The sequence below is a fragment of the Babylonia areolata genome, chromosome 3 (genome assembly GCF_041734735.1).
Source record: "Babylonia areolata isolate BAREFJ2019XMU chromosome 3, ASM4173473v1, whole genome shotgun sequence".
NCBI lineage: Eukaryota > Metazoa > Mollusca > Gastropoda > Neogastropoda > Buccinidae > Babylonia > Babylonia areolata.
In genome coordinates, this window is record NC_134878.1 from 64,444,141 (window position 1) to 64,557,227 (window position 113,087).

Genomic DNA, 113,087 nt, shown 5'->3' on the forward strand with positions numbered 1-113,087 from the left:
CATTTCCTGGGCTGGATAAGTCATGGGAAAATGAGAGAACCATTTCCAGGGCTGGATAAGTCTTGGGAAAATGAGAGAACCATTTCCTGGGCTGGAAAGGTTTTGGAAAAATGAGAGAACCATTTCCTGGGCTGGATAAGTCTTGGAAAAATGAGAGAACCATTTCCTGGGCTGGATAAGTCATGGGAAAATGAGAGAACCATTTCCAGGGCTGGATAAGTCATGGGAGAATGAGAGAACCATTTCCAGGGCTGGATAAGTCATGGGAAAATGAGAGAACCATTTCCAGGGCTGGATAAGTCATGGGAAAATGAGAGAACCATTTCCAGGGCTGGATAAGTCTTGGGAGAATGAGAGAACCATTTCCAGGGCTAGACAAATCTTGGGAAAATGAGAGAACCATTTCCAGGGCTAGACAAGTCTTGGGAAAATGAGAGAACCATTTCCAGGGCTGGAAAAATCTTGGGGAAAATATGTTTTGTCCTTCAGTGTCTGGAGAAGTCTTGTGATTTTAATAAAGCACTTGATCAGTACCACTCAACAAAGAGCTTAAAGCATCTAAAAAGATATATATAAATAAATAAATAAGTTATGAAAATTGAGCACTGGTACCTGGTATTTAACAATCTCTTTAAAAAAACAAACCAACCATTGATGCCTGATAATACAACAATCTGTATGTTCAACAGAATCAGTCATGTCATCAGTCAGAACTCAGAAAGTAGTGACAGCACTTCAGACTGACATGACACTGATCTCTTATCACCAAGGTTCAGCAGTGTGAGGGTTAAACTGGGAGAGATACACTGATCTGTGTGAGTTGCCATGTACTGTGAATCTGGAGAATCTTCAAGGACATGGTTTCACACACAACGTTTTCTAAGCAAAAGCAGTATGTTGAATTGTGTGATGGTCTTCACAGTGTGTACTCCTCGAAGCAGTGTGGTTTTTTTGGTGGTGGTTTTGTTTTTCTGTGTGTGTGTGTGGTGGTGGTTTTGTTTTTGAAATCCATCAGATACCTACATCCTTCTCTGAAGGCCTTCAACATCAGCCACAACACATGAGAGCTGAATGCAATGGACGGACCAAAGTGGCGTTCAGCTGTCCACAAAGGCGCCAAATCCTGTGAGGCCAACAGAATCGCTGCAGCAGAGCAACGCAGACAGGCCAGGAAAAGCAGTGCCAGCAAGTCCCCGACAGCCGCCACCATCCTCCCCCCCTATCCCTCCCCCCCATCCCTCCCAGTGGAGCACTGTCCACCATTGGGATCAAATGCAGAGTGAAAACTTTGTGGGGTTGGGATTTTGGACATCACAGTTACAGGGTATTGTGTTGGGCATAGAAATCATGTTTTTTTTTGTGTCACATAGCATGTCATCTTTCAGCACCTCCACTGATTATAGATGGACTGGTCAGTGATAATGATGATAATTAGACTGACTGGTCAGTGGTAATGATGATAATTAGACTGACTGGTCAGTGATAATGATGATAATTAGACTGACTGGTCAGTGATAATGATGATAATTAGACTGACTGGATTAGACTGACTGGTCAGTGATAATGATGATAATTAGACTGACTGGTCAGTGATAATGATGATCATTAGATTGACTGGTCAGTGATAATGATGATAATTAGATTGGTCAGTGAAAATGATAGTAATTAGACTGACTGGTCAGTGATAATGATGATAATTAGACTGACTGGTCAGTGATAGTGATAATCATTAGATTGACTGGTCAGTGATAATGATACTGATAGTAATTAGACTGACTTGTCAGTGATGATGATAGTGATTAGACTGACTTGTCAGTGATAATGATGACATTTAGACTGACTGGTCAGTGATAAAAATGATAATGCAAAAAGGAGTTTAACAATTATGAGGACTATTAATATTATTATTATTACAGACATGTCTAGAACAACAGGGGAAATTCTGTGTGAGACGAGCCACTTGAGGACATAAACAACATGTAATGAATGATAATGGTGATGATAATTTTACATTTATATAGCCCTTACCCCACAGCTTTTAGCTCTTAAGGATAGAACTTGTTCAAGTCTCATTTCATTTTCACTATTTCTCTGTGTGTGTGTGTGTGTGTGTGTGTGTGTGCATCTGACGCCTGTCTGTACCTGTGTCTGTATTTCTCTTTGTCTTTGTTGTGTGTGTGTGTGCGTGCTCAAAGGACTGTCTGTATTTCTGAGTGTAACAGCCACTGGTGTTCTCACCTTGCCCCCCGCATCCCCTCCCCTCTACTTCCCCTGTTCAAGTGCCTCAAATGATAGGGGGAGAGAGAAATGACACTCTGTGTGTGTGTGTGTGTGTGTTCATTCTATCCACAGAACAGAGAGAATGCCAGCGATTGTTTCAATGTCTTGGTTTTTTTGTTGTTGTTTTTTTTTGTCGTTTTTTTTAAAGTCCCCATTCACTGTCACTAGGGCCGTAAATAAGACAACATGAAGTGTTCACATGTGACAGAAGTCTGTTGTGAGAGCACAATTTCTGTGAGCACAGATCTAAACTGACCATGACATACAAAACAATTGAAACTACTGAATGTTCATCCATGTATCATTGCGGGCTTCCAATGAATAAGACTGTGTCTGGGCCTCAGCAGCAGTGTGGGGTCTCCTCTGGTGTGTGGCCTCCTGGCCACCTACCCTCAGTAATTCCCTGCGGACTGCCGACACTGGGACTGCTACAGACAAATGTGGGTGTGGCTGTGTTTGGGGGGACTAGGAATGAGTGGTGTGGGAGTAATGCCGCTGAAACAGTGCAGATCATGGGGCAGCCCCTCCCATCAAGCCCCGCCCCTCCCCCAAGCCCTGCCCCCCAAGCCCCACCCCTCCCCCCAAGCCCTGCCCCTCCCCCAAGCCCCGCCCCCCCAAGCCCCACCCCTCCCCCCAAGCCCCGCCCCTCCCCCAAGCCCCGCCCCCCAAGCCCCCCCCCTCCCCCCAAGCCCCCCCCCCCCCCCCCCCAAAAGAAAAAAAGAATGTGACTGGGTCAGCAGGTAAACAAGGCATCGTTAATCAGCTGGCTTGGATAATTAGCAGGTTTATTCCACAGCTTCTGTGTTGATCCACCGATAAAGTTTCAGTGGTGGTTGTGGGGTTGAAATGGGTATGAAGGAATGCAAAGACATGGAGAAAAATTTAGGAAAGATGTATGGTGTGTCCTTTCTTGGAAAATGATTAGTTTTGATGTGTTTAAAGATTGATTTTTTTTTCTTTCAGATGAACTATTTTAGTTTTTGTATGTCTATGATTCATTGTTTGTCTCATCGATTTTTTGTGTGTGTGTGTGTGTGTGTGAGGTGATGATTTCAATTTGCGCATTTCGTCAGTGTATCCACCATGCCCTGTTGTAGACCAAAAGGATCGAACCTCTTGACTGGCTGCTGCTGAAGAGTATGCTCATCAGTGAAGGGCTGTCACCCCATTGAGATAAGACAGTTTACAGGTCAGGACGTCAGTGAAGGGCTGTCACCCCATTGACACAGTTTACAGGTCAGGACGTCAGTGAAGGGCTGTCACCCCATTGAGATAAGACAGTTTACAGGTCAGGACGTCAGTGAAGGGCTGTCACCCCATTGAGATAAGACAGTTTACAGGTCAGGACGTCAGTGAAGGGCTGTCACCCCATTGAGACAGTTTACAGGTCAGGACGTCAGTGAAGGGCTGTCACCCCATTGAGATAAGACAGTTTACAGGTCAGGACGTCAGTGAAGGGCTGTCACCCCATTGAGATAAAACAGTTTACAGGTCAGGACGTCAGTGAAGGGCTGTCACCCCATTGAGATAAGACAGTTTACAGGTCAGGACGTCAGTGAAGGGCTGTCACCCCATTGAGATAAGACAGTTTACAGGTCAGGACGTCAGTGAAGGGCTGTCACCCCATTGAGATAAGATAGTTTACAGGTCAGGACGTCAGTGAAGGGCTGTCACCCCATTGAGATAAGATGGAGCTTACAGGTCAGGACGTCAGTGAAGGGTTGTCACCCCATTGAGATAAGATGGAGCTTACAGGTCAGGACGTCAGTGAAGGGCTGTCACCCAATTGAGATAAGATGGAGCTTACAGGTCAGGACGTCAGTGAAGGGTTGTCACCCCATTGAGATAAGATGGAGCTTACAGGTCAGGACGTCAGTGAAGGGTTGTCACCCCATTGAGATAAGATGGAGCTTACAGGTCAGGACGTCAGTGAAGGGCTGTCACCCCATTGAGATAAAACAGTTTACAGGTCAGGACGTCAGTGAAGGGCTGTCACCCCATTGAGATAAGATGGAGCTTACAGGTCAGGACGTCAGTGAAGGGCTGTCACCCAATTGAGATAAGATGGAGCTTACAGGTCAGGACGTCAGTGAAGGGTTGTCACCCCATTGAGATAAGATGGAGCTTACAGGTCAGGACGTCAGTGAAGGGCTGTCACCCCATTGAGATCAAACAGTTTACAGGTCAGGACGTCAGTGAAGGGCTGTCACCCCATTGAGATAAAACAGTTTACAGGTCAGGACGTCAGTGAAGGGCTGTCACCCCATTGAGATAAAACAGTTTACAGGTCAGGACGTCAGTGAAGGGCTGTCACCTCATTGAGATAAGACGGAGCTCACAGGTCAGGACGTCAGTGAAGGGCGGTCACCCCATTGAGATAAGACGGAGCTCACAGGTCAGGACGTCAGTGAAGGGCGGTCACCCCATTGAGATAAGACGGAGCTCACAGGTCAGGACGTCAGTGAAGGGCGGTCACCCCATTGAGATAAGACGGAGCTCACAGGTCAGGACGTCAGTGAAGGGCGATCACCCCATTGAGATAAGACGGAGCTCACAGGTCAGGACGTCAGTGAAGGGCGGTCACCCCATTGAGATAAGACGGACCTCACAGGTCAGGACGTCAGTGAAGGGCGGTCACCCCATTGAGATAAGACGGAGCTCACAGGTCAGGACGTCAGTGAAGGGCGGTCACCCCATTGAGATAAGACGGAGCTCACAGGTCAGGACGTCAGTGAAGGGCGATCACCCCATTGAGATAAGACGGAGCTCACAGGTCAGGACGTCAGTGAAGGGCGGTCACCCCATTGAGATAAGACGGAGCTCACAGGTCAGGACGTCAGTGAAGGGCTGTCACCCCATTGAGATAAAACAGTTTACAGGTCAGGATGTCAGTGAAGGGCTGTCACCCCATTGAGATAAAACAGTTTACAGGTCAGGACGTCAGTGAAGGGCTGTCACCCCATTGAGATAAGACAGAGCTCACAGGTCAGCTTTTCATTGGCCATTGTTTCTGTGGACTTGTTCCTCCTCTGGGAAGTGCATTAGTTCTGTTCAGCAAAGTGAAATCCACCTCTCCAAAGAGCACAGGGAAGGTAGTGACTACGCTTCAGATGCATGCCAACACTGATCTTGTTTCACCCAGGTTCAGCAGTTAAGGGGTTAAATTGTGATGGGTGCAAGGCATACATGCTGTATTGATAGAATGAGGAAAAAAATAGGGAAAATACCAAGATTGTGGCGGGGTTTTTGTTGTTGTTTTTTCTTCTTCTTTTTTTCTTTTTTTTTTTTTTAAAGCTGTTAAGTGTATTCTGCAGTTGTTATTTGAAAGCATGCACTGTTCAGCCCACCTTTCTTCATAAGACGTATTGTACAGGGTTCACAAAGGGTTAAGGATCACTTTGGAACTGGCAAAGTTTTCCTCTTGGGGATGTGGTGAAACGATGCTGAATTCTTCAGAAAACAGCCGTGTATCCAGCTGATGTAGATAAGCACCACTTAAAACTAGAGGTGCTTCCTTTGCATATGCACTTCCTTTTTTTTCTCTTTTTTTTATGTGGAAAAAAAAGAAGAAAAAAACAGCTATCATTTGTAAACCACTGAATAACAGTTTTTAACTTAAACATTGATTTTTCAAACATATTTTCAAGCTGTTCATGGTGAATGTATGCCTGAATCAGCCGTTAGTGTATTCAAGGCGAAGCCAGAAGCCAGAGGATATGCAGCCTCCAAATCTGAATCATCTCTTTGATTTGTTTTAAGCATTTCTTTATGGAAACATACCTGGCTTTGAAAAAGTGGTCTTCAGCTCTTTCTACCACACAGCTACATACCTGCTACACCTCGTTCAGCTCTTTCTACCACACAGCTACATGCCTGCTACACCTCGTTCAGCTCTTTCTACCACACAGCTACATGTCTGCTACACCTCGTTCAGCTCTTTGTACACACAGCTATATGTCGGCTACAACTCGTTCAGCTCTTTGTACCACACAGCTACATGTCTGCTACACCTCGTTCAGCTCTTTGTACCACACAGCTACATACCTGCTACAACTCGTTCAGCTCTTTGTACCACACAGCTACATGTCTGCTACACCTCGTTCAGCTCTTTCTACCACACAGCTACATGTCTGCTACACCTCGTTCAGCTCTTTCTACCACACAGCTATATGTCGGCTACAACTCGTTCAGCTCTTTGTACCACACAGCTATATGTCTGCTACACCTCGTTCAGCTCTTTGTACCACACAGCTACATGCCTGCTACACCTTGTTCAGCTCTTTGTACCACACAGCTACATACCTGCTACACCTCGTTCAGCTCTTTGTACACACAGCTACATGCCTGCTACACCTCGTTCAGCTCTTTCTACCACACAGCTACATGTCTGCTACACCTCGTTCAGCTCTTTGTACCACACAGCTACATACCTGCTACACCTCGTTCAGCTCTTTGTACCACACAGCTACATGTCTGCTACACCTCGTTCAGCTCTTTGTACCACACAGCTACATGTCTGCTACACCTCGTTCAGCTCTTTGTACCACACAGCTATATGTCGGCTACACCTCGTTCAGCTCTTTGTACCACACAGCTACATACCTGCTACACCTCGTTCAGCTCTTTGTACCACACAGCTACATGTCTGCTACACCTCGTTCAGCTCTTTGTACCACACAGCTACATGCCTGCTACACCTCGTTCAGCTCTTTCTACCACACAGCTACATACCTGCTACACCTCGTTCAGCTCTTTGTACACACAGCTACATACCTGCTACACCTCGTTCAGCTCTTTCTACCACACAGCTACATGCCTGCTACACCTCGTTCAGCTCTTTGTACCACACAGCTACATACCTGCTACACCTCGTTCAGCTCTTTCTACCACACAGCTACATACCTGCTACACCTCGTTCAGCTCTTTCTACCACACAGCTACATACCTGCTACACCTCGTTCAGCTCTTTGTACCACACAGCTACATGCCTGCTACACCTCGTTCAGCTCTTTGTACCACACAGCTACATACCTGCTACACCTCGTTCAGCTCTTTCTACCACACAGCTACATACCTGCTACACCTCGTTCAGCTCTTTCTACCACACAGCTACATGTCTGCTACACCTCGTTCAGCTCTTTCTACCACACAGCTATATGTCGGCTACAACTCGTTCAGCTCTTTGTACCACACAGCTATATGTCTGCTACACCTCGTTCAGCTCTTTGTACACACAGCTACATACCTGCTACACCTCGTTCAGCTCTTTGTACCACACAGCTACATGCCTGCTACACCTCGTTCAGCTCTTTGTACCACACAGCTACATACCTGCTACACCTCGTTCAGCTCTTTGTACACACAGCTACATACCTGCTACACCTCGTTCAGCTCTTTGTACCACACAGCTACATGTCTGCTACACCTCGTTCAGCTCTTTGTACACACAGCTACATACCTGCTACACCTCGTTCAGCTCTTTGTACCACACAGCTATATGTCTGCTACACCTCGTTCAGCTCTTTGTACACACAGCTACATACCTGCTACACCTCGTTCAGCTCTTTGTACCACACAGCTACATGTCTGCTACACCTCGTTCAGCTCTTTGTACACACAGCTACATACCTGCTACACCTCCCCTGGACCACCACTGCAGGACACCACTGCAGAAAAGACAGGGGGCTTCACTAAAACAGTGAAAATCGATGGAGAATTATTGATTTAATCGTTCAAACAAAGCTTTGTTTTCATGCTTCCGGAGTCCATAAACAGCTCAGTTTAAATAATACCAACTGCACCAAGCAAGAATAAATGAAATTAGAACAGTGTATTGGTAGGAGATTACTCGAACCAGGTCCACAGGGATAGTAACCATGGTACAAGGTAACTTGCTCCTGGAATAGAATGAGTTAACTTTTTTTGTTTTTTTATCAGGAAACTTGATCTGGGTGGGCACTGGCATGCTGGTAACACAGGAGTGCTGAAATGTCCAGACTCTCAGAAAGAACAGGTGCTTCAAAGTCTTTCAGATGATTATCGTGTCGGCAGAGTTACTGAACTTTCAAATTAGTGACATGGTGCATTTGTGTTTGTATATCTCTTTTTTGTCACAACAGATTTCTCTGTGTGAAATTCAGGCTGCTCTCCCCAGGGAGAGCGCATTGCTAAACTGAGAGCGCCACGCTTTTTTTTTTTTCTTCTTTTTTTTTTCCTGCCTGTTGTTTTATTTGTTTTTCCTATCAAAGTGGATTTTTCTACAGAATTTTGCCAGGGATAACCCTTTTGTTGCCATGGGTTCTTTTATGTGCGCTAAGTGTATGCTATACACAGGACCTTGGTTTATCGTCTCACCTGAATGACCACCACTCAAGGTCTAGTGGAGGGGGAGAAAATACTGGCAACTGAGCCACAATTCGAATCAGCACACTCAGATTCTGTCACTTCCTAGGCGAACACTTTACCTCTAGGCCATCACTCCACTGAGAGTCTGGAATGGAAGTCTGGAAAAGTCTTGGAAAAATAAGAGAACCATTTCCAGGGCTGGAAAAATTTTGCGGAAAATATGTTTTGCCCTTCAGTACCATTCAACAAAGAGTTTAATGCATACAAGAAACAAGCGGACAAAAATGATGAACATCGAACGCTGATGCCTGATATAGCTCTTTTGTCAGCGGTCTTGCAAACAGATTTTTTAAAAAGTGTGTAAAGACAGATGGGGGAAATTCTAGGTGTTTGACAGCTGTGAAGACAGATGGAAATTCTAGGTGTTTGACAGCTGTGAAGACAGAAGGGGGAAATTCTAGGTGTTTGACAGCTGTGAAGACAGATGGGGGAAATTCTAGGTGTTTGACAGCTGTGAAGACAGATGGGGAAATTCTAGGTGTTTGACAGCTGTGAAGACAGAAGGGGGAAATTCTAGGTGTTTGACAGCTGTGAAGACAGATGGGAAATTCTAGGTGTTTGACAGCTGTGAAGACAGATGGGGAAATTCTAGGTGTTTGACAGCTGTGAAGACAGAAGGGGGAAATTCTAGGTGTTTGACAGCTGTGAAGACAGAAGGGGGAAATTCTAGGTGTTTGACAGCTGTGAAGACAGATGGGAGAAATTCTAGGTGTTTGACAGCTGTGAAGACAGATGGGAGAAATTCTAGGTGTTTGACAGCTGTGAAGACAGATGGGGGAAATTCTAGGTGTTTGACAGCTGTGAAGACAGATGGGGGAAATTCTAGGTGTTTGACAGCTGAGCTGTGAAGACAGATGGGGGAAATTCTAGGTGTTTGACAGCTGTGAAGACAGATGGGGGAAATTCTAGGTGTTTGACAGCTGTGAAGACAGATGGGGGAAATTCTAGGTGTTTGACAGCTGTGAAGACAGATGGGGGAAATTCTAGGTGTTTGACAGCTTGACACTCTGGGGGAAGGGACAGGGTGAAGGGACAGGTGGGGAGAAGGCAACTGGTTAGTCCTTCACATAGAAGTGGGATGACACACAGTGCATTGCTTCAGAACCAGAGGATTGGAGAGTACAAGGCAGCATCGGCAACGTTTCATTACCTTATGTAGGCAGCCACATTCTGTCTTCTGGAGGTTGAATGTTTTGCTAGGAGCTGAAGACCATGCCTGCTGTAACACTGCATCGCATAATGCTGATTTTGAGGGCAGCCGTATTCTGTCTTCAGGAGCATGAATGGTTTGCTAGGAGGCGCATACATGACACTGCATTGCCCAGCAACAGTTTGATGGAGGCCTGGCAGACTGGTCTGGATAAGGAGCTGGCAAAAAGTTTTAAGACAGAGGTCAGATGACGGGTTTTGGATTTGCTCTTCATCATTACTGGGTCCCCATTTCTGTTCCCCGCCACTACATCACTGGATGTGGAGAATTCTCCGCAAACTGTCATCATAATCTGCTTTTGTGAGAGATCTGTTCCTTTCTTTAAGCCCAGAGCAACAGAAGCTGCTTCACCAAGCGGTCAGTGTTTTGCATGGGGCTCCGGTTCACCTTGACAGTCCCTTCAGTTTCTTTTTTAAAGAAAACTGGAATACATTCAGTCACAACAGAATAATGGTTTAAATAAAGCTAAATTAATGAATAATCCATTTTAAGTTTTAGGAATAGTCCTGAATCCAAGAGTTAAGGAGACTAGGAAGTCCAAACACAGCAATACCAGCAATATATATATATTATATATGTGTGTGTGTGGTGTTTTTTGTTCTTTTATTATATTTTTTTCAATAAGAGTAATTAGACCCTGATGTTGTAGTCAGTATGGGAATATTAATAGACCATACTGGTATCACATCTGTTGTCATGGAGACCTAGTATGAAGTGGAAACTCTTGCGTGTGTGTGCATGTGTCACAAAAAAGTGAACGGCTCTCTACCTGACATATTCCTGTGTCTTAAAGTGCTCAAACTGGCAATCAGATCAAAAGACCTACTTGTGTGTCAGCCTTCTTCCTTGTTGCTGATCCTCTCAGTGACACCACAGAGAATCAGCCTGAATAGTTTGATCAACCGAATGTGGCGCAAGAGTGTCTGTGAAGATGTGTGTGAATCGGTCGACAATCATGTTATTGGCATTAGAGTAGAACATGGTTGTTGGACAGAAGAAAGTAAGTATTGTAAACCAGTTTAAAGATGATGAAGAACAGTTGGGTTTGCTGATGAAAAGGTTGTAATGACTGAAGCAATGATGACGACTAATTTGAGGAAAGCGTGGACATGTACCTCATGCTTGTTCCTCCAATGAAGTGACTCATTCTGACCGACATATTTCCCTGTAACAAAGCTGTGTAGGGTGACATCTGGACTTGTTCTCATAAACCAGATCAGTGTGTTTGATTCCTAACAGAAAGCATATAATGACGTATGCTGATGCTGACATGTCCATATTGTACATTATTTGCTTTTGAAAGAACAGAACTTGTTTCGCAAGGCAAGGTCGGGGAGGAATCTGACTCACTAATTCTGTGTGCAGTCTAACAGAAAGTAGCTCTACGACCAGAAAAGGTTGACTTGATTTTCTGTTGGTCCTTTTTTTCTTCTTCATAGATTGTCCATTAGACTTTGTCAAAGAAGCAGAAGTAAAGATCTCTTAGTTTTATAAACTATGATGGATAAGTCCCTCTTATTTGTTTCTTTTTTTTCCCCCCTTTGACTGACTTTGTAATGGTCCCTGATGAAACAGATCAAAGTTAATATGTCATATGTTGTGATTAGATAGATTAACATGAATTTGTCGTGTCTGGTGATTTAGATTAACATGGATTTGTCATATCTGATGATTTTGCTCAGGGTTGGTTGGTTGTAAACTTGTGTATACATGTCTATCAACAAATGTGGGGGGCTGGGGGGGGATTATATTGTGCTATCACTTGGCATTCATCCTCGCTGATGCTCAATAGTTTGTGAAAGTGACTGAGCATTGGTATATATATTTTTTTATGTAACTGATGCTTGATTTCATTCAGTCTTTTAAAAACAATTTATTTATCATTATTCATTATTTCATAAGCCAGAAATAAGATAAAGGCTTTTTTTTTCCTGTTTTCACAAGATTTGCTTTTTCAACAAGAAAAAAAAGTAGTTGGTCAACTTATTGCATCCACGTTTAGAAAGAGTTGTTATCTATGAAGAAGAGAAAATCTCATATGATCATACTGAGTAGAGTTTTCATTATAGACCTAACAAGATGTGTGTATTTACAGTGCTTCGATAAATCTCTATTGAAGGTGACTATAACTAAAGACAACAAACAAGAACAAAGTCCTTTTAGTTTTCTGTATAGCCGGTTTTCAGAAGTTTTGTCAAACTTTTCATCCAAAGCGGTTTCTTCTTTCTTCTTCTGCATACATATGTACGAGTGAGCTTTTATGTGCATTGCTGGTTGTCTTTTGTGTGTGTGTGTGTGGTTGGTTTTGATTCTCATTCAGCAATGAAGGCAGCCATACTCTGTTTCTAGTGTGCTGTTTCTAGCGTATCAGAACATTTCCTCATACAACCTCAGTGTCACCTTCAGCCCCCACCCCATCCCCACCTCCCCCATGAGCTTGCAGACAGCAGTTGGTGGGGGGGAAATTGGGGTGGGGGGGGTGGGGTCAGAACATATCCCACGTTGCTGCTGTTGTGTTTGATGAAACTGTAGGCAGTTTTCAGTTTCATGTCGTTTTGATACTGTGAAGTGCTGATATGTGCCTGGCTTCTGTGGACTTTCAAAACAATTCTTGTTGGTCAGTGTGTGTGTGTGTAGAATATGGGAATGACTCTGTGATCTCTGTGTGTTGTGTGTGTGTGTTGTGTGTGTGTGTGCAAAACATGGGAGTCTCTCTTGTACATAATCTGTGTATGTGTGTTTGTGAAACTGAAAGACGTTTTGTTTTTTTCAGATTGCAGGTAGAATATGTATGTGTTTGTCATTGAACTGCTGCTGTTTCGATAAAAAGAAAAATACAAAAAAATGTACCTGTACATTTTTAGGAAGTGTGTATGTGTTATGTGTGTGCAAAAGTTTGCATTTCCAATGATTAATCAACGACTTTCAGCTTTTCAGTTACACGATGACTTGTTTTGTGATGCTTTTTGTTTTGCACTTGAAAATATTCTCCAGACGATTCTGTCTCAGTTTGACAAAATAATGCCACCATCTTTTCTGTACATGCTCGGTGGTTCAAATTATTACAGCAATACTTTTTTTTTAACTGCTTCTTCATAATTATGAGCATTCAGTGTGTTTTGTGTGTGCATGTATGTGTGTATGTGAACATATGTGGGTGCCTTTGGAAATTTGGTTAGAACACTTGGCTTGCAAAGTCAAAAGTGGTCGGTGGTGTAAGGATGTGTCAAATACATGTTTCCTGACCCAAAAAGAAAAATGATGATGATGATAATTTGCTCTGTATGAGTCAGTCAGTTAAGTTTTCTGTCTTATGACAGAATTGGATCAAACAGGAATTGTATGTCTTTTTTCAAACTTTAGGCTATTGAACTGAGATCCGTTTTCACTTTGGTGAGCCTGTTTTGGGGTGGGGGTGGGGGGGGGGTTGGGGAGGGAGGGAGTGGGCAGGGGGGGGGGGGGTAGTTGCAGGGGTGGGGGTAGAGGTGAAGTGTTTTGATGGGGGGAGGGGAGTGGGTTTTTTTTTTTTTTTTTTTTTTTTTAAGGCATACATATGGATGTAATAAGCCTGAAGGATGCATGCTGAAAAGAGTGTGGGAGAAAAAGAATGGAGAGGGAAAAAAAGGAAGAGTGCATTTCTTTCATGGTTGCTTGCATTGGGTGGGTTCACTTTGAGGAAAACAAAGGAGAGTGATAAGCCTCTCTTCTTTTGAACTTGGGGGAAATGGGAATGTGTGCTTTCATCTTTGACACGTGTAGATAGGTTTGCAGGTGGTGTGTAACATTCAGATTTGTACATAGAACGTGTACCACTTGCTGCCTTTGGTGTTTTGGACACAGTTCACAACCTGATGTGTTTGCTAATGTGTTCACAAACCAGGAGTTCTGGTGATGTTCAGTGAAAGTATTGTGACACACACACACACAAAAAAACAACTGCATGTGACATATACTTTCATCGAAGTCTTCAACTCTTTTCTTCTTCTTCTTCTTCGAAGCATGTACATTTCACAATATCTGTGTATGTGTCACTTGTGGTGATGTCATTATTCATCCACATCACGATGCTGTTCCTGTTACTTTCTGTGTGTTTATGCGTGTTGGGCTGGTTCTCTTTGTTAACCCCTTGACTCCTGCAGTTAACAAGGACGCTCATCAGTGAAGGGCTGTCACCTCACTCAGATAAGACTACGTTTACAGGTCAGGATGTTGACCGCTCTTTGTCTGGACTTCTTCCTCTTGGAACTGGGTTACTTTTGTTCAGCAAACTTTGTGACACCATTGACAAGGACATGGAAAGTAGTGGCTGTGCTTTAAAGTCGTAGCACACTGGGCTCGTTTCTTACCAAGGCTCAGCAGTCAAGGGGTTAATTAAAGAGATCATTCATCATTAGTCATTGCATGTGCTTGTCTTAATGTTTGGCTTCATCAGATAAAATTTATATTTTTAAAAAAGTTGTTGCTTTTTTAATCATTGAAGAAGACTGACATTCATTTTAAATGGATCTCCATCAGATATTCACGGAAGTGACCAAGTCAGTAGTGAAGAACATGTAAGTTGTAGCTGAATCGGGACTGAAACACAGATTACAATGATACACGTCTACTTACCTTGCGCCGTGAGAAGAAGTCCTGTGTCACTGAAGGGGCCTGACCCTAGCACTGTACTCTGGGGTTACAGATAGTGGCCCAGTTCCTGTGTAGACTGTGGGCTGAGGGTCACAAGTAGCGTCTGATTTTTCCTCTCTAGTCCACAGGAGGCGTTGCAGCAGAATCGGTTAGGTGTTCGACTTCTGATGCAGTGTTCACTAGTGATCATGCTTCAATGTCCTGATTGGGCATGGCGTTGTGTCCATGGGAAAGGCACTACATTCCCATTTTCCTCCCTCCACCCAGGTGTGAATGGGTACCCGACTTGGGGAATGTTACAGCTGGGTGGGATCAGGTGTGTTCTTTGTTTGGACACAGACTATTTCTTTGAGGTCTGTGTTTGACTTGGGGAATGTTACAGCTGGGTGGGATCAGGTGTGTTCTTTGTTTGGACACAGACTATTTCTTTGTGGTCCGTGTTTTGAGAATGGGAGCTTACAGATATTAGTGGCGTGACTGGCCCGCATATGTCTGTCTGTCTTCGTGGCATCTAGACTCCCAGTGTGTAGCATCACAAGCCAAGGCTACAATTGTGCATGTATGTATGCATCATTGTATGAAAGCACTTGCAGATGGATGTGCAGTGTGTTTGTTTTCATGGTGATTGTTCAGCAGTTTTTGATTCGTACTTCTGAATGGACAGATACAGAATTGTTAGTGCAATGTGCTATGTTCCAAGTAGCAGGGTAGCAATACAAATATTTCTGTGAACTGAAAATTGTCAGTGTTTGACTGAAAAAAACAAAATCATTTTGTCTGTTGATGAATTGCTGTGCACCGCTGAATAGGTACAGATATACCATCAGAGTACACTGAGTACAGATATTGTGATGACATCATGCAGTACACGATTTGTGAGAGATGAATGTGCAATCTTTTTGCATGCAATGGGTCATAGTGAAGCCAACTGTGTGAAATCATATCTGAAAGCCTTGTAACATCTGTGATGTTTACTCTTCAATCAACACTGGCAAATGATGGGAATTACATGCCCCTTACTAATGTACAGCAGTTCAGACTCTTCATGCTTTGCTAATTCATTTTCATTTAATAAAATAAATCTGAGTGATGAGCGGATTATGTTGAGGAACAGCTGTCAGCTTTGGCATTATCTAGGGTTCAGATGTTTTGTATTCCCGTCCTTATGGAAACAAGCACAACACCAAAACAATGGTGTGCGCACACACATGCACACAAGCATGCACGTACACACATCGCTCAGCTTCTTGTCAATCACTACCAGCTGTGTCACTCTCAAAAGGTGAAATTGTCAACGTTTTGTTTGATTTTTGACTCACTTGTGTAAACAAAGTGAGTCTATGTTTTAACCCGGTGTTCGGTTGTCTGTGTGTGTGTGTGTGTGTGTCCGTGGTAAACTTTAACATTGACATTTTCTCTGCAAATACTTTGTCAGTTGACACCAAATTAGGCATAAAAATAGGAAAAATTCAGTTTTTTCCAGTCATCTTGTTTAAAACAATATTGCACGTCTGGGATGGGCACAAAAAAATAAATAATGAAGCCTAATTGCAAACTGCATTTACTGTTATATTTATATTTTTTGTATTCTCTAAACTTGGCACTTTGATCTGATATTCTGACACAACAACAAGAGCAGTCGTTATTATCATTTTTTGTTCAAACAGGAACTTCTTTTGCTAAGCATGGAAGTTTTATTTATTTTGCAAACGTTTTGGTGCAGATAATAAAAAAGGGAAATTACTCTGTAATTAATGCTAGGGGACTTAATTTGCCACAAGTGAGTCTTGAAGGCCTTGCCTCTCTTGTTTATTTTTAATCTGCAAAAGGACAGTTGGCCATATCTCCCGTCCCCACCAAACCCACACCCCCATATCCCCCACTTGCTCTGTCTATCACTCTTGCTTTGCAACCTTCAAGAACAGATTTTTTTGTTGAGTAAACATGAAATACACAGTGTTCCAATTTTGACATTGTACACACACAAGTTACAATGATGTACAAATTTTCCTATAACTCCATATCTTTTTTTTTTTTTTTTTTAATTTTTGTTTGTTTGATTTTGTGTTTTTTGACCACATATCACATTTTTATTTTCATTTTCTGATTTACATTTATTCATTTTAGAATTACCATGATAATTGAATGGTTTGATTTGTGTGAGTGTAGTTGTTGTTGGGTTTTTTGTTTGTTCGTTTTCTTTCTTTTTTTACCTCTGATATTGAGAGCAGTGGTGGTTTGTGTGGTGTGCGTGTGTATGGAGAAGACTGTACACAAATGAATGGCTGCCACCATCACCATGACGACGAAGCACCTGTGTGTTTCACATGGCCTGCCTGTCAGTGTTCTCCACCTCTCTTCTTTTTTTGTACTCCTCTTTTTGCAGGTGCTCCATTTTCAGGGGCAGTGCATACAGGGCGTATTTATGTTTCCATAACCTCCCTTGAACACTAACATAGATTACATGACCTGTAATGTGCATGTTCACTTATCTGTACCTGTATATATACACACAAATGTTGGGAGCACTTGTGTGAAAAGCATGACTGTGTGTGTGGTGATCTCTGACCTTGGGGTGTGAGTTCAGCGTTCTTTAAATTTATAGACATGCTACTCCACGTTCAGAAGCTGCTCCATCGTTTTAATTGAGTTCTGATAACCGTTTTTTTGTTTTTTTTCTAATTTCCTTCATTACTCTGATGTGCAAGACTTCCAGTTCCCCCCAGTTTCACTTTGCTCTCAGTGAGGTGAGGTGTGGGAGCATGTGGACTGATCCATATACGCTTCACCTTACCTGCTCTTAACCCTTTGAGCCCTGAGTTCCTGAGCAATTTTAACCCTTCTGCCTGAGCTCCTGAGCCAAAATTTGCAAATAATTAGTATTTAATGTGTTACGGCAGATATAAAAAGAGTGCCCTGACCACCGCTTCACCATTGCTAGAGAAAAATGACATAATGCCTAGCCACCGGTTGAGCGGTGCGTAAACACTTGTGTCGTGTTTCGCTATTGGTTGACTTATATTGAAATCGATCTTTTTTATCCAAAGCACATGCCATATTGGTACTATGTTCGCTGACATCAGAATATTACGGTTTTTCTGATTGGCTCTTCAATATAAGTCAACCAATAGCAAAACACGACAAGTGTTTACGCACCGCTCAACCGGTGGCCAGGCACTTTGCCACCCCTCTCCACCACCGGTAAAGCGGTGGTCAGGGCTCAAAGGGTTCAACCAGAAAAGAATGCTGTCAATCTCAACAGTTGGGTGTGACTCAAAGAAAGCACTGTCCAGATGGGAAAAAAACATATTGCTGCCCTTAGCATACTGGGAGGTGGTATGAGGATCTGAACTACAAATCCAAGGACCAGAGTCACTATGTGTCAGCCCTAGTTTGTCCAACTGTCACTTAAGATGGATCGATGTAAAGGAATGGGCCAACACAAAAGGTTTGCTTTGTCAGAGGAGATCCATGCTGTCTTCCACATTTCTCTTCTCCACTTGCATCCCTTTCTGTATTGACCATGTCATTTTCATACGCTAACGACCAAGACGGTGTACACTTTCTCTTTTTTTCCGGTGTTGAGAATTCAGTTTTTTAATCGTCTTACGCATGACAAAGACAGAACAACAAACAAAAAATGAGGTTATTATCTGGGATTTTTTGTTTTCTTTTGAATCTGATAGTCCATAGACTAGTAATCTGTGTTCATGTATTTATTATTTTGTGTTCTGTGTATGCTAAAGAGTGTATGTCGCTCTACTTAATTGATTACTCTTTAAAATAATCTTTGGACTCTACTCATGTCAGTATCATGACGTTTTGATTGTGTTGATAATGTATGAAGCTATTGTAGACCCGACCCTGTGGTATGGTCGGCCAGTTGATTGCATGTGTCGCCCAGTCTGAGACTGTACAGGCAGTCAGTGGAAGCATTGATTTGTACTCTCTTTTTTTTTCAGTCATTTACCTTTGTGAACAGTTGTGCATGTGAGAGAATAAAATGATGATTTGTTAAACTGATAACTTCTGGCTTTGTTGTGTTTTTTCCACAGAGATGCCTTTGGTTTGAGGAATATTTCCATAAGGTGGAAGCATGTTTGATAAAAGATTTCATTCATTCATTCACATGTGGATCTAACAAGGATGCAGTCACACAAAAAGATTACTTTTTTTCTTTTCATTGTTTTTGGGGGGTTTTCTCCTAAGGTTAGTAAACAAGTGTCACTAAAAATGAATTATAGAAAGTAAATTAAGGGCGCAAACATTGTGTGTGTGTGTGTGTAGATAGATATAGATATTATAGACAGGTAGAGTTGAAATGATGATGACGATAACCCTAACTGACACAAACTAGTTCAAGTCAAACAGGATATTTTCAGATGCTTTCAAATACTGGAAAGAAAGATATTCATCTGACAGACTGCTGTATCCTTCTTAGACTTTTTTTTTTCCAGCCAGTTTTGAACACAATTTAGCGAGTGAAAGTGAAAAAGTAGGGCAACGTGAAAGGAGAGGAGTTTTGACTGGAAGAAGTCTTATTAAAGTGGGACAAAACAACATTGAAATCAGTACAAACCAAAAGCTCTGCTTCTTTTTCGGTCTTGCAGAAGGGAGGTAATTGTTTCACTGAAACCAAAGCAGCCCACCTGGTTTCAGTCTGTGTTCTTCGTCATACACATCTATGTTGAAATCCTGTGTTACAGATACATGTCCTATGCTTTCTGAATACTTGCACACTATGGACCTTGGTTCTGGAAATCTCTGCCACAAAATATCAGATACTGTTACACTATCATATTTTTTTTCAAATCTGATAATAAAACGTTTGTTCAAATGGTATTTTTAAAATTGATGAATAATTCGGATGATGACAAAGCATCTGTTGAATGAGATAAGAGTCGGTGCTGAAGTGCGTCTTACTAGATCAGATTCTGCACCAAATGTTTCTTTCGCTTTGTTTTACTGTGTATTTTGTATCATTCGGTGCTGGAGCTGATTTTTGGTTTTTGTTTGAAGAAAAAGTGAAGTTCATATGTTCATGTGTGAACAAAATGATAATGATAATAATAAAACCACTGGCACATGCATACTCTCCTTCTCTCCATTCTCTCACGACACATACAGATAGAAACCAAGGGACTGCATGTAAAGTGACCTGGGAAAAGTGAAATATAAAAAGCAGTCCAGATTAATACAAAGGGCTGCAGATCAACAGACTTTTGAGACTGAAAGAATATCCAGACTATGGTGACGAGAAAAAGTATCCATCCTTAACCCAGAGGCAGCACCTTCGTAGACTATTTTCCCCCATTGCAGCAGATATTCTTTTATTTTTATAATGACACATTGCAATTAATCAGGCATAGTTACGGTAATGATAAATCACTACGGCAAGGATTTTTATGCTGCAAAAGAAAACATATATGTATATGCACACAGTAACACATACATGTATATTATTAAATATTACTCCATCCATACATACATGCATAAGCACACATATAACTTTATTGTACAAAAAGATCAATATGATAAATTTTTAACAGTTACGTGAGTTATGCACCTAATCCCAAAGTCCATCCATCTTGACAAATATCTTAAAGCTCTCCAGACATTCCAAACAATTTCATCTGATACTAAGAGCAGCATTTGACATTTCAAACCTTCATATATCTTGTATTTGTCATCAAAGGTAAGTATGGTGCACCTACATAGACTTTGGAGACTGGAAAAATTGTTCATTGACTTTTGAGATTGGATGAACGTCCATAAGCATTCAAAACTGGAAAAAATTTCCATGGACTTTGGAGACTGGCGTAATATCCATAGAATTTGGAGACTGGAAAATGTCCCATAGACTTCAGAGATTGGAGAAATGTCCATAGACTTTGGAGGATAGGTAAAAATATCCAAATAGCTTTAGAGACCTGAAAAAAATATCAATATACCTAACCCACATGCAGACAGGAGACTGAATATTGGATTTCATGAAACAAAATTCACTTTAATTCCAGATGCTGCCATGGTCTAAACATAAGCTTTCCTTGGGGACACAAAAACAGTATTATTTTGTCAGCATTTTGCCTGCCATGAATTTGAAAGATACTTACTTACTTGATACTTGATGTTGTCGGTGTTTGAGACATGTGGTTGCAGGTCAGTTCACCAGTCAGTATGTTGGCCATATCCACAGCTGCTTGCACTTGCAAGGTCTACCTACTGATAGCAGTCCTGGTTGTACAGTGCTGGGTGGTTGGCCCAATGGGCGTCAAGTCTGTTTTTAAACACGTTCATGCTGGGTGCAGACACTACTGACTCTGGTAGGCTATTCCAAACCAACACCACTCTTTCGGAAAAGAATGAACTCCAAACATCTAGACAGGATCTGTGCTTTACAAGCTTCTTTGCTGTGGCCTCTGGTGTTGCATCTGTCATGCAGCTCGAAGTTGGGTCAGTTTGTGTCGTAGATGCCAGTGATGTACATGTAGAGGTCAGTCAAGTCTCCCCTGTGTTCCAGGCTTGGCAGCTTGACGGCTGACAGGCGTTCTGGGGACGGTTTGTCCTTCAGTTTGCCAAGGAGTTTTGTGGCTCTGCATTGAACATGTTCTCTCTCTCGTTGGAGGGTTTACTGGGATGGCTGCCAGACTGACTGGCCATACTCCAAGACCGGTCTCATGGTGCTTTGTAGAGTTGGATGGACATCATAGAAAAAATACCCACCCTCAGTACGTCAGATGATGTTAGGGGATTGAACCATGGATTGTCCACTCCTGAAAGTGCACTAAGGAAGAGTGAGGTTCATGTTGGCAGTTGTTCATTTTGTGTACCTGTTTATATCTATAATTCGGTGCTTTATGTATAATGTTGTTTATGTTCATGTTACGTGGCTTTTTTTTCTATTTTTTCTCATCCTCTGGCAAAGAAAATTATGGAATGATAATTTCTTTTCCTTTTTTTTCCAGATCCTACAGGATCAATGTATGGTTTTGCAGTCTTGATATGGACCTGTGTGGTTGGGCTTTAAGCAACATAGAAACATGAGTAAAACAGATTGCGATGAAATATATGTCATCGTGCCATGTATCAATAATAAAGATGATCACAATATCAATAAAAGTTGTGACTATATGATCATTCTTCAGTGAGTAATATCTCATTTGACTTGTCCCAAGCTTGGGTGAAAAAAAAAATCAAAATTAATGTAAAATGTGATTTTGATTGGCAAGCAAATGTAGATTTGTTTTTGCAAGCAGAAACAGAGAAATGCTATCTACAGTTTTGTCAAATGAGATGAAGGTCATATTTGCCATGTCTTGATCAATGTGATTTATATGTTCCCAGTATCTATTGCTGTTTTGTGTTGCTTTTGAGACGAATGGTGTTGAGGTCAAGGGTGATCACTCTGCTTGAAGAGAGCGATATCCGTTCCATATCTTTTTTTCCGTTCTCAAGGCCAACAATGTCGGCGTCTTCTCGTTTTAAGCCTAACGAAGGCGATTGGATTTGCGCTGATCCCAAGTAAGAGTGTAGTGATTCTAAAGACATACAGATACATTGTTTGATTATCCTCAATGATTTCTAAAGTGTATCGTTGAAATTAACATGTTTCTTGTTTTGCAACGTACATGTCTGTACCACGTCCACAAATATTGAAATGAACGTGCTTGTGGCGGAAAAAAACTTGTTGGAATTTGTGAAATCCTTATAAAACACAACTCGTTATTGCATGACTTAATATTATTCATTGATAGTCGTTCCTGAATGATTAGTGGACAACCTTTCGTCAATTTTAGTGTAACATTAACTTAATTGACTTGAGTGAACATTAACCAGACTCGCACAGCTCAATGGCGTTAAGCATGATTAGATTACAAATCGCTTTCGTTGAACATAATAAATTTTCAATGAATAACTCATCAAAAATCCATCGAAAACGACATCAGTGACATCATATGATCAACTTTTAGTTGGCCATACTAACTCGGCAATTGTCCGTTTATATTTTATCAGTCATTTTCATCATATTGCAGGTTTTGCTGTGGTTTCATTACAAATATATGTTTAGGATGATTTTGTTAACCAAGCCTTATGAATAATGATCTGATTTCAACAACCATATGTCATTAGCAAAATAAGTGCAGGCTGGATGAGTCAAGATTTCAGTATAATTATTGATTTGGCAAATGATTCAAAGATTATCTCAATGGCTCAAATGCCCTCCCCATACACCTCCAGTTAATCAGTTAGATTATTGTGTATCATTCGAATATGATGTTAAAACTTGTTAGAAATATTTGTTTTCCATTCATCAGTCTGCAAATCAAAGCATCCTGGCAAATGTTGTCGTTACCATCGCAGACTTTTGGCTGATTCAACATTGTTAAAAAAAAAAAGCTGTTTCCATACTTGCTTACACACTCAGACACACACACTAAACACAAACATGCTCTCTCTCTCTCTCTCTCTCTCTCTCTCTCTCTCTCTCTCTCTCATTCACACACATATGTATACACACGCACTCTCTCTCTCTCTCTCATACACACTCACACACAGAGACAATCTTACAAACATGTAACACACATAATACCACACACGGAGAGAGGATACTATATGTATTATATGTGTATGAATATTTATTGGTCAAGTCTTACTCATAGCATTGAGTGTGTGCGTGTGTGTGTAAATCTTCAAGTTCAATTTGTGTATGCATTTGTTTTTTCCAGATGCGGCAATGTGAATTTTGCCCGAAGATCAGAATGTAACAAGTGTGGCAAAGGTGTGTTGGAGATCTTTTTTTTATATTTTATCTTGAACCCCTTCTTTTGTGTCTCATTTTGTTACTTTTAACCCCTTCCTCTCTGTTAGATGTGTCTGTCAGTAATATGATAAAGAAAGTGTTTTTGTGTTTGTAAAATTAATCAAAGATATTTTTGCTTTTTTTGTAACCTTTATTTCAAATTGAGGTGCTGTCCTTGGCTTTAGTCAGCTATTGATGTTTCTGTTTCTCTCTTTATGATGAACCAGTATGGCCTGTTAAGATCAAGTTTCCACACTTCATTAAGTTCATATTTTTGTTTTTTCTCGTTTTCTCTTTTGTAAGTTAACACAAACATCAGATAAGTGTACAGAATGAATAAATAAGAGACATCTTAACATTTTACAGGGGTTTTTTTTTTTTTTTTTTTTTTTTTTTTTTTTTTTAATGTTTGATCTTACATCTGAATTGTGATAACTGAAACCATTAAAAAAAAAGTTTGAGTTATTTGTGAGGCTGTAATCTAACATATAAAAAAAGTTTGAGTTATTTGTGAGGCTCTAATCTAACATATGACTTTTTACTGTTTGGGCACTAAGAAAATGATTTTTTTAAGTTTAAAATATAATTTTCTGTTCCGTTGTTCATTATGTTCCATTGTTGACTGTTTACTGATGTTCACATAAATTTGTGTTAAAGCATTGTTATTATTATTGCATGTCAACTTGTCAGATCTAATACACTTCCTAGTTAAATTGTCAAGTGTGTTTCCCAGATCGGAAAGATGGAACAGTGTTCAAGAAGGGTGGCACAGAAATCGGCAAGGCCATGGCTGAAAAAAGCAAAGGACTGTTCAGTGCTGATGACTGGCAGTGCAAGAGGTATGCAAGCATACGTAGGTTGGAAAGTGTTATTTTGTGGTGTATTTTAAAACGGGAAAAAATGGGAGGCCCATTGGCATAGTTGGTTAGGCTTTTGATCCAGTGTTCACCAGTAATCAGGGTTTGAGGCCTAGTTTCAACCTGATATCATGTCCTTTGGAAAGACATTTTACTCAGATTTTCTTCTTTCCATGGAGGTGTGAATTGGTACCTGGCTTCAACGGGAAAAGGTTAAAAAAAAAGTGGAAGGAGGGGATACAGGCCGGGCCTTCCAGTGCCAAGCCCTAGACACAGTGGATGTGAATTCACTGCCCCTGTGGCTGTAAAAGGCTGTTGGACATTTAATTTTTAACTTTAAATCTGGTATATGAAGAAAGACATTTTGCACCTGACTAGGAAACAAGTGTCCTTGGGTTTTAGTCTGAAATAAGGACAAGGGTTTTTACTCACACCCGCACTAGCCCTTGCATAGTAGTCTGGGTGCTAGTCAGGTTGGGTGAGGCAATAAACTGAGAAGAACCATAGCAACAAAAGGGTTCTCCTCTGTGGATACCTGTTCAAAAAAATATGCTTTGATTGTAAAACAAATATTCTTGAAGACGGAAAAAAAGATTATTTTTAACTATGCATGGCACTGCACTGTGGTGACGTGCTCTCTTCAGTCAGAGAGCAGTCCAGATTTCACTCAGAGGAATCTGTCGTGCAGAATTGTTATACAATACCAATGACGTCTGTTGTGAGGAAAAGTAATACAGTACATTTTGACAGTTGCGGAAACGTGAACTGGGCACGCCGAATGAACTGCAACATGTGCAATGCCCCAAAGTACGGCCGTGTGGAGCAGAGGACAGGCTTTGGTGGTGGCTACATGGAGAGAGACGAGGTGGTGGAGTACATCAAACGAGAGGACTCGGATGAGGAGTACGATGAGGTGAGACGGACTTTTTGAGAGAGAAAAAGGGAGGGGTCAGAAGCAGAGTGGGAAGTTGTATCTGCATGTGTGTACAACATGCGAATGCTGAGACCTGTTTCCTATTTGCAAGTATGCTGGCATGCTAGTGGCAAGAGAGGAAGTTGCGAGGACGAGGAGTACATTTGCAAAGAAACAAATGCGAGGCAGGAAGTAGATTTTATCCTTACCTGGCGGCACAGTTGCTCTGAAGGCAATCTAGCCTTGCTTAGCAAGAACCTAGCCACTCTTGCAGCAAGGTGGAAAAAAAAAAGAAAGGCACATTCAAGCTATGTCACGCGAGAACCTTGCCCAGTTAGCATGTAAGAAACACACCTCTGCTATGTGTATATTTCATTCTTGACTCTTGTACCTTGGAGAAATGAGATATAATAAGAAAAATAAATTCTGTTCTTTTATATTTAGATTTTGTTATAAAGCTTGTTCGAGGCTTGGATTGGAATTAATCAACCCAACTCACAATGTAATTTGGGCACTGTGCAACTGTAATCAGTTATGAAATATTTGATTTGAGACAGTATTTCCTGGGGTGTTGTTGAAAAGTGTTAAGATCCTACAAATCAGCATGATATGTATTATTATATATATGTATAGGAATTTAGAAGTCCTTGTTGGCTCCAATGTCTCTGGTTTACAAATGAAAGGTCATTCAGTTTTGATCAGTATTATTCATAATGTGCTAGCAGTAATCAGATTTGTTGTTAGTTTTATGCATGTATGTGTCAGAGGAGACTTACTGTTTTTCTTTCAAATGCTTTCAGTTTGGACGGAAGAAAAAGAGCAGACGCAGTAAGTCATCTGATGACCAGCCGACAGAAACAAGTCGTCAGCCGAAAGAAGTGGAGGAGGAGGAGGAAGACGATGATGAGGATGAAGATGGAGGTGATATCTCCAAATACAAACTGGAATCTGATGAGGTACAGAATGACTGGATACATGCTCACTTGCATGCACACATACTCAGGCGTGGATACACTCAGTCATGGTTGTTGTTTTGGGGTTGGCGGGGTGGGGGGTTGCAAAGCCGTATGTACATAAACAGCATGTAAAAGCACATATGTGAAAGAATTAACAGGAATGTTTCCATGTTCATATTGCTTTCATTGCATTTTCATACAGTTAATATAATGTTGTGCTAATCTTCACTAACTTGTTTTCCCATTATAATATTTTGAAATAATGTAAGATCTGTTGAAAAGATAGGAACTTTGTATTTACTATATACACAAGGGAGTAGTGACAGATTACACATGAACAACGGTCAGAAACTAACATCTTCATTTTTTGAGAGACTTTTTGATATGAACTGGGGGCATTGAAATGTAAACATCTGATTGATGAATCAATGTGTGCAGGACGATGATAATGTCGACCTGTCCAAATACGACCTGGGTGACAGTGACGAGGACACCAAAACGTCTGGAGCACACAAAACAGAAAACTCGTCATCAGACAAGAAACAGTCTAGGTCACGATCCAGGTCAAGGTCAAGATCATCAAGGTCATCTCGATCAGGAAGCTCTTCTTCCTCTTCCAGCTCTACATCACGCTCTAGATCACGTTCCCGATCTCGCTCCAGTTCTAGATCGTCACGCAGTGACCCCCGCCACAAGAAGAACTCAAAATCTAGGTCCAGGTAACAGGGTAACCTAGAGGGTCAAGGTCACTCCAAGGTCAATATCAGTTTTACAGTTCTTGTGTCTGTGTTCATGTGTGGTTGTTCCAGTGGATGGCTTGCCAGTTTTGTTGCAAACTCTGGTCTCAGACATCAAAAAATGAATGGAGTTTTTATATTTGGATGAGCATCTAGCACTCCCTAACCAGGCTTGCAGGTTGTTGTTGTTGTTGTAATGTAGGGACCATCAAGGTAAGCTGTTGTTCTCTGCTTGTCCTCAGCAGCCTTTTTTTTTTCTTTTTTTCATGTGTAACAAGTATTACATGTTGTGAAAGGATATGGCTATTATTTGTGATGTATACACAGGAAAGGTGCAGTCTTTTAATACGTTTTGTGATTTACCGTTAGAGACACATGATTATTTTTCTTGATTCACAGGCTGCAGTTTCCATGTTCACTGGGTATTTACCAGTGGGCTGTGACACATGTGTTACCATTTTCATCCAGGTATTTAGGCAGTCATACTCCATTTTTGGTGGTATGCATTGGCTACACTCTTTATTTCCATAACCCACTTAAAAACTGGATTACAGGGTCTTTGGCTTGCCTGTTTAATATTCTTCATGGGAATTTACATAGCTCCAGGTCTGCACATCTGTTGCTTTGAAAGGTCAGGTGGGAAAAAAATTCTGCTCTTAAACTAGCACTGTACCAAGAGCAGATACCAGGATGAAACCCAGGACGCTCAAACTGAAAGTCTGACGCTCTGAGCACTTGGCTGTTTCATCTGTTCACACATGAATATCATCATAATTTCGCCTGTCAGCAAATCTTTAATGAGTACATCTTTTCCAGACTTTTATTCACCTGAAAGAAATCATGAGTAACAGGATGCTTGTTGTCTTCCAAAAGCAATGCATTAATACAGTTAGTTCGTTCCGATTAGATTTGTGATCATATGTATTATGAGATGATGATGAGAGGGATAAGGATTTTCTGTTACAAACTCCTATTATGATAATATGACACACTGCATTCCACAAACTTTTTTTTCCTTTTACAATTGAGCATGGTGTACCCATGCATCCATATGCTTGAATGCATGTGCAAGCACAGCCCACATATGCATATATGCCTACAAGCACACATAAAAAAAATACCAAGGACTTGCCCACAAATATACGCATATCTTCACCAAAAATTAAAATAAACTGTTTGTCCGTTCCTAACCCGCCACCCCATAGCAGAACAAACACTCCCTGCGACACTTATACACACAGTTGCCTTCGTGAGTCATTTATTTCCAATTCGCCCTATTCCTCATTTGTCTGTTACTAAATTGGTGATCCCAACACCAGTTTTGAGACCTGTCTAGAAGGATTAATTTATTATCTGTGATAGATTTCAGAATATAGGAACTTGAAACAGCTGACACAGTTACAGTATTCCTTAGTGTTGCATGCAACTGCGTTAGGGAAATACTGAGTGTGTAGCATGTTGGTGGAGAGATGAGTGACACCTGTTTGATGAAGACTGCCGTCTCGACAGGTCACCCAGCAGCCGTCGGGGGTCAGGCTCTGACAGGAAGCGAAGGCATAGCCGCTCCAGTTCCCGGAGTCGCTCCAGTTCCCGCTCCAATTCCCGCTCCAGATCTGGCAAACATGGCGACAAGCGGTCGAGGTTTGACTTTGCGCTTGTGCTGCCTTTGTGGCACAGTTTTACAACAGCTAAGCCCCGTTGTGTCTGTGGGAAAATTGCTCCTCCCCCTCTCTACCCACCTTTTTGCCACCCCTTGCCTCTTATCCTTCCAAATGATGGATGATCAGGACTTGTTCTGATATGCATGGAATGCTTTGTTTGTTTGTTTGTTTTTCTCATACACATAGGTTCTCTGTGCCAAGCTCTTCAACACAATTGGTATTGAGTTGATATACCAGCCTGTGTATACCGCTGTTTCTGATCAATACACATTTCAGACGTACAATTCTTGTTGCTTAGAATGATAATAACTCCTTTTAATACATGGTACCATAGCAAAAACAGTCAATATAAAAACTGAAAAGCATAATTAAAACATGAAAAATGATGAAAGATTTGAAGCTTCAGCTGTCATAGAGCACAATAAACATTATTTAGTGAGTGAGTGTGTGTGTGCGTAGGTATGTGAGCCGGTGTGTCTGTGCACTTGTGTGTTCTCAGCTTCTGGGCCTTGATATTTAACAGCTCGTGTGTGTTAGTGACAATCACAGTTTGTCACAATTAGTTTTTTTTCTGATTTTATTACAATTAAGAACAGTTTGTGATGGTAGAGAGTAGTCGGGCCTTGCAGTCATTCTTTTATGAACAACTTCTGGTTCTGTTTTCAGCAGGGTATGGTCATTGTCATGATGAGGGAAATAGCTTTTGGTCACACATATTTTCAGGATCCTATATCGTTTTTGGTGTGGGTTTTGTTTGTTTTTTTCATGTATTTTCATAATCCAGTGTTCTGATCGTTTTCTTCTTCTTCTTTTTTTTTTTTTTTCTTTTCTTTTTTTTGTTATATCCACATATTTTCATTGTCTTATTTTGATATTTTTGTTTTTCTGTTTTTGGTTTTACAATTTACAATTTGTTTATTGTTGTACCCGTGTGTACATGTGTCATTGTCCCATATTTTGATGTACTTCTTTTTTCTATTTCTTTTACTTTCATTTTATGTTTCATTTTATTCTGTATTTTGTTTTATCCATATATTTCATTGTCTTCTAGTCTTTTTTTGTCTTTTTTTTTTTAAGTCTTTGTACCGATCCAGTTTTCTCTGTGACCATGGTTACAGTTGCTTCCCTTGTGTTTCCCTGTGGTGTTGCAGACGCTGAGGTCCTGGTGCCAAAGGTCAAAGGTCTCCTGCCCTGCAGGCAGTAGCTGTGTACACCCAAGGGGGGGACAACTGTCTGCAGCCTTCCCACCCCTACCCCCCTCCTCTTCTACCCCCTCTCCCCCGACAGACACACACACACACATCTTTCTCACAGTCTCCTTCCATCTGTCCCTTTCTCTCTCTGTCTTTCTCCTTTCTGTTTATTCAAGGAAAGAGAAAAGAATCCCATCAGGTGGAATGGAGACTGGTCAGTTTTGCCATGAAGTAGGTACAAGTACCACGCAGGATTTGATCGTCCGCAAGTCACACCTAGTTCATTGCGCGTAATTTGGAATGGCCATTTAAATGAGACAAACTACACCATGACCCACTGGTGCAGACTCTGGCAGGTTCTGATTCCTGTCCTGTACAAAATACTAGTCCACCCGAGTGGAGAAAGTGAAAGTAGCTGTGACGAGTAGCTTCCCTTAGTATTTAACTTCCTGCCCTGGTGGAGTCACAGTATGTTAGATGAAATGGAACTTTAGGAACAAGTTTTCTAAATGTAACTTTAGGAACAAGTTTTCTAAATGTAACTTTAGGAACAAGTTTTCCTTTATTGGGTTTTGAAGATGTAGAGCTCAGCCACACACAGTGGGAAGCACAGAGACATGTGTATAACCATGAGGTTGTAGTGGTACACATATGAAGCAGAGGAAAGAAAGTCCATCGCTTATCACCAGCTATATATATAACTGCTCATTGGTTCACAGGGGAAAATATCCCCATCCCTATGTGGTGGTGGTATGGGTTTTCTTTTGTCAGTTTGCATTTCTTTTGGAGAAAGAGAGATGGAGAATGTTAGTTTTTATTTGTTGTTGTTTGTATTTTTAATATGCTTCATGGGACTGTCGGTGTAGTTTGGATTTCTTCACTTGAGGATCATCTTCACTGTATCATGTGTCTCACTATTGACATGGGCAGTTATGTTCTTTGGACATTACTTTCTGAACCTTATCATGTAGGTGTGGGGGGCTGTGCTTGCATAAGAGATGTCCAGCATTCATTTAGATTGAAGTCTTAATAAAACAGCATCGCATTTCATTTCAAAATACATAAATGCCATGCACAGAAGTTTCAGATGAACTGTTCAGCAGCAAGGTGTTTTGAAGAAAAAATAAATTATCCGGAAACTCGTCTCATGCTCCAGCATAAAGGATCTTTTCCAGAGTCCTTGGGGTGTCTTGTTTACCGCTGTCTTCTCTGCTGTATCCAGCATAAAGGATCTTTTCCAGAGTCCTTGGGGTGTCTTGTTTACCGCTGTCTTCTCTGCTGTATCCAGCATAAAGGATCTTTTCCAGAGTCCTTGGGGTGTCTTGTTTACCACTGTCTTCTCTGCTGTATCCAGCATAAAGGATCTTTTCCAGAGTCCTTGAGGTGTCTTGTTTACCACTGTCTTCTCTGCTGTGTCCAGCATAAAGGATCTTTTCCAGAGTCCTTGGGGTGTCTTGTTTACCGCTGTCTTCTCTGCTGTATCCAGCATAAAGGATCTTTTCCAGAGTCCTTGGGGTGTCTTGTTTACCGCTGTCTTCTCTGCTGTATCCAGCATAAAGGATCTTTTCCAGAGTCCTTGGGGTGTCTTGTTTACCACTGTCTTCTCTGCTGTATCCAGCATAAAGGATCTTTTCCAGAGTCCTTGGGGTGTCTTGTTTACCGCTGTATTCTCTGCTGTATCCAGCATAAAGGATCTTTTCCAGAGTCCTTGGGGTGTCTTGTTTACCGCTGTCTTCTCTGCTGTATCCAGCATAAAGGATCTTTTCCAGAGTCCTTGGGGTGTCTTGTTTACCGCTGTCTTCTCTGCTGTATCCAGCATAAAGGATCTTTTCCAGAGTCCTTGGTCACAGATGATGTTCAGTCAAAAACAAGAAAGAAAAGGAAAAAAAAAAAGATTTAGAACCCTGCAATAATTCTATAACTTTGTGAGTTAGTGACTGATGGTCTTGGTGACTGTCTAGGTTTCTGATCCTTGCAGCAATGAAACTGCTCTTGAACAGATCTCACTTTTGGTGCTTGTGGTGCCAGTCTTCCATTCCTGTGTGACGTCAAATGTTTTTTTTTGGGGGGGGCTTTGGTAACATCTTCATTTCTGCTTCAACATTACTGTCTTTTACCGTTTTGGAACAAAGATCAGTAAATTCCTGCACAACTTCAGAGGCCTCGGCCTTATTAGACATTTGTTTCTTCCTATGAAATTTTGCGTTCTTTGTTGAGATCTTGAGACCAGTTGCCCTACAGTAGATCAAAAGAAGCATGCATTGTGTCTTGGTCTGGCTGTCTTGCGCAGTTATGGTTGAGAAGGCAGAATGTGATAGTCAAATATCTAGATCCTGTAGCACCATTAGCAGACTTGAAAGACTACACCTTCGCTACAGTCTTGTTCCATTTCAGTGGGGGGAATTATCATTGGTAGTCTGCATCCTTGTTTTACACCATTCTTCATTTTAAACGAAATTGTCATGGTAGTTCTGCATATTTGTGACCGAGTCAGTTTACAATTTTCTAATAGAGTTCAACTCTTGCCACAGTGTCTCAGAATGTGTCATAGTACTTCTCAGTGAATGCTGTCGAAGGCCTGTTCACAGTCGCATGGTAATCTTCTCTAAGAGGACTAGGACAGAAGAGAGACAAAAGAAAACTGACGTGACAAAATGTCGTCACCACGTGTGCCCAACCTCCCTCCATGTTCCCCACGGTATGAAAACAAGTGAGAAAATGTGAACTGATGAAGTCTGTTTTAGTCCATTTCTCACACTTGCGATTTTTTTAAAGTGTGAGCATTCTGTGTTTGCTGCACACACAGAGGCTCAGCTTGGACGTGTTGATGTGATTGTCTCTGATGGTAAGTGAGGGGGAGGGAAAAGTGTGCACAGATATGTGTGGTCAGTCTTGGTACAAAGAGCTTTGGCGAGACCAGGGAAGAGAAGGTGTGAAGTGGATTGTGCAGGTTGTCTCGTGAAAGTAAGGGACAGCAGACTGACCAGTTCAAGTGGAAGGAAAAGATGAGGTTTAAACCCAAGGGGAAGCAATAATATTGAGGAGTGGGGGGGGATAGAATAATATTGAGGAGTGGGGGGGGGATAGAATAATATTGAGGAGTGGGGGGGGGATAGAATAATATTGAGGAGTGGGGGGGGATAGAATAATATTGAGGAGTGGGGGGGGGGATAGAATAATATTGAGGAGTGGGGGGGGATAGAATAATATTGAGGAGTGGGGGGGGATAGAATAATATTGAGGAGTGGGGGGGGATAGAATAATATTGAGGAGTGGGGGGGGGTAGAATAATATTGAGGAGTGGGGGGGGGATAGAATAATAATGAGGAGGGGGGGGGGATACAATACTATTGAGGAATGGGGGTGGGGGTGTGTGGGATACAATAATATTGAGGAATCGGGGGTGGGGTGATACAATACTATTGAGGAATGGGGGTGGGGTGTGTGGGATACAATAATATTGAGGAATCAGGGGTGGGGTGATACAATAATATTGAGGAATGGGGGGTGGGGTGATAGAATAATATTGAGGAATGGGGGGTGGGGTGATAGAATAATATTGAGGGATGGGGGGGGGGGTGATACAATAATATTGAGGGATGGGGGGGTGGGGTGATACAATAATATTGAGGAATCGGGGGTGGGGTGATACAATAATATTGAGGAATCGGGGGTGGGGTGATAGAATAATATTGGGGGTGGGGTGATAGAATAATATTGAGGGATGGGGGGTGGGGTGATAGAATAATATTGAGGAATGGGGGGTGGGGTGATACAATAATATTGGGGGATGGGGGGTGGGGTGATACAATAATATTGAGGAATGGGGGGTGGGGTGATACAATAATATTGGGGGATGGGGGGTGGGGTGATACAATAATATTGGGGGATGGGGGGTGGGGTGATACAATAATACTGAGGAATGGGGGGTGGGGTGATACAATAAACAATGAGTTTGGGAAAGATCTTATTCACAGAGACTTGACAAACATTGTAGTGTTTGAAAGGAAGTATATTATATCTTTTTGTCACAACAAAGACTTGACAAACATTGTAGTGTTACAGAGACTTGACAAACATTGTAGTGTTTGAAAGGAAGTATATTATATCTTTTTGTCACAACAAAGACTTGAGAAAAGTTTTACTGTTTGAAAGGCAGTATACATCTTTTTTCACAACAGTGTTTTTAAGTCAGGCCAGATGAATGGGACAACGGAGACTTCATTATATAGAATACAAAGACTAATGGCTACACAGATGATAGGATAGAATAGACAGTGCAGTACTGGCAGACAGTTATATATAGCTAGGTAATTTACAAGTGATGAACTGATACAGCTATGTAACTTACTGTAATGAACCGATTGCTTTGAAGACAAAAAGATATCTGAGCATACACCTGAATTTCAGATAAGTACCATTCAGCAGTTTTAGATCAGGCAGATTGGCCATTCCTGTATCTTCCTGTTCTGTACAAAAATTGTATATACATACAAACTTTAAAGCATGCTTTCATTGTTGGTTTACAAGTTCTACAGTTCATGTTTGTGCCAATGTGTCGTCGTCATCCTGTTGTTTGCGTGCTGTCACAGTCACCAATCAGTGTGTGTCAGTTGTGACTTTTTCTTCTTCTTTTTTTAGTATTCATTTTGCTATGTTGAATGGGGAAAAAATGAAAAGAAGTAAAAGGTTATGATTGACCAAAAAATAGATGAAGAGATAAAAGGGGTGTAATGCTTTAAACAAAATCGTCCTCTGCCTTGGTAAAGGCTCTTGTTACTTGATCCAGTTGATTGGGTTCCTAACAAAGAAAAAGGGGAAGGAAGCTTACAATAGAAACAGTCCTGTCACCTGATTACTTTGGTGGAATTAGTAGTCACTGATGCTTGGTCCTTACCCTGAAAAGGAATTAGCACTCGGTATTATTGGAGTCCCTGTATGTAATGAGACACAACATGAAAGATTTGAACATAACTTTACATTCTGACGTAGGCACTTGAGGTAATGTGCAGCAGAAAAAGTTGAATGAATCTGCTCAAATGGGTAATACATGATCTGAGTTATGGGCCAACCTGTATCATGTGTGTGTGTGTGTGTGTGTGTGAATCCTTGACTGTTGTGCCAGAAAAAATGTACCTGCACTTCTTGGCAAAGCGAATGTAAACATTCATTTCATAATAAACCACCCTTACTTTCTCATCTCCAGTGTTTGTTCTTTGTCTGCGTCTGTTTCTGTTTGTCAACTACTTATCATGCTTCAAGCTATAATGATTTTTTTTTTTTTAACTGTGAAAAGTTGTATTTTTCACAATATTTGTCATTGCAGCAATCTACCCTGTGTTGTTCTACCTATTTTATGAAGTTTTCAGCATTGTGTAAGATTGTGAATGTTAAAGCAAGATAGTGTGCATACTTTTTATGTATTCAAGATGGTTCTTTTGTCTGGAAATGTTTTATCAGCTAATTTGTATTGTTGGCACCAGTGCTTTTTTTGTTGTTGTTGTTTGTTTTGGGGCGTTGTTGACATCAGTTTTCTGATAATGAATATAAATATGTTTCTTTGTTTGAAGAAAAAGGGTGGGATTTATGTCATTGTTAGTTTATGCCAAAAAGAAGACAGGTAAGTATAGTAGTTCATCATATTACATGATTTTTTCATAAACAATAATAATTTGATGTAAAGACTAAAGCTGATAAGATTGTCATTCAAACACCATCCTGAAAAACATCTTGAAAAAGAAGGAAAGTGAACAAAATGTTGCCCAAAATCATTGATACAAAAAAGTAATCTAATGGGTTTAGATTAAGATATGCCCATTCTTTTTGCTGAAAGCAATGCGTATGAAAAGGTTTGTCAGCTGGGCATTGCTAAACATGGGTGAAAACTTGTTGAGGAAGGCACATCTGTTGAACACAGGGGATGAAGAGGAAGAAAGGGCACTGGATTTGGTTTTCAAATTTACACCACATCAAACAGCAAAGGTGCAAATTGACTGATATCACTTGTAAAATGCCCTCCCACCTATAATTCTTTGAGCTTCTTAGTGACTGTGCAACCCATTATACTGCATAAAGTCATGTCAGTTTGAAAGTGGAGTAAAGACTTTGTTCAGGTAATGAAGCAGTTGATAGATTTTGTTCAGGTAATGAAAACAGTTGATGATTTGGTTCCATACTTCTTACCCTCCTGTTTTTGCATCACTGGGACCAGTTTGTTTGAAGACAGTTCAGATTTGGACCAGTTTGTCTTCAGGTAGGCTGACAGTCAGAACTAGACATTGGAAAGAAATATGATGGCAAATATGTCGTGTTTCAAGATGACTACCAAAAGTTTTTTTGTGGATGTGAGTCTTGGAACCTGAGCTGAGCCAGTTAGGGGAAAAGTTTTTGAATTCACCTTGTTTCTCATCTGCCATTCTGAATTATATTTTAATGCTTAAATCTGTTGTTCAAGCAGCTTAGCTATATTTTTAAGGAACCATTGTAAAACTGCTTTTTTCTTCTTTTTTTTCTTTTCTTCTTTTTTTTTTTTTTAATACTTGTGTCATGGGTTTAAGGGACTTCTCTCTTTTTTTCCCGCTTTACAAAGGCAATGCATGTACACACCTTCACAGTCCCGCTCCCTCCATGATTTCATTATCTCTTCTGAAAGCTGTATCATGGTGGTTTTCATACTACACAGTATGGGCTTTGCCTCTGTCACATTTTGTGTGTGTGTTTTTATCTCCAATCTTTTTCACAGAATTTTGATTGGGATCTTTAAGTTGAGTGACATGCTGCCAGATTAAAATACCATGCTGTATCCGTAGTTATAAGACAGGAGAAACCAAAAGTCACAGGAAGAAATGTTGGATGAAATAAAGAACAGAAAATGATTTTTTTCTTCCTTAAAAAGAGGTTGGAGAGGGGGAAGAAGATGAAAGTTTGTTTATTTTCTGTTGTCATGAAATGATTTTTTAATTTCTTGCCAATGTGAACGTTTTTCAGGATGGTTCATTGAAGCTAACGAAGAGTATGTGGGAAGTTGTGAATAGACACTTCTTTGATTCCATTGTATTGCAGGATAAGTTGATAAACTGTTGTGCACAATAAAATCTTACCTGTTTACAAGCATTTTGGTAATTCCTTTGTTGGAAGTGTGTGTTTTGGTCTTTCTGTCTCTCTCTCTCTCTCTCTCTCACACACACACACACACACACACACACACACATAGCCACCTATTCTGCTTCAGCTAAAATAATGTTCATTTTTTCTTCTTCCCAGCCTCCAGTCTTAAACTGTTACCTTTTTACCTCTCTCTCTCTCTCTCTCTCTCTCACTGTTTGTCAAGAAAGAGCATATAAAGAAGTTCTGTTGAGGAAACAAGATCATGCAAGCTTCTTAAAGTGCAAATGTTCCCATTAATATTATAGGTAAAGGTCTACCTTACCCCCCCCCCCAAAAAAAAAAAAGAAAATTAATTAGAATGTAATGTTCAATCATAGTTTCTCATGCACAAAAACATAATTACAAAAATGACTATAGATATGCTTCAAAGCGACAACAGGAAATATTTTAATGACATACTGTTTCAATGTAAAATCAAAACATCTCTGAATCACTGAAAAGAAACATTGTCAATGAGTTGGAACACACTAACGAGTCAACACAGCAATGAGGTCAATATGATGCAATAATAAACAGACCAACTTGAAAATAAAATGCATTGCCTCAGCTATCCGTGAGAGAGAGAGAAGTTCAAGGCCACCATGATTCATGGGAACAAACGCATGGTACAGTTCAATGTTTCATCGATCTGTTTATGATGCAGAGCCATGTGTAGGTTCTGCACAAATTTGACTCCCCCCCCCCCCTTTTTTTTTAATATTTGTCTTTTATCTTGGGATACCAGGGTAGACTAGACTAGTATTGACTGAGGTGGCCTGGTTCACTTTGTCATTCCAGTGACAAGAAGCAAGTTAAGCACGCGTCATGTAAGCCGAGCGTGGTGAATGTTGTTTGGGTGTTATTTTTTGGTGTGTGTGTGTGGGGGGGGGGGGGTGTTCAAGTTCATGGCTTTGTTGAAAGACTCGACACAAAAATATCCTTCACAAGGATAAAGTTATCTGGGTACATGTAGACGACTGATCATTAACACTTTGAAGCGCATTCATCACAGCTGAATTTGTGAATGGTACTGGGGAAGGTTCATACTTGGGGTCTGTGGCATACCTGCCATGGACACCTCACTACAGCCGTCTTGCTTGCCCTGGTAGTGAGCAACGATGTTATCAAGGGACACTCACAGGACAGCAGGATTGTCCCCACAATTTCTCACAGCACAGTGACTGTGGGTGCAAACTGACTCCACCTTGTTCTCCAAGTCAGGAAACCAAGTCTTGTTGGTCCTTTACTCGAGTCCCTGAAAAAAAGTGCACTTTATCTGAGTCAACATTAGTGAGTTGACCCAACTTTATCTGATTAACGATGAGAGAGATCAGCTGATGACCAGTCAAGTGCACCAGTTAACATTAGTCAGTTTACCGAGGCATTTCTCATGTCGATATAATAAGTATTATCCAATAATTTCAAGCATTCTTTAAGTTGCTATCAAAAAAAAAATTTTTTTCACAATCATACACATAATTTTTTTATGACAACAAAAAATAAAAGCTTTCCTTTTCGTTTCCTTGCGATGAGATAAGACTGAATGGGGTAAAAACGACATGCAGCATGAAATCAGACTGAATGGGGTCAAAACGACATGCAGCATGAAATCAGACTGAATGGGGTAAAAACGACATGCAGCATGAAATCAGACTGAATGGGGTCAAAACGACATGCAGCATGAAATCAGACTGAATGGGGTCAAAACGACATGCAGTATTTCTGTATGGTTTTACTGCCCATCGGAAGAAACGTGCACTCTTTTATTGATTTTACTTGACTATATGATATTGTTTAGTATATCTTTTTATGAATGAAAATGATTACTGTATTGTTGGCACTGTTCCATTTACACGTTCTGGGTTACAGGGGGTGAAAGAGAGAGAGAATCAGAGAGACTCAGAGAAAGAGAGAATCCGCTCACCTTACAGATGGCTTGCCTGGAAGTTTGGTCGATTTGACAGCATGCCACAGATGATGCTGGTTGTTTGTGTCCTCTTCGTCACGAACCATCTTGCTGACAGAAAAGTTCCTGTCTTGAGTGTGGATACAAACAGACACGTCCCTGTCACCAGGGAAGCCTTGGTTGTTGTTGTTTGTTTGTGTGTTGGGTTTGTTTGTTTTTTGTTGTTGTTGTTGTTGTTGTTGTTGTTGTTTTTGGGGGGGGGGGGTTAATGCGTCTGAGGGTGTGGAAAGTTTGTCTTGCTGACATGGATTCATCTTTGTTGTCTTCTCATCAACCACCACAACGATGGTGCCTTTCGGACTGTGTCTCCAATCCAGGGAGAGGGTGGGGGGGGGGGTATCAGTCACGGTGTCTGTGGATTGTCCGTCAGTGCCAATTAATATCTCCTCAAATGCTTTCCAACAGCTTCGCCAACTGCGATGCAATCAGGACGTCATGTGCTGCCTGGACGGCATTGCCGGAAAGACGTATAAGTACGGAATAGCTGCCAGCTGCGGAAAACTAACAAAATGACCAACCCTGGCTGGGGATCAACTGACTAAAGTGGGTTACAGGGTATGGGTTACATGTCTGGCAAGAGGCAAAAAGAGTGCACTGGTTAGTTTAAAATGGGGGAATGGACAAACTGTGACCAGTGACTGGACAAGGACTCCTCACCACAGGCTGGAGCCTGGACAAACTGTGATCAGTGACTGGACAAGGACTCCTCACCACAGACTACAGCCTGGACAAACTGTGATCAGTGACTGGACAAGGACTCCTCACCACAGGCTACAGCCTGGACAAACTGTGGTCAGTGACTGGACAAGGACTCCTCACCACAGGCTGGAGCCTGGACAAACTGTGATCAGTGGCTGGACAAGGACTCCTCACCACAGGCTGGAGCCTGGACAAACTGTGATCAGTGACTGGACAAGGACTCCTCACCACAGGCTGGAGCCTGGACAAACTGTGATCAGTGGCTGGACAAGGACTCCTCACCACAGGCTGGAGCCTGGACAAACTGTGATCAGTGACTGGACAAGGACTCCTCACCACAGACTACAGCCTGGACAAACTGTGGTCAGTGACTGGACAAGGACTCCTCACCACAGGCTGGAGCCTGGACAAACTGTGGTCAGTGACTGGACAAGGACTCCTCACCACAGGCTGGACAAACTGTGATCAGTGACTGGACAAAGACTCCTCACCACAGCCTGGACAAACTGTGATCAGTGACTGGACAAGGACTCCTCACCACAGCCTGGACAAACTGTGGTCAGTGACTGGACAAGGACTCCTCACCACAGGCTGGAGCCTGGACAAACTGTGATCAGTGACTGGACAAGGACTCCTCACCACAGGCTACAGCCTGGACAAACTGTGGTCAGTGACTGGACAAGGACTCCTCACCACAGGCTGGAGCCTGGACAAACTGTGATCAGTGACTGGACAAGGACTCCTCACCACAGGCTGGAGCCTGGAGTGGCCACTGGCAGGTTGTGACTGCCAACAGCTGGGAGGCATTAGCAGGCTGAACACGTAAACGTCGTTTCTAAAGGAAACGTAGTACATGAACCCAGCTATCATAATATGTAGTTTTGTGGCTGAAAACCAAGAAAATCACTCATGTTGATTATTTTGTTCTCAGCAAAAAAGCTTCATAATACATAAGTGTATATATATATATATATATATATATATACAAAGAAATTTGCTAAATTCAAAATTGTTTTTTGTCAGTGAAAACTACCATTTCAATTGCCTTGACATCTTTTACTTTAAACTGTGTTAATGTCGGTGGGTAACGAAACTGATGTCAAATAAGGATCTGATAATGATTGTGTGTGCGTGTATGTGCACCCGCGCACACTCGTGTATGTACTATGTGCTGCGCCATATGCGTGTGTACGTAAGCCTGTCAGAATTATTTTAAACAAAATCATTATTCATTCACAGCAGGCTTTAATCGTGTTTATGCGTGGGTGTGTCATAAGTCACCTTGAGTCCGACTGACCCCCGCGGCAGGGTGTTCAGCTTTACTTCTGGAGAGCTGTATGTTGGTGGGGCGGGAGGGGGAGTGTATGCTGCTGTTTAGATAAAGCCGGTTGATGGTTCGAGCAAAGAGCCCAGTTTTCCAGACAATTCAAGTTGACAAGCCACAATCAATATACTGACTGTTTTCTGCTTTCACCTTTAAAGGCGCTATATTCCTCCTTGGTGGTGGAAAACAAACAAACAAACAAACTAACCTGAACATATTTTTCTCTTTGCTGCTATGGGAGTAGCTCACTGGAGTAGTTGCATGTGGAGCTGCCAGCAAGCTACCAACGGTTGCTTGTCGTCCTAGCAAGCTATATATAGGACCAATGCGGGTGCTGTCAGGCTCTCTACAGTCGCCACTCCAACAGCCTAAAAAGAAAAGTGAGGAAGATTCAAGTTGTTGGGTGGGAATGCCGGGATGGGGACTGGGGGTGTAGGTGGGTGTAGGGATGGATGGACTGAGGGACTGGGAGGGGCAGGGTGAAGGGGGAGGTGGGAGGGGTGTGGTCTGGCAGTTAGTCTCTCAGTTCTCCTGTTTGCATCCAGTTACATTACTGAGTGTGAGAGCTGCCTGCATGAACTATGCAGTGCATTATTTGTAGGGTCTTGCTGAGGCTTGGTCAGGTTTCAGGGAGTTAAGTGTTGGGCAGACTCAACAACAGGCTGTGTAACAACAAAGGCATTAGAATCAGCACCAAAATCAAAACCTGCAGAGCTGTTGTGCTGACCGCCTAGTTGTACTGCTGTGAAACATGGACGACGTATCACCGTCACATTCAACAACTTGAGCAGTTTTACCAGAGATGCCTACGAAAGATCCTCAGCATAAAGTGGCAAGACAGGGTCTCCAACCTCCAGGTCCTAAAGAAGAGCAGCCTGCCCAGCATCAAAAGCCTGCTGATCCAGTGCCAGCTACGCTGAACGGGACACGTTTTCTGCATGACCAGACAGCAAGATCCCGAAGATGCTTTTGTATGGCCAGCGGAAGGAAGGCCACCGTGAACTTCAGTAGAAGACCCTGCAAGTGCTTCAAGGACACCTCATTTTGAAGACAAACTTCAAAGCCTGTGACATAGACAGCGCTTCTTGGGAAACTGATGCCCTTGACCGCTCTCGCTGGAGGATGCTGTGCTCTAGTGGCAGTAAAGACGTTTGAAAACAAGAGAACGCTGGCCATAAAGGAGAAGCGTGAGTGAAGGAAGCAGGGCTCAACTTCTGGAGACGTTTTCCCTTGTAACACCTGAATCATGTCGGCCTCTTCTCCCATAATTATGAGGACACACACCGACAGATAAGCCTGCCTGCCTAATCATCCGTCGGTCCGACGGGAGACTCCATCATCCCTCACCGACTGACTGATCACTGCAACCGATACTAGCAGAAACTAGAGATATTAGTGACTATGTGCAACTCGATGTAGGCATACACATTTAATTTCTTTCTTTCTTCACACACACACACACTCTCTCTCTCTCTCCCTTCTTTTCCTTTTTTATTGGGTGGTTAAAACTTCGTCCTCAGCGAAAAATGACAGTGTCTACATCACAGGCATACTGATATATACTGATGTGATGTCGCGTCTGGAGTTGGCCGAACGCAGTAACGCCTCGAGCCTTGAGAAACTGAAACTGAAAGTATAAAGTGCCACGACTGAGAGAGAGAGGGAGAGAAAGAGAGAGAGAAGGACAGACAGACAGATTGACAGACAGAGACAGAGAGAGATCGACACACCAATTTCTGGGATCATCAAACAAATTTGCAACTGATCGAAAATGACAGGGAAAAAAATGGCAGCTCTGATAGATCTATTTTGTGAACCATTGGTGAATTGGAAGACATGAAAACATTTCACCCAATCAGAAGTGTGATGCCAAAGCACCGCGCGAAAACTCAACGACTTTTGATATCACTGCGCAGTAGACTAAACATTGTTCACTTTGGGAAAGGTGCCTGCTGCAGAGGGGTGGGCCGACGTTTTTCTTTTTCTCTTTTTTTCTGTCCGAAACCGCGGGACAATGGAAGAGGACTGGGACGCCGGTAATGAGGTAAGTGTGAACGCAGAGGATAAAGAGCGTGCAATTTTGTTTGTAGTAAGATATATTTTCCCATGAAGTGTTGGTTTGAGGTTGGACCGAAGACGACCCCCCCCCCCTCCAGTAAAGAAAAAAGGAAAATTATTGTTTGAATGTGCAATGAATATGCAGCCAGTAAGTAGAGAACTGGAAGGGAGTGAATTAGCAACAAGTTATGAAAATGAAAAGTGTAGAATAAATGCATTTTACTATTTCTTTTCGGAATGAAATGAACGAAAGTTTCATGGAAATATCTCGCAGATTGTGCATCGTGCATTGTAGTTGCAGTAGATGACCTTAAATTTGAATAACTAAAGAAAGTGCATACACAGTGAGTGTGACTGTGACATTAGAAAAAAAAAAAATTTGGTTTGTGTACCGGGGTCGGTTTTGGACAGTAGTGACAAATTTCATAATGTCGCAGACAAATCACGCATTCCCGAACTGCGAATTGCAACAAAGCGGCAAGGTCCGATATGAAGAGAAACAAAAAAGCGCTTCCAGATTATGACAAGCCCAAATCATCACGAGTAGTTTCGAGCGGACGGCGTATCATGTTTGGGATTATTTTCTGTTCTACTTGCAGCCACAGAATTTGGGTGTCAAATAGAATCAAGTTTGATTCAGTCGCAAAAATTGTCAGTGTAATTGAAACCCTTTTTTTCAGCTGATAACAGCAACAACAACAGAAATGGTTGATCAAACTTTGTGACCAAACAGTTGCCCCAATTTTCACCAATAATGCATATGTAAAGTATGCACACATCACTATGCAGTAAGCCTAACATGCTGTAAAAAATGGAATTGGGGGTTCAAGAATCATAGAGCCCCCTTAAAAAGGCAGAAAAAAGCACCCCAGTCACAGCATGTTTTGGCCTATCTTAGAGTACGCCACTACAGTCTGGGATCCCCACATGCAGCAGAACATTGACAGGTTGGAGGCTGTTCAGCCCTGTTTGTCATGAGGCGCTACCGCAACACCTCAAGCGTGTCGAACATGATCGATGAACTGCGGTGGCCCTTCCTGGAATCCAGGCGCTAGACTGCCTGTCTTTCCATGCTGTACTGCATCCAACATATCACTTTCACCATTGGCAGCATCAAGGACAAGCTCCGGCCACTGCCTGCTCGCCAGAGAAGAGGCCACAACTAGCAGCACGCTCTGCCTCAGTGCCAGACCCAGTACCAGCAGGCGTCCTTACCACGGTCAATTAGAAACTGGAATGACCTCCCCCAAGAAGTTCTAGATGCCAAGACCATTGACCGGTTTGTGTCAAGGGCCTCCAGTCTCCCATAGTAGCCCAGATTTTTTTTTCCTTTAGTGTGCATCCAACCTCCCCTCCAAGTGACAGAATAGTCAACATGATGAGTGGAAGAAGGAGAAGAACAACATTTAACCTATAAAATATTTCACAGTGGGTTGCATGTGCACATATGCAGATGATTTAGCATAGTTTACCAAGTCAATTTTAAGACAGTTAGATCTGGATCTAAAGCAGATCTGCATCTAAACTTTGTTCAGTGTCAAGATGTCAGTAAGCTGTTAGTGTAAATGATTTAACTTTTAGTTAAGAGCTGTGTTAATGTAATGTTAAAAAAACACAAAAAAAACAACTGTTTAAAACAATCTGCAATTTTAATGTGTGTGCAGGGAACTTCAAATGGTGTGGGGTAAGTGAATTTTGTGGTAAATAAGTTTTGAACGTTTGTGTGTGTAGGACAAATTGATGCAGCAATAGCCACATTTCTTCCAAACTAATTCTTTCCATTTAGTTTCGTTTGAAAGATGGAAAAGTTGTAAATTGGTTAATAACATGGAAATATTTTCTTCCCCTCTCGAATGATGTAAAGAAGGCCAAAGAGTGGAGGGGAAGAAATGTAGAGTATATATATATATCACTGTTATCAACCAAGTTTACAGCTCTTTTTTTTCTTTCCCACCTAAGCAAAGTACAGTGGAAGAAATGTGGATATTGCCAAAAAGTGTGGAAGTCTGATAGTATGTTAGAACTGCTATATGGACTTGGCCAATTGTTCAAGATCTCAGATTTTTCTCCATGTAATAGAGTGTCTATCTGTATCATATATGTCAGCAGGAACCAGTTCTGGCATAATAGCACAGACAGGACGACTTTGAGGAGAGCACCTTTAAAAAAAAAAAAAAAAAAAAAAAAAGAAAAGAAAAAAAAAGCTAGTTTCAGGGTATTTGCCAGGCTAGTCTGGGTAGCGTATTGCTCCCCAGGATTAAATTCTGACCGACACAGTCCTTTCCCATCATTTACCCCTACTTTGGGAACAGCCTCTGTTTTGTGTGAGACAGGAGGCGGTGTTTGAAGGCCTTAACTGTCTCAGCATTTACAGTTCCCTCACAGAGGCTGTTCCAGTCCCAGATAGTTCTCAGGGGGCGGGGGGGAGCTGTTTTTGTAAATTTCCGACTTGTTGAACTCGATGTCTTGAGAACTGTGAGATGACATTCTGAGACTGGGTGCCTTTTGTGTATAGTTGGTCTAATACGCCTCCTGTCTTTTATAGGAGTGATGTAATCCTCTGCTTTCACAGCAGGGAAATACCACTGACAATCTTGTAAAGGAATGTCAGGCACTGCTGTTACCTTCCTTCCTGGGAGGGATGGTAAACGTAGGTCTACAAGCATTTCAGCCATGCTTCAGGATGTCTGGAAGTGTAGTCTTGCTTGCTGCAGCAGGTTGACAGACATTGGACACCATCAATCATGTCATTGTCCTTTTGCAAGTGAAAGGCATGCATGCATCCAGGTGCGCATGGTCTGTAGAATGTGCATTTATTTTATTTTTCCAGCTTTTTGACCCAAATGTGAAGATTCTACAACTCGTAAATCAAAACAATTTTTTCTGCGTAAGATTGTTGCATACCTGTATTGGGTGCCACCTTTCTTCCCCCCCCCCCCCAACCCCTGACCTTCAGGTATATGAAAGTGGATCTTGGGAACGAAATGTAATAAACCTGTTTCACATGAGGGTATGGGGTGTAAACATTTCGCAGAAACCAAAATGGGCAGGGTGGTTAGGAATACTTTGACTGTACATTAGTGAACCATCTATGAATTTTCATTTTTTATGCCTTTTGCATGCTACCTCTTTTCACAGAAATGTTATCTTTAAACGGTGGCCATGTTAACATCAGTTGAAAAGGATACTATCAGATTAAACGAATCCTTCCAAAATTTATTTCATCTGTGCATTGGGAATGTTTTTTCTGTCTGTGTAATTATAACAGTATCAAAACCTTCCCAAATAAAGAAACTGCAAAAAATGGGAGTGGTAATTGGTAATGAATTTTGATGGGGTGGTATGATTCAGTCACTCGTGAGACATGAAAATTGTCCTCTATATTATTATTATTAGTAGTAGTATTTACTTGCTGCCCCATCTTTCATGGCATTACCCCAACAGTAATTGTCTTATTTCTTGCATGCACAGACACACTTGGACTCTGTATCAGCAAACCAGAAGGAACTACATCAGCACCTGTAAAAATGTTTATAGTCATTAGGCCACACAGCAGAAGTCCCAGAACTTATACGGAGTCAGACGGGTGCAATAGCTGAGCGGTTAAAGCGTTGGACTTTCAATCTGAGGGTCCCTGATTCGAATCTCAGTAACGGCGTTTGGTGGGTAAAGGGTGGAGATTTTTCCGATCTCCAAGGTCAACATGTGCAGACTTGCTAGTGCCTGTATCCCCTTTGTGTGTACTCAGAATATCAAATAGGCATGTCAGACTTGCTAGTGCCTGTATCCCCTTTGTGTGTACTCAGAACATCAAATAGGCATGTCAGACTTGCTAGTGCCTGTATCCCCTTTGTGTGTACTCAGAATATCAAATAGGCATGTCAGACTTGCTAGTGCCTGTATCCCCTTTGTGTGTACTCAGAACATCAAATAGGCATGTCAGACTTGCTAGTGCCTGTATCCCCTTTGTGTGTACTCAGAACATCAAATAGGCATGTCAGACTTGCTAGTGCCTGTATCCCCATTGTGTGTACTCAGAATATCAAATAGGCATGTCAGACTTGCTAGTGCCTGTATCCCCTTTGTGTGTACTCAAACAGAATATCAAATAGGCATGTCAGACTTGCTAGTGCCTGTATCCCTATTGTGTATACGCAATCAGAAGATCAAATAGGCATGTTAAATTCCTGTAATCCATGACAGCGTTCAGTGGGCTATGGAAATGAACATACCCAGCATGCACACCCACGAAAATGGAATATGGCTGCCTGCATGGTGGGGTAAAAAAAAAAAAGGTCAAACACGTAAAAGCCCACTCATGAATATGTATACTAGTGAACGTGGGAGTTGAAGCCCATGAACGAAAAAGAGATATTGAGTCACTTGAGTAGTGCCTGATTTGATTCTACATATGCAGACCATCACTCACTGTAAACACTTCTTACTGATCACACTTTGACACTGCCCTGTCAAGACGGTCACTTTGAATGTGCTGACTCCAAAGACCTTAACATGCGCTCCCAACTACGGTTAAGTGTATTAGACTTTGGTCACCTTGGCACCGGGTCATGTAAGACCACAGAATATGGGATGCAATAAATAGGGACTAATGTAGCTTTTAGTTTTATGTGTATTTTAAAATGTTATCTTTTTATGTGCATGTGGAGTTCCAGAACTAAGTGCCTGCCAATGCACTGCATGGATTCTGACTTAAGGATAAAACCCTTCTGTCTTTCTGTTTAAGGCAATCTTGGCAATCCCCTTCATGCCAGCAACACCTCCAAGTTTCTGTAATGGCTTTCTTCCTCCTGGTATACTCCAGTCTCAGTTTTAGAGATTATAACTGAAATAAACAGAAGTTGGTTTTGTGTGAATAACAAAAACATGACATGGGACATTATTATTATTTTTTTTTAAAAGAAGAAAACCAACAGTATAAATTAAGGGAACAGTCTTCACTTGAAGCCATGTATCTCAGTGCTCTGTTCACCCACATACATCTGCATATACTTTGCCCAGAAAGTAATCTAAGAAATACACTATGGAATTCCCTAGGTATTACTATTAGAATATTTGTAAAGAAAGAAGAAAGATTTAGCCACTCGCATTTAAAATTTGTATATTTTGGTAAATATGTATATTTTAGAAAGTGGTGATTAAGGCTTTGTCAGCTGAATGGTTTCTAGAGATGCCACCATTTGGAGTAAGTCGGCTGGAGTGATATAGCAGGCATTAGTCCCACTGTCCCTTGTGCTCTGATTCCTGGAACTGACTTCGTTTTGGGGTTTCACTTACACATTTATTAAAAAGAATTACAACTTTGTGTGCATGCAGTTATAAAAACTTGCAATATTGACATGGAAGCAGATGGCCATTGGGAAATCATCTAACTTGGGAAAATGTTAACTTTTGCAGGTAAAAAAAAAGAAAAGAAAAAGGAATTTGACTTGTGCATGTGAAAAAGAATGTCTAAACTTGTAAAAGGTTTATACATATTTTGGACCTGCTGAAACAGGGGTTTGAAATTGTAAAGTGGATACATGTTAGACTTGATTAAACGGGAGGGTTGAATCTGTAAAGTTGATACCTGTGTTTTGGATTTGTGGAAACAGGGGTCTGCAGTCTAAGCTGCGAGGTTTTGGTCGGGGAGGAAGCTTCCAGGAACTGAGAAGCAAAGCCCAGACCAACGGTTTTGGATACCAGAATGGCGCTGTCAAAAACGGCTTCACGAATGGCAGTCATGGAAAAGGTTCTACTGGGGCGGCAGCAGACGACTGGGATGATGCACCTGCCCCTGTCAACAAGCCGGGGCGAGGAGGGTTTGGGGCGTCTTTTGGCAAGGTCACCTCGGAGACAGATGATGGGTGGGATGATACACCTCCCGCGGCCACAGGTTTTGTGAAAGCAGTGGGTGCATTTGGCACCTCCACTGACCGCTTTGGTGGAGGTAAAGGTAAGCATTATTTAAAGGTACTGTTAGATATACAAGGACATGTTTCTAGCACTTTAGTCACTGAACAATGAAAAATTCTCAAAGCTGACGTGTAATGTGAATTTGATTATAGTTTATACTTTGTTCGTGTACCGGAGAAGTACACAAGTCATGCTAACTTTTGCTGTTCCCACAGAATGGTTGTGTAAAGCTTGAGCATTATTAAAATTGATTTGGGGTATTGTGTAAGATAACTGTTATGTACATTTCATGCAAAATCATGTTCCCTTAAAATATTTATCCTACGCTTGTGCATTGTAAAATGATTTATTTGGGGGTGTGACATTTGTATCACAAAAAAGGAAAAGCATGCTTTGTTGAAAAATGAGTCATTGTTTCAACAATATCTACTAACCAGTATTTTGGTGGTTTTGTCTTTCATTTGTGTGTAAACATTTAGGGGGAAAAAAAGATCTTTGTGTCTCCAGTATGTAATGACTGAGATATATCTAAGTCAGTTACAATGTCAGCGAGCCATTTGCATTCTGAGAAAAACTGTGGGTCAGAGTTCTGTTGAAAAGAAATGTGAGTAATGAACTTGGAAATAACTGCAAAATCTGCACCAAGATGCCTTTTATTGATACATGGGGTGCAATGTATCCTTGCATCATGACATAGTATTGTTCAAGTGTTAGGTGTTGTCCCCCAATGTTATTTCAACTTGCCCTTTTATCAGACTGGACTGACACATGCACAAATACACATCACTATTCTTTCTCTCTGACAGACACACACACTACCATGACTTTTGAATTAAAAGTCATATTCAGCAATTTTTTTCTTTCCTTTTTTTTTTAATATAAAAAAAATCATGCTATTAAGATGCAGGAATGATGATATACTGGAAAAATTGAAAAATTTAGTGTAATAATTCATGATTTGTAAATAAATGTGAAACCACTGCCATAAAATATATCTGCTGATTAATTTCATTTGAACAAACAGCAGCTTAACATACTGAACATTAATTCCATCATGAAAATTAAAAAAATCATCGCTTGTGTGGCAGTATGGGGTATTCCAGTGATCGAGCACTTAAGTGCACTCATTTATAAAAAATACCCCCTCGTACATGTTTATTGATGATACAATCAACAGTGTGGTAGTAACATCAAACGAACTCGAACTCAAAAGTTTCCCAATAATGTTCCGGAACTGACCAAGATTGTTGTTGAAGTTTGGCTCAGCTGCAACTGCCATTTCGGCATCCGAATGATGCACAGCCGCTCTTTTGACTCAGAGCTTGTCTGCACCAGTAATACCAAGCGGTAGTTTTGTATACCATTTGAAAGAAAATTAAGAGCTTCCCTGTTATATCCGTAATTACTATTGTATTTATTACCAATTTTAAGTTTAAAGTTGAGCAAAAATAATTTTTTTTACATGCTATATTTGCAATCTGCAATTTTGCAAGCTGAATGAATATTCACTGGAAAGATGAGGTTCAGACAAACACAGCTATACTAAAAATAGCTCTGTAAACCAGCAGCCGTGGCAATGTGGTAAGTGTTGCGGACTGATGGCTTCGAATTCCAGCAGAGGTGGGTTTTTCAGCCCGTGGCCGGCTCCTACCCAGAATTGAGTGTGCTGTGGGCTTAAATAGGGAGACTGAGACCATGCAGTTGAGTGTCATCCACTTCAAGGATGCTTCTTTGGGTGTGTTGCTCTAATTGCCTGACCAACACTGAAAGTGTCTATCTCTCGGGCCTGGTTAACGCCGGGATATCATTATGACAGGAAGTGTAGAGTACAGCCTTGTCACGCAGTCCCAAACCAAAATGGACCTCCATAGCAACATTGTCATTGTCATCCTCCTCCATCATCATCAATATAAATAAAAGTCTCAGAGTCTGTGGCCTTTAATGCCCTGCTCCCATGGTGACCTCAGTTTCGATACCCCTCCATTTCTGTGCTTGGGGTGAGTCCTGTCAATGTGTTCAGTGTCGGCAGATTCATGGGGGGGGCTGTTGTTTGAGGGACGTGGTGGCGGTCTCCACTCTGGGAGGGATGCACACTCAGTCTGGCTCCGCGACTAAGCCATTATTGTCATTAGTAGGGAGCTTAGTAGGTGGTGTTCTAAGTACGTTGAATCAGAACAGGCACCACTGAACACCACCGAAGTGACTCAGCAGCAGTGCAGTGTCTCCTCTGGTGTGTGGCCTCCTGGCGACCTAACATCGATGGTTCCCTGTGGACTGCCGACGCTGGAACTGTGACGGACGAACCGGGGTGTGGCCGTGTATGGGGGAATCTAAATGAGTGGCGTGGGAGTGATGCCACAGTGATGGGGCAGAAAAAAAAAAAAGCTCAGTAGATTAAATGGCACAGGCAAGCCAAGCAAAGAAGAGATGCGAAAACCAGTTGACACGATCTGTGTCAGAGCAGTCAGCCATGGCTTGCAAGAAGCCTTTCAGCTACCCACGATTTTTACTCCTTTTATTCAACCAAGACAAAATACAGATAAAAAACAAAAACTGAATTGGAAAGAGGAGAAAGTGAACTTTATTTCTGTTTAAAACATATCTTTATTTCTTAATCATCACTTAAGTTACAGGCTTGGGGAAACTGGGCAAAATTGGCATTTTAGTTTTAGCTTCAGCCGGTACCTGCTTAATGGAAAATAGAGAGGATTAAAAGGATGATGTACAGTGTCAGGGTGACTAATATTTGACCTGAGGTTTGCCTGATTTAAAAAAAAAAAAATTCACACATTAAAGTGTCTGCATTTTTATATAGCTTTTGTGGAAGGGTAATGGGAGAACCTGAAGTCTAATCTTAAGAATGTATTTTATTTTGTGCAGGTAATGCCTGCTTCAGATGCGGCGAGTCGGGTCATATGAGCAGGGAGTGCCCTCAAGGTGGAGGCAGTGGTAGTAGTGGAGGTGGACGGGGTTGTCGTAAGTGTGGGGAAGAGGGACACTTTGCCCGTGAGTGCCCCGGTGGAGGAGGAGGGGGTGGGGGGAGCAGATCGTGCCACAAGTGTGGGGAGGAGGGGCACTTTGCTCGTGAGTGCCCCTCTGGGGGCAGCAGCAGGGCCTGTCACAAGTGCGGAGGGGAGGGGCACTTTGCCCGTGAGTGTCCGTCAGAAGGGGGCAAGCCCAATGGCTGTCGCAAGTGCGGTGACGAAGGCCATTTTGCCCGCGAGTGTCCCAATGAGGAGGGGAGCGGTGGGTTTGGTTCCAGTTTTAGTGGTCTTGCCAAGATCGGAGGGGGTTTTGAGAAAACAAATGGGGGCAGAGCCAGCAGCGGCTCTGGCTGTCGGAGGTGTGGGGAGGATGGCCACTTTGCCAGAGAGTGCCCCAACAAGGACGGAGGTAAGCATGTGACTGACATAGACTATACCTTGCATAATGGTGGTGTGGGTGTTAGAAAAGGAGTGTTGCATAGAAATTTTTAGTTTCATCTGTGTAAAAATTATGCTGCTGTGTGTGTGCATGGCCTGTCCATGGTGAGCTTGTAACATTGACATTTTCTTCAGCCTTCATTTGTGGCAAAGAAATAGAGGGATTTGTTCTGCAACCATAAATGGCAAGAAAACTTTGATGGTAGTTGGTTAAATCTTAACCCTTTCATCGCCAGTCAGTTTTAGAGTGCAAAATTTCCTTGTGCTACAATCACAGAAAAGACAGTGTCTACTCTAAGAATAGCTGTGATGTGTGGAAAATTGGGCCACTCCTACCACTGAAAAATTAAGAGCATTAGGTTGATAGACAACAGACCCATGATCTGGTCGCATTTCAGTGGCATGGGTGCTCTACACTGGCTGGTGAAAGGGTTAACAACTATTGTATTCATGAAGTGGTTTGGGTTTGAAAGTGAAATCAAGCCTCGAACATGGGACTTGCAAGTTGCTCTAAACAAAAATGTGTAAGATGAAAGGTATGATATGAATCTAAAGAGTTGGTTTTTGCATTTCATTATGTTGTATGTACCAAGAAAACTAATTTCAGATTAGTGGGCTGTGTAATAGTTACAGTATTATTACCTTCAGTTTTTAAGTGATTTTGAATAGTAATTTTCTTGTGAAATTAAACGAAATTTTAGTTCTGTTACCTTATGAGCTCTATTTTGTTTGAACATATTTTCAAAATGGAATTTGTGATTTGTAATAGTTTGTTGCTAATGACTCTGAATTTAATGTGATCAGTTGACATTGTGGATGGGGAAGGTGCCACCTTCTGTAACTTCTGTGCTGGCCAGCTGTTGTGAACAGTTCTAATCAACAATGAATAGTTTTAAGCATAATTTGATTCACAACAGATAAGACATGAGACGCAATTTGTTGCTTTAAAAAAAAAAAAAAAAGAAGAGCAGGAGAGAGAGAGGTGCTGCTGCCTGATTTATGGCTGTAGAGCACTGTTTGTGATGAAATTAGTCCTCTTCAATGAAAAGTAAGTGTTTTGAGTGGGTTTTTTTTATCCTGACAGATTGGTGATTTCAGCTTTGAGGGATGTGTACTGTTCTGTTGATGGGGCAGTGATGTAGCCCTTTGTGGTTGGCAGGGCAGTAAGCAACAAAGACTTATGACGGGGCCATGAAGCAGTTGAGTGTAGTTGCCTTTGGTGGTTCAGTTGATTGATGGCTGTGTCCAGGTGGTAAAGGAAGCGGGTGCCACAGGTGTGGGGAGGAGGGACATTTTGCCCGGGAATGTCCGAAGGCAGCTGTTGATGGTAAGTTGGCCTTTGGTTGTTGCTTGCTTGCCAACTGGACTCTCTGACTTACATTGAAAAACTTGGTTGTGCCTGTTGTGTGCGCGTGTGTGTGTGTGTGCGTGTGTGTGCGCATCTGCCAAAGGTAAACTTTTAGCATTCATTTTATCTGGAAATGCATTGTCAACACCAGATTTGGCCCAGTAATAGAAACACTTCCTTCCACACATTGACAGTGAATTACCAGGAAGGGCATTTGAAGCAATAAAACATTTGAAACCATTATACTGCTATTTTCCCCCCACGAAATGTCTTTTTTTTCTTAGAATTTGACACATTGATCAGTAGCAGTTATTTTATCGTTCAGTTAAGATAACTTGTTCTGCTTTGCACGGGAGTTACTATTATGCTAGGCATAGAAAGGCTGTTTTCCACAAAGTGTGAAGGTCTTACAAATTCACATAGCCTAAGAGAAGGTTTTGTTGGTTATAGCTTGCTAACAACCAGGTATGGGCATACTCTATGAGCTTCATTTCTGTGTCTTTGTTTATGCAGGTGAGAAGCCAAGAGAGCTTTACATCCCGCCAGAAGTGGATGAGTCGATGTTGTTCAAGATGAGCATCCACCAGGGCATCAACTTTGACAAGTACGACAACATTGAGGTGCTGGTGACGGGCAACAACCGCGTCACGCCCATCAGCAGCTTTGAGGAGGCGGGGCTGTTGCCGACGTTCCTGAAGAATGTGAAGCAGTCTGGGTACACCAAGCCCACCCCCATCCAGAAACACGCCATCCCTGCTGTCCTGGCCGGCCGAGACCTGATGGGCTGTGCTCAGACTGGCTCTGGCAAAACGGTAAGTGGGCTGGGCTGTGTGAAGGATGGGGAGGTATTGCCTTTTTGTATATGAGTTTTCTGCGGTGGTTTGCAATCTGATGATTTTAGGTATTGATTTAAGGCTTCTGTTTTTGAATATTTGTGTTGCATTCTTTTTTTTTTTCAAGACAGTTTGAAAATGAAGAAACCAACTAGTATGTTTTTCTTGTGCGAGTCTCGCATAGTTATGAAATTGCAGGTATATGCTTAGTGCTCGGTGTTAACTTTTTGAAGGAGGGTGATTGAGACCCTTCTCAAAAAAATTTTTGACCTCTGTCTAAAATGGGATGATTCCAGTTTGTTTTATGAGTTGTACGCATGAGCATGAATAACCATGATTAGTGGTAAGTATGATCTATGGAGATGGGAAAATCTGTATATGAATAATTTGTTGGGTGGGAGTAGTAGCATCAGTGCTTGGGGCTTCACTCGAACCCTTGAGTGCATATGTCACTTTTGTAGTATTGGTGATTGCATGCTCATTTATTTTATTCCACAATTGAACAGACCAACTAATCCTGTTTTCTTTGGAATTTGTGCCATTCAGTTAATGTTTACCTGTAATTCTACTGACTCAAAAAAAAAAAAAAAAAAGGTTGTTACCATAAAAATTGGGTTATTGAACACATCGTTACATAAGCTGCATCCCCTAAATTAGGAAAACATTGGGAATTTATTCACGCATAAGCCACAGTGGTTTATAAGCTGCAAATGTCACTCACACACACACACACACACACACACACACACACATACACACACCAAAGGCCAGTTCAGTCATCTTCAGTGTGAAAGCTGCATCCTAAGCACTGCGTTGTTTTCAGCTTGATGGAAGTTGTCTGAGTGATAGCGATCAACTAAATGTTTCGTGTGCATACAGGCCATGTGTAAATTTGGAGGAGAAAAAAAAAGTGTGAACAGTTAACACAAGCACAGTTTTATAGTGAGTTTTTAATTCATGAAGTCAAAACCAGTTTTGAAACCTAATGTGAATTCAAAAATAGACTGGAGACTGACAGCAACACTTATGTGACATGAACGTGTCATCGGGGAAAATGCGCAACATCGGAAAACTGTACAAATAAGCCACGTTATATTAGCCGTAGGGCTCATAGTTCAGGGGGAATGTTGCTAATGGTCGGAATTTTATGTAAACCTGAGATTTTTTCATTTTAACATGTATGAGTCTGCAGTCAGAAATATGGCAGAATTTTGATGTAAAATCTACGCTAATATTCATACATGTGTGTGAGTGTAATGCCTGACAATGAATCGGGAAATGAGTGCTTTCAGCGAGCTCTGAATTGGTTCTACTGAGGTAGAATGTGCAAATGACTGTGAAGCGCTTAGAGCTTGATCTCAGACTAAAGATGAGCGCTTTATTCTTTTTCGTTTGCGGGCTGCAACTTCCACTTTCATTCGTATGTACTTGAGTGGGCTTTTATGTGTATGACCATTTTTTACCTGTCATGTAGGCAGCCATACTCTGTTTTTGGGGGTGTGCATGCTGGGTTTTCGGGGGGGTGCATGCTGGGTATATTGTTTCCATAACCCACCGAACGCTGTCATAGATAACAGGATCTTTAATATGCGTATTTGATCTGCTTGCTTAAACACACAAAGGGGGTTCAGACAAGCAGGTCTGCACATGTTGACCAGGACGATCAGAAAAATCTCCACCCTTTACCCACCAGGAGCCGTTACCGAGATTTGAACCCAGGACGCTTGGATTGAAAGTCTAACGCTTTAACCATTTGGCTATTGTGCCCGTCTGGCACTATATAGATAGCCATATCAATCAGTAATGAAGTATTGTGTGCTAGTCATATCAGTCAGTAATGAAGTATTGTGTGCTAGCCATATCAATCAGTAATGAAGTATTGTAATGAAGTATTGTGTGCTAGCCATATCAGTCAGTAATGAAGTATTGTAATGAAGTATTGTGTGCTAGCCATATCAATCAGTAATGAAGTATTGTGTGCTAGCCATATCAATCAGTAATGAAGTATTGTGTGCTAGCCATATCAGTCAGTAATGAAGTATTGTAATGAAGTATTGTGTGCTAGCCATATCAACCAGTAATGAAGTATTGTGTGCTAGCCATATCAATCAGTAATGAAGTATTGTGTGCTAGCCATATCAATCAGTAATGAAGTATTGTGTGCTAGCCATATCAGTCAGTAATGAAGTATTGTAATGAAGCATTGTGTGCTAGCCATATCAGTCAGTAATGAAGTATTGTAATGAAGTATTGTGTGCTAGCCATATCAGTAATGAAGTATTGTGTGCTAGCCATATCAATCAGTAATGAAGCATTGTGTGCTAGCCATATCAATCAGTAATGAAGTATTGTGTGCTAGCCATATCAGTCAGTAATGAAGTATTGTAATGAAGCATTGTGTGCTAGCCATATCAGTCAGTAATGAAGTATTGTAATGAAGTATTGTGTGCTAGCCATATCAGTAATGAAGTATTGTGTGCTAGCCATATCAATCAGTAATGAAGTATTGTGTGCTAGCCGTATCAATCAGTAATGAAGTATTGTGTGCTAGCCATATCAGTCAGTAATGAAGTATTGTGTGCTAGCCATATCAATCAGTAATGAAGTATTGTGTGCTAGCCATATCAATCAGTAATGAAGTATTGTAATGAAGTATTGTGTGCTAGCCATATCAATCAGTAATGAAGTATTGTAATGAAGTATTGTGTGCTAGCCATATCAGTCAGTAGTGAAGTATTGTGTGCTAGCCATATCAACCAGTAATGAAGTATTGTGTGCTAGCCATATCAATCAGTAATGAAGTATTGTGTGCTAGCCATATCAGTCAGTAATGAAGTATTGTAATGAAGTATTGTGTGCTAGCCATATCAACCAGTAATGAAGTATTGTAATGAAGTATTGTGTGCTAGCCATATCAACCAGTAATGAAGTATTGTGTGCTAGCCATATCAGTCAGTAATGAAGTATTGTAATGAAGTATTGTGTGCTAGCCATATCAACCAGTAATGAAGTATTGTGTGCTAGCCATATCAGTCAGTAATGAAGTATTGTGTGCTAGCCATATCAATCAGTAATGAAGTATTGTGTGCTAGCCATATCAGTCAGTAATGAAGTATTGTGTGCTAGCCATATCAATCAGTAATGAAGTGTTGTGTGCTAGCCATATCAACCAGTAATGAAGTATTGTGTGCTAGCCATATCAATCAGTAATGAAGTATTGTGTGCTAGCCATATCAATCAGTAATGAAGTATTGTGTGCTAGCCATATCAATCAGTAATGAAGTATTGTGTGCTTTCAGGCAGCCTTCCTGCTGCCGGTGCTGACGGCCATGGTGACGCGGGGACTGGAATCGAGCGAGTACAGCCAGCAGAAAGAGCCGCAGGCAGTGGTTGTGGCGCCCACACGGGAGCTGGCCAGTCAGATCTACGTGGAGGCCCTCAAGTTCTCCAACGGCACCAGCGTGGAGCCAGCTGTGGTGTATGGCGGCACGGACAAGAGGTACCAGAGGTCCCGCATCATGAAGGGAGCAAACCTGGTGGTGGGAACACCTGGCCGTCTGCTAGACTTCATTGGGGAAAACACTGTGAGTGGTTATGTTGTTGTATGATTTAGAGGTTAATGACCTATTGGCAGAAAGTCCTTGAGGTCTAGTTGTGCAGGTCTTGGTTGGTTGTTGGTGTTAGTTTTTATACCTGGCTGCAAGCCTGCCTTTCTGCAAGAGTATTTGTGTATAAATCCATGTCCTTGTGGAGATGCCGGGGGCTCTTTCAGTGTAAATTGTACACCAACCTTCTGGAAAAGCTGTCCTAGAAATTTCGTTTTTTTCTGGGTTTTATTTTCTGGGTTTTTTCTCCTCTTTGTCTCTTTCTGCTTTTTTCCATTTTCCTGTATTTTTTGTGTGAAGACTTAGATCATTTCTGTCTTTTTTCTTGGACTTGATAAATGTGTGTTCTTACTTTGTATTCTTTTTTGTCTCTGGGATATATGTAATTGTTGGATAATTTGGGTTTTGTGGAGCTGTTAGGGTTTAAGTTGTTTTATTTTTTTAAACCACTGCCGAAAAAGTTGCAGAAGAGTTAATGCCAGAGGCATATGTCAGTATGTATGAAAAGATAATTTTCATTCTCATCAAATTACTCAACTTTAGTTTGACCCAGATATAAAGTGCAGTGTATAGATGTGGAATAAGCAGTCCTCAGAACGGTCTCAGCACTGTGTGTTGTTACTGTCCATTATGCTGTCTGACATGTAGGTAGCAACAAAGAGCCACCACTCTTGTCCATTTTGGGTCAGTCTCTGAAAGGCACTCCAGGTGTGCTTCAGGGTGGTGGTCTCCTTGGAGGAAGGTGGCAGAATGGTCAAGACACTCAGCTGCCAATGTAGAGAGTCTGTGAGGGTGTGGGTTCGAATCCCGCTCTCGTCCTTTCTCCTAAGTTTGACTGGAAAATCAAACTAAGCGGCTAGTGTTTTGGATGAGACGAAAAAGAACCCATGGCAACAAAAGTGTTGTCATCTGGCAAAATTATGTAAAAAGAAATCCACTCTAATAGGTATGCAAATATACAAGCATGCACTGCGCTTGTTAGGTTATGCTGTTGTGAGGCATCTGTGTCTAGTAGATGTGGTGCAGCCTATATGGGTTTGTCTGAATGCAGTGACACCTTGAGAAAGTGAAACTCTCCTTGGACTGTTCTGCAGCCAGGTGTTTTGGCTTTGCTCTCTTGTGCCTTCCTTGTGGTGTCCATTAACTCACTCGCTGCCATTGTCCGCATATGCGGATGTCGTCGGACAAAGCGTTGGATGCCAATGTCCGCATATGCGGATTTGGATTTTGAAAAGTCGCGCTGTTGGAGTGACGTGTCGGATACGAAACTCCAAAGCAGAACTGATTCTTAAGTTATCTCTGGCCAGCTTTTCATTCACACACACTGCGTGCGTTTAGTGACACGTTCGTTAGCAGACAATAACGAAGCATACCCTCAGTCAGCTCTGCAAGTTGTTTGACAAGATAGCGTCGCGTCGAAGTGTTCAACACGGTAGGAGAGGTCAAACGCAACACAGCGTTGAAGCTACTTTGGAAATGATCCAAACTGAAGGCTCCGATGTTGAAGGAGATAATGTTGATTCGTCGGACAGTGATTTTGAACCATATCCCGATGAACTAGATTTAGATTCGGCCACTGAAGAGGGTGTTTACATTGGAGAGGAAAGCGAGTCCTGACCATGTGCCAGCTGACCGACACTGACAACAAAATCACTGAGGAAACGGATGACTTTGCTGGTGTTTTTGCCAGTGATTGGGACTGAAAATGGTGAGTGTGTATGTATATTATATATATATATATATATGTGTGTGTGTGTGTGTGTGTGTGTGTGTGTGTGTGTGATATTGCATGCATGTTTACTTATTTTCTGTTTTACAATAACATGGAGTTTATTTGTAGAACAAGGCGCTATAGAAATGACAGTAATAGTACAAATACTGATGATACTGTCATTATTGTTTGTAATATTGTTAAAAAAAAATCTAAGGTGGTTTTCTTTGACTACATGTAGAAAACTTACCACATTATGCTTCCATTCACATAAATATTTAGAATAAACAAGGGAATAAGCAAACAAATAATTTAAACAAGAAGAAGAAAGAGTCAGACCTGCATGATCATTTGTGTGTGTGTGTGTGGTTGCAGGTCATGTTGCTGTGCTGAAGTGGCAGGACAAAAAGCCAGTTCATGTGCTGACAACAGTCATGCTGCCAACTACCATGGTCAGTGTCACAACATGACACTGTCCTGAAAGAAGCCAGCTGCAGTACAAGACTACATCACCAACATGGCTGGGTCAAGTGCAAGGTCTGTGATGACCTGTTCAAGCGCCGCAACACACCAAGACACCAAACTGCCAAACTGGTGTCCAAAATGTGGAGTTCTACTGTGTGTGAAGCTGTGCCCAGGACTCCAATCACCTGCCATGAGCTTTTTCATTCCAGACAAGACTATTGTCAGTTTTTGTGTACAGTGAACTCCCTTTTTTTTTTATGTAGAGACAATATTATTTTTGTGTGCGTGAATTTTAACTTTCTCCACCATCTGTTCATACTACATTGCATGTACTAGGTCTTCAGTTCCTCAGATAGTGTTAGGATGTGATGTGGAACATTTGAAAGCTGTTCAAGGACACTTGGTATACCTTTCTGATGGGTGCAAAATGCTACAAAATACACAAAAAAAATGGATACCGTGATCAACAAGATGGTGAGTAAATAATTTAATTTTTTGCACAAATATGGAGCAACATTCATTGAATACACATACTTAATTTTAATTGTCTGGGTGTTTGTTTTTTTGAGAATTTTTTTCCCATCCAATACAAACCCTGGGTTTTCTGGGATTCACAAGGGCAAAAACTCTTGGCATGGAGTGAGTTAAAGGGTTGTCTACCTTGCTGTCTTCACATGACTTGTCCACATCATTTGTGCAGTGTGCCTGGCATGTTGACAGATCAGCCTGGAGAAGGTGCAGTACCTGATCCTGGATGAAGCGGACCGCATGCTGGACCTGGGGTTTGAACCTGACATCCGCAAGCTGGTGGACACGATGGGCATGCCGCCCAAGAGCCAGCGTCAGACCCTGATGTTCAGCGCCACCTTCAAGGAGGAGATCCAGAGGCTGGCGTCTGACTTCCTGAACAACTACCTGTTCATCACGGTGGGCATTGTGGGCGGGGCATGCTCTGACGTGACCCAGACCTTCCTGGAGGTGAACCAGCTGCAGAAACGGGAACACCTCTGTGAGATCCTCAATGAAATGGGTAAGGAGGGCATGGGACGTCTTTCATTTTCTTTTTATATTGGTGATTTCCTTTCTGTTGACCCGCTTGAATATTTTTATTTTATTTTTTTTTGTTGTTGTAACTTTATTTTCTGCCATACTAGTTCATTGAACTTTAGAAAGAAAGAAAAAAGGAGAAAGTCTTGAATATTTCTTTGCTGAACTGTATAATTGGGCTTTTACATTTGCGAAATGTATGAGTTGTATGCTGGCATTTTGGGTATTTTTTATGGCTGTTGTGTATATATTAGTTTGTGTATCATGTACAATTGGTTGTGGTTAGGTTAGCTGAGTGAAAAATGGACCAGGCTTGATGTGAGAGGCGTGCACCAGGTTTATGTGCATGAATATCTCTCTACGTGGGCATAGTTTTTCTTTCGTCCTGAACACACAAAATGCCATCAGACAGGGCAAAACATTTCAGAATGTCACACTGGAAGCTAAAGCAGCTGATATAGATCTGTATGGCTATTATTTTCTTCAACATGAATTGATGTGGGATCTTGATATGAGTATTTGTACAGAATATTCAACTAAGTAAAAACAATCTGTTCTCTTGAAACTTGATATGACAAGACTTTTCCCAGGTTTGGTGATCACGTTGCACTTGTAATATTGCAATGTAGCACATCAACCTTTTGTCATGAATTCCTAAATGTCCACAGAACAGATTGGTAAAAATAATAAAATATTCCCAGGTTTAGCCTGTTGGACCAGACAGCAAACAGCTGTGCATTACTCACAGCCCATGATTGGCTTACACAATGTGCATATTCTGTATGTATTTCTTAAAAGATTGGCTTACAATGTGCATATTCTGTATGTATTTCTTTGCTTTTTCATACCATGGGAAAGGATTTGTTGTTCAAGTGGGTTTACAAGCAAAAGGCAGAATATGCAGCATGAATGCAATCTTAGGAGTCTGCCTTGTTGAATAGTTTGTCAGACTGTAAATACTTGTAGGGTTCCTGCTGTTTTACTGTTATTTTACCTATTACCTAGTGTATGGCTTTTGTATATTTTGCCTTCTTGCTTTATTTCTCTCATTACTTTAAAAAATGTATGAGGTCAGTTGAGCATGAAACAAATTTGTATGTGATTTTGCAGACATTTATTTTGATAAATCAATTGCAGACATTTATTTTGATAAAGCATTGTGCAGAAAATTGTCGTGCATCATCTTTAATTATTTTTGAGGACTTAAAGCTGCAAGCCTTTTATAACAATACATCAAGAAGCATATTGTCTCAGTATGACACAGAAATTGATCATGCCCAAGGAAAACCAGTTGATCTGGACACATTCCTGTTGAGTGTTGACTTGTACTGTGTGTGCAGGAACCCAGAGAGTGCTGGTGTTTGTGGGTCAGAAACGTAACGCCGACTTCCTGGCATCTTACCTGTCCCAGTCTGGCTACCCCACCACCAGCATACATGGGTCAGTGGGGGGGAGAGGGGAGTGTCCGTCACTGACCATTAAGGTCACATTTTGCCAAGAATGTTGCCGTACAAGTACAGTCTTTCTTGAACTGTGCATGTAGGTTTGAAGGGTTTTTTTTTTTATTTCCAGAGTTTATTTCCAGTCCAGTTGACAAGAAAACCCTATGATGGTCACACATCAGAACAGTTTTTGTTTTCACTGATTTTGAAAAGGAGTTGCTATTTTTTGGCATTGGTGCCGAAGATACAGAGCTCATACATTCAGACTTATATGTTTCAGTTGGTGACATTAATAATATACACACTTCTGGTCACTGTGACTGCAGTCACAGGGGAAGAAATGATTGAAATTCAGGTTGAATCTGTTGAACATAGTTCGTGGGGGGGGGGGGGGGAGCCGACCTGTCCACAGTGATTATTGTGTACATTATGCCTGAAGATGTTTGATGGCTTTTATGATCTGTCGAAGCAAAAAAGTCATGATGTAAATAGGGAAAGTTTTAACCTTGACTGATCTGAAAAATTAAATGCTGATTGATGTGGGCTTCTGAGAGATCCCAGCTGTTATAACGATTTTGCAGTTTGTTCCGACGTTACGTGGTCAGAATTGTTTGGAGGAGTTCAGTTTTGACTGCATAGCTTGGTCACATGCTTTCCTGTCGAAACATTACCCAGACGCTTTAGACCTATTGATCATGTGGCCAGGGCAGGCACTACTTACCTCAGTTTCACGTGATGATGCTCAGCTAATCACTTGCGCGTTGACATTGAAACAGCATTGAGTGGACCACTTGGCTTGTTTACCCAAACAAGAAAGAACATGGCTTAATCAAGCTGCATCTTGGTCAAACAGCGACTGGAGGTAGGCCCAAGTGTTTGTATGCCTCGTAGTTAAAATGTGTGTTTGCTTATGTGGCTCATAGTCCAAGTGTTCTGCCAAATTCAAAATGTTCCTACAAACACTTGATGGGGGTTGACATCTGACTACTAAACATACAATGGCTCTGTTGCCACCGAACAACTTTCGTTGTGACTGAGGCAGTGGCAACAAGATTTTTCTTTACCACAAGCTATAAAATGCCTTTAGATTATTGAGATACATGAAAGATTTAAATAGTGTTATATTCGTTCAATTACATTAATCATTTTATCACGCTAAAAACATAAGTTTGAAATATTATTTTTTAATGTGAGTAGATTGACAAGTTTTGTGTATGGAAATTCTTTGCTTCAGAGTTAACATAGGGGTACAGTATTTCTTAAAATTAAGTCCTAGCACGTCTTTGTATATTTATTTTGTAATATAATTTTGTCTACTTACAACCTGTCAGTCTTGAAGGTCTTTTGTGGGTAGGGGTCAGGTAAAAAAAGGAAGAAAAAAGCCATAATTATGGTCCAAAGTCTACAGTGTTTGAATAGGGAGAGTTGTTTTTTTTTTTTTTTTTTTTTTTTTTTTTTTTTAAATGGTCATAGCATTTTTTGGAAACTTTGTTACACTATCAGTCATGACCTCGCTGCAGTGATTGGCCAGTATGCTGATGGGTGATAAATAATACAGGGAAGGTCACTGTGAAGCCAACCACTGCCCTGTTCTGTTTCCCAGTGACCGTCTCCAGCGCGAGAGGGAAGAGGCACTGCGTGCCTTCAAGAAGGGGAACTCCTCAGTGCTGATCGCCACCAACGTGGCTGCTCGTGGCCTGGACATTCCAGATGTGGCCCATGTCATCAACTACGACATGCCATCCGACATCGACGAGTATGTGCACCGCATTGGGCGTACCGGGCGGTGCGGCAACCTGGGCAAGGCCACCAGCTTCTACAACCACCAGACGGACAGCAGTCTGCTGGGACACCTGGTGCGCATCCTGGCTGAGGTGAGTATCACACGCAGTGTATGGAAGTGGGGGGTGGGGGTGGGGGGGTTCTGGCTGAGGTGAGTGTCACACCCAGTGTATGGAAGTGGGGGGTGGGGTGTTTCTGGCTGAGGTGAGTGTCACACCCAGTGTATGGAAGTTGGGGTGTTTCTGGCTGAGGTGTCTGTCACACCCAGTGTATGGAAGTGGGGGGGTGTGTTCTGGCTGAGGTGTCACACCCAGTGTATGGAAGTGGGGGGTGCGGTGTTTCTGGCTGAGGTGAGTATCACACCCAGTGTATGGAAGTGGGGGGTGGGGTGTTTCTGGCTGAGGTGAGTGTCACACCCAGTGTATGGAAGTGGGGGGTGGGGTGTTTCTGGCTGAGGTGAGTGTCACACCCAGTGTATGGAAGTGGGGTGGGTGGGGTGTTTCTGGCTGAGGTGAGTATCACATCTAGTGTATGGAAGGGGAGGGGGGTGTTTCTGGCTGAGGTGAATATCACACCCAGTGTATGGAAGTGGGGGGGGGGGGGTTTCTGGCTGAGGTGAGTGTCACACCCAGTGTATCGAAGTGGGGGGGGGGTGTTTCTGGCTGAGGTGAGTGTCACACCCAGTGTATGGAAGTGGGGGGTGGGGTGTTTCTGGCTGAGGTGAGTGTCACACCCAGTGTATGGAAGTGGGGGGTGGGGTGTTTCTGGCTGAGGTGTCACACCCAATGTATGGAAGTGGGGGGTGGGGTGTTTCTGGCTGAGGAGAGTGTCACACCCAGTGTATGGAAGTGGGGGGTGGGGTGTTACTGGCTGAGGAGAGTGTCACACCCAGTGTATGGAAGTGGGGGGTGGGGTGTTTCTGGTTGAGGTGAGTATCACACCCAGTGTATGGAAGTGGGGGGTGGGGTGTTTCTGGCTGAGGTGAGTGTCACACCCAGTGTATGGAAGGGGGGGGGGGGTGTTTCTGGCTGAGGTGAGTGTCACACCCAGTGTATGGAAGTGGGGTGGGTGGGGTGTTTCTGGCTGAGGTGAGTATCATACCTAGTGTATGGAAGGGGGGGGGGGTTCTGGCTGAGGTGTCACACCCAATGTATGGAAGTGGGGGGTGGGGTGTTTCTGGCTGAGGTGAGTCACACCCAGTGTATGGAAGTGGGGTGTTTCTGGCTGAGGTGAGTCACACCCAGTGTATGGAAGGGGGGGGGGTGTTTCTGGCTGAGGTGAGTATCACACCCAGTGTATGGAAGTGGGGGGTGGGGTGTTTCTGGCTGAGGTGAGTATCACACGCAGTGTATGGAAGTGGGGGGTGGGGGTGGGGGGTTCTGGCTGAGGTGAGTGTCACACCCAGTGTATGGAAGTGGGGGGTGGGGTGTTTCTGGCTGAGGTGAGTGTCACACCCAGTGTATGGAAGTGGGGGGTGGGGTGTTTCTGGCTGAGGTGAGTGTCACACCCAATGTATGGAAGTGGGGGGTGGGGTGTTTCTGGCCGAGGAGAGTGTCACACCCAGTGTATGGAAGTGGGGGGTGGGGTGTTTCTGGCTGAGGAGAGTGTCACACCCAGTGTATGGAAGTGGGGGGTGGGGTGTTACTGGCTGAGGAGAGTGTCACACCCAGTGTATGGAAGTGGGGGGTGGGGTGTTTCTGGCTGAGGTGTCACACCCAATGTATGGAAGTGGGGGGGTGGGGTGTTTCTGGCTGAGGAGAGTGTCACACCCAGTGTATGGAAGTGGGGGGTGGGGTGTTACTGGCTGAGGAGAGTGTCACACCCAGTGTATGGAAGTGGGGGGTGGGGTGTTTCTGGTTGAGGTGAGTATCACACCCAGTGTATGGAAGTGGGGGGTGGGGTGTTTCTGGCTGAGGTGAGTGTCACACCCAGTGTATGGAAGGGGTGGGGGTGTTTCTGGCTGAGGTGAGTGTCACACCCAGTGTATGGAAGTGGGGTGGGTGGGGTGTTTCTGGCTGAGGTGAGTATCATACCTAGTGTATGGAAGGGGGGGGGGGGGTTCTGGCTGAGGTGTCACACCCAATGTATGGAAGTGGGGGGTGGGGTGTTTCTGGCTGAGGTGAGTCACACCCAGTGTATGGAAGTGGGGTGTTTCTGGCTGAGGTGAGTCACACCCAGTGTATGGAAGGGGGGGGGTGTTTCTGGCTGAGGTGAGTATCACACCCAGTGTATGGAAGTGGGGGGTGGGGTGTTTCTGGCTGAGGTGAGTATCACACGCAGTGTATGGAAGTGGGGGGTGGGGGTGGGGGGTTCTGGCTGAGGTGAGTGTCACACCCAGTGTATGGAAGTGGGGGGTGGGGTGTTTCTGGCTGAGGTGAGTGTCACACCCAGTGTATGGAAGTGGGGGGTGGGGTGTTTCTGGCTGAGGTGAGTGTCACACCCAATGTATGGAAGTGGGGGGTGGGGTGTTTCTGGCCGAGGAGAGTGTCACACCCAGTGTATGGAAGTGGGGGGTGGGGTGTTTCTGGCTGAGGAGAGTGTCACACCCAGTGTATGGAAGTGGGGGGTGGGGTGTTACTGGCTGAGGAGAGTGTCACACCCAGTGTATGGAAGTGGGGGGTGGGGTGTTTCTGGTTGAGGTGAGTATCACACCCAGTGTATGGAAGTGGGGGGTGGGGTGTTTCTGACTGAGGTGAGTGTCACACCCAGTGTATGGAAGGGTGGGGGGGTGTTTCTGGCTGAGGTGAGTGTCACACCCAGTGTATGGAAGTGGGGTGGGTGGGGTGTTTCTGGCTGAGGTGAGTATCATACCTAGTGTATGGAAGGGGGGGGGGGTTCTGGCTGAGGTGTCACACCCAATGTATGGAAGTGGGGGGTGGGGTGTTTCTGGCTGAGGTGAGTCACACCCAGTGTATGGAAGTGGGGTGTTTCTGGCTGAGGTGAGTCACACCCAGTGTATGGAAGGGGGGGGGGTGTTTCTGGCTGAGGTGAGTATCACACCCAGTGTATGGAAGTGGGGGGTGGGGTGTTTCTGGCTGAGGTGAGTATCACACGCAGTGTATGGAAGTGGGGGGTGGGGGTGGGGGTGGGGGGTTCTGGCTGAGGTGAGTGTCACACCCAGTGTATGGAAGTGGGGGGTGGGGTGTTTCTGGCCGAGGAGAGTGTCACACCCAGTGTATGGAAGTGGGGGGTGGGGTGTTTCTGGCTGAGGTGAGTGTCACACCCAATGTATGGAAGTGGGGGGTGGGGTGTTTCTGGCCGAGGAGAGTGTCACACCCAGTGTATGGAAGTGGGGGGTGGGGTGTTTCTGGCTGAGGAGAGTGTCACACCCAGTGTATGGAAGTGGGGGGTGGGGTGTTACTGGCTGAGGAGAGTGTCACACCCAGTGTATGGAAGTGGGGGGTGGGGTGTTTCTGGTTGAGGTGAGTATCACACCCAGTGTATGGAAGTGGGGGGTGGGGTGTTTCTGGCTGAGGTGAGTGTCACACCCAGTGTATGGAAGGGGGGGGGGTGTGTTTCTGGCTGAGGTGAGTGTCACACCCAGTGTATGGAAGTGGGGTGGGTGGGGTGTTTCTGGCTGAGGTGAGTATCATACCTAGTGTATGGAGGGGGGGGGGGGGTCTGGCGGAGGTGTCACACCCAATGTATGGAAGTGGGGGGTGGGGTGTTTCTGGCTGAGGTGAGTCACACCCAGTGTATGGAAGTGGGGTGTTTCTGGCTGAGGTGAGTCACACCCAGTGTATGGAAGGGGGGGGGTGTTTCTGGCTGAGGTGAGTATCACACCCAGTGTATGGAAGTGGGGGGTGGGCTGTTTCTGGCTGAGGTGAGTATCACACGCAGTGTATGGAAGTGGGGGGTGGGGGTGGGGGGTTCTGGCTGAGGTGAGTGTCACACCCAGTGTATGGAAGTTGTGGGGGTGATTCTGGCTGAGGTGTCTGTCACACCCAGTGTATGGAAGTGGGGGGTGGGGTGTTTCTGGCTGAGGTGAGTGTCACACCCAGTGTATGGAAGTGGGGGGTGGGGTGTTTCTGGCTGAGGTGAGTGTCACACCCAATGTATGGAAGTGGGGGGTGGGGTGTTTCTGGCCGAGGAGAGTGTCACACCCAGTGTATGGAAGTGGGGGGTGGGGTGTTTCTGGCTGAGGAGAGTGTCACACCCAGTGTATGGAAGTGGGGGGTGGGGTGTTACTGGCTGAGGAGAGTGTCACACCCAGTGTATGGAAGTGGGGGGTGGGGTGTTTCTGGTTGAGGTGAGTATCACACCCAGTGTGTGGAAGTGGGGGGTGGGGTGTTTCTGGCTGAGGTGAGTGTCACACCCAGTGTATGGAAGGGGGGGGGGGGTGTTTCTGGCTGAGGTGAGTGTCACACCCAGTGTATGGAAGTGGGGTGGGTGGGGTGTTTCTGGCTGAGGTGAGTATCATACCTAGTGTATGGAAGGGGGGGGGGGGGTTCTGGCTGAGGTGTCACACCCAATGTATGGAAGTGGGGGGTGGGGTGTTTCTGGCTGAGGTGAGTCACACCCAGTGTATGGAAGTGGGGTGTTTCTGGCTGAGGTGAGTCACACCCAGTGTATGGAAGGGGGGGGGGGTGTTTCTGGCTGAGGTGAGTATCACACCCAGTGTATGGAAGTGGGGGGTGGGGTGTTTCTGGCTGAGGTGAGTATCACACGCAGTGTATGGAAGTGGGGGGTGGGGGTGGGGGGTTCTGGCTGAGGTGAGTGTCACACCCAGTGTATGGAAGTTGTGGGGGTGATTCTGGCTGAGGTGTCTGTCACACCCAGTGTATGGAAGTGGGGGGTGGGGTGTTTCTGGCTGAGGTGAGTCACACCCAGTGTATGGAAGTGGGGTGTTTCTGGCTGAGGTGAGTCACACCCAGTGTATGGAAGGGGGGGGGGTGTTTCTGGCTGAGGTGAGTATCACACCCAGTGTATGGATGTGGGGGGTGGGGTGTTTCTGGCTGAGGTGAGTATCACACACAGTGTATGGAAGTGGGGGGTGGGGGTGGGGGGTTCTGGCTGAGGTGAGTGTCACACCCAGTGTATGGAAGTTGTGGGGGTGATTCTGGCTGAGGTGTCTGTCACACCCAGTGTATGGAAGTGGGGGGTGGGGTGTTTCTGGCTGAGGTGAGTGTCACACCCAGTGTATGGAAGTGGGGGGTGGTGTGTTTCTGGCTGAGGTGAGTGTCACACCCAGTGTATGGAAGGGGGGGGGGTGTTTCTGGCTGAGGTGAGTGTCACACCCAGTGTATGGAAGTGGGGTGGGTGGGGTGTTTCTGGCTGAGGTGAGTATCATACCTAGTGTATGGAAGGGGTGGGGGGGGGTTCTGGCTGAGGTGTCACACCCAATGTATGGAAGTGGGGGGTGGGGTGTTTCTGGCTGAGGTGAGTCACACCCAGTGTATGGAAGGGGGGGGGCGTGTTTCTGGCTGAGGTGAGTATCACACCCAGTGTATGGAAGTGGGGGGTGGGGTGTTTCTGGCTGAGGTGAGTATCACACGCAGTGTATGGAAGTGGGGGGTGGGGGTGGGGGGTTCTGGCTGAGGTGAGTGTCACACCCAGTGTATGGAAGTTGGGGGGGTGATTCTGGCTGAGGTGTCTGTCACACCCAGTGTATGGAAGTGGGGGGTGGGGTGTTTCTGGCTGAGGTGAGTGTCACACCCAGTGTATGGAAGTGGGGGGTGGGGTGTTTCTGGCTGAGGTGAGTGTCACACCCAGTGTATGGAAGTGGGGGTGGTGTGTTTCTGGCTGAGGTGAGTGTCACACCCAGTGTATGGAAGTGGGGTGGGGTGTTTCTGGATGAGGTGTCATACCCAGTGTATGGAAGTGGGGGGGGGGGGTGGTTTCTGGCTGAGGTGAGTGTCACACCCAGTGTATGGAAGTGGTGTGTGTGGGGGGGGGGTTCTGGCTGAAGTGAGTATCACACGCAGTGTATGGAAGTGGGGGGTGGGGTGTTTCTGGCTGAGGTGAGTATCACACCCAGTGTATGGAAGTAGGGGGTGGGGGGGGGGGGTTCTGGCTGAAGTGAGTATCACACCCAGTGTATCGAATTGGGGGGGGGGTGTTTCTGGCTTAGGTGAGTGTCACACCCAGTGTATGGAAGTGGGGGGTGGGGGTGTTTCTGGCTGAGGTGAGTGTCACACCCAGTGTATGGAAGTGGGGGGTGGGGTGTTTCTGGCTGAGGTGTCACACCCAATGTATGGAAGTGGGGGGTGGGGTGTTTCTGGCTGAGGAGAGTGTCACACCCAGTGTATGGAAGTGGGGGGTGGGGTGTTTCTGGTTGAGGTGAGTGTCACACCCAGTGTATGGAATTGGGGGGTGGGGTGTTTCTGGTTGAGGTGAGTATTACACCCAGTGTATGGAAGTGGGGGGTGGGGTGTTTCTGGCTGAGGTGAGTATCATACGTAGTGTATGGAAGGGGGGGGGGGTTCTGGCTGAGGTGTCACACCCAATGTATGGAAGTGGGGGGTGGGGTGTTTCTGGCTGAGGTGAGTCACACCCAGTGTATGGAAGTGGGGTGTTTCTGGCTGAGGTGAGTCACACCCAGTGTATGGAAGGGGGGGGTGTTTCTGGCTGAGGTGAGTATCACACCCAGTGTATGGAAGTGGGGGGTGGGGTGTTTCTGGCTGAGGTGAGTATCACACGCAGTGTATGGAAGTGGGGGGTGGGGGTGGGGGGTTCTGGCTGAGGTGAGTGTCACACCCAGTGTATGGAAGTTGGGGGGGGTGATTCTGGCTGAGGTGTCTGTCACACCCAGTGTATGGAAGTGGGGGGTGGGGTGTTTCTGGCTGAGGTGAGTGTCACACCCAGTGTATGGAAGTGGGGGGTGGTGTGTTTCTGGCTGAGGTGAGTGTCACACCCATTGTATGGAAGTGGGGGGTGGGGTGTTTCTGGTTGAGGTGAGTATCACACCCAGTGTATGGAAGTGGGGTGGTGTGTTTCTGGCTGAGGTGAGTGTCACACCCATTGTATGGAAGTGGGGGGTGGGGTGTTTCTGGCTGAGGGAGTGTCACACCCAGTGTATGGAAGTGGGGTGGGGTGTTTCTGGATGAGGTGTCATACCCAGTGTATGGAAGTGGTGGTGGAGGGGGGGGGGGTTCTGGCTGAGGTGAGTGTCACACCCAGTGTATGGAAGTGGTGTGTGTGTGTGGGGGGGGGGGGGGTTCTGGCTGAAGTGAGTATCACACGCAGTGTATGGAAGTGGGGGGTGGGGTGTTTCTGGCTGAGGTGAGTATCACACCCAGTGTATGGAAGTGGGGGGTGGGGTGTTTCTGGCTGAGGTGTCACACCCAATGTATGGAAGTGGCGGGGGGGGGTTTCTGGCTGAGGTGAGTGTCACACCCAGTGTATGGAAGTGGGGGGTGGGGTGTTTCTGGCTGAGGTGAGTGTCACACCCAGTGTATGGAAGGGGGGGGGGGGGGGGTTCTGGCTGAGGTGAGTATCACACCGAGTGTATGGAAGTGGGGGGTGGGGTGTTTCTGGCTGAGGTGAGTATCACACCCAGTGTATGGAAGTGGGGGGTGGGGTGTTTCTGGCTGAGGTGAGTGTCACACCCAGTGTATGGAAGGGGGGGGGGGGGTTCTGGCTGAGGTGAGTATCACACCGAGTGTATGGAAGTGGGGGTGGGGGGTGTTTCTGGCTGAGGTGAGTATCATGCTGATTGTACATGGAAGGGGGGTGGGGGGTGGGTGTTTCTGGCCAGGTGAGTGTTACACTGATTGTGCATGGAGGGGTGGGGAGTGTTTCTGGCCGAGGTGAGTGTCATACTGATTGTGCATGGAAGGGGGGTGGGTGTTTCTGGCCGAGGTGAGTGTCATACTGATTGTGCATGGAAGTTGAGGGGTGGCTGGGGGGGTCTGGTCGAGGTGAGTGCCGAGGGGTTCACACTGATACTGTATGGAAGGGGGGTGTTTCTGGCCGAGGTGAGTGCTGAAGGGTTCTCACTGAATGTGCATGGAAGGTAGGCATGTCTTCTTGTTGACAGGCAGCCAACTTCATTCAGTTTTCAGTTTCATGGAGGTGTCGGAGTGTGTAGACAGGTCCATATATATGGTACAGCACCTCTGTTGAAATATAAAAAAAAAAGAAGAAAAAAACATTTGTCTGATCTTGGCATAAACCCAACATGCTGATGGGGACTTCATGGTTGTAGAATGTGCTGCACTTGAGGCTGGCAGGGGAGGGAGAAGGGAACACTTTGGGAGATTTTTTTGTGTATGTGATTGTTTTCAGGCTGAATTTTTTTTGTTTTTTTTTTAATGGAACCAGCTAAAAACAGTGTTACAAAATGTCCAGATTTGTTTCTAAGAGTTCAGAGGGGTTTGTATCTGTGCCTTTGAGAGGGAGGTGTAGGAGAAATAGAATAGGAATACGCACAGTACACCTGGCCTCCTGCAAGACTGACTCACAGGGTTTTCTGTGTGTGTGTGTGTGTGTGTGCATGTGTTGACAGGCAAAGCAAGAAGTTCCAGACTGGCTTTCCGACTATGCTGACGCTTACGGTGGGGGAGGTGGAGACAGAAGAGGAAACGGACGGTTTGCCAGCAAGGACATTCGACCCAGAGGCAAAGTGAGTGCAGCCCAGTGATTGTGTCTTTTGTTCAGGCTAAACAGGATATTATAATCTAAAAACTTCAAATACTAGGCTTTTTCAATACTGACCTAAACAGTGTTTTGCGAATCGATTGCGCCTTAATTTTAGCGCGATTGCCCAATCGAGCTACATAATTATGTGACCTGGTTGGAGACATAATTTGACAAAAAACAAGAATGCCAGAGAATCGACAGACAGGCAGAAAATACGAAAAAAAACTTCGCCGTATGAAGAGCACAGGAAAAAGAGGGCGCTAGCCAGCGGGACAAAGGGGATGTTACCTACTTCCGGGAGGTTATTGGCCGTAGTTGCTTTCGTTTTCTCCGCATTGGCAGATAGTAGTTTGCACAGGACAGGAATGTCAGACCCCTGCCGGAGTCTGCACTAGTTGGGTCACGGTAAGTATGTTATTTAAACGTAATTTTAGATAGAAAATTTCCTTTTTGTTTCACTGCTGATTTAGAGGTCAATTTCTTATCACAGTCAGGAAGCAATGAAATAAGAGAGCTCTAATTCTTGGCCCCTGTAGTCTGGATTGAAAATAGCTGCCTTCGTTCCACATTCATTGAAATTTGGCCCATTACAGAAGCAGTAAGTTTAAAAGTGACTGGGTTAAATCATGCTACTTACAGTCCAACTGACTGCAGAGGGACCATTTGAGGACACAAGTCAGCTGATTGTCAGAGCACTGGGGGACACACTTTCATACATTGAAAGATTGTGTTATTGAAGACAGGAAATTGCCTCATCATTGTACAGTGCAGTGTGGAGTGTTGTTGAAGGCAAAACAAACGTTCAGACAATGTTACAGACTGCAGTCTCACCCATATCCATGCGTCTGGTAGAGGCACAGTAAGAGATGCTTGAATCGGTAGTGGGATTCCAGTATTGTCCGTTGGATTTTGAACATGTTTATGTAACATTTGATTGCTAGATCTGCTGAAATACGAGTTTGGAAAAGTTTGATGAGAGCGACAGAGGTGTGTGTGTGTGTTTCCTAATTACGGCTTTAGTACGACTATGGAAAAGTGATAATTTTAATGAGAGCAACAGAGGTGTGTGTGTTAAGTTTCCCACTTACTGGGAATGTGGCTGTGTTGGGAGTGAAGTGTGTGCGGAGGGATATCTGTGCTGACAGGCTGAAGACATGTGGTGTGATGTGTTTCAGTTCAGCACGGGCGGCACTAACGATGGTGCGGGTGATGCTGGGGGGTACGTGGACATCACTTGTGATGACGAGGCCTGGGACTGATCACCAGGCAACCCCCCCACACACCCTCCTTCACTTTGGTCTTCCCCTATTTTTGTTGAGTGAGTGAAAGAAGAATCATTTTATTTTCTCCTCCAGTGAAGATTGTTTCCTAATGCTTCATGTCACCAATCATTCACCAAGTGTTGGTAATGCTCGTGTTGAAGATGAATGTTGTGGGAGGGTTGTTGCTGTCAGAAGAGGCAGCTTTTCTCTAGAGTTATGGATCATTTTGCTTCTTGTTGACTGTTCCGTTGTTGGGAACATTTGGTTTGCGGAATTGGTTTACGAATCTCAATGTTACAAGTAGTTAATGTTGTGTCAAACTGCAGACAGGGATTTCTCTCTCGCACTGTGATTGTGCTAAACTGTAGACAGGAAGTTGTCTCCTGTACTATGTGATTGTGCTAAACTGTAGACAGGAAGTTGTCTCCTGCACTATGTGATTGTGCTAAACTGTAGACAGGAAGTTGTCTCCTGCACTATGTGATTGTGCTAAGTTGTCTCCTGCACTATGTGATTGTGCTAAACTGTAGACGGGAAGTTGTCTCCTGCACTATGTGATTGTGCTAAACTGTAGACGGGAAGTTGTCTCCTGCACTATGTGATTGTGCTAAACTGTAGACAGGAAGTCGTCTCCTGCACTTTGTGGAAAGCCAGCCCACATAGTGAAGTGACCACATTTGATAAATGATGTGAAGAGAGAGTGGGTGTGATTGTTGGAGAGAATTCCAACATTTTCTCCTTTTTTTTTTTCCCCTTGAGAAGATGATTGTGAGTGTTCATTTTCTTCTCTTTTTTTTTTTCTCTCTCTAAAACCGGACACATGGTCTTGTTGATGGGAAAGGGATGATACAGGTATGAAGACAGCAGAGCTAAAAATGTTTGGCACATCAGTGAAAGTAACAAAAAATGTTCGGGTTTTGTTGCCAAAACGAGTCAACATTTTTCAGGTCTTGTCTGATATACAGGAATGATTGTTGAGATGATGGCAGGAAAGGTTATATAGGATATAGTTGCCAAAGAGCAACCATGTGCCAGGTTAACGTTAAAAATGCTGCTGAAGTGGTGTTCAGAACAAATATAGAATGTTAAAAGAAAGGTGTTCGTTAACACCATCTTGTTCATGTGAATGCAATGATACATGAATGAAGGCGGCAGAGATGAAATTGTGATGGTACTTCACTGAAAATAGTGGATTTTGTTAGTAAAAGCTGACAGTGTTTCAGATGTAAAACAGAATTACTGGAAGCGGAGTAGCAACTGTCTGCCAAATGTTGAGATGTTGCTTCGTAACAGGTATGTCAAATGAGGTGGTGGTAAGAAATGAATGATGGCAGATGTTGGTGAAGCATTTTTTGCCAGTCCCTGTTGGAGATCCTGTCTGAACTGACGGGAAGGTAGCTTGACATAGCTTTGTCAGTGGTGTGATCCTGTCTGAACTGACGGGAAGGTAGCTTGACACAGCTTTGTCAGTGGTGTGATCCTGTCTGAACTGACGGGAAGGTAGCTTGACATAGCTTTGTCAGTGGTGTGATCCTGTCTGAACTGACGGGAAGGTAGCTTGACATAGCTTTGTCAGTGGTGTGATCCTGTCTGAACTGACGGGAAGGTAGCTTGACACAGCTTTGTCAGTGGTGTCCCTTAACTTGCAATGAAAAAGTTACATCTACATCAAGTGCAATACGATCAGAGATCTTGGTGATGCTTGTCAGTCATTAATTTTTGAACAGCTTTGATACATAACACCCATCATTCCATCATCAACAAGACCTGTGATACTTAAAATGTTTGTTCCATGTGCCAGACAGGCATTTTTATACTTTGAGTTTTATCACTAAAAATAATGATGAAAAAGTCCTTTGCATTGTGTGGATGTTTTAAGACAGGAATGCAAGAGAATGGCTATGTAGATAAGATGGCTTCATGGTAAGAAGATTTATTGTGTTCCATGCTAATTACACATTTTAGCAGCTTTTGGGAGGGGTTGAGGGTTTGGATGTAAAGAAAATGAACTGGGGAAAATTTTCCTCAATTTCACCTGTTCCGGACAGTGGAATTTGTCATCGGTATAATGTCAAGAAATAACCGCCTGGTACCAAATCTGAACAATAGTGTATCACAAACTTGGAGTAGAGGGTTGTTGAGTGTACACCTGTTCAGGACAGTCGAATTTGTCATCAGTATAATGTCAAGAAATAACCGCCTGGTACCAAATTAACAAAAGTGTATCACAAACTTGGAGCAGAGGGTTGTTGAGTGTACACCTGTTCAGGACACAGTGGAATTTGTCATCAGTATAATGTCAAGAAATAACCGCCTGGTACCAAATTAACAATAGTGTATCGCAAACTTTGAGCAGAGGGTTGTTGAGTGTACATGGGGATGGGTTTCCGCTTCTGGAGGCTTTGTTGTGGACCACTATTCTTGGATCCTTGTAGTAATCTCTAAACGTTGATCGTTTTTGGAATTTTTTACTTGCTCGTATATTGTACGCATTATAAATCACAAGTGCTTTTCAGTCGTCTCCTGAGAGTCCAGTCTGCTGTATTCTTGTTGCCACGTGGTGGGTGCATTTTATATGCCAGGAATATGTGTTAGGTCAGTTCTTGCCACGTGGTACCAGGGTGCATTTTATATGCCAGGAATATTTGTCAGGTCAGTTCTGCAAGCAGTTCTTTTTGGTATATAGATAGTGTCCAAGTATAAAATGGCCAATATATAAATTTTTTTAATGACAAAAATTGAACACAAGTTGATACTAAGAATGTTCAGTTCCCCAATTGGTTCTTTGATAAAGATTTTGGAACTCGGATAAACAAAATTTTAAAGGAAACTTTCTAGCTGCTCACACTTGATCCTACCTGTGTGCAAATTGGTGAGACACAGTACCACTGCCTTCTGTAGGTTAAAGTAACGAGTTGGATTTCCTTAGTGGTAAACCCTATGTATTGAACATGTTCAAACATGTTAACATTTCATTCAAGATGAGGCACACAGTTAATGTTACATCCATGACAGTGACACCATGCACAGCCACAATGATCAGCTTTATTATGCATCATGCAGGACAGAACATAATACTGCAGTGGAAAATGAACATAGGCTTCCAACGAGTGTCTACAAAATGAAACAATATGAAATTGCAGGTATGCAGATATGAGCAGTGCTTGTTATGAATACTTTTCTCAAGAACAGGACTGGACTCTAATACTGTCAGGACCAGAAAAAAACCCAAATATACAAAAACCAAGATCCTTTGGCAGAGGCGTCTGCACTTAGCCCATTTTGATTTGATCGGTTCAATCTCATTCTGGTCTGTCACTGCCAAGACTTCCTTCATGGGTAAGTGACTGGCTTCTATCTCTCACTGTGCACCAGCTAACCCAGTACTTTTTAATTTCACTCATGTTCCCCCTCCAAACCCTGTACAGATTCTTTCCCATTTTCTCCCTCCTGGCCTCCCTAACTGAATGATGTACATGTGACAAGGTCCTTCACATTTACTACACATACACACACATGCATGAATAATAATATAAACTATTTTAGGGGGGCAGGGGTATAACAGTATAAACATTTTCATCAGTTTATTTCATAATTATATGGGATGTTAAAACCTATTTTATCACAGCATCTGAAAATATAATTCATATGATTATGCAGTAGAACATTTTGGGTTTTCCAACAAAACACTGGTATGAATTAAAGAGTTACTGCCTTAGAGTAGAGGAGAATTGTTTAAGGCAGAGGAGAATTGTTTGATTTATATCCCCAAATTGTATAAAATATGTACAAAGTGCAATAACTACAAAGCAACATTAGTTGGTGGGTGAAATAAATACTGCTTGCTGTAGGTAGGGTCTGGTGTTAACAGGAAGATTGATATCTTAGGTGTTTCTGCAAGTCTAGAGCCAAGTAACTGGTCAGCTGATAATGTCGGCATCTGGAGGCACCCATTCTCTGCCAGTTCATGAACACAAGGTGAGGTTTACCTCAACAATGCCCAGTGAAACTTGCCATCTGTGCAACTTGCCAGAAAATTGAAATTACTCATTGCCAAGACCTCAGCTTCTGGACAGTAAAAATCTTAATGGAAAGCAACTGATTATTCTAAAGCAAGCTGTGGGCGAATTAGGTGGTGTGATTCTGTTATGGTGGTGTACTAGCACCATCCTACTAACTTGCCAGTCCAAAAGGGGTTAAGGATTGACTTGTGCATGTCGTAAAAGGATACAGGATATGTGACCAGAACTTCCTCCATTCCAGGCTGAGAATGCAAAGGTCAGTTGTCGACAATAAGTCTGTTGGGGTCCAAGTGACTACTGTCAGTAAGTAAGAAGAGAACTCAGGCCACAGTGACGGAGCGGTTAAAGGAGTACATGTGGCGTGGTTTTTGGTGACTGGGCAGACCCTGAGGAGTGACCAGGTAGCTCCTCTCTGCCACAGGTACATCCTTGCCACGCACACGTTCCCTGCAAAAAGTGGACCCACATTGCATACTCTTACATCACACACACACACACACATCAAAGGCAGTGAGTGTTGCATTATGGACATAGGACACACCAAATATGTAAAAACATGAACACTGCACCATGAACATTAAACACACCAAATATGAAAAGCAGTAAATATTGCATCATGGACTATATGAACAGTGAATACAAAAGTATGCTGTATGTGCTGAATGACTAAAGGGGTTATTGTTTGGTGTCATATACTTGTACCATGTCAAACTGATGCAAACTAGGCCTATGGTTTGCTCTGTTTGGCCAAATTTCGTGCGGCTAACAGTGAAAAGACGCCCCTCTTAGTCTGGCCCTTAGCGCTGAATCTTTCCTTTGACCAAGGCTCTCCACGCCATCTTGTCAGGTTTTCGCTCTGTTTCGTCTAACGCTTTTTTTTGGCTATTGAGCGTGTTCATTTGGCCTTATTTTGTTGTATGCGGCTTGCCTGTATATTCTTACATTCTGTGTACTTGTTTCGACTCGGCCCCCTCGATTCGTTCATATTTTTCTACCTCTGAGTCGATCCTGTCTTTCCTTTCTCTGTTGGGGATCGAATTGTTCGCTGGGTGCCTACGCGCGGTACCATGCCTCGTATGCCATCCTACGAAGGCAGGGATCATGATGCTGGGAGAGATACTCGGCAAGAGACTCTCCCAGGCCCGGAGCTCATGATTTCTCCCGATAGGGACCGCGGCGATGCGTCTGCAGACGCAGATCGCGGAGGGGACACTCATTCCAATAAAACGGTCATGAAGGGGACCGGGGGGAAAGGGATACGAGGTGTCCCAGCGCGAGGCAGGTGAAGGGGGGAGTAGCACGTCCTCTCTTGGTGGTGGGGACTCGCGGCTGGGTGCGAACTCCCAAGGGGAGGCCGCCCCCCGCCGTTACCCGGGTCCCCACACGGAGACGGCCCTCAGGGGCCCCAGTGCTGTTCCCCCTCCTCCCTTCTCAGTCGACCCCCCTCCCCCACCTCCTTCTGGGGGAGAAAAACATTTGGTTCCGGGGGGGGACCTCCACTTTGCCCACCCCGGGCCAAGCCACCCCAGTCTCCCCACGGGAGGGGATTCGGGGCGCGTGGCAACCTGCTCTGCAGGTCTTCCCGCTATCCGGCCGGTCTCCCCTGCTGGGGGAGTCCTGCGCGTGTCAGGCGGTTCCGGGCAGTCAGACCGCCGGCCTTTCGGCGTGTCTGACACCCAAGTCGGACCTGACCTCCCTCCGACTTGGCCAGGTTTTTCCCTTCAGCGAGGTCAAGGCGCCAGTGACCCTTGGGGCTGGGGGTCACGGGATGGCTGGTGCCCACGGGTGGTATCCCCCATTCTACCCGTACTCTGGTGCACCTATGGGTGCATGCTGGGTTACCGGGAGGACCAGGGACCAACCCTCTTGTCCGCTCCCCACTGGACCCAACCCAGCACAGACCACAGAGTGACACACACTGCCCCGACAAGAGGGATTGACTCCTCGTTGGGCAGGTCGAGCTCCTCGACCAGTATTAACACTACAGCCTCAAATTGGTCCTCTGTCAACACGCAGGTGACCTCCACGGTCACTACGGCTTCCTTTTCAGGACCGACGGGCGGCTGAGGGGCCCCCCTCAGCCCGTGGGAGCCTGCCGTTCCCACCTACCCAGCCCTCGGTCCTAAAAGGAGATGAGTGGGTGTTTGTCCCCTCACAGCACTCGTGGGTCCCTCTGGCGTCCAGGGACGCCCTCTCTGAGAAGGTGTGGCACCCACATCCCAAGCATGGGTTGGACCTACGGGGGTCCACACACTCCCCACCCTCTTCAGGTGTCAAGGACATTACAGCGGAGACCAGGGTCCCTGCTCGGGATCGCCCCAGCTCATCCCGCTGGGCTGACCACAGCCCACCCCCGTGGGTACATCCACTTGGGAGGCACCCAGCAGGGGATGGACTGTGAATAAGAGGGGGAGCCCCCGTCTTCGGATGAGGACGAACAAGCGGATGAGCACTCTTCGCCCCCATCCCAGGGGGACAGATGGAGCCCACGCCTCCCTAGGGACCAGCCTGAACCAAACTCGGACTTTGCCGAGCTCGAACTGACCCTCCCCAATAGGGTCACGCATGCCGAATCAGTCACTCAGGCAACTTTGTTACCCTTAACCCTCCTTCGGTCAGGTGACTCTAACTCCAGAACCACAAGGCGACTCAGAGTGCCAGAAATGGCTCAGGAGTGGCTTAATAAGCCAGCCCGCACCGTCAGGGGTACTGCTTCCATCCCTCCTCCAGGCAGGGAGTCCCTCTCTGCCCCGGGCGCTTTTGCCCCAGGCAAGTTCCTTAAAGATCCCTCCAAGGGAGGAGTGTGGTCCTGGTACACCCTGCCTACAGGGAAGCAGAGCCCTCCGCGCAGGACAGGATGTTGGTCTCACAGCGCACCACCTTCCCCACCTCAGCTACTCTTTCCTTTAAGACGTTGGCAGAGTGGGACAAACTGGCCTGCCGCTGCCTCCTCGAGGTTTCCACGGCTTATACCTTCTTTGACGCGTTCCTCCACAGGACCAATGAGCTGTGGGAACAACGTTCAGTTCATCAGGACACGGAGTCTCCTTCCTCTGTCCCGCCTGGCCTCTTCTCAGACCCGAGGTTAAACACTTTTGGCAATCGGGTAGCGTCTGGTCTCACGGCAGCTGCAGATGCAGCTACCAGCCTTCACTTCAATACTTGTGCTAGCGCGGCGTGATGCCGTTCTCCGCCTCTCTAACATTCCAGTAGAGGAGAGGGCTGCCCTGCGGTCCATCCCAGCACCACTCCCTCTTCGGCCAGTATGCGCCGCATTTTGTCAGCCACAGGGCAGAGACAAACAGGGAGGTGGCCTCATATTTAGCCCACTCCTCCCAGGGGCGCCAGGGTTCTATGCCATTGAAGAGACCCGCCACCAGGGCTCCTCCATATACCTCGCCTCCTAAGTCAAAGCGGCGTGCGCAGAATCAGCGGCAGAGGAACAAACCACCTCATGTCCGTCCAAGCCGACTGGCCATGCCCAAGGCCAGAAGGCAGCACCCCTAATGGACTGGGCCCCGATTCAGCACCGCCAGTCGTTCAGCCCCTCCAAGTAGGAAACTTGTCTCGGCATGCTCATCAGTAAACGACTGGATTGTATCGGTGCTAGAGTCGGGGTACATGCTCCCTTGGGTGGGGGACCGCCCCCCCTCTAAGATCCACTCCTCCTCCTTATGTGCCCAGCTCGATGGAGCAGGAGAGCGTCTTAGAGAAAGAGATATCGCACCTACTCCTCATAGGGGCGATATCTCAACTCTCGGACCCGGGCCCCGGTTTTTACGGCTGGTTGTTCGTGATTCCAAAGGTCTCAGGAGGGTGGAGACCAGTCCTGGACTTGTCCCCCCTCAACAGATTCCTCCCCAAAATGAAATTCAAGATGGACACACAGGCACAGATTCGGGAGACCATGCAACGGGGCGATGTCCATCGATCTGAAAGATGCTTATTTCCATATCCTCATCCACCCAGCATCCCGTCGGTACCTGAGGTTCGTGTGGAGGGAAAAGGTGTTCCAGTTCTCGGTCCTCCCATTTGGTCTGTCCCTTGCCCCTTTCCCTGTTTACCAAGGTGAGTCCATTCGGCTCTGTGTGTACCTGGACGACTGGCTTATTCTGGCCCAGTCACAGGCCCTGTGCCAGAGTCGTACAGCCAGACTTCTAGACCTGTGCTCCCAACTGGGCTTCATCACGAACCAGGAGAAATGCGATCTGTCCCCGAGCCAGTCCTTCGACTTCTTAGGGATGAGATTCGCGGTCTATGATAGTCTCTCTGACGCCAGATCGGTGGGACCGTCTGGCAGGCCTCCTCAACCACTTGCGCCATTCCTCCCAAGCAACAGCACAGACTCTGTCTTCCCTCCTGGGCATGATGGAGTCCATGGCACCTCTCATCCCTCTGGGCAGGGTTCTCAAGCGCCCTCTTCAAAGGGCACTCAGGCTACGCCCAGAGCACTCAGCCATGGGATACCCTGATATGTCTGGGCGAGTGGTTCCTCGAGGTGACATCAGAGTGGTTAACCACCCCTCTTCTGACACAGGGGGTGCCCATAGCCCCACCTACTCTTCAGGTGGCACTATTCACAGACGCCTCCTACCTGGGCTGGGGAGCCCACATGGACTCACTCCATGCAGCAGGGACTTGGTCCCCAGAGGAGCGCCTATGCCACATCAATGTTCTGGAACTGGAGGCAGTTCGCAGGGCTCTCCTGCACTTCATGGGGGAGGCCACCGGCAAGACCATCCGCTTGTTCACGGACAATACAACAAGTCGCATGTTACGTGAACAAAGGGGGGGGGGGGGGGAGCGCACTCGGCAGACCTCTCTCTGCGGACCGAGGCTCTCCTCCGTTGGTGCCACAGCAAGGGCATTGCACTTTCAGCGAGACACATAGCAGGGAAAGACAACATTTTGGCAGATGCTCTCAGCAGGTCCAAGAGTGTCATACACACAGAGTGGACCCTGGACAAGGACACCCTGCAAGGGGTGTGGGAACAGTGGTTCCGGCCGATGGTGGACCCGTTTGCGACAAGGTTCAACAAGAGACTTCCCACTTACGTCTCTCCGGTCGCCGACCCAGAAGCATGGGCAGTGGATGCTCTCTCTCTGGACTGGAGCAGTCTGATTGCCTACGCGTTTCCTCCCTTTCCAATCCTGTCCAAGGTGATACGGAAAGCCAGGTTGGAACGCCCGCAAGCTGATCCTCATTGCGCCGAAATGGCCAGCCCAGCCCTGGTTTCCGGTCCTTCAGTCCCCGACACATGTTCCACCCCTGGAACTGGAAACCAAACCTCATCTGCTGAGGCAGCCTCGTTCAGGCATTCCTCACTCCAATCCTCAAATGCTCCACCTGCACGCGTGGCTGCTGTGTGGTCGGAACTGTCAGCATCACCATTGAAGTCTTCCACCCCTCGGTCAGCCTCTGTGTCGGCCGCGCTGACCAAGGGGGGTGCCTCCTCCGACCTCCTCTCCATAGTCTCCAAAGCCAGGAGGGAGGGAACAGAGACTTTGTATGACTTTCGCTGGAAGAAATGGCTGCGTTGGTGTGCAGCTCAGAACATTCCCCCTACTAACCCTAGAGCATGCAGCTGGCCAACTTTCTGGCTCACTGCTCCTCGGTTCTCAACCTGTCTGCTAGTTCTGTGAGAGGGTACAGGTCTGCCATCTGTACACTATCAAACAGCTAGGTGATCCCGCTTTTTGAAGCTGATTTCCTGCTCAGAGAGGTGGCTAGGGGCGCCTCTCTGAAGGAAGCTAGGAATCCCAGAAGAGTGCCCCTCTGGGACTTGTTCCTGGATTTCATTTGAAAACAGCCCTTTGAGCCATTGGGGACTATGCCTTTTGACCTGCTCACTCTCAAGACCACTTTCCTTCTGTTGCTGCGTAGAAGTGAGATTCATGGTCTTAGTGGTATGCCACAAGATCTAGCATTCCACAAAGATGGTTCCATCACTCTTCGTTTCCTTCCAGAGTTTCTGGCTAAGAACCAAGACCCCGAGGTCCCTTCCCCCTCTCTGAGGGTCAGACCTTTGTCTGATATTCTTGCCCAAGATGATGAAGATAGGCATCTCTGCCCCGTTCGGTGTCTCAAATACTATTGGGATAGGTCTCGCCATAGGCGTTCTTCTCAGAGGCGCCTTCTCATCTCCCTCAATGAGAATTACAAGAAAGACATCGCTGCAGGCACCATTTCCCGCTGGGTTTCCCAAGTCATTCGTACAGCCTACTCTCATGCACACAAGGATATCAGTTGTCTTAATCCCAGAACACACGAAGTGCGGGCCATAGCTACTTCAGCCGCTTTCCAGCACTTGGTGCCACTGCAGCATGTCTTGGAGGCAGCCTTGTGGCGGTCTGAGAATCCCTTCATCACCTTCTACCTCCGGGATTTCCGTATGACCAGGGCTGACGGTTCCAAGGGGATTTCCTTTGTCGCGGCTAACACTGCCGTCTCAGTTACAAGGGCTCCCCATACGAACCAGTAGGCGTTGCCCTCCTCCATTTGCTTTAAATTCTGCATCAGTTTGACATGGTACAGTATATGACACCAAAAGGAGGAGTTTGTATTATACTCCATGTTTGGGGTTACATATACTTACCATGTCAAACTCGAATGCCCGCCCGCCTGTCCGTCCCCGCGTCTCTGCCGTGGTTCTCATGGGGCATTACGAAAATGGGGCATTTTCGTTCATGGCCACGGAATGATTCAGCGCTTATAGCTGTTAGAGGCGTTTGGATTGGCTAAGAGCGGGCCAGACAAAGAGGGGCGTCTTTTCACTGTTAGCCGCGCGAAATTTGGCCAAACAGAGCAAACCATAGGCCTAGTTTGCATCAGTTTGACATGGTAAGTATATGTAACACCAAACATGGAGTATAATACAAACTCCTCCTTTCTACTCCAAATTTAGGAAAGCTAATTAAATGTTATAGGTGTTTCGAAATTTAAAGGTCACCAACTTTCATAACAATTTAAATGTAGCCAATTTAAAATCTAATGAAAAGGGGTAATGTTGCAATTAACTGATGCTTAAAATGTTCGCCCAAAAATATTTCTCAAATTTATTCAAATCTGGTTCTCAGCTCAGTTTCAGTTTCAGTAGCTCAAGGAGGCATCACTGCGTTTGGACAAATCCATATACGCTACATCACATCTGCCAAGCAGATACCTGACCAGCAGCGTAACCCAGCGCGCTTTGTCAGGCCTCAGCTCAACGGACTTGAAATGGAGCATAGAAACGAGCAACCTTTTTTTTGGCACTGTCCATCATGCCTTGTCAAGGGCATCAATCCATTGCTCATCCTGAACCCACCTCTCCCACACCCTCTCACATAGCCACAGCCTGATTGTCCACTACAGGGCCACTGACAATTCCCTGTGGACTGCTGGCAAGTGGGACTACAGCAGACAAGCTGGGGTGTGGCAAAGCATGGGGGAGGAAAACATCTCTGAAACTGCACGGACATCAGGGAAGCATTGTCTTTCTTTGGACTCCTCACGTTTTTTTTTTTTGTTCGTTTTTTTTTAACATTAATTTTTTTCTTCTGAACATTGGTAACAGACAGAAATAAGTGCAATCCTTTCAAAAGATTTACTCTTTACGATTCAACTCCAAAGGTTGGTACTCACTTGAGGAATTTCTCAAAGGCGTAGCTGGGTTTGCCGGTCTTGGATTTAAAGTCACTCTGGTGTCCATTGCGGTGCTGGGCTTCTTCGAACTTCTGGATGTCATAGCGACCGGCTCCCACTGGGTTCTGGAACAGAAAGCAAGTTTGGGGGTTATATACTTGGAACTTCTTGTGGTAGAACATTTAATTGTTCTTCTACAATGAGCAGGACTGCCTTTGTTTCATTCTAGATCTCGTCATTTAATCATCACTATCAAGCTAAACCTGTACAAAAAGTACACCTTAATCGTTGGTTTAGAGGAGACTTAGCCTTTGCCTGAGCCCCACCACCCCTTCCTTCCTCCTATGTAAGAGCGTGAAGAAAACTTTTCAAATCCCAGACATATGTACACAATCTTCTGGGGGAGGGGGAGATGATTTTTTCTGTCTACCCCAAGACTGACCAAACCTGCCTTGGCTTGTGCTGTTAACCTCTTGACTGCGCTGTCGATGTACGTCATGAAATGTCGCTCACCAATGCTGTATTGACGTGCGCCGTAGGTCATGTTACAACGTTCTATGTTTCGAGTCCCACATTACAGAAAACAGTCTGCTAACCATTAAATTAGCTCCCCTGAGTGCTCTATCTCTTGAGTTCCATAAGCTAAAATTATTCATTGGATTGTCACATTTATGGCGAAAGTTTTGCAAGTTTGTACGAAGCTCAAGCTGTGTTTGCAAATCCATGGCTGAACGCAGACAAACCCCAACACTTGCACTTGTATTGAAAGAATTCTTTCGGAATGCAAACAGTAGAGATGAAGATTGTGGACTGAATGAGATAGAACTGCGTGAAGTTGATGCTGAAGACGCTGATTTTGACATGGAGGGGGAGTTGCTTGACGAAACTGAAGACAGACAAGCTCAGCTGATTCAAGATGCAGGTGGGTGTTTACGAGGTTTGTCAGTTTATTATTTGCTTTCTGTTTGTTGTACAATATGACTGCATTGTGTGTTTTAAATGTGTTCGCTGTGGTAAGTAGCTTTGTCAGTCACGTGTGTACTGTGTGTGATCATCGCAGCCCAAGGGGGCGTGGCTTGCTGGCTGGCTCATTGTTGATGACAGCGTGTGTCGCTCGCCTAGAGCTTTGTGTGTTCGTTCCCGAGTGTGTATTGGTTGGTTGTTATTGTTTTGTGTGTGTGTGAGAGAGTGGAGGAAGGGGGAGGAGATGTTTATAAAACTGAAATCAGAGAATGATATACATAATTGTATGCCTAAATTACTTTGTAAATGCAACACTTGTAGAAGTGTGTGTGTTGTCATTTTGTTTTGTATGAGAAAGAGAATGAAGGGGGTGTGGCATACCATGAACCAGTTTCAGTGTGTGTGTTTGTATTTCAGCTTCTGAAAACAATCAGAAATAAAATGGTACCATTTTATGATCTTTTTATATGTAGTAGTAAAAAAAAAAAACCAAACAAAAAAAAAACCATGGTGATGATCATGATGTTCATCCTGGACATCTGGAGTTGACAGCTTGCCACAAACCTACAGCTGAAGACCAGCAGCAGCAAGACCAAAGGGCAGTAAACAAGCCTCCAGCAATTCTGGATTACAACAAAAACATGGGTGCCATGGTTCATCATGACCAACAGCTGCAGCCCTACGATGCCACAAAGAAAACCCTGAAGTGGTACAAATAGCTGTGTGTATTTTCTGCAAATTGCCATGCTGAATGCACACATCCTCAACAAAAAAGCAGGCAACAGCAGTACACTCCTGGATTTCAGAAGGATGTAATTAGTGCCATGATTTTTGGTGACAAAGACCAAGACACTGCTAAAGATGACCACGCTGTTTGTCTTGTGTGGACGACACTTCACCCCACCTACCCCACAGAAGGCCTGGCCACAAAGGAGGTGCAGAGTCTGCTGGAAGAAAGGACAAAGAAAGGATGTGGGGTTCGACTGCCCAGCACTGTGTCTTAAGACTGTTTCTGGACACTGTTGCTCAGCCTTGACAGTGTGTGTGGTTGATCACAACAGTCACAAGAAAGACAGGTTGATAACCTGGTTGATATTGTAGCACCTACATGATGGAATGACAGTCCCATTTAAAAAAAATAAATTTATTAATGCAGATTGACTCATCATTTGAACATGTGAGTATTAAAAACAAAATCTTGGTTCATTTTCCTTTCAATTGATATATACTTTTTATGTACTTCAGTACTTTTTTTTAATATAAGCAAATCAAAACCATTGGCATGTTTTTCTGAAACATTTCTCAGCATAGGCCATAGCAAAACGTACTAGCAGTGAAGGGGTTAATATGATTGGATAGATTTTACGTGGAGTGTTACACTAAAACCACTGTGGTGTGTGCTATCATAATGACTGGATACAGATTTCACATGGAGTGTTACACTAAAACCACTGTGGTGTATGCTATCAGAATGATTGAATACAGATTTCACATGGAGTGTTAAGCTAAAACCACTGTGGTGTGTGCTATCAGAATGACTGGATACAGATTTCACATGGAGTGTTAAGCTAAAACCACTGTGGTGTGTGCTATCAGAATGATTGAATACAGATTTCACATGGAGTGATACACTAAAACCACTGTGGTGTGTGCTATCATAATGACTGGATACAGATTTCACATGGAGTGTTAAGCTAAAACCACTGTGGTGAATGCTATCATAATGACTGGATACAGATTTCACATGGAGTGTTACACTAAAACCACTGTGGTGTGTGCTATCATAATGACTGGATACAGATTTCACATGGAGTGTTACACTAAAACCACTGTGGTGAATGCTATCATAATGACTGGAAACAGATTTCACATAAGTGTTGCACTAAAACCACTGGTGTGTACTATCAGAATGACTGGATACTGATTTTTCATGGAGTATTATGCTAAAACCACTGTGGTGTATGCTATCAGAATGATTGAATACAGATTTCACATGGAGTGTTAAGCTAAAACCACTGTGGTGTGTGCTATCAGAATGATTGAATACAGATTTCACATGGAGTGTTAAGCTAAAACCACTGTGATGTGTGCTATCAGTATGGCTGGAAATATATTTTACATGGCATGTTATGCTGAAACAAGTATGGTGTGTGCTATCCGAATGACTGGATACTGATTTTACATGGAGTGTTATGCTAAAACCACTGTGGTGTATGCTATCAGTATGGCTGGAAATATATTTTACATGGAGTGTTATGCTAAAACCACTGTGGTGTATGCTATCAGTATGATTGGACTGTGGTAATACTTGGCACTTCTGTCAGCAGTATGGAGTCGGTGGATACAGACTGAACCACATTTGTTCAGATCCCTCAAACTGAACACAAAGCACCCCTCCCCCAACCACTCACAAAGTTTCCGGTGAAGAAGCGCTGGGCCCGGCGGTCGACGCGTTCAGCAGACGAGAGGAAGCCCGGCTGTTTGTGGTTGTGGGGCTTGCTCAGCTGTTGTGGGTCGTGGGTCCCTGGGCCCGGGAAGTCCTGCACGCCCCACACTTGATGTACACATGCCTTTAGTTCTTCCTGCATTCCTGTTTGCATGTTGTAAGTCGTGTTGCACTTCTTGTTTTGTGCCCAAAACATGTCCATGTCAAAAACTAAATTTGTTGACATACTCTGTGTTGTCTAAACTATAAAGGAAATTTTCTATCTAAAATTACGTTTAAATAACATACTGTGACCCAACTAGTGCAGACTCCGGCAGGGGTCTGACATTCCTGTCCTGTGCAAACTACTATCCGCCTATGCGGAGGAAACGAAAGTACTACGGCCGATAACCTCCTGGAAGTAGGTAACCTCCCCTTTGTCCCGCTGGCCAGTGCCCTCTTCAGCTGGTTTTCGCTGTCTCTACAAAGCACACCCGTTTTCCTTCAACAATGCAACAAAAGGATCCTCATCTTTACCTTGGCTTCGTGGGCAGTCACCCTTGGCAGGCTGTCAGGGTAAATTTGCCTTTGGGTTTGAGGACGCGGGTAGTCTCAAGGACATTTACCCACAGGTACACCTTTACCCCCAGGCACAATGGTCTTCGGAATACAGCCCCAGATCGGTTGTGTGCAGGATATCCATTTACCTGTCCACAGTGCTGAACCATCTCTTCTTGTTCTGCCCAAACCGCCTGCTTGTGGGGAGTGTTGGCCTAGTGGTAACTAACGTCGCCTTGGAACCAAGAGAATCTGAGCGCACTGGTTTGAATCCCACAGTTGCCAGTATTTTCTCTGCCTCCACTAGACCTTGAGTGGTGGTTTGGATGCTAGTCATTCGGATGAGATGATGAACCCAGGTTCTGTGTGCAGCATGCACTTGATGCACATAAAAGAACCAATGGCAACAAAAGGGTTGTCCCTGGCAAAATTCTGTAGAAAGATCCAATTTAATAGGAAAACAATTAAAACTGCAGGCAGAAAAAAAAAAAGAAGGGTGGCGCTCTCAGTGTAGCGACGTGCTCTCCCTGGGGAGAGGAGCTGGAATTTCACAGAGAGAAATGTGTTGTGACAAAAAGAGTAATACAACTTGGCGCCAGGGGACAAGCTGGACACGGTCACAGCAGACTGCCCACCCTGGACCTGCAGACCACTCACCTGGTCCCGGGGGCACTGTGACAGCACACTGTTGTAGATGCGCTCTGTAGGGGGCCGGGGGTACTGGGCCACTGTGCCAAACTTGCCCTTCCGCTGCTTGTGTTCTCCGTTCCACTCGTCCAGCGAGGACTTGATGTCGTACTGGCCAGGACCCAAGTTGGCCAGTTTCTGAAGACATGTCGTCACACAAAGGAATGCACGGCTGACACACTGACCCAGGATGTGGTGAAACATACAGATTCATACATTGCACACACACTTGTAACCACCACCTAGGTAGCCAAGACAGTACAGAACAAGTGCACAAAATGTCAACTGACATCACTGTGTCCATCAGATTCCACAGACATGCCTACACTGGTACAAATGAAAATGCACACACAACTTGGTCTCACACAGATGCATGAACACACACACTTCACAGGCTGGCTGAACATTTAAAAAAACAAACAAACTTTTTCAATATCAAGATGCGTGATAGGAAATAATAACTTTATTTTGACAAAAACAAAACGGTATTTTTTTTTTTCTAATAGGAAAGGGAGAGATGTATTATCAATGTTGAAACAATGTGTGCACTGAATAATAAAACGGAGAAGTGCATGATGTCAAAAGACACGGTGATGGGTGGAGATTTTTCTGATCTCTCTGGTCAACATATGTGCAGACCTGCTAGTACCTGAACCCCCTCTTGTGTACACGCAAGCAGAAGATCCAATACACACAAAAAAAAAGATCCTGTATACATGTAAAATGTTACATCTGAATTTGTATCTGTCTGTACCCGAAATCTGACTGACACAGGAAACGAATGATGAGCGCCCAATGGCAGCTGTCAGTCGGCTCTACCCAGGTAGGCAGCCTGTTGTGCAAATGACCCTGTGTGTGTAAAGCACTTAGAGCTTGGTCTCTGACCAAGGATAGCTGCTATACAAGTATCCACATCAAATCAAATCAGATCAAAATGTCAGGTTTCAAACATTGACATCTTAACCAGAGTTGGCAGTACAATGTAAAAATGTAAACTAACTGGCAACAGATGACCAAAACGAATACACACACACACACTTTATATAAACTAATTCGCAGTAACAAACCAAATAAAATACACTTGCACACCCACTCATTTGTACAGACAGACACTTTAACATGTGCACACACCCCATGTCAACTTATTTGCTATGCACACACACACCCTATGTAAACTAATTTGCAGCAACAAATTCAAAACAAATACACTGAAACTAACGTGCACATTCATACACAAGACACTTGAAGACACACAGAGACCTACATGTAAAACTAGGCTGCAGCAGGTAAATATACCGGATAAACACACACTTGTGCACAGACATAAAGCCGGACACTGACCGGAGCAGCAAAGTGACCATCAGAAATGGGTTTGTTGCGGTCTCCAGAGAACAGGTCATAGGGCCCACGCACACTGGTCATCTTGTTGATCATCTCTTCTGAGGAACTGCGGAAATTGTACGTCCCTGGACCTAGGTGACAGCCCTGCCCACAACACATCAGAGCTAAAAACAAAACCAAACAAATGCCCCATCTGCATCGTTTCAACCACACTGTTATTCCAAGTCCCCCACCCCTGAAAGAGTATGGCTGCCTACATCATAGTACATGAGGGGGTAAAAACTGTCCTAATGATACATGTAAAAGCTTCACCCAACCCTGAAAACAAGAGTACGGCTGCCTACATCACAGTACATGGTGGGGTAAAAACTGTCATACATGTAAAAGCCTCACCCACCCCTGAAAGCAGAGTATGGCTGCCTACATGGCGAACATGTAAAAGCTTATTTGTGTATATGAGGGAACATGTGAGTGGCAGCCCAAGAGTGAAAAAAGAATTTTTAGTGTCGAGGGTTGGGGCAGCGACAGTCTCCTTGGGCAAGAGGTTCCAGTCATGCAGTTTCCGTGGGGGAAAAGGCATTCATCCTGATGTCTGTTCTACAGGGAATCCTATTAAAGGTTCGCATGTGGGCCCTCCTTGCATGTTGCTCTTGTTGGCAGAGGTATGTGCGATGAAAGTCATCACACTGAAGCAGACGTTTTTTTCGTATGGCATAACACTGTGTTTCAAAGAGGCAATTTTGTTATATGTGTGGTTGCATGATGCGCATGGGGCGCTTGAGTGAACATTTATTTTTCCTCAACCCTTTCGCTGCCAGGAAAATATGATTTAAGTGAAATCTATTTGCCAGGGTTTTTTCACAAAAAACGGGTATAAATTTTCAAAAAATTCTGTGCTCTTTGTTATTGGAGAAAGACCCATAAAAGTATATATTGTCTGAAAGGGAAATGAATAAAGAATACAAAACACATGTTTTCCCATTTTATATATTTTAAGTGACATGCTGTTGTTTTAAAATCAGTGTTTTGTTTTTTGTCCCATTTTCAACTTGTTCATTACAAACAGTCAGGTAATTTGCACAAAAATATCATTTTCTGGACAAATTGATATTTGCAGACACAAAATCATACTAGAACAACCACAATATAAAAAAAACTGAAAAAGAAATAGATGCAATGTGACTTCTGCAAGTGATAATAATTATGGATGTGAGGCCACGCCCCCTCAGTCTCCACCCCCCTCCTCTTCACCCCTCTCACACGGTCACTTCATCCAGTTCTCATCAGACCGCGTTGGCTGAGTGCCAAGAAAATAGCTCATATGGTATCCTGCTAAAAATTCGGTGACCTGTCGTCTGCTAGAGTTGAACAGCCGGCATCACTCACTGATAGTCGTATCTTGGCCACTCGCTTGATTGCTCCCTTTACTTTCTATCAAATCGTCCTATAAATGTTCACCACTGTCTTCTCCTTCAAATTTATGCTCCAATTCTTTCTGAGCATCAGCTAAAAAAAAGTAATCTTGGTTGATTTAGTTCGCCACGAGCGCATGTCTTGAGCACTGAGTCAGTCCGACATTTTGTTGAGCGAGCGAGGAGAGGAGCCAGGCAAAGACTGCGGCCAGTAACCCAACCAAAACGTTCAAATAAAGGACTGCCTTGTGACGCAGATGGTGTTTCTAGCTATGAACAGAATCTAGAAAGATTCCCCAAGCTAAAGCTACCAGCATTTTTGTCAACGAACTGAATGCAAAGCAGGGAAAAGTCAGGATATTTCGATGACGAGTTATCTCGTCATTGTGGCAGCGAAGCATACATGCTTTCCATGACGAGTTATCTCGTCATATAGGCAGCCTAGGGGTTAACAGGAGTTCAGGTGAGAGCTCAGGTTGATGCGTGCTCTCTGGCACAACTTGTCATCGAACCTGTGTGGCCGTTCGGCTTACAGCCGCAGAAAACTTTGGCTCTGTGAACCTAGTGCTCAGGTGAGAGTGGAAAAAAATACTTAGAATATTTATGGTGTTTGTCTTAAGACAGTATTTTAGCGTCAATGTAGTGATTTGGATAAATGTATTTGTTGTGTATTCGATAGTTGTTTTGCTTTTTGGTCTTAAAAAAAAAACAAAAACAACCCTAAATGTTATTATATCATTATACTGTTTCTAAACTTGTAGTAAGATTCCTTTTCATCAAAGTGCTTATTATAGCATTGCTACTATGAAAGAGAGAAAAGAATATTGTTTGCTTATGCTTGATTTTACCAAATCTTTGTTTCATTATTACAATGATTTCTGCTAAGACTTTCTCCTTAATGTTGGAACATTTGTGATATGTAATTACTACCACTTGCTCGTAAAACATATGTGACTGGATTGGAAAGGCAGAGAGAGGCTAAAAGATACTAATACAAAGATGATAGCTAAGGAATCATGACTTTATAATTGGTAAATTAATGGTGAGGATGATGCTAAGGGATCATGACTTTATCATTGGTAAATTAATGGTGAGGATGATGCTAAGGAATCGTGACTTTATAATGGGTAAATTAATGGTGAGGATGATGCTAATTGAAAAAAATAAAAACTAAAGATAATAAAAGTGAACAATAAAATCAAATGACAGTGCCAGATCAGACAAAAGACTCAAGGTTTGATTACTTCCCTTGCCCTTACTTTCCTCCGTAATTCAGCTGTTGAAAATACTTTACTGTCGTATGTCTTATTATCTCTCGTCTTTTACAAGGAATGCACAGACACAGACATATCCTGAAGAAGCTGAACACACATGCACGCAGATACAGACAGACAGAGACTATGTAATGGAAGCCAGGAACAAGCACACACCACGGAGGGCTGACTGCGAGAGCCGGAGTGAGCATCCAGCATGCCCTTGGTGCTGGCCGACCGCTGGGCCTTCTCTTCGATCAGGGAGTGAGGCACACCCCCCTTCCCGTATGTCCCCGGCCCAGGGGTGGGGTTCTGAAACACACACCGCTCTCAGTCATTAATTCGACAGGCACAACAGCTGAGTGGTCAAAGCGTTGGACTTTCAATCTGAGGGTCCTGGGTTTGAATCTTGGTAACGGCGCCTGGTGGGTAAATGGTGAAGATTTTTCCAATCTCCTAAATCAACACGTGCAGACCTGCTTGTGCCCAAACCCCCTTCATGTGTATACACAAGCAGAAGATCAAATACGCATGTTTAAAATCCTGTAATCCATGTCAGCATTTGGTGGGCTATGGAAACAAGAACATACCCAGCATGTACACCCCCAAAAACGGAATATGGCTGCCTACATGGGAGGGTAAAAACAGTCAAACATATAAGCCCCCTCACATTCATACGAGTGAATGTGGGAGTTGCAGCCCACAAACGAGGAAGAAGTAGTTAATTCATTTCTTTATCATTGTGTTCAACAGCATGGTGTTGTCCTTTGGAAAGGCATTTTACACAGTTTCCTGACAGTAAGTTGGTTTGAAGTCCTGTTCTGGCAATGCGTCGTTACCTTGAGAAAGGCTTTTCACTCCAATCTTCCTCATTCCACCGATGTCTTACTGGGTGTCCCATTTCGTGTGAGGAAGGTTAAAACAGGGGAAGGAAAAGACTGGAGCCCTGGACACAGTGGACCAGATTAATTCACTGCCCTGATGGTGGTGAAAGGCGGCACGGCTGTTGACCTTTTAAAGACTATTTATCATTGTTGGACGACCCACACAAAGGGCTGAAAAACTCAGACAACAGTGATCCCACAGAACTGAAAGGAAAACATGAACATATCAAAGACAAACACAGATATATTCAAGCACAAAAATGCAAGGCATGCCTCTCACACTGACCATTCTGTCAGAATTTTAAGTAACCAGAATATAATACATGAAATATTACGTACTGATGATAATAACAGGCATACCAAACCAAAAATGACAGCAGGCACTTGTATCACCTAGGAACACAAAGTAGAATATGGCATAGAATGCCCAATTATGATTTCTAGAAAAAAATACATGTGAGCTGACCGTCAAGGCCAAAAAACTGGGAAGGAAGAGATGACAGGACAAAAAGGACGAAACCAGAAACGAACTGACAGGAAAGAGGAGATTTCCAGAAGGAAGGGACGCTTTGATACTGGCATCTACACAGGGGACACTGTCCATTGGGAAGATTTACACGGACAATCTCTGCAAAATATATTCGGCATCAAAGAAAAGTTTTAACACAGCTGAAACAGTGGAGTGATGGCCTAGAGGTAACGCGTCCGCCTAGGAAGCGAGAGAATCTGAGCGCGCTGGTTCGAATCACGGCTCAGCCGCCGATATTTTCTCCCCCTCCACTAGACCTTGAGTGGTGGTCTGGACGCTAGTCATTCGGATGAGACGATAAACCGAGGTCCCGTGTGCAGCACGCACTTAGCGCACGTAGAAGAACCCACGGCAACAAAAGGGTTGTTCCTGGCAAAATTCTGTAGAAAAATCCACGTCAATAGGAAAAACAAACAAAACTGCAAGCAGAAAAAATAAAAAAAAATGGGTGGCGCTGTAGTATAGCGACACGCTCTCCCTGGGGAGAGCAGCCCGAATTTCACACAGATAAATCTGTTGTGATAAAAAGAAATACAAAAAATACAGAAAAAACCACACAACCTGCAGTCAGACTTTTTGATGGCCCCAGCTAAAGCAGTTTGTGCAGGGAAAGGAATTTTCCTTTTTTTTTTCTTTTCTTTTTTTATATATCCCTTGTAAAGAAGATAATTTCCCTTGTTTGTAAACTGCAGAATTTGGGGGGTAACAATTTCCAAGCCTGGATCCTTTGTAACCTCTGGCATCAGGCAGCAGGTTTTGGGGATCCTGGTTCAGGGTCCTTGGGAAAGGGGTTCTTCTCTCTTTTTCCTCACTCCACCCAGGTGGGAATGGCTGAGGAGAATTAAAATGGCACAACGTGAACACTGGCCCCACCTTTCAACACTGAGCCCTAGACACTTTGGACATGAAATCACGGACACCATGGCCAAAAAGGCAATGAGACCTTTAATCTGAACAGGATCTATTTCTCAAAATAACAGACAGCTTTGGTAGTTGTTTTTTTTATCTTTAGGCAAAGATATATTTCAAGTATATATACACACACAAAACTGTCTATTAAACACACATCTGCTATCTATCATATGATGGACATTCAGTCTCCTCCTCACAGCTGGACTGCATGAGACGATCTTTGCAGAGCTGAGCTTGCTTTGAGTTAAGAATGTTCCCAAGTAGATGGAATTTACCATGGAGCTGGGAACATTCTTACAGTGGAGCTGGGAACATTCTTACCATGGAGCTGGGAACATTCTTACCGTGGAGCTGGGAACATTCTTACCGTGGAGCTGGGAACATTCTTACCGATAAGCAAACTTAGCACTGCTCAGTTCCCTCATACAAACCACCCCAGGCGTTACTCACAGCATTTTCTCGGCCAAAGCGGGCCGCTCGCCCATCACAGATGCCCCGTGTGCTGCGTGGTTTATCTCCCATGACCTGAACGAAGTCCTTGATGTTGTACGACCCTGGCCCCAGCTTCCGTTTCTGTCCATTACATCCAACCATCTCATCACTTTTCATATAGATACACTGATTAGTTAGATGCAATAAAAAACAGAAGACATTTTTCAGTAACATGTACTTCCAAATTTAAACTGGCATATGTTGTAACATAACATTTCAACAACAACAAAAATTAAACCATCCACATGTTTTTTTTTAATGAAGATCACTAATGGCTGACACATGGTGAACATGAACAGTCACATTACATACTGTGAAGAAAACACTAACTAGCTGAAAAATATAAAATTGTACTTTCTGGCAGCTGATAAATTAAACACATGGTCTGGAAAGGAATATGAAACATCCCTTCAAAGTCCCCCCTAACTACTCTGTCAATAAAATAAGGGCATGGCCTATTTGCAATAACAGTCACAGATAGATACAAGTCTACATTTAATCTGAAAAAAAGGCCTATTTATCAATGAGCTAATAAGCCATGACTGTAACAGATACAAAAGAAGTCCCAATTCACCCCCCCCCCCCCACCCCCACACACACAAGTCAATATGTAATCGTATACACACAAACAATGCATAAAATATTTTTTCCATGACTAAAATTGCTTTTGTAAACAGACGTTAAATTGTTCAACAAAACATAAACAACTGTATACCCAAACCAAACCTAAACAAACAGCCCACCAACACATGCACAAACAACTGAATACCCAAACATCCCAGACATACACAAACAACTGTATACCCAAACCAAACCTAAACAAACAGCCCACCAACACATGCACAAACAACTGAATACCCAAACCAAACCAAACATCCTACCAACATTTGTCGCTCCTGCCACTGGTCTTTGTGCAACAAGTGTGGCAGTGCAGCCATGCGTTCCACTTCGTACTGACGTGACCATCCTGGGCCCGACGCTCTCTCGTCCACTGCCTTGGGGTGGAACCCTCCCTGGTCCACGTGGTACATGCCTGGGCCCAGCTTGCGTGTCTGAGCATCAACAGTCATCACCTGGTTAGGTCATGTGTCTGTGTGCATCAACAGTCATCATCATCATGTCAGGTCCTGTGTCTGTGTGCATCAACAGTCATCATCATCACGTCAGGTCCTGTGTCTGTGTGCATCAACAGTCATCATCATCACGTCAGGTCCTGTGTCTGTGTGCATCAACAGTCATCATCATCACGTCAGGTCCTGTGTCTGAGCATCAACAGTCATCATCATCACGTCAGGTCCTGTGTCTGTGTGCATCAACAGTCATCATCATCACGTCAGGTCCTGTGTCTGTGTGCATCAACAGTCATCATCATCACGTCAGGTCCTGTGTCTGTGTGCATCAACAGTCATCATCACGTCAGGTCCTGTGTCTGTGTGCATCAACAGTCATCATCATCACGTCAGGTCCTGTGTCTGTGTGCATCAACAGTCATCATCATCACGTCAGGTCCTGTGTCTGTGTGCATCAACAGTCATCATCACGTCAGGTCCTGTGTCTGTGTGCATAAACAGTCATCATCATCATGTTAGGTCCTGTGCTGTGTCTGTGTGCATCAACAGTCATAAAAAAGTACCGATGTACACAACATGTTCACACTCAACTTTCACACAATGTCAACATCAGCTACAGCTGTTTCTGCCATACCTTAACATCGATACATAACAGTTTATAAAGGAAACCATTCATTCACAGCAAGCAATAGGCTATCCCAAATAAAACAATACCATAATGATATAAAACAATATGACAAATATCTCCAATCATGTGCATTTAGTTTTAAATGTTTGTTAAGCCTTTTAGTTCTTGGCTTAACGAGCATCAAACAATGTAACAAATATCTTGATCATGTGCTTTTTGTTTTAAATGTTTCTTCAGCCTTTTAGCATTTGGTTCAACAAAGAATGCCAGGAGATACCAGGATAATGTGCATTTAGTTTGAAATGTTTGTTAACCTTTTAGCTTTTGGCTCAAGTATCCAGCAATGTGACAAATATCTTGATCAAGTGCCACTTAGTATTTTGTTTCAGCCATGCAGCTTTTAGCTCAACAAGCACAGAGCAGAAAATCTTCATCATGTGCATCAAACTTTTAATGCTTGCTAACCTTTTGGCTTTCAGATCAACAAGTATCAAGCAATGTGAAAAATACTGTGACCATGTGCTTAAAACACACCTCCTACTCAAGACGCGCACACACACACACACACACACAGTGTGCACACACATGCATGCACACACACAAATGGACATCATGCCAGCAGAAACACACCTATGCACACACACACACACACACACACAGAACACCAATGCATGCGTACCAAATACATTGGATATGTTCCCGAAAATAAACATATTCACACATGAACACAAGTGCATTCATTGATTCATGTGCAACTGTACCCCCCCCCCCCCACCCCGACCACTCTACCCTCCAAACTCTCCCTCAATGGGCTGACACACGACTATTTTTCACAAAATTACCTAACCATACACATGTACATAAAAGCTTTTTTTTTTTCTTTTTTTTTTTTACATTATAGCCTCTCACTCTCAATTGCTCTATTTCCCAAGTAAGTAACAAGTACACTGAAATAAAGCTAAGGTATGGGATAAATTTGGTGAATATCAGAACACTTCCCCCCCCCTCCCCCCACCCCCCCCCCCCCCCCAAAGAAAAACCAGTGCATGAAAAAATGTCTCCAGCAAGTGTATAAAATAAAAATGTTACTTTAAATGACAATGATTTTAAAACAATATTCACAGCTATAAGAAAAGAATGAATACACTGCAATAAACCCAGTTATGGGATGAATTTGCTAATCAATATGTACAATATCAAAACAAAACAAAATAAAACCAAAAAAAACAACAACAAAAAAAACAAAAAAACACACCCACCCCTGCCCAAAACAAAAATGTATGAAAAATGAAACAAATTCTGCAGCCAGTGTATAAAATCAAAATGTTAATTTAATAGACAATGATTTTAAAACAATACTCACATATGTAAGCAAAGAATGAATACACATGCTGGTGTTGAAAGTTGCCTACGAAAATCCCAATGAGAAGATCTACGCAATGCATACACTGAGCAGAAAAATATTGTATGCTACATGCATTTACAATTCATAAATGAAAAAAAAAAGAAAAGAAAAAAAAACCCAAAAAAACCCCAACCTCAGGGTCTGAACATTATGAAGTCAATGAACAGTAAACATTGTCATACTATGTAAGTAATTTTTTTTAACATAATACAGCAGGATCTATAGTTGCATAATACATATATAAGTATCTATAAAAATCTATATTCACAACTACAGGAAACAGGTTTCAAAAGAGAAACTGAGGATGGATAAGATGTTTATTTGAGGAAAAAACATATGAGGCACACAAACACACCACCACCACCACCTCTATCACACACTCTTACACACACCACTACACACACCACCACCACCACCTCTCTCTCTCTCTCTCTCTCTCACACACACACATACCACCACAGCTAGCTCGCTCTCTCTCTCACACACACACACCAACCACAGCTATCAGCACCACACATATACCACCATCATCATTATCATCACCACTACACAAACACACATACACACCCCATCACCACCACCTCTCTCTCTCTCACACACACACTACCACCACAGCTCACACACACACACACACACAAACACACACACACACACACACACATACAAACAACCACAGCTATCAGCATCACACATATACCACCATCATCATTATCATCACCACTACACAAACACACATACACACACCATCACCAATATCACACACATACTACACACACATCTCACCCATTTTTTTCTCTGTATCAACACACAAACATAATACATACTCAGAGAAAACATACAGAACACAAATCATCATGCACATGCAAAACATCATGTCTTATTCAGCCCTCATTACTGGTAAACAAAGAATATGTATATATCTATATCTATATCTGAATAAGTAAAAATCTATTTGTAAAATTAAAGATTTCAGAAAGAAAAGAAAAGGGGGGATAGTAAGCAAATACACAGGACATCAATACAAAATGTATGCATTACGATTAAAATCAAATCGACAGAAAGATAGTGAGGAACGATACATGTATTTTAAAGGAAAAAAACAACAACAGAAGAATGAAATTGAGTACAGATGTGGATACATTTCTAAATAATTTTGGCACTTGCAGAAGTAACTTACAATGATGTCAAAAACTATTGCAATACATGATAATGGAAAACGGGAAAATGGAAAGAAAAAATAAAATGGGAATTGTAACCATGATTTTTTTTTTTTTTTTTTTTTAAACACAAAAAAACAACTCACCTTGTAATACAGTCCTTTCTAGAAAGACATTGCATATATGATGTACACAGTCCAATATATTACACCTCAAATGTACACAGAAGTGAAATCATGCACATTATAAATGTTCTCAGAAATCGTGCAAAAGGCTGGGAAGAACAGTCCAGCAAATACCAGGGCATGCCAACATGATTCTGGGCGGAGTTTTGTTGCTTTATGTTCTCTGATTCTGGATACAAACAGATGAAATTTCACAACTCAGAATCAAAAGTTAAACTTACTTGTACATTTCGACAGACGGTCGAACCATGGGAAATACACAAGTTAAACTTTTTAATTCTCAGTTGTGAAATGTCTTCAAAATCTGAGATTTTTCAATATATGCGAGAGACAGAGCACAAAAATGACAGCGTCCAGTATGGAGAAACGTAGAGAAAGCGACAGATTGAAGATGGGCTGAGAAAAGAAACGACTGAACAGAGAGAGAGAGAGAGACAGACACACACACATTGTGACAGTGACAGAGTGTGAAAGTGAGAAAGAAACACTGCAAGAAAGGGAGAGAACACAGTAGTTTAAAAAAAAAAAAAAAAAAAAAAAGCAACCAAAACAGCACTCTCAAAACAACTGAGAGGTTAACTCAAACACCACATGCAAACAGTCAGTATTACAAATATAAAGAACACACAGTTGATAGAATACAACACAGCTGTATAGAATAAAGATTTTTTTTAAATATAAACAATGTGCACATCCAGAACAGCTCATACAGAACCAGTTCAGTTTATCAACAACAAATAGTAGTGAAAAAAACAGCACACGACTACGCTAAAAAGCTGTGAACATTTAAGACAGTCAACAACAAAAATCTAACAAAAGTGTGGCTTTTCAATGTTCTTACCTCCCACACCTAGCTTGCTTCTGCCCCCCACCCTCCCCCCAACATCTCCCCCTCCCCCTTTTTATCTTTATCTTTGGTTTTGTTAATGTTAATTTAACTCACTCAATACGGCCAGTCCTCTCTTCTCCTCTACACAGACCCCTCGGATGTCCAGTGGGTGTCTGAATGACCCAACCTTTAGCTTCCGTCGTCAGAATTGTGGTATTCTTTGTCAACGTTCACCCCTTCAGTGTAAGAGCCTTCCGCTTGTAATATTTTGATGGTGGTAATTGGGGTGAAACACTGTTAACGTCGTCTCTTTCGCCGTTCGTATGGAGAGAGTAAAACACTAAATGAAAAACATGTCAACTTAATGCCAGGAACTGGAATTCAACACTGATTGCAAGATGAACACCTAAAGCTGGTTTGTTTTTCTGGACAAAGATGGATGTTCACACCAAGGAAAGCCAGCTTTGTTCAACTCATTTACTCCAACCTCCTCTTCATAAAAATGGACTGCAGTTTGCGATTCAAAACCACAATATTTTGAAAGCAAGCTGGGTGCTAAACCTTCACAAATGTGATCCATTTATTTCAGAGAAAAGGAGGAGTTAAGGGACAGAAAACACACGGTGCATTTCTTCGATCCAAGATCAGTGCACAAGGAGGGAAAACAATGAATCACATTCTGCATGTCTGATTCAAAACCACAATATTTCAACTGCAAACTTGGCGCTCAACCTTCACAAAAGTGATCCGTTTGTTTCAGAGAAAAGGAGGAGCTAAGGGACAGAAAACACACGGTGCATTTCTCTATCCAAGATCAGTGCACAAGGAGGGAAAACAAAGAAACTCCCTGTTACTTTACCAGCGGCCAGTCTGCCCGTCACGTGTTCATTCTCACCTGTTCATCAGTGGACTTTTTGTCGTAGGGGATCTCAGTGAAGGTGCCAGGCATCTTGTTCTTGGGGTGAACTCCTGACACATCAAACCTGCACAACAAAGGAAACATGCTGATGCATGTCGTACAACGGCTTAACCTAAAAGCTAACAAACAGAACTGCTCTGAAGAAACAAGGTTGTTTTTTTCTTTTGCTGAGGCTTGAACAGCCATTTGTTTTAAACAGAATTTTATATGCATGACTGTTTCTTGATGATTATTTTTTTATGCCACTGTAGACAGGTATACACCATTTCCAGGGTGGGTGGAAGCTGGGTATCTGTATTTACATAACCCACTGAAATGACTTGTTCAAGTTTCCAGTGTTCTTCTTCAGCATGGGTTTACATAAAGGAAGATTCCAGCACTGACTGGTCTACGCGTATGTTATGTGTTGGCCTAGAGGTAACGCGTCTGCCTAGAAAGTGAGAGAATCAGAGCGCACTGGTTCGAATCCTGGCACAGTCACCAGTATTTTCTCCCCCTTCACTAGACCTTGAGTGGTGGTCTGGACGCTAGTCATTCAGATGAGACGATAAACTGAGGTCCCATATGCAGCATGCACTTAGCGCACGTAAAAGAACCCATGGCAACAAAAGGGTTGTCCCTGGCAAAATTTTGTAGAAAAATCCTCTTGGATAGGAAGATAAACAACAACAACCAAAGACACCCAGAAACTGCAGGCAGGAAAAAATACAAACAATGGGTGGCACTCTCAGTGTAGCAACGCATTCTCCATGGGGAGAGCAGCCCGAATTTCACACAGAGAAATCTGCTGTGACACAAAGGAGTAATACAATACAATGTTGACCTGGGAGAGAAGAAAAATCTCAATCCCTGATCATTTAAAACATATGTCTTGTTTAAATCACTGGAAAGTGGAAAAAAAATCTCCACCCTTATTCACCAAAATATACCTTTACAGTCATTCAAAAATCTTCACTCTTAATTACTCAATACATCTCCATTCTCAGTTTCTGTTTCTCAGGAATGTGTTGCTGTGTGTGGACAAATCACTTTGTTACAGTGCATCTGCAGGGCAGATGCTTGACCAACAGCACTACCCAATGCACTGTCAGGCCTTGAGTGGTGGTCTGGATGCTAGTCTATCACACAAGACACAGCCACTCTGGGTTTTTTGGTTTGTTTTTGTTTTTCAAATCCATTTCACCTGGGAATCACAAATACACACACACACAAGAAAAGAAAAAAAAAGAAAATGTTGTGGCCGTGGATTATGGTGACACGCTCTGCATGGGGACTGCAGCCATATTTCAGAGAGGGAAATTTGTGAAGAAAGTGATCAGATCCAATACAATAAAATGCAATGAAAATTAATTCAACACCAATACAGTGCCTCCAAGTCAGATACAAACTCTACACATTAAGCCTCAAACACTTGTCTACAAGCACCACAAATACAATAAATACAAACCACTTTTCAACTTTTTAATATAATTGGTCTTAACCAAACCCATGTCTGCCGAATATTATGCACCTTATTTTCTTGCCCCCCACCCCCCCCCCCCCCCAAAAGAAAAGCAACATTTAAAAAAAAAAGCAAACAAAATAATAATAATATAATAATGGTATTTATATAGCACTGAATCTTGTGCAGAGACAAATCAAAGCGCTTTTGCACCAGTCATTCACACGCATGCATAACTCAAAAACTGTAGAAACTAAAGACAAGGAAGGGCAGGCAAGGGAGGCTATTTTGGGAAGAGGTGGGTTTTAAGGCCAGACTTGAAAGAGCTGAGTGTGGAGACTTGACGAAGCGAAAGAGGAAGTTCATTCCAATCGCAAGGTCCAGAGACAGAGAAAGAACGGCGGCCAACAGTCAAGTGTTTGAATCTGGGTATGTGTAAACAGAGTGGATCCGAAGCCGATCGTAGTGAGCGAGATGGAGTGTAGAGGTGAAGGCAGCCGCAGAGATAGAAAGGGGCAGTTTTGTGAATAAGTTTTGTAAAATTTTCAAGTACTTGGTTAAGAAAAAATAAACATCCTCTTCCTTCAATAGAGTCCAAACACTTCAACACCTAAGAATGCAGATCTACCTTTTGAGATAATACAAACTATCTTTATCATGGAAATTAACAAATAATGAGGCCAGGAGATGAAATGATTAACAAATAGTAAAGAGTGGTAACTCTCTCCATTCACAAGGTACACAACTTCAAGTTGAATCGGTAGCGTAAGCAGCATTGACTTGGAAGTTGTGTACCTTGTGAATGGAGAGAGTTACCACTGTTTAGTATCTTTACCATGAAATGACATCAATAAACGATAATAATAATTATAACAACAAAAAAGATAATATTAATAATAATAATGACGACAATAAAATGTAAACATATCACATTCCTTCAAGAGAGGGCAAACACTTGAACCACCCAAGATCTGTCTCTGAGAGTAAATCTCTTGGTTTGTTGTGAGCAACCTACAGCACAACCCCCCCACCTCCCCCCTCTACCTGGGTCCCTGTGGAGTGTCATCTGGCTGTACAGCCCTCAGCTTATCTGCCACTAGCCCTGAGGGTTCTCCAGCCGCTGTGATTAGTAAACCATGACAGAGTGAATGAACTACTGGTGGGGTGATAAATAATCCAATGAAGTGATAACGTCTCTAGTCTGGACTTATGGGGGATAAAGTGAATAAACTATACTGGTGGGGTGATAAATAATTTAATGAAGTGATAACGTCTCTCGTCTGGACTTATCGGGACTAAATGAATAAACTGTATCCAGAGGTGGTAAATAATCTGATGGAAGTGGTAACGTCTCTTTCCTTGACTTAAAGGGGATCAAGTGAATAAACTGTATCCAGAGGTGGTAAATAATCTGATGGAAGTGGTAACGTCTCTTTCCTTGACTTAAAGGGGATCAAGTGAATAAACTGTATCCAGAGGTGGTAAATAATCTGATGGAAGTGATAACGTCTCTTTTCCTGACTTAAAGGGGATCAAGTGAATAAACTGTATCCAGAGGTGGTAAATAATCTGATGGAAGTGATAACGTCTCTTTTCCTGACTTAAAGGGGATCAAGTGAATAAACTGTATCCAGAGGTGGTAAATAATCTGATGGAAGTGATAACGTCTCTTTCCTTGACTTAAAGGGGATACAGTGAATAAACTGTATCCAGAGGTGGTAAATAATCTGATGGAAGTGATAACGTCTCTTTTCCTGACTTAAAGGGGATAAAGTGAATAAACTGTATCCAGAGGTGGTAAATAATCTGATGGAAGTGGTAACGTCTCTTTCCTTGACTTAAAGGGGATCAAGTGAATAAACTGTATCCAGAGGTGGTAAATAATCTGATGGAAGTGATAACGTCTCTTTTCCTGACTTAAAGGGGATAAAGTGAATAAACTACACTGAGAGGTGAGATATAATGTAGTCAAGTGATCATGTCTCTCCGCTGGACCAAGGGGGAGACTTCAGTGATAAACTCCACCACATGCAATAAATCCTTGGCTTTTTCCCACTGCTTGAGGATTGAGTCTTAATTGTGTGTGTGTGTGTGTGTGTGTGTGTGTGTGTGCGTGCGTGCGTGTGTGTGTGATAAGTTTTTTTGCAAAATGTCTTAAGCAATCAATATCATTAGATTCTATTTGTGATGCATAATGGCAGGAATGAGATTTCAGATTTTCTGTAGAATTTATCAGTGATGCATTGTGGCAGGAATAATAAATTCCAGCAGTCTGTCTTTTCCACTCAAAGAAGTAACTGTGTTCTTAACATTGCAACACTGACAGAAATTGTGTGCATGTGTGAGTGTGTATACGTCATATGCCTGTGTACGCATACATGTGCATACAGAAATGTTTTGGAACGATGTCAATTACTAAGTGTTGTAAGTCCAAAAATGTGTGTACCCACATTTTGATGGCTTAAAAAAACACAAAAAACAACATACAAGACAGCTGTATATGGCATGCTCAGCTTTTTTTTCTTTTCTTTAAAAATACTGTTAACATAAATGAACAAAAGAAAAAGGATTTCATTCCTCTGCCCTACATACCATTATTCCCACAAATTATGGCCAGCAGTAAATATGCCAATCCAGTCTTTGGGTTCAGTTTATGTATGGTCTGACCCAAAGTAGATCTCTCCTTCAGACCTGAGCAAGCAACTGATAATCCGCTTAACACGTTTGTCCACTTCCTACCCCTGAGGTTTATCTGGCTAGATTTATGGGCCCAGTGAATCACACATACTGTAAACAGTGATACACTCCGGCACATCAGGCTAGCACAGTGCAGTTTAGCAGTCACAAATGTTTATGTGTATGCACACACCCACCAGAACGAGCACACACCCACATGGACATGTGCTCATACATAGATAAAACAAAAACACACAGACATGCACACACATCACAAGACACTTAACATCCACAGAAGTCTTACAAACCTGAACTGACACACAATGAATTTTGGGTATCAAAACTGTCAGTGACAAGCTGGTATGTATGATTTCTCTTTATCTCTGAATACATAATGTCTGATTTATTTATGTGTGTGTGTGTGTGTGTGTGTGTGTGTGTGTGTGTGTGTGTGTGTGTGTGTGTGTGTGTGTGTGTTTGCCAGTGCAGTTGTGTCATTCTCTGAGTGCATGTGTGAAATAATTCAAAATCATGAAATAATGAATGTGCCCCAATGTCACGACACTGATGTACCCAACCATGCAGCTGCCTTCACATTTCTTCTCCTGACTGAGAACAGCGCACGTTGCAATGTGTCATCCACTCCATCCTCATTTCTTCTGACTGAGAACAGCGCACGTTGCAATGTGTCATCCACTCCATCCTCATTTCTTCTGACTGAGAACACTGCACGTTGCAATGTGTCATCCACTCCATCCTCATTTCTTCTGACTGAGAACAGCGCACGTTGCAATGTGTCATCCACTCCATCCTCATTTCTCCTGACTGAGAACAGCGCACGTTGCAATGTGTCATCCACTCCATCCTCATTTCTTCTCCTGACTGGGAACACTGCACGTTGCAATGTGTCATCCACTCCATCCTCATTTCTCCTGACTGAGAACAGCGCACGTTGCAATGTGTCATCCACTCCATCCTCATTTCTTCTGACTGAGAACAGCGCACGTTGCAATGTGTCATCCACTCCATCCTCATTTCAGAGCGGGCAGAAGGCCTGACCGTCTCACCCAACAACAAATGTACATAGTCTTAACAGTGCGAATGAAAATGCGTGTGCAAGTGGCATAACCTTTATTTCATCAAACGTTGACAGCTTTTTGAATAAGAGAGGGGAGATTGCGGCAATGATAGATGATGTGAAACCAAAACTGATCACCTTACAAGAAATCAAAGCCAAAAGACAGAAAGACTTGAACCGATCCGAATATAACTTTCCCGATTACGATCTATTTGTGAATAATTCCCCTAAACTAGGAGTGGCCATATACGCCCACAAAAGTCTCAATGCCATAGAATGTTCAATCCTAAATAATCATGAATTCGAAGAGAGCGTTTGGTGTTCCTTTGTAACATCAAAAAAAGAGAAAGCGCTAATAGGATCTATATACAAAAGCCCACATTCATCAAAAGAAAATGTTAACCTGCTACAAGACTTATTGCGAAACGACACAATACAAAAGTTTGACAAAGTATGTATAGTTGGGGATTTTAATTATCCTAACATTACTTGGGATGGATCATGGTCAAGCCAGGAAGATGAAAATTTTATTGAATGCTTACGTGATGTCTACCTAAACCAAATGGTGACAAAACCAACACGAAGAAGAAAAGGACAGAGAGCTAACATAGTTGATCTAGTGATTGTTAACGATGAATCTTTGATCTCGGATATAACTCATTCTTCACCTTTTGCCAAAAGTGATCATGAGGTATTATCATTTACACTCTACGTAGATGAAGGTTCAGAATGTAATGATGAAACTTTTCGATTTGATCTCGCGAAAGGTAACTATGACAAAATGAGAGAAGAGACGGCAGATGGTGACTGGACAAAAATAGTAAAGAAAAGTGAAAAAGAGATATGGGGTCAAATTGAACAACATTTATTAACAATTATGAATAAATACATTCCTAAAGTTAAAATAAAATCTGGACAAAGTCCCAAGCCAGCATGGATGACGAATAAAGTAGTTAAAAGTGTAAAAAAGAAATATAATCTATATAAGAAATTTCTGAATAGGAAAAGACACTATGACTATCATAAATACATTGACTGTCGAAATGAGTGCAACCGAATAATTAAAAAGGCAAAGCGTGAATATGAGAAGCAGCTTGCAAAAGAAACTAAATCAAACCCCAAATATTTCTGGAAATACAAAGTCAAAGACAAAGGCAAAGGTTGGAATAGGACCCTTAAAGACTAATGATGAAATCTATGTTTCCGATAAGGATAAGGCAACCCTATTAAATTCCTTTTTTGCAAGCGTTTTTACGAAGGAATCTAGTGATAATATCCCTCGCCTAGAAGAAGGAGAAAAATCGAATGGAAGATTAGTGGTGGACATTGTTGTCACACCTGAGGCAATTTATGATAAATTAAAAGGGTTAAATCCCAACAAAGCCCATGGCCCTGACAAGATATCCCCCAGAGTATTGAAAGAGTTAGCTAGAGAATTAAGTGTACCCCTGAGTATCCTCTTCAATAAAACCTTGGAAAGTGGAATTATTCCAGACGTGTGGAAGAAGGCAGATGTTGTCGCGATATTTAAAAAGGGAATCAAAACTGACCCTGGTAATTACAGGCCAGTGAGTTTGACGTGTGTAACATGCAAAGTATTTGAATCCATAATACGAGGTACAACTGTGGCACATATGTCAAATAATAATCTATACTCCAAGTGTCAGCATGGGTTTAGAAAACACAGATCTTGTATTACCCTGATCCTAGAGGTAATGGAAGACTTCACAGACATGACTGATGACAGTTTTAACATTGACATTTTGTACCTTGACTTTAAGAAAGCATTTGACAGTGTCCCTTATCAAAGATTTCTTGTTAAACTGAAGGGATATGGAATAACAGGAAATATTTATAAGTGGATAGAGCAGTTCTTATCTGAAAGAGTTCAGAGAGTTAGAGTGGGTAAAGAATTCTCAACTAACGAGAAAGTTTTGAGCGGAATACCCCAAGGAAGCATAATGGGACCTGTTCTATTCACCATCTTTATTAATGACCTTCCAGACATGGTGACAAGCAATTGCAAGATATTTGCAGACGATACAAAACTGTATAACATAAGTAACCACAAGGATATACTGCAAAGAGACATTGACAGACTACAAGACTGGACAAGACAATGGAAACTATATTTTAATGCCACAAAATGCAAAATCATGCATATAGGTAACAGAAATCCTGAACATGAGTATTATATGGATAGTCAAAAAAGTATAAGCATTACTAAATGTACCGAAGAAAAAGACATCGGAGTTATCTTTGACTCAAAATTTACTTTTGAGAAACATATTCATACAGGCAATCAATAAAGCAAATAGTTTGCTTGGAATTATTAAAAGGACCGTTACTTACCTTGATAAAGAAAATTTCCTTTGTCTATATAAAGCCTTGGTAAGACCACACTTGGAATATGGTAACACTATATGGGGATACCCAAACCGGAAAGGATTGCTAGCATCAATAGAAAGGGTGCAAAGAAGAGCTGCAAAATTAGTAAGTGAACTAAAAGACATGGATTATGGAGAAAGGCTGAGGCAACTGGACCTTCCATCACTGAAATATAGACGATATATAGGGGGATATGATCCAAGTATACAAAATCATATACAATTTAGATGATCTAAGAGTGGAAGATTTCTTTGAATTTAACACTGTTGAAAAAACACGAAGCTCTAGCCAAGATATATACCCAAAACATACTCGATTAAATGCCAAAACATACACTTTTACTAACCGCGTTATAAAATGGTGGAACCCACTAACAGAACTAACCTTAAGAATCTGTATCTTATCTTTGAAACCGAGCTCAAATTACGTAAGATGTGTTCTATGTCTACCAAGATACCTGAGCACTTATACGGATCCATAAAAAAACTCAAGTGGTCAATTTAAATGTGTACATTTAAAGACGTTCCGTAAAGCTAATGCCTCCAGAGAGAGAGAAAGAGAGAGAGAGAATGAGATCGTGTCTACCTCGCCTCTTTTAGACATTGTGCACGAAACTACCCTGTATGTGATTCTATATGTTGCATGACCTTGACAATGTTTGAGCATGACAATGGTAAGAAGACAGATTACATGGGGAAGAAAGAGAGCGAGAGAGAGAGAGAGAGAGAGGAAGAATAAAGAGATGAGAGAAGAAAAAAAAAGAAAGAGAAAAAAAAAAGACAACAGAAAGGATAAAAATGATGATGGAAGGAACGAAAAGAAAGAAAAGAAAAAAAAGAAAAGAAAAAGAAAAAGAGAGAACAAAAAAAAAAAAAAAAAAAAAAAAAAAGTGGGAAAGAACCTTCCAAGGATGCTGAGACTATCCTGCTCATTTGCAGAAATTTTACGCATCCACTGATTTCTCCTTTAAAAAAACAAAAAACAAAAAAACCCCAAAAACAGAACTAACCAAAACAGCACCAACTCTTAACCAATTCAAGAATCTTCTGGACGCTGATATAAATGTAAAGATAAAAAGTATGAATATGATGATTAAATTACTCGTAGGAAAATTACCGCATGCAATGCAGACACTACTCAATGTTGACGAAAAAGAAGGGACATCAAAAAGGCCGCGAGGCCTACTTCGTCCCTATTCTATACCTATACCTTCTTCTCCTGACTGAGAACAGCGCACGTTGCAGTGTGTCATCCACTCCATCCTCTCCACCCCCCTTTCCCTCTCCCCGCCCCCTACCAAATTTCGGTGACACGAATTTTTCAATGTTTTCCAATAATTAAAAAATTTTCTGACACGGTTTATTGTGGCTACTGGTAATGCTAAAGTACGACATTACCATATTCACCTTGTGAAGTTGACACTGTTGTGGTGTGGCGAAATTTCACAAGCTGATTTTTCATGAACACAAATCACTGTGCAAACAGAGAGAGAGAGAGAGAGAGAGAGAGAGAGAAAAGCCCACAAAAACCTTACCTCGCTGTCTGGACGCCAAATGGTGCGCCTTTGTACTTCTTTGGTGCCGCGACCGCCGTCATTTTGTTTCAAGTTATCACTCGCGGGGTGTGGGGTGACTTCTCTCCGCCCGTGAAGAGCTGTGGTGGTCAGGTATTCACTCACAACAACTCAGCCAGGGATGGTGCAAATGAACGTGCAGCACTGACGTGACCCCGGGGTTGTTTCCAACCAAGCGCGCGCACGCATGGCAACTGGCGAAACCAGTGCGAGACCGGTGCCTCGGCTTCGCTTGCAATAAATCGAATGGTGTTCTTGATATGCACGTTCAGTAATATTGTCCCCATCATCCCACATTTTGAAATATATTTTCGATTTCTGCTACTACAATGAAAGGTTCTAAAAATGATTATGAAATTTGATAGAAAGAGAGAGAGAGAGAGAGAGAGAGA

At 43.4% G+C, this 113,087-nt stretch overlaps 3 protein-coding genes across 7 annotated transcripts; 2 read left to right on the forward strand and 1 right to left on the reverse strand.

The window, feature by feature from the left end:
• The first annotated feature begins 21,953 nt into the window (after positions 1-21,953).
• LOC143280199 (uncharacterized) lies at positions 21,954-29,738 on the forward strand. 3 transcript variants are annotated; one of them, XM_076584814.1, is made up of 8 exons: positions 21,954-22,045; positions 23,251-23,303; positions 24,046-24,163; positions 24,932-25,094; positions 25,895-26,050; positions 26,489-26,769; positions 28,297-28,428; positions 29,600-29,738. In XM_076584814.1, the coding sequence occupies exons 1-8, from the start codon at positions 21,987-21,989 to the stop codon at positions 29,604-29,606; spliced, it is 969 nt and encodes a 322-aa protein (XP_076440929.1). In that variant the 5' UTR covers positions 21,954-21,986; the 3' UTR covers positions 29,607-29,738. The 3 variants fall into 3 exon arrangements, with proteins under 3 accessions (XP_076440929.1, XP_076440927.1, XP_076440928.1); XM_076584812.1 differs by lacking the exon at positions 29,600-29,738 and having other exon boundaries at positions 28,297-28,571; XM_076584813.1 differs by lacking the exon at positions 29,600-29,738 and having other exon boundaries at positions 24,058-24,163; positions 28,297-28,571.
• A 12,973-nt stretch (positions 29,739-42,711) lies between these two features.
• LOC143280200 (ATP-dependent RNA helicase DDX4-like) lies at positions 42,712-76,224 on the forward strand. The gene is made up of 12 exons (XM_076584815.1): positions 42,712-42,820; positions 44,499-44,518; positions 48,447-48,787; positions 51,628-52,140; positions 53,419-53,496; positions 54,031-54,329; positions 57,650-57,934; positions 60,852-61,161; positions 62,519-62,618; positions 64,224-64,494; positions 72,849-72,965; positions 74,158-76,224. Exons 1-12 carry the CDS (start codon positions 42,791-42,793, stop codon positions 74,239-74,241), a joined length of 2,448 nt encoding a protein of 815 aa, XP_076440930.1. The 5' UTR covers positions 42,712-42,790; the 3' UTR covers positions 74,242-76,224.
• A 1,046-nt stretch (positions 76,225-77,270) lies between these two features.
• LOC143280202 (ciliary microtubule-associated protein 2-like) lies at positions 77,271-112,882 on the reverse strand. 3 transcript variants are annotated; one of them, XR_013055008.1, is made up of 12 exons: positions 112,657-112,882; positions 103,516-103,603; positions 101,753-101,770; positions 98,228-98,398; positions 97,305-97,427; positions 94,707-94,841; positions 91,865-92,008; positions 90,494-90,661; positions 89,265-89,393; positions 85,891-86,015; positions 78,234-78,713; positions 77,271-78,046 (listed from the first exon to the last, which is right to left on the reverse strand). XR_013055008.1 is itself a non-coding variant. In XM_076584817.1 (11 exons), exons 1-11 carry the CDS (start codon positions 112,716-112,718, stop codon positions 78,587-78,589), a joined length of 1,290 nt encoding a protein of 429 aa, XP_076440932.1. In that variant the 5' UTR covers positions 112,719-112,882; the 3' UTR covers positions 77,271-78,586. The 3 variants fall into 3 exon arrangements, 2 of the variants coding, with proteins under 2 accessions (XP_076440932.1, XP_076440933.1); XM_076584817.1 differs by having other exon boundaries at positions 77,271-78,713; XM_076584818.1 differs by lacking the exon at positions 101,753-101,770 and having other exon boundaries at positions 77,271-78,713.
• Positions 112,883-113,087: the final 205 nt, after the last annotated feature.

Bases quoted from the DNA above. Each gene is read 5' to 3' on its own strand.
- LOC143280199 (XM_076584812.1), top strand. From the start codon at position 21,987: ATGTCGGCGTCTTCTCGTTTTAAGCCTAACGAAGGCGATTGGATTTGC. The intron at 24,164-24,931 runs GTATGCAAGCAT...ACATTTTGACAG, and splicing joins GATGACTGGCAGTGCAAGAG to TTGCGGAAACGTGAACTGGG. The intron at 25,095-25,894 runs GTGAGACGGACT...AAATGCTTTCAG, and splicing joins CGGATGAGGAGTACGATGAG to TTTGGACGGAAGAAAAAGAG.
- LOC143280200 (XM_076584815.1), top strand. From the start codon at position 42,791: ATGGAAGAGGACTGGGACGCCGGTAATGAG. The intron at 61,162-62,518 runs GTAAGGAGGGCA...CTGTGTGTGCAG, and splicing joins TGAGATCCTCAATGAAATGG to GAACCCAGAGAGTGCTGGTG. The intron at 64,495-72,848 runs GTGAGTATCACA...ATGTGTTGACAG, and splicing joins TGGTGCGCATCCTGGCTGAG to GCAAAGCAAGAAGTTCCAGA.
- LOC143280202 (XM_076584817.1), bottom strand. From the start codon at position 112,718: ATGACGGCGGTCGCGGCACCAAAGAAGTACAAAGGCGCACCATTTGGC. The intron at 94,842-97,304 runs GTGAGTAACGCC...TGTGTGTTTCAG, and splicing joins GCTTTGGCCGAGAAAATGCT to AACCCCACCCCTGGGCCGGG. The intron at 90,662-91,864 runs GTCAGTGTCCGG...ACATGTCTTCAG, and splicing joins ATGGTCACTTTGCTGCTCCG to AAACTGGCCAACTTGGGTCC.